The 144,179-nt window shown below is 29.3% G+C and overlaps 2 protein-coding genes, 2 long non-coding RNA genes and 1 pseudogene across 5 annotated transcripts in view; 2 read left to right on the top strand and 3 right to left on the bottom strand.

Annotated features, from left to right (window-relative positions):
- The window catches only part of LOC142329161 (uncharacterized), a 488,476-nt gene extending 478,999 nt beyond the window's left edge, over positions 1–9,477 (top strand). The window contains exons 5-6 of the mRNA XM_075373514.1: positions 4,964–5,013; positions 9,105–9,477. Coding sequence (XP_075229629.1) covers positions 4,964–5,013; positions 9,105–9,107 — 53 coding nt within the window. The 3' untranslated portion in view covers positions 9,108–9,477. The remainder of the gene's footprint in view (positions 1–4,963; positions 5,014–9,104) is intronic.
- Positions 9,082–20,083, bottom strand: LOC142329163 (uncharacterized). The gene is made up of 3 exons (XR_012757432.1): positions 19,949–20,083; positions 15,121–15,211; positions 9,082–9,215 (listed from the first exon to the last, which is right to left on the bottom strand). It is a non-coding gene; the product is annotated as an uncharacterized LOC142329163 (long non-coding RNA).
- A 29,353-nt stretch (positions 20,084–49,436) lies between these two features.
- Positions 49,437–67,336, bottom strand: LOC142329162 (uncharacterized). The gene is made up of 3 exons (XR_012757431.1): positions 66,920–67,336; positions 65,738–65,777; positions 49,437–51,103 (listed from the first exon to the last, which is right to left on the bottom strand). It is a non-coding gene; the product is annotated as an uncharacterized LOC142329162 (long non-coding RNA).
- On the top strand, positions 50,984–141,109 carry LOC142329160 (uncharacterized). 2 transcript variants are annotated; one of them, XM_075373513.1, is made up of 7 exons: positions 50,984–51,120; positions 53,748–54,014; positions 81,550–81,702; positions 83,042–83,179; positions 85,770–85,898; positions 132,958–133,046; positions 140,491–141,109. In XM_075373513.1, the coding sequence occupies exons 2-6, from the start codon at positions 53,763–53,765 to the stop codon at positions 132,964–132,966; spliced, it is 681 nt and encodes a 226-aa protein (XP_075229628.1). In that variant the 5' UTR covers positions 50,984–51,120; positions 53,748–53,762; the 3' UTR covers positions 132,967–133,046; positions 140,491–141,109. The 2 variants fall into 2 exon arrangements, with proteins under 2 accessions (XP_075229628.1, XP_075229627.1); XM_075373512.1 differs by lacking the exons at positions 132,958–133,046; positions 140,491–141,109 and having other exon boundaries at positions 85,770–86,250.
- On the bottom strand, positions 71,178–81,006 carry LOC142329090 (protein toll-like; annotated as a pseudogene).
- Positions 141,110–144,179: the final 3,070 nt, after the last annotated feature.

Genomic DNA, 144,179 nt, shown 5'->3' with positions numbered 1-144,179 from the left:
TAACACAATTCAATAAATATTAATACATATCAATTAGTTCTGTTTTATCAATCTATCCAACCACCCCAAGGGGCCTGCACCATATCAATGATCAACTGCAACAATATCAATCTGTAGTTAAAATAAACAATTACTTAACAATTACAATTATATATATATATATATATATATATATATATATTTTGTTTTTTATCATATTCACTGTTATATGTCATTACGGCCTTAATAACTTTTAAAAAAATTATCCAAGTATAACTGTTCAATATTACCAAAAGATGTCAAAGTAATTGTAAGCGGTTAAAACCATGTCAATATAAAAACACCATTACATGTATGTATACATACATACATACATACATATATAAATAAATATTTTTTTTATCTGAAATGGAATATTAATAGTTTCAACAAAAAAAAATCTGTATGACACCATAATTATTAAAATTATACTAACATACAAAATAATTATATAAATGTATCAGAATAAATTGTGAAGATATAAATCACATTTGAAGTTTATGATCATAAAAATGTTATATATGTAAAAGAAATTAACAAAAAATGACCAGTAATTTACCATCAATTTATTTAAAAGATTTATTAAATATACCAAAGCGATACAAGAATGTTAAGTATGTTGGCAATGAATCTTTGCAGATGATCTACTAAAAATATCAATTGTCAATTTACAGAAAAACTTTGTAATTAAAATAAACATTTTTATATAAATAGGTAATACAAGTAAAGTAATCAGCAACAGATTGTCATTATTAAACCAGAACCAGATATCTAGAAAAAAGGAAAAACATTAAGAATAATTTTTAAATTAGGTTTGGACAGCCACAGGAAAGCAAATAAAAACAAACACGGGAAAGAATTACAATAAAGGAATCAACACTTTTAAATCAACAAATTATTTTATAAACAAAAAATACAGAAACAATTATTTGTTAATATAAAAAGAAATAAGTAAAGTAATTACAGTAAAAAAAGCAGTAAAGTAATCATAACTTTTTAAACCAAATAACATTACTTGATATAAAATACAAAACATTAAAAAAAAATTGCATAATTAAAACAGTATTAATAAATTAAAGATAATAATTATTAGGTACAGTATAAAATAATGGCCAATCTTAAATAAAATTCAAAAAAAGGTAGACCGAACAAACAATTGTACCGGTGTAAAGTAAATAGAAAATGAGCTCATTGTAAAAAAAAATAGGAAAACTTAATGTTATTATAATAATTATTTTATCTCCTCTTAGCAGGTGGTGTTGCTTGAGTATGATGCACGCAGCCTTCTACGTTTTCTGCCCAATCACAGACATTTTCAGGGTGAACAAAAGATTTTATGGGAATAGCATATGATGTTTTCGTTCACCTTCACACATATAGTACAAAGTGCAATCTGCTTTATCTGGGTGGTATTATATTTAATCGTCTTCCTCTTCACATGACACTGCATTTCCTGTGGAAAAAATATATTCATTATAATCTTAGTTCTCTGAAGAAAAATATTAAAATTTTTTGAAATTTTGCTGGTTTTGTAGCTTAAAAAAGGAGGGACAATAAAGAAATTATATCATATTTTTCCTGATGTATACTATCTTTTCCATTCTTTTTTATGATTATGATAGACATACAGCAACAACTGAGATAAAGAAGACACTGTCAGACTAACTTTCTCTGATAATAATGATGTTCACTATACACAATGGCCAGTCCCCACAGTGAACAGAGTGAAAATGTAATTTGTAGTACTGAACATCACCAGTATTTTTTTTAGACAAATGCAAAAGTATATTCATTTAAGTAAAGAAGGCACAGGAAAATCCCTAATAAGCCCATCGTGAAATACTAGGTGTATTTTTGAGTACGACTATGTCATTTTGTGAGTGACTTGTGACACACATTAAGTTGCCTATTACAATAACAATACTCACACATAAATTAAATAGTTACTCCTAGATCGTAAAATGCTTTTGGATTTAGCAGAAATATGATTATTTTATCTAAACGTTTTTTAAAATTTAAACTACAGTCCAACTCTTGTTCAGATCAGTTGAGTCCAACTAGACATCTGAAATTTGCTTTCTCTGTAAGTATATGAAGAGAAAGAAGCAGCCCGGTAGACAATATAATAGTTGCTAAACAACTATAGAACAGGGAATAGAAACGTTGAAGGAAATTGATATACTTTGATAGGTTTGTGAACTGCATTGCTCCATCCATCTCTCAGCAATTATCTAAAAGGTATGTGGCCTTGTAGTATTTGTTGATGAAGGTGTTGACAGGTCTTGAAAATCTCAATAATCGGTTTGAAAGGATGAATATTTTTGTGTTTTATATAGGTATGTAGAATGCCGACAAGAGCAGAATGTCTGTCGTGTTATTTTGTGTGTCGTGTCTACATTTAGAAGATTTATAGAGAAGATTGTGTTGCATCCAGTTACTTTTAAAATAATATCTACAATTGTAATTAAAAGAAACAAGTAAATAATCACACTTAAATAAAATTAGTGTTTGAGTATGGCTCAAAGAACTGTAATTCATTACTGCTAGTAAAGAATATAAAAAGCTAATATAGAAAGTAATTATCATCTTAAATTTCAAATTTATTGTACCTTTTTATCACAAATAATAGAAAATTCACTTTCATTTGTTTTAAATAAATACTGATAAAGCTCTACAGCATTTTATAGATTTCTCAAGTTTATACATTTTGTTGATGACAATAATAATAATTAACAATCTCTTTTGATTAATGATAATTCGTGCTTAATAATTTTAATTATTATTTAATTATAATTTTATTTTTTTAAACTAATTGAATTATCTTTTGAACGGTATATATTTAATGTTCTTAACACAAAATTAAAAAAATAATAGGTAATTTAAAAAAAAAGTATAACAAAAGAACTGAAAATTATATATCTGGTTGAGCAACATTCTAGTAAGTATCATTCAGTAAAATAATAATAAGGAAAAAATGAAAGTAAAGAGAAGATGAGACTTATAGTCGAGAAAGAAGTTATAATGAAATAAAGAAAGATGTAAGGAACAAGAAAAATTTTCAGTAAATAAAATAATACAAATTTACAGAAATAGAAGAATTGTACAAATTTATGGCACATCATTTTGATGTGCTTGATATTTTATTTTGTTTACTTTTCTATTGTTTTGTATGTAAAGTCTTAAAATATCCATCTTATTATAAATCTCAAATACAATTTACTTAAAAATTACATTACGTTAGGGATACAGGCACAATTACAATTAGGCACTTACATCAGTTCAAAAAGTAAAAAAACCAGTAACATGTAAGGGGTTCAAATCCATTAAGAATTCTACTTTTAGCTAGCTACTTGAACCTGAGGTAGTAGCATCGCAAATCAATATCAGGAATATTATCTACTCACTCAAGTAAAGGATTACCACCACTTAACCTTCCAGTGGGGGGTCTGGGTGAATGGTTTATAATGCAGTCAGATAATTCCACAGGGCGTACAATTTTAGGAATGGAAAACTGGTTTGCTTAATAAAGAAAGGTTAAATTTGTTTTCAGGTAGCTGTTTAATACGTAAAGAATAGAGATTAATTGAGGCATACATTTGAGCTGAGGTTGCTGATCACTAATACGCAGTACCCATCCTAGGTACCATAATTTCTCAAAGAAATGAAAGTGGAAACTCAGTGTCCACAGAGAAGCTTGAAATACTCCTACTGATGGGGCTGTTTTTCTTATTATGTGGTCCACTAAAGATAGATGGACTGGATTTTAAATTATTCAGTCTCTTCATCGATCCTGGATCCATTCTTCCCTTGGAGTGTCTAATGGGTTTTATCTTTACCTGATTTCTAACTGGGTCTGTGCTGTGGATATGGACACTTTAGATAAATGTAAGTGGTATATTCTCAAAAATATAAACAAGGGAAAAAGAATGCATTGAGAAACAAGTACTAGGAAAACTGAAACTGTTAATAATGTTGATTTCTTTTAACAGAGTAACAGTATTTAAAATAACACAGAATTTCAAATAATTTGTAAAAGTGGAGATGTTAAGGGAATGAAGAAGATTTATTGTATTCCAGAAGATGAAGGAAAAGTAATAAAAGATTAAGAATAAAAAAGTCTATAAGAAATAAAACAAATGGAGCTTTACAATTACATAAATTTAAAGTTATTGTGAGATTTCCTCTGTTGCCATTTTCCTCTTTATTGATTGACTGATCCTTCTAATTAAAATAACTTTTAATTAGCTGTCAGTTGCTTAGAATCTCTGTCTTATTTTGTGATAAAAAAAAGAAATATGTTCCTAAAAAAGTACTTTTTTTCATATACAGAATTTAATATTTAATAAAATAATACTTTTCTGTGTCTAAAGTTATCTGCTGCTTTAAGATCTATATTAGGGTTCAAGATAAATAACTGTTTTAAATATAGATTAGAATACACTGTCACAATTTTTTAAAATAAAATTAATGAATAGACCAAGCGGTTTTTTAGGTCATTGTAATGTCAAGTTAGAATTTAAAAAACAGGATAGCAGTGTGGATAGCCGTACAGAAACATTCCTGAAACTAATAATTAATTTATATGTATAGTATATTATTTAAGTATAATTGAATTGTAACATTTTAATTTTTTGATTAATGATTTAATTGAATATTAGTTAAGTGACAGTATTTATTTCTCTTTTTTTTTAAACTTAGGAAAATAAATCTGATTTTATCGCATTAATAGCTTTTTTTAATTTTTGCATATTTATTTCTATTAGCTTGATATATTTATTTTTAAATCATGCATGTTTATGTATTGTCTGTTTTTTTTTAATTTTTTGCTTTCAATTTGTATTTTCAAAAAAATATAACAAAATTTTCATATTTCATAGGTATGTTTTAAAAGTAGAATTTGTCAATTTAAAAAAAATATTACATACCTTTTTTTTGTTTTTTTCAGTTCTAATGTCAATTTCATCTGGAATGCCTAATCATAGTGCGTCTATTCAGGTAAATAATAATTTGTTTTTATTGGTAGTAGATAGATGAATAAATTATAAGTACAGTTTACTCGTGTATTTATCTGTAATACATTTTTTCTATGAATAAACTGACCTCTTACCAATTGAAAGACCTGGGTAAAAATGTATGAATTTAAATAAAAAAAAGACGTAATGCAAATAAATCCATAAATAAAGCTACTTTAATGCGAGTGTGAAATCAAAACCAAGTTTAAGAAATAAAATATTTTTCTTTAGATCTACTCAAAATAGTGAAAAGTTATACTCTGATATCTTGAAAGTAAAAGTTTTAAATGCAGCATGTGAGGATTGAGTTAATGATGCAGTTTTATTGTAGGAGTTTGGCGGAACTCTGCACATTGTACAAGTGTACTGCAACTAAGAATCTTGCCAGCTGTTCACTACACTATGTAACAAGATTACTGTTAACCCGAAACTTTTAAAAATTCATTATCAATTTTGCAAAGTTTATGGTGAGAATGCATGATTGAAGATAGTGTGAGGCAACTGTTCATTAATTGTATTTAGAAATGGCCAGACCCATTTCTACGATGAGAAGCAGGTGGCTGATAGTCATAAATAATGAATTGGTTCAGCCGAACAGTGTGGATTTAGATTAATGCAATTTTTGCATTATTGAATTTTCTGATTGATTTCTTTAGAACTCTTGATCAATTCATAAAGTTCCACCTCAGTAATGATAGACCGTTGAGTGTTTTGTGCCTGGTGGGATCTAAAATTCTTGTGCGACATAAAGACAGTGGAAAAGATTGTTATTGTCCTTTCTTTAGGATTACAACACTAAGGTGATGCTTTCCTGGATAAGTTTTTATTCTCTTTCACCAAAAATATCAAAGAAGCTTTTAATAAACTTCTCAGACAGAAAAATTATAGCAATAAAGGAGGGGCAAATTATGGCAATTTGAGACTAAGAGGGTGAACGGTTGATTCATGGGTGTGTACCTAGTTTGGAATTGTGCTATGAGATATATACAAAAAAAAAGATAGGGCGATTCAAAACAAGCATTACACCACATTGAACTAGGGCATCGTTTTCTTGCATAAAAGTGCACGCTTAGTTACTGCCAGATAAACTTGAACTTTGGTATAATAATTCAAGTTTGAATTATTTGATCATCCTTCATAAAGCTGTGATTTATTATTTAGTGATTACGAACTCTTAAAAGATTAAGAAGCGTCTTGTAACCAGTGCTTTGATGATTATGAGGATGAGCACTTGGAATTCATTGTTAAAGGGTAGATAAGATTACAGGTAAAAAAATTTTACGATGATAGTTCAAAAGTTATGTGATAATTTGTGATGAGTATTTTAATTTGGCTGGAGGCAATTTAAAAAAATAAACAAAACTTATGGTTTTAAATTGTATGAAGTAAAAATGTTTTGTATGTGCTAATATTTTTTCAAAATAAATGAACACAATTTCTAGGTAGTTGTTGCATACAAATATTTGCTTTGACCAACAAATTATTTTATTTCTAAGTCACTGAACTATTTATGTAATTGGTAACTAAATTGTTTTATAGATCTCTGTTTTTGCGTGTGCAGTGCAGTAATTTTTTTTTAAACTGTTCACTATTTGATTTAGAGAAGTAAAAGTATACCTTCAAATTGTATGTAATTGTACTGCTCTTATACTCTTAAATTGTTTTGAATAAGAAATGAATGTTGTGTTTTGGGTATATCTTACTTTGTGGTATTAAATGGAAAACCCCAACTTTTTTTTAATTTTGGTGGCAGCAGCATTATGTCAAGTTTCGACTTTCTCATGACTTAAACGTCTTCTTCTTATTCAGACACAAACTGGTAATTATATATGATGACACTATATTTTTTTTAATATGGTTGAGTGGTATTTGTTTAACTTTTAAATATTACCTTTTTTAACTTAACAGAGTCAACAAAGATGTTACTTCTAAAAATTGGAACAGATCAGGATTGTTGTGTAGAGTGGTGCAATATATTGCGTAGTAGTAGAATTTAAGTTCATAGTTATGTCATTTAAATAAAATTATTACTGGATTTTTACATACTGGGTTTTACCTCTGATTAAAAAATAACAAAAAGTCTATCTAATATTAGATCACTCAGGACCTCTCCACTTAATGTCTGTATTATCTTGGGATAATATCATGAGATTATCATGAACGGGAGAATACCGGGTGAGCAACTTAAAACCACTAAAGAATAAATACAGTTGTAACATATAACATTTTAGGAATGAAATGAAAAAATGGAAACTTAAATTACATTATATTCTGTATTTACATTAGCAGAAGTTTACATATTTTTACAAAACATTTTTAATGCGAGAACCCTGAACAGCAATTCACTATTGTGTTTGCGTGATCATATCGAGAGTCAGCTGATTCAAAATGTTTTTGTCAGAGCTGTCAATTTATTGTTGAATGTTCATCTTCAGTTCATCAATAGTGTGGGGATTCAGTTCATAAAGTCTGTCCTAATAGCCACAAAATAAAAAAATCGCACTAGAGACATCTATGGAATATAATACTTCTGCTGACAGTTTGTATTTCTGTAAAAACCACAAATAGTTGTGTTTTACATGCTCTACCTTTGTTAGAAGAAGCAGTATTTTTTTTTACTATCTGGTAACAGGGTGTATAATTCTTAAAAAGATTGTAAAGTTTTATAATGTCATAAGTGTTAGTATAAGTAGTGTTTTTTATTTATATTTAAAAAAGAGAGAAAATCTTGTAATTTTAAAGAGAAATGATTCTGCTAATGATGCTTTTTAAAAATTAAATAAAAAACAATTCCCTATTATTATAATACTTTTTTTTTATAACTTTAACAAATAATATAAAATAAAATGATAAAGGCACTTTAAATTTAACAAAGGTTACTTTACAATTAAATTATACTTATTAAACTATAAAAATTATATTTTATTATCCTAATTACCTAATAATAGTAGTAATGATAAATTACCTACACTATCATAATAATACATTATACAATTAATTTTATGTACACGTTAAAATATACCATGCAATGCACAATATTATTAATTTATATGTATACATATATATATGTATCCTAAAATTTATAATTATTAAAATACTTTGGTTTTTTAAAAACTATTATTCTTGCCCTCATATCTACAATTACTGAAAGTATTATAAAGCAATAAAAGTTATACTGACAAACTTATTTTATCTATGTTAATATCATCAAAATCAAAATAAAATTATTCATGCTCAGTAATTAAAATAATACTATCTCAAAGATAATATAAAGTACAATATTATTTAATTTATAATTATTATTACTAATTATTATTATCAGAGAAGTCAAAATCAGCAATACGTTGGTATAAATAAATTAGGCCTGTTTATTGAATTAAGTTTTGTAATACATATGTTTTAAATAATAATCCATAATAATATAATTTATTAGAATATAAGTTTTCTGAAGCCGTACAAAAAGTCACTGATTAATATTTAAGAAATTATTTATATTATTTTCTTAATAATATAACATGGAAATTACACGTTAACTGCCTGTCTTAATGAATATAAAAATAAATAACATTTAATTAATAATTGTAATAAAAATGATTCATTCATAGAACTGGATAAACAGAAAGAAGGATAGAAAACAATTCTAGTAACAAAAAATACATATAATTAGATTAACAAAAAATTAATAAAATACATTTTTTTTTCTTTTAATAACACAATTCCATTAATTAAGTCATTAATTTCTACGAATATTTAAACAGCTACAAAAAAAAATAATATGGCATACGAATAAGGATCTTACAATTCTTCAATCTATATTTTTTTAAATTATCTAAGAATTTATATTAACTTATGATTTTACTTAAAAAAAAAAAACTATTCATAAAATGAGCTATTAAAAAATAATAGTTACTAATTAGATAAACCTGAATTTTCTGCATCTACTTTTAATGTGAACTTAAATTAATGTTTTAAAAGTAATTTTTTATTGTATTATATTTTTATCAGCATCATTACTCATTAATTTAATTAATATTCTTATGTTAATATAAACGATAACAATTTTTTTTTCTTTAGTAATCCTGCTCTGATCCAAGGTTTTACAAATTCTTGATCTTTGAAGTCAAATGTTGAAGCAGTTCCTTTTTGTCATCCATAAAGTAGCAGATCTACCATATCTGAGATTATCTATATAATACATAAATAAGGTATGAACTGAGTAATGCTAACCTTATTTACTTAACTGTTTAATAAATCAACATGAAATCTTCAGAAGAAAAAAGGTCTGTCTGAGCATGTATTCTTTCACCCCCAATACACCTATCCAGAACTTTCAAGGCTTTGACTAATATTTATAATTATTTTAATCATCATTTGGGGTCGTTATATCTTGCTTTTTTGGTGGGTGGGGGGGAGATTGTTATATCTTGCATTAAAAGTCATTTAATGACCTTGGAATTTAAATTTCTTTTAAAACTGAAAAATATTTTTTAACAAAAAATCTTATTCTTGTTAGAAGAATATTTTTTTCATAAACATTATTCTGTCTTGGCCAGCAAATCTACAATCGCACAACTTTTAACTTAAAATGATGTTTTTAGATTTTTCTTCAGTGTACAACATATATAGAAAATACTAAAATTGTTTATAATAAAAAAAAAGATAACAAAAAAGAATATCCAGGGTTTTAAAACAGATGTGTAAACAAAATTAATTTATTTGAAATGTAACTCCATCTTTATACCTACTCATTCTGGCAAGAAGTAAGTGATATTTAACACAATTTACACATAATAAATTAATCGCTTCAATATATCTATCAACTGTGAGGGCAATCTTAAAAGAAAACCATTCAGCATTTTTGCTGATAGAGGTAAGCAAACCTGTGGAACAGGTTCACTGGTTTGTTGATTTTTTCGCTATGCCATTGTATAGCTGTTTATATATGAGTTATAGTCTTAAAATTAATAAGAAAGTTGACATTTCTGCTGATTGTGAAATCTAAGTAGCAATTGTTTTGGACTGGCTAAAATTCAAGTGCAATTGGTTATTGTGTATGATTTTAACCTAATTATCAAAAGAAATATGTAAAAAAGGTTTTAAAATATTCTGGGGCAGTAGAGTGAATGGAAATGATTTTCAAGAAACCTTGATTGTAATAGTAGCTTGAAAATGAACATAGATAATAAATTTGTCTCAGTCACCATTTTGCAGAATGGAAAATTGATTTTACTATACGTTTCCAAAGAGTAATTCTTGATAAAATTATTCAACAAAAATTCTATGGATTATATACTGTTATATACGTTATCTGAAGTCCTCATTTGCTATGCAGAAAGTAATGAATTTCTGTATTGGGTAGTTATCAGAGATGAAACAAGCTGTTTGTATAGTACTCTATAAACAAAATGCTGTGGAGGGTTATCACCCTCATTCAAAAAAAAGAAAGAATTTGCAATCTTCAGTCGATTAACTTTTATTATAAGGAACAACAATTACAAGCCTATTGTGAAACAGTTCAGAAGTTGCACTGTGCTATCCAAAATCAAATCAGTCAATTATTGTATTCTAGATGAGCCTCTGAGCAACTCCTGTTTTTCAAATCATTGACATTTTTGGGAGACAAATTACTAATGATTGATGTAATGAAAGAGTGGTTGAATTGAATGGTGGGAATGAGAATGAAAAGAGCACTGAAGCTAATTATTAAAATAAATGCATCAATGATGGCAGCATACTTTACTGTAGACTATAAGATACATTGTTTTGATACAAAAATGTTTTTAACAGTATTAGTTTGCTAATTAATGATTTATATAAAATTAAACAGTCTACTTAGTAAATAGTAATTATATTTCAAGTGAATGAAAACTAATTGAAGCCCAATGTAATCTTTTTAAATTATTTTCTAAAAGAAGCAAGTAAATACAGAGGGGTAAAAAAAAGTACTCATTATTTGTAATTAAATAATATCTAAACAAAAAGACTTAAACTCTCTAGTGTGTGTAGTGTAAGGCATTAAATTTATCATGGTAGGCGGAGCTGGCAACTTATGCTGTGCATGCACAGGTGGTTGGTCATGGAATGAGCCAGTCATATTAGCCAGTGCAGCAGAAGACAGTCAAGTAGCACTAATTGCTGAGGTTCATTTATCGTTTGTTGAACGCAAGGCTGTACTGAAGTGGTACGGGAAGTACAAGAACATTCATGAGGTACAACAGCAGTGGCATGGGAGTTTGGAACACCGCCACCAACCCATCGAACAATTGCCTGCATTCATGATAAATTCAAAGCCAACGGAACTGTTAAAGATGTGCACAAGGAAAGATCACTGCAAAAATCAGTGAACCAGGGTGAGGTGAGCCGGTCAAGTGTCAGATGCATTCTGAAGAGTGTAAAGTGAAACATTCCAAGACTGCTACATGCGATGAATAAGGATGAACCAGATCAAAGGACCGAATACTGTGAATGGTTTCAGCACACTGTTGTTGAGGATGAGAAATTTGTAGGGAAGTTTGTGTGGACTGACAAGGTGAAATTCAAACTTAACGGTACTGTGAATTGCCACAATAGTGTCTAGTAGGCTCTAGTGTGGTGTGGTCTATCAGTGCGTGGTTTGACTGTTCCCTTCTTCTTCGAGGGTACCATAACTGGTGATAGTATCTTGATATACTTCAGACAAGGATTTTGCCTGCCATCCAATACCTGTATGGTGATGAACTTTTCTATATGCAACAAGACGGAGTCCCACCTTACTACCATTGAGATGTCAGGTTGTACCTTGATAAAACTCTACCCGGACGGTGGGTGGGTCGAAGAGGTGCTGTTGAGTAACCACCTTGGTCTCCTGATTTGACTTCTTTGGACTTCTACCTCTAGGGGAATCAAGAATGATGTGTATCGAGAAAAACCAGCAACAATCAATGAGCTATGTGAAAAAATCATAGTCATGTGCTGCCGTAACCCCTAGATACACTAAAAGCCGTAGTTCAGTGTGCACTTTGGCACCATGGGCATTGTTTAGAAGGGCCATTTCGAACACATACCATAACCTTCACTAAGTGCCAAAAATCTTTTTTTTCACGTCAAGTCAAATTTGTCACAAGATATGGACTAGCAAATAGTGAGTACATTTTTTTGGATCCCTCTTATAAAGCATTATAGATGATTAATACTGTCCTCAAACACTAATAAATTATTAAAATTAAGTTATCTGTATTTTTATTTAAAATTACTATTTAATTGTAAAAGGACATCAAAAAAAGATCTCCTTTAACAGCAACTATACTCAAATATCTACCATATATTACGAAAAGAACTACAAGGTGGAAAGCAAACTTTTTTTAAATATAACAGTAAAATAAAATATTAATTTTTCTTCTATGTAACAAACAAAAATTAGTAACCTAGAATTATTACATTACAGCATCCTTGAAGTAACATACTTTGGAAGTAAAATGAATATTAATGCTAAAAAAAAACAACAAAACTTTAAAATGTATACAATACTAAAAACAATCTTAAAACTACATTACATAATTAAAAGTAAAAAAAAATTTTGGAATTTGATTAAAATTAACAAACTACTTTTATATAAATATAGTTAGGATTTTTTTTTTTGTAATTCTATACCTTTTTTAATTAGAAATAATAAGTTTCTCATTATAGATAATAAATGATTGTATTCAAATACAGAATAATCTACTACAAATAGTAAAATAAGAAAGATTATTATTAAAAATTAACAAAAACCTAATTATGGAAAAATCCCATACTGCACTAAATCTTAGTAGATTACACAAACACATTTGTTGAAACAGTATTTTTTAATGAGACATGAGGAGGTATGAAATATTATTTTTTTATTGAAATTCTTAAACTGGAAATAGTTATAACAACTTCCAATAAAATTTTTTTCCAAATTAGTAGCCAATGACTGCAAAATAAAAATTACATTATCATTATATAAATACATAATTGCAAAAGAATATGGCATTTTAATACATGTGCAATGAAATATTCAAGTGTCAAAAAAACTTGTTTTTATAAAACATGAGATCTGTCATGCCCTTGTATAAGTACAGCAAAATCTCCACAAAATGGAATCTCCTTAAAACATACGGTTTCCCAAGTTCCAATTTATTTTAATAGAAATTAATCTCTTAAAGGCAGAAAACTCTGTTAATACAAAAATTAAGAAACATGGAATTTACTTTTAATTTCACATATTAAGTTTATTCTATAAAGAGGAAAGAAAATAAAAGAATGGAATAGTCCGTAACAAAATAAAGTGATTAAAAAATAGATTGTACACAAACCATAATTTGTAACATAATAAATGTAATAGATGACTAATTGTTGTTTAGTACAAGATACGCTGATATATTTATGGATCCAACTTCTGGCCAATAAGCCGATGATCATTAATAAAGTACGGTAGCAAGCGACAGGTTATGTAAACAATCAATTTTTTTTTTTACTATGCTCTTGTGACTGAAACTATTATGACATTTATAAAAAAATTTAGTTACTTCTGTTTAACGCTTCTTGATAATGATAACCAATTATTTCTTAGAATTTCTACTTAATTGAAAATAATTTTATTCAGTGCCATGAACACTGTAAATGGAAGCAGTAATAGTTTCTATTTTGTTGTGAACATTTATCATTGTTCTGGTTTTTCTTTTTAGTTGTTTGATAACCATTTAGTTTAAATACAGTACTTTATATTTTTTTTAAATTTATAAAATTATTTTATTTTAGAATCAGTGTTAGTTTATGTTATGTTTTAGGATGGTGTATTTCTTATTTTTTTAGTGTAACTTTCAAGGAAAATATAATATACTTGAAGATAGAAATAAGTGTTTTACATTTGTGAAATATCTGTGTATTGAAACAGTCCTCACTATCACTTTGGTAAGTCAAAATTTATACAGTAAACAATTTAATACGTATTCTTAAAAATAACCTGTTTCAGTTTTTAAAAACTAACAAATAATGTAATCTATACACAGTTAAGTTTTTGGAATATTCCAAACATATATTATTATCTAACTTCATTTTATATTGGTATAATTTATTCCACAAATCCTTAGTATAAATTAGCTTGAGTTTTAATGAAACTTTCTTACTCTGTACTGTCAAGATTCTATTTTAGGGAGGTTTTACTGTAACTTTATTGTTGAATATGATCTCTAAAATAAGCTTGCTTACATTTATTTACTAAAGTCAAGTTACTTTACCAACCGATTTATTGAAGCAGCTATGTACATAAATAACATACATAATAAAACAATATGTAGTAAAAACAGATTTACATTAAAAAATATCAATGTATATTAAAACAAGCTGGCCAATAAACAAATTATTTCATTCCAAATAACACTTACAAAGGCTTTTAGAAAAAAAAATCAGTGCACAATAGATACCACTGATTATACCTTTCACATCCATACATAATATCAAGGTAAATGCAATGAGATGATTTAGATAATATAAATACAATGACTGATTAAACTGAAAGATAAATTAATATATGTATATTTTTATAATTTATGACCCTACTCTGTTTTCTGTTTAAGTACTAAACACATTATTCTGAGATGTGGTATGGAGTAACCTATATTTTATAAAGCTAATGTCATTTCAGGTAATGTAAAACTTATTAGTTATTTTGGTTAAATATTTTTATTTAACAAAATTTGTTGTAGACTGACTAGTTTTCTAAACAAACACCAAATTTTATCTTTTAAACAGGAGTCTGTTAAACACCTTATAGTTCAGTTGAATATGGATACTAAATCATACCACATAATTCTGGGGATAAGCAAGGTTGTTTCTATAGAACTCTTGTTCTATTCCAAATGTTTTTCTCTTAATTTCTGGAGAAAAATCAATTTTGGTGGAAGAATTATTCATCAGTAATGTGCAGCTTCCCTGGAGAGGAGCTTCAGCTACTCTCTTGATGGGATGATTTTCTTTCTTATGCTACAGTTCCTTTACTTTAAACTGCCCCTTCTCATCAACCAATCATTTTCCTTTTCCTTCAACCTTATTTTAGATTCTGTAAGTGTTAAGTTAGAGTACTTATTACCTTTACACTGAAAATTCTGAATCTATATAGCAGTTCATCTATCATGTAATGTTTTGGGTGGTTCACTGGATCAATCTGTAAATTCTGTTTCCTGTCCATTGATAAAAGAATTATATCTGTTTAAGTGCCTGTAGGTAAACACAATTCAATTATGCATTGCTCATAGTATCCTCTAGACTGGCAATAATCAAATCAGGAAGGTAAATAGATACCAAGAATCTTTAAAGAAGGGTTGAAATGAACTGCAATTTGATTAATTTATACGGGGTTTAATTTCCTTGGGATGAAAAAAATTGATTTCTAAATCAATTAATTAGTAAAATAGTACCCAATAATCACAATTCTTAGACAAACTGAAGAATGCAGTTCTGAATAGCGTTATCCCCATAGAAAAATATACAGATCTCCTGAATAAAACTTACATTATTAAACTAATACATCATATCATTAATCAATGTAAATTCAAAGCCACATAACTCATTTTTACAAAACCATTAGTTTATTATTAAAGAATTAAATTTACTTTATATTGAACTGTTACACTTATGTCACTTATTATTACAATAATATGTTACACTTATTATTTATAATAATAACACTTTTTATTATTATTAGTAATTTTTTTTTACTATAATCCTGTGACTGAAACTATTGACATTTATAAAAAAAATTAGTTAGTTCTCTTTAACATTTCTTGATAATTGTAATAATCCAGATTAACTCCTTAATGATTCATTATTATTTAGTTAAAATCATGTGCTTTAACTTAAGTAAATTTCATTTCTAATAAATTATTTAATTACATGAAAATAGATCATATTGTTATAAAATTTATATCATTTTTTGTTCACAAAAAAAGTAATTATGTCTAAATGACATTTCCTGGTAATATATCAATAGTCAACAAAAATTTTATCTTACAGGTCAGTTTATATATAGCATGAAGTACACTTTTTTTAATATGCTAAATTTAAGGTATAATTTATTTAATAAAATAAATGTATATACACATTCATACTACAAATTTAAAATCAATAATTTAAATGCAAAGAATTAAAATTATAAATGCAAAAAATAAATTAAATGGTATAACTGAATATAACTTCTAGAATCCTTGCACACAACTTCAGTATTATATCATATTGAAGAATAGCAACATATTAAGACTCCTTTCTGTCTACCGTAATCAGACATATAATATCACCTGATGTTACATACTGCTAGTTAAGTAGTAGTACTAATTAACTTGCATGATCTTATTGTCTTATATATAGATCATAATTTTACACTATTTCTCCTTTTCCTAATCCCTGATCACTTCTTTTTTATAACTGGTACTATGGATTGTAACTTTGATCCTGTCAGCTTCTCCTGGCTGAGGATTCAGAACCTGGCTAGTTCTTCCATACTAACTGGTAGGAACCTGCGTATGTACTGACTTGGAGACTTTCTTTCCTTCACATCAGGCTGCACAATAAGCCTGATGGCTGAAGTACCTGTTTAATTATTAAATCTGGGTCTCCTAATCCTCCCCCCCCAAAAAAAAAACAAAAACAAAATGGTAACATCAATATGGATAGTTGTGTTATTATTGTTATGATTTTTTAAATATTTCTATTCTATAAAAACATTACAGAATGATAGTAGAACCCAACACAGAAGTCATGATAAAAATAAAATAAATATTTACAAAATTATCTTGTGTTATTAATTAATATACTACAAAAATATCAAATAAATCAATTTAAATGCATATTAAGAATGAATCAACTGTGTATAGTAATTATCTGTGTAGTTTGGGTCAGGTCAGCTGATATTTTTTCCATTCCTCTCTAAAGCTTATTTGCTGCTAGCTGTACTAATTTGCAAGCATAGCTAATTACTTATAGCAGTAAAATTATAAATATAATCTTAATACATAAAAGTGTGATAAATGCATTTTTCTACTTATTTCACCAAACAAGTCTAAAAAAAAAAAAATGGGTAAAACTTCAATGAATTCAAAACTGCTTATTATGTCTAACATGCCAGTCACCTATCATAACTAACTAACTATTTTGGTTTATTTTATTCCTTTACTAGTGTGATATATTTTTTACTTATTTTCTATAACTCTACAGCTGAATATAAAATACTTTATTTCAAAATTTCATTAAATAAATAAACAATAAATTGAATTTTTGTCCCGATGTAACTTGAATCTAAAATATACATTTATAAGTTTATTTTATGAGTTTCATTTATAAGTTGCGTAAAATATAATATAAGATGAATCAGGTCAAAGAATGACCTTGGAACTTAATATTCAAGAGTAAATCTAAATCTACTTTATACATCAAGCGCATAAGCACTCGTATATTTCAGAAGTAAAAAAATTAATATAGATGCAAGCAATCCTCACAGTGGAATATCTGTCACATCAGGAATAAAATGCTGTGCATTAGCTAAACATAACAATTTAAAAAAAAAAAAAAGTAGTAATGCTGAAGTAAATATATGTATGGCACTTAGAAAATCAAAAACTTACTTCTTCACTTTTAACTGCCCCTGTAATTTTTAACAAATTCAATTATGTACAACAATTAATATGAAATACAACCAAAATATTTAAAGCACTTAAAATAAACTGGTTATGGGAAGCCTGTAGTGTTCTTCCGGTATACAGTCTTCGGAAATTTTTTACTGTTAGCTGCATTTCAGATTTCACTTCAATTGCAATAGTTTATGGAACAGTCTAGTTAATGGAACATGTTTAAAAATCTCTCTAACATTAAAAATAAATTTAACCACCTTTATGAGGCTAAATTTAACACTAACACATCTACAGTATTAAGCATGTCAAAAAGTAATTTTTATAAATAAAATATGCATAGATTCAATATAACACATATAGGAAAACTGTGATAGTTCGTTAATTATTACCATTTAACAAAGAATCAAATGGTTGTTAAAAAGTTAAAAAATCTGAACAAAAAACTAAGAAAACTCAGTAGACATGTTTTATTACTTTTTTTTTAATAAAAACATAATACCTCTGAAAAATAAAAGTTAGCGATTTTCTATTCCATTTTTAGTAAATACAAGAAAATGAAAAAAGAAACCTCATTAGGAAAAAATTCCTGTAATATACAATAACATATAAAGTAGTTAGTTGTAATAACTATAACTGACAGAGAATTAGTACACTCCAAGAATAAATAACCAATAAGAGAAGTATATTAAACATTTTTTTTTATAAGAATGAACAGTCTTTTTCAGTAAATTTATATTGCACTAATAAATAATTCATATTAATCAGTATTTATCTGATTTCTAAACAAATAGTTGATACTAGATTCAACTGAATTTGTAAAACCCAAATGATTACCCACATCTCTCTTAAGAAATATATTTCTAAGAATTTCCCGTGTTGTTAAAATTAAACTGATCAAAGTATGCTCAACACATATAATAAAATAAGATGATCTATTATTTTACCTGTTCTGAATGTGCTTCCAAATCCTAAGATTTGTCATTAGTTAGTAAAATATCAAGAAAATGTTTATTATAAATAAAACCTCAGTGAATTAACATATCAAAAGTGGAATGATCTTAAATTTAAACTTATATTGATAATTAAATATTGCAAGTTATGCCAATTTATTATTTTTAAATACACCATTTTAATAGTAATGAGTTTATTAATGTTAAACTAATTATAAAATCAATACAGTTCTTATAAAATAAAAATAAAATATACAATTATGACCATATATATATGTTCATTGAATGTTCATATGAATATATGTTCATTGGATGGGTCAAATAGCTTTATAAAGTAAAAAATAAAACCATTTAATCCTACATGTTATTAACAATAAATAATCATTATTTTTCAAAACACAATTAAGTATTACAGTTTTATATTTCTAAAAATCACTCTAACCATTGTACTTTTCAATTAAAAATTGCCTGTATTATATACCGATATATATTATAACATATCCCAGTTCTACCCAATCACATAATTTGTTAATAAATATTGATTTTCTAAACAAACTCACTTTAATTCCTACAAAGATTGCACATACTGCTACAAAGTGAAATAAATCATCTATTTAAAGGGCCCAAGAATCGCATGGAATAATTGTTTTTAACAGCAATAACGTCTGTGTTTTGAGAACTACAGGAGAATGAATGTTAACTGACAAAATGGAATCTTGGAAATGCTGTGTGGTGGTTACTTGCAAAAAATCTTAACTAATACACATTGTTTTACATGACTAACAATTATAATTCAGATACTAAAATTCAGAAAATATACAGAAACTTGAAAATAGATTTCAAAGATAATTGTTTAGAATTGTCAGAATAATGAAAGGTTTGTGCGAGTTGTAATGAAGTTAAGGGGAGAGTTTAAAATTATTTTCAAACAGGTGGAATCCATCCTTTCCGCTACACCTACCTCAACATAAAAATCTTAAATGGCAATAGTTACATTTAATTGCATTAATTGATAACACAAAAAAAATAATGAACTTTGGTGAAAAGGAAATTAAAATCTGCCCAACCATTTGCTTGGAAACTAGAAAACAATTAGCGGTAGAATGTTGAAATTTTGGATTAACAACTGTTGTAAGATCTAGTTGTTCACCTCAACTTTTGATTGCAAACAACTAAATCAAACGTGTCAAAAAAAGGCCAAAATCCTAAACATTTGGATTTTGACCGTTTTCTAAAAAAAAACCCTCATTGAGAGCTTTTCAACGATACATAATGGTACTTGTTTTCATCGGTTCCAGAGTTATAGCCAAATAAAGTTTTAATTAATAAAATATTTGGAACTTACAAGCGAAAGGCACATCGGTTCGAATCCGACTTCATGTTCATATATTTATTTTTTCCTAATTTAAATATATTGATTTATTAATAATTATTAACCTCAGATTGTAGAAGATTTACAAAAAATAACAGTTGAATAATAACAATAAAAAACAATAATATGAAAAAATCAGAAGTTATTAGTGGAATAAAATTTTGTATACTTCCCGGTTTTAATTCAAACATTTTTGTGGAGATTAATAATTAATTATTAATAAATCAATACAAGGCTATATTTTAAATGAAATTTTTATATAATAAAGAGATAATTCAGTTTTCATTGTTTAGATTTTCAAATTCTAAATCTAGAAAGATTGTAGTCGCAAACATGAATAAAACTAGAATTGATAATAAAAATGGGCTTAATTCAAAAGAAATATGAATAAGCTTTAGTTTTTATCAAATTATTTTATTTACGGGTCTCTAAATAAAGTAGACACTAGTTTTTTTTGGCAGCCAAAGTGACAACACTGCAAAGTTACATAAACAGCTGATTTATATTAGGTATTAATATTTTTGTCTATTGTTCTCACATGAGACGTAAACAAACTTTTCGTGAAATGAGTTTTTGTGCGTTACAAAAATGAGTGATACTATAATTATGAGCAACGTTGTGCAATTACGTTTTGTTTTAAACTCGGTGAGACTGCTGCTGAAACTTTTTCAAAATTAAAACGGGCGTATGGAAATGATGCTCTGTCTCAAGCTCAAGTTTTTAAGTGGTTTAAAGCATTTTCAAACCATTACACATATTTGTATGTATAATCACCTACACGTACGTATAATCTCCTCCATTGTTGAAGAATTTAACACATATATAGCGATCTATTAAGTATAAAGATCATTTTACATATTCTTCATACAACATTCATAAAATATGTATTTAACATTAGTTATAAGAGGGTATTCATAAAATATGTATTTAACATTAGTTATAAGAGGGGTAGCTTACCTTAGTTATGTTCAGTTAGGTTATGTTGATACAAGGTGTGGCATTTGCACCCCATCTCGTGGTGAACGCGTCTTCCCATATCAACTGATTTGGAAGTCGAGAGTTCCAGCGTTCAAATCCAAGTAAAGTCAGATTAGAATACTAGATCGTGGATACCGGTGTTCTTTGGTGGCTGGGTTTCAATTAACCACACATCTCAGGAATGGTCGAACTGAGACTGTACAAGACTACACTTCATTTGCACTTATACATATCATCCTTTGAAGTATTATCTGAACGGTAATTACCGGAGGCTAAACAGGAAAAAGAAAGGCATGGCATTTTCACACACACAGTCATTTGACTGGTTTGATGCAGCTCTCCAAGATTCCCTATCTAGTGCTAGTCGTTTCATTTCAGTATACCCTCTACATCCTACATCCCCAAAAATTTGTTTTACATACTCCAAACGTGGCCTGCCTACACAATTTTTCCCTTCTACCTGTCCTTCCAATATTAAAGCAACTATTCCAGGATGCCTTAGTATGTGGCCTATAAGTCTGTTTCTTCTTTTAACTATATTTTTCCAAATGCTACTTTCTTCATCTATTTGCCGCAATACCTCTTCATTTGTCATTTTATCCACCCATCTGATTTTTAACATTCTCCTATAGCACCACATTTCAAAAGCTTCTAATCTATTCTTCTCAGATACTCCGATTGTCCAAGTTTCACTTCCATATAAAGCGACACTCCAAACATACACTATCAAAAATCTTTTCCTGACATTTAAATTCATTTTTGATGTAAACAAATTATATTTCTTACTGAAGGCTCGTTTAGCTTGTGCTATTCGGCATTTTATATTGCTCCTGCTTCGTCCATCTTTAGTAATTTTACTTCCCAAATAACAAAATTCTTCTACCTCCATAATCTTTTCTCCTCCTATTTTCACATTCAGTTGTCCATCTTTGTTATTTCTACTACATTTCATTACTTTTGTTTTGTTCTTGTTTATTTTCATGCGATAGTTTTTGCGTAGGACTTCATCTATGCCGTTCATTGTTTCTTCTAAATCCTTTTTACTCTTGGCTAGAATTACTATATCATCAGCAAATCGTAGCATCTTTATCTTTTCACCTTGTACTGTTACTCCGAATCTAAATTGTTCTTTAACATCATTAACTGCTAGTTCCATGTAAAGATTAAAAAGTAACGGCGATAGGGAACATCCTTGTCGGACTCCCTTTCTTATTAGGGCTTCTTTCTTATGTTCTTCAATTGTTATTGTTGCTGTTTGGTTCCTGTACATGTTAGCAATTGTTCTTCTATCTCTGTATTTGAACCCTAATTTTTTTTAAATGCTGAACATTTTATTCCAGTCTACGTTATCGAAAGTCTTTTCTAGGTCTATAAACGCCAAGTATGTTGGTTTGTTTTTCTTTAATCTTCCTTCTACTATTAATCTGAGGCCTAAAATTGCTTCCCTTGTCCCTATACTTTTCCTGAAACCAAATTGGTCTTCTAACACTTCTTCCACTCTCCTCTCAATTCTTCTGTATAGAATTCTAGTTATGATTTTTGATGCGTGACTAATTAAACTAATTGTTCTGTATTCTTCACATTTGTCTGCCCCTGCTTTCTTTGGTATCATGACTATAACACATATAACACATATTGGGGTCAATATTGCCAGGGGAGTAAATAGTTTTTTGAGATCGGTTTTCTCAAAATTTTACTAACATTACCCCTATTTCATATTGAACTCGGTACATATGTACATGCTTATTTTACAATTTTAAATAAAGTTTTTGCCTCAAAATTCACCTCCTTTCCCCCAAAAAAACTAAAAATCTTTCTAGTTATCGTATATTTTTTAACAGTTTTTTTAGGAAGAAATAAAATTATTTTTATATCTTCCTTGACATAGTAGTAGTAGTACAAGTGACCACCCAAAAAATACTTTGGTGGCAATGTGGGGGTGGTGGGCACCCGATCAAATTTTAAAAATATCGATTTTTTTGAATTTTGTAAAGCTTTATTTGGTATATTTAAAATTTTAACGCTATTCAAAGTTTAAGTAATAAGCTTTTAATAACAGTATTAGAATAAAGTTTTATTTCAATTCAATCTGACACCCAAAAAATAAACTTAGGTAACATTTTATGTACCGTATATTTTTTAGTGTAATTTTTTTAGTTTCTTTCATTTAACAAAGAAAGTAGAAAAATCAAAAAAATTGCTTGGAAGATGATTTTTATGGAGGCGATTAGAGGGAAATTTTGGAGGAGGGGATTTTTTGAATTTAAAAAATTTATTTATACACACGATAATTTTACAGTAAACCATCATAAATATCCAAGCCGAAAAAATAAATTTTAGTTAACTTTTTTCACGTATCATTATTTTTCCACCGTATGAAAATAATTAATGCCAGGAAAGTATCGAAAACTTTTTTGCCAGCTGTTAAGTAATTTATAACCGATACGTTATAAATTTTACGAGCGGGAGGGAGTCGGTTGATATAGACAGTAAAAAAATAAATCGTTTCATCTGATTTATGAAGGTTAACATTACCTTTTTGTGAATTCACGCGTGCCAGTGTAGAAACGACCCATTTTACTTACGACATTAGATCTCGTGTAAAAGAAAGAATAGAAATAAAATGATGTACGAGTGAATTCGGTTTAGAGAAAGAAAATTAAAGAACGAATGAACGACCGAAAGAAAAGACGAAGAGAAGGGAAGGAGGGCTAATTAATAATTTTTGTTGTAGAATTGCGGTGCGACTGTGGGAACAAATATCGGAGTACAACCGGAGAAATACAAACATCTAACAGCACTGTTCCGTTACGAGACGGGGGCGATTAACGTGAAACTATTGTCCGATACTTATTTGCATCTACTCCTATTATCATTGTCATCCTTACCATCAACGCTTTACTATTTTATTACAGTCTTTGATTGCGACCTGTTACCCTGGGAAAAACCGAATAACAAATCTACAAAATAGTACTGTTTTTGTACAAATTCTAGATCTTACGTCTATCGCATCAAACTGTCCAGCGGATATTTTATTTATTCTTCCATTTGTATTATTCGTTTTTTAATACGATGTCAAAATTCTCTTAAAAAAGTATTTTTTTTTTTTTTTTTTAATACACTAGCAGTTAAAGTTCATATCAAAGTAACTTAGATGGGATGAGGTGCTGATAAAATAAACTTCATTTTTTATTAGTTTACAAATTTAAACCGATAGAATCTCTTTATTTATTTGGATAAAGAACCCGGTTGCCTTCTGAGCTATCTTGCCGGTCAGAACTGTACATATACCGATATAAATATGTAACGCAAAATAATTAGTTTTATAATTTTTTGGTATTGAATTTTTCTAGGCAACACAATTCAGTTTTTGGTTACTGATAATTTTCTTGTCCCCCCGGACTTCAGTTTGTCTTAGAACAGGGTAGAGGTATAATATAAGATTACGATATGTTATTTAGAAGGTTGCAGATGAGTAAATTAATATTTACCGTTTTCCAAACAACAGCCGATTAATATTGTTTATATTAGCATAAAAAATGCGTGTAACAATGACATAAATACTCGTACAAAAGGAACCTGCGAATGATATTTTAAGTGTAAGTGAATTTACTTTTGTTTTAAAAAATAATTTTTTTCCATAAATCTTTTTTTTATATTAAAAAAAAACCGTTCTAATTTAGAAGAAAAAATAAACACTAGGTAGCTTACTACACTTGTAATAATTTTGCGTAGCGTACTTATTTACCCTTAGTTCGGAGGGGTTACAGTCCTTGATAGTTTTTTGTATCCTTCCATACAAAAAAAAAGCTGAAAAAATTTTGTAATAAATAAAATGTGAAAATTAAACTAACCTTTATCCACATATTATCTAACTTAAAGAGTTCCTACATAATCATATAAATATGTACGTTTATATAAAAAATTATAATTCTTTGTTTTTTAAAAAAGAAGCAGAATAATAGGCATTACATAACCAGAAATAGGGGTGATTCGCTCGGTTACACCTTGTTATATAGATGAGAGGTAGGAGTAAGAACAACTTAAAACCGGGTTACTGCCTTTTGGACGACACCTTATGTATATTTTCCTTTAACTAAAAACAGCAGCAAAAATGTTAATATCTTCAACATTTTTGTTCTCATTTTTCTATTACCGGGTACATTTATTTTACTGCTACTGCAGTCGGTCGGTGTATAAATAAATAATAACAAATATGACTTATATGATACTAAGCGGGTTTATTGTACGATTTCAGATATATATAAATATATATTAAATATAATCGACGTAAATATTAAAATAATGCGTTAGTTGAGATTTTAAAATTTTACGGTCAGAATATCGAAGCTTCTTATTATAAAATCGATCGATCAAAATCAAATAGTCGAATATTAAAACTATTTTTTGTAAAATGTAGGTATTTCATTCAAGGACATCGTATCGAATTCTAAGAATATAATACCGGCAAAAAAGCAATTAAATAATTTTTGAATAGAAAGGTCTCCGAGGATCGAAGTAAGGTCTTTACGGTGTAGTAAATACGTTGTGATCGATAGATGGGTGTATGTTGTATTATTGTACCGGATCGACTATATAAACTGTGCGGTGCGTACACGATATTGAAAGAAAGTTAACAATTTACAACAGCGTATCAATAAATAGTCAAACTGACAAGAAGGCTGGTAAATCTTACTAAATGAAATCTAAAATTTCATTTAGTAGATTTAAAATTAAACTCTTTGCAGATAATTTACGGTGAATAAAAACGAAGGAAAATTTATTTCACTATAATAATAATAATTATAAAAAATAATAGTAATAATGAAAACTGCATTTAGTTTTTTTGTATATTTTTTAAATTATTTGTAATTGCGGTATGTATACCGTAATTGAAGAAAGTAGATTGCCTAGCAATGCGGTATAAAATTTATTATATGAACGGAAGGGATGATAAAAGTGTTGTGATGTGTAACATTTTGGTTTATATTATGTTAATATTTCTAATAATAGGCTTCGAAACAAAATAGATAGAACAATAAAAAAAAGGCAAAATTAACGTGAGTTATTTGTTTAAAAAGTTTTAACTCTTTAAACAAACAATTTTCTGATTAATTAAATATTTTAATCGATAAAATATTTTAATAAAATTTGCTTTAAATAAACCGGATGTTTTATGCGCATATTATTTTATTTACATAGAAGACAAAATATCAAGAAACTAGCGATTTTACAGGAGAGAAATTTGATATTTCTAATTTTTTATTTGCTAATTTTCAACCGATGTTTAAACGGTTTTTTAATGATTTTACTGTTAAGTGATTTTTAAACTATACAGAAAATTTGTATTTATATTTTAAAAAATTATCAATTTATTCGATAGTTTTTAAAGCGTTAATGAAAATATCCGCAATATCTAAAAAACCAGATACATTTTAAAATATGTCTTTAATTAAAATAACAAAAATTAAAAGCACGCTAACCTTAGTAGAAATGAAAATCGTAAAAAAAATATATCGCTTAGACTATAAAGATCGAGCAGCAATCTGTTGAATAAATCAAGATACATATTTTTTCTTGTACTACCGAAGCTCTTTCCAAGAAACAACAACCTCTCGAGCAGTTTCATCACTATTCCGACAAAAGATAGTGCGACCTGTTGATATTTCTGAAATGACATTATACTTACCGACGGATAAAATTACGTTTACGTAATTTTTTAATTAATTATTAAATACGTTTTTATGAAGAAAAAGATATACTTTTTTAAAAGTTACGTCGCTATCTTCTAACCGAGCTTTTAAAATGTACCTGTTCAGTATGAAGAAATTTAGCAAAACTACGTGTACAGTAACATTAAAGTAGCGACATAAACTGCGCAATAGTAATTATTCAGTAAACTTTCAAATTAACTTGTAAACATTTTAATGAAAAAAGATATAATATTTTAATAGCCGCACGATTTCGTTAATTTCTATTTTTCTATTTCTTTACATTATTTTGTTTTTAATGGCGCACATTATTTAACAACCTAAAATGAAATTGCCAGCTTCCGTGGGGCGAGCGGTAGCGCTTGGCCTTTAATACGGAGGTTCCAGATTTGAATCCCAGTAAGGTATGGCGTTTTTCATACGCTACAAAATTCCATTTCTATATCCCACGCACAAGCTTTAAACTTATTGCCGGTATTATCAAGTAAAAAAGAAAAGAAAAGTGATGAACGCTGCGATTACACTATGTAACCGATATACATTAATTTCAATAAAAATAAAAACCGGTACCCGATCCTTGAAATATTTTAATAATGTTTCGATCTAATGATGGAAAGAGTAAATCGTAAGAACGATCAAAGTACGGTAGCCTGGGAGAGTGAGGAAATTACAGTGCGATTTAAGATGAGCGAGCGGCCTTGAGTTTAGCCCTAAGCACCTCAGCCTAAAGGACTTTTCTTAGTTCACCTAACTTCCTTATTATTTTAATTCCTTAACAAAACTCAAAACTGAATTATGAAGTACGTAAAAATAACCAAAAAATTTGTTTTTTCGAGTTTGGTCCATCTCACAGTTCAGTAGAAATGCCAAAATCACATTTGTTAGCAAAATCTTTAATTTTAAAAATAATTAATTTAAACGATTTTAAAAATTATTAGTATACATACTATACAGACAATTAGTTACGGAATTAATAACTTTCCTAATAGAAGTAGGCTGTGTAGTCTAAGAGAATACGTAGGAAGATATTATAATAAGTAGAAATATAAAGAAAAATGTTGTTCGCTATTATATTTTTGTGTTGCGTATACTGCAGTACGGTATGTTGTAATAATATCTAACAAAATTTAAAAGGAAACTACAACCGGCTAGGACACTCTGAGTTGCTACTTTCCGTATTCTAAAAATAAATGACAACCCTTGAGAAGAGAGAACCAAAAGAAATATTGGAAATTATGTGCCGAGTTCTACAGTGAATCTGCTGAAAATGAATCTGGAACTAGACTTTCTTGTACAATATCTGATGTATAAAGGGTACATTGTTTTTAGAGGGAATTTCTATTGATGGTGTAGGTGTGTTTGATGTGCTAACGCAATAGTACTATCGTATTAAGATTTTGAAGTTAAAATACCTAATTAAATAATGAAAAAATATTAAGTCAACGATATTCATTTAGCATTGTTACGAACATACCGCTTTACCTGATAACTAGCGTATGTAATTATCGGTAAAAATGTCGGTTGTTCGAATTATTGTTAATAACGGTTGAAATTAAATAATCCTCGTGCTTATAACTAATGATAATTAATAATAGTAATTCAAGATAATTATTAAGCTTATTTCTACAAATTGACGTCTATGTTTGATGGATATCAGAATTGAAGAATAATGTGTCTCGAGTATAAATAATCTATTGATGGTATTATGACTATAAGTTAATAATATCTTTATTTTGTTACATCATGTGGTTTTCACTTTTTTTAATAACTCATTGACCATATTCTTCGCTCGTTAAAATACACGTGTAGGGTATTACGAGGTCAAATTGTAAATAAAACTGGAAAATGTTATCTTATTATGTAAAATTAGAATCTTTTTTTTTTTTGTAAAATACTTTACAAAACGGATAAACTTTATCGTAATATTTTTATTTAATTTATTAAAATTTAAGGTGATTAATTATTATTTTAAATAAAATGTAATAAATATAAAAGAATCGACAAATCTTGATTTAATTATTTCGAACGTCTATATAAGAAATGTCTTTATAAGAAAACGTCTATATTAACGTGTTACTCGCCCAGCAATACTCATACGTACGCACGCACACATGTACACATGTTTACGGTTGTATTTGAATTGTACAACGCTTGTTCAGTACTGTCTGACGGTAGCCAATCAGAGCGAAGGAAACCCCCGTCCCTCCCTCCATCACACCCTCAGCGCATTAGTTAGACTGACAGAAGTTTTTACTTATGCCTCATCCAAAAAAATTAAATAAAAAAAGATTTACCTCTAAAATTCCTCTTAGCTAAAGTCCTCTGTCACTGTATAAACTATACAATTTTATAAATTATGTTATTGTATTATTTTATCATTAACTCTTGAACTATTTATATATATTTTTTTATTTATTTTATTAAAGCATTTGTTACTATAAGAAATTTGTTTTATTAAATTTATTTATTATTAAACATTTCGCTTTAATCAACTGATTTTTTTTTAAAATCTAGCACAAATGAAGTATTACAATAAATAAAAATACCTTCAAAACTAGAATGATCTAATATACCGGTGATACAGAGTTGATGAAGCTTTCTATTATTTAATCAAATCTAATGTTCATATCAGTAATGTCTTTATCAGTAATGCAAGATTTCGCACGCACACACACACCACCACCGCGCAAATGAAATCTGTTACTCCATAATTACAAATTTTGCTTTTTAATTTTTATTAAAATACCAGTAGACCCGGTAATGCTTTGCTATTGCTATATATATATATATATATATATATATATAGAGAGAGAGAGAGAGAGAGAGAGAGAGAGAGAATTTGATACACAATTGAAAATTTGATAAAAAAATTAAAAATCTGAACTTCACAAATTTTACCTTTCACTTATTCTCCTTCCCCTTTTCCCTTTCCAACTTCTCCCTCATCGCTCACCCAGTTTCCTTTTTAGCCTTTCCCGTTTTCCCCTTTTCTCTTTCCACCTTTTCCCCGTTTTCCATTTTCCCCTTTTTCCCGCGGTCGGTCCATTATTTTTTTGGTTTTTAGCGGACACACATACGAACAAGCCTTTTATATATATATAGAATAAAAAAGTTTATTTGTATATTTGTTTGTTTGTTTTGTAAATATGTCGACACCGGCCCCACCTAGCGGGTACAGTTTTTAAAAAATATTTCTTTTCACGTAACTAATATTCATATTCTGAATACGAACCAAATTGGTCCATAAATATAATTTTTCTAAATATCTTGAACACAGCGCTACCTAGCGGGTCCAAACTAATTCAGAAACCTTCCCTGGCATGCGTCCAACCGTTCCCTAAAGTTTCATGCTATCGGATGAACGGTTTAGAAAGGCTTAAGAGACATACAGACAGACAAACATTCATTTATATATATATATATATATATATAGATTAATAAATTTCTTAACAAATGTTACAACCCTCAATATCGATGAACTTAAGGCGAACGTTCGATAGAAATCAATGCCGTTGACAACAATGTGCAAAACGTTGCTGTCAAAGTTCTTGCGACTGACGCAAATTCAGGTGACACTCAGTATCATCGCTTGGAACATTTTTTACAAATATAAAACATATATTACAAAAATATAGTATATATATCCCCAACGACAAATGTTTTCTAGCGATTCATCTCAAAGCTACCACCAAAAATTTTAATAAATAATAATTACCTCTAAAAGTTTTTTTCTCTATTTTCTTTTTATGTGATAGATTTTAATCATTATGTAATTATTTCAACGAATATTACGCTACTGGCTTTTTTCATCTACAATACTAACCGGTCACTACACCGAATACTTCCCGTGTAGCCCTACTGCGTTCATTATCCTTCTTGTGACAAATAACAATCAAAGTCTCTTCAATTTTTAAAAACGTCACTGTATTGTAATCTCTGCAGAGCAACAGTTTGGTCAGTACAGGATTCAAAACTTTTAATAATTTGAAGTATACGGGTTTCAAAAAAGTCGGTTTCCATCTTAAAAATAGTAGTTATAGTCGGTTACCTGTCCTCCGTACGGGTAAAAAAATATTTCGTAATATTTGAGATATTTCCATGCGAGAAACTTGCAAACTTATGGACGGAAGGGCAAGAAAACAGGGCAATAAACAATATGCGACTGTATTTCGTTTAAAATTCTCTTCCGCTTCAACTTCAATCTTCAAATCGATTACACCAGTCTTTACGGATTCATTTTGACGCGAACAGTCGATCACATATTAAAGTATATTTGGTTTTGTAATCGGAAAACGTGTACGGCGAATCTATATTTCTATAATATGATTTTTGAAAATTAATAAACATTCTATACATCATCGCTTGGTTCCCTCGTAAATCTTCATACGGATATTTATTCGAATTGATCATTACACAAATATTTTTAACGTTACACGAATCGAATTCTGACGCGTCCTTCATGGCTTTGTCTTTCCTATCGGTTTGAAAACCTACAATAACATAGCGCGGTTTATCTATTTGCGACAACGTTGTCACATTCTATATAAAAGAATTCGTTTGAGGAACCGCCGTATTTTCCTGAAGGCCCTACTCTCTGAACGCCATACGCACATCCTTATTTTGATCTCTTATTTTAGCTAGTTCCAATTCATATTCGGGTGCCACCTTGAGGTACGGGACATCCCACACGATGTCTGTTAATTCTATCTTAGATTTGTGGTCGGGAACCGTAGCGCGTATCGCGTAATACGTCTCAACACCGATTCTTGTCTGTTGTTTATGATTATTTTTTTATAGTCTTCAGCGAAACCCAACAGCATCGATAACGGTATGCGTAAATTGAAATTACCATTTTCATCTAAATCGACTTTATTTTTTCCAAAAATACATCCCGCTATTTCGGCAGATGTCAACGTAGAATTTGTCACTGAAAGAGCATTTTTCATAACAGTTGTCACGCCTACATTTCTCACCGAAGCTACTTCTTGCGCGTTAATAAGATATCGTATATCCTGGAATAAGAAGGCCGCACCAAAATTAACTAATTCTGAAGTAGTCGATATTTTTCCGTCCGTTCCGGCAAGTTTGCCGGAAACAATCAAATAACTTTCACCCGGAACGGTATACGCGTCCGGTTGATTTATTGGGATTTTAATCTCCTTTTCGATTTTATTCGCTAAGGATGATTGTGAATTGATTATATGTTAGGGACTCATCTGAACGGCGCTATCTTATTAACTGTTAAATAATTCATCTCTATAGAAAAAGTTTAATTTTTTATTTCAATAACGTAATGGTACTTTTAAGTTTCCCTTCGACGATTTCAAAACCTAAAGATTTTAATTTTTTAACCCTTTCTTCGGTCAATTTGTAACGGTTTCTAACATCAATTTCATCATCACTTTCAAGTACTAGCGGCATATCTATCTAAAATAACAAAAATAAAAATAAAATTACAATATTCTATTCAGAAACTCCGATGGGTCCTTGATTCTTTCAAAACCAACATGATGTTTACTCGTTCGCCGCGCAAATTTAATAAATTATCATTTTCATCGGTCAACGATATAACTAAATTGTAAATTGCTCTCACATCTATCGGTAGAAATTTAATGTAAGGAGGATATTGTTCAATCTTATCGCCCGGATCTACACTCAGCGGAAACTCATATAAAATGCGGTCTTGATTTTCATTTCTATAACTGCCCGAAATAATGTTACATTTCTCACGTACTACATTCACGGGAGCGATATTTATTATTTCATCCGAAAGATGCGTCGCATTCGCTTTGAGAATTCTCGGCCCATAGCCCAACAGCCTGCCGATACTGCAATCTGTATCCGAAAAGTCTATCCATACGGTGCTTTTAATTTCATACTGTAACGTATTTGGGTTTGCTTGCAATATGATGGTTTTAATAATTTTATTCTGTATATAGTTACTGATATCTTCAATTTCATAACTACCTGTTGGTATTGTTATGTATGCTTTTTTTTCAACACATAATTATTATTTTCATCTTTTATGACATCCTTTTCCAAAGCGAAACAAAATTTATTATTTTTGTTTTCCTCGACGTGTGTTGGCGGTCATCTACCATTTGAGACCCGATTCGTATTGGCCTTTTGAAAGGTCGATCGGAGGAAAAAATGATTTTTAATCATCGAACTGTTACCATCGCTTGATAATAGACGCAACATATCTTTACAAAAAATAAAAAACAAAAAACGTATAATTTATTCGGATAAAAATTCTAAACATAATCGACCGCAAATCACATCATCGTCGGAATGATATCTATTGTAATTGTACGTTACGTTGGAGTTTCTGAAATAATTCATCAGTTCTGGAGGCGGATGCGCATCGTTTATGCTATCAAAATAATCTACTTTTTTATCGATTTTTCGGAAACAAACCCAATGCGTACCGCGGCCCTTTGAGGGGTCTAAATTCACTATCGAGCATTCATTTTTCCAAATCTTTTTCGGGAAAGAGTCCAACATAAAAAACACCGCGGATCGTTTCGCGATCGTACAAAGCGCGATTTGGTATTGAATTGATTATTTTTTTCTTAGCCGTACCGTCGCATTTCTTCAATCTCAATCGATCGCCAAATTTGGATTTAAGTTTCATCGCGTTAGTTACTGCGTAGGCGGCCGCTCTTTCAGTCAAACTGCTATCCGGCGCGAGCACACGTTTCCACGCCCGTTCGGCAAGCGCTTTATCGGCTTGAGATCTTGTTTTATTATCTGAATATTTCGAATAAGCTATATCGCGCAGTTTACACGCCTCATCTAATTTATTTACGCCTCTATCACCACGCTTCAACCTCTTATCCAAGTTCGTGCCAGGACCGCAATAATTGTAACCTGGAATATGAGCTTCAAACGGTAATAAATCTACAGCCTTATTGATTGCTGACCCGATTATACCGCGTCCGCCTTTTTTCTTGGAAATATTTTTCTTCTTCACCTTCATATCTCTATATATAAAAAAATTATTTTTTCATTCAAATACATTATTCATCATGTCGAACCAAATTTATTTTTACGCCATCATTATTGTTTTTGTTAATCGCTTCCGAAATTTCCTTAATGGCCGTCTCTATCGCATCATGTATATATATCTATCAACTTTTGTTTTAAGCTTGATGTTTTCATCATTTATAAATTGTAAAGTATCGTTAGCAAGCTTTTCCATTTCATCTTCTACGTATTTTCTAATAACCGCATCGTATGCATTTCATCTTTCCAAACCTATAAACTTTTCATACAGATTGATCGTGTATTCATCAAAAATACCTTTGGTTCGACGCAGATTCAACGCGTCCGCATCATCGATAGGATCGGACACGTTACACAACCTATGATTTTTTATATCGTAATTTCCATCGGTTGTGATGGGGAAACCCGACGACATTTGTTTGGCATGTTTCGAATCACCGATAGGATCGGACACGTTGCACCATCTATGGTGATTTATATCATAATTTCCATCACCAGTCGACGAAAAACCTTCCCCAGGAGGCCCTCGTTTTCCCGCTGTTCGACGTCCATTACGACCTAATCTTAATCGTGACATTTCTATATTTGCAAAAATAAAAATTAAAAACAAATAATCTATTCTTCAAATTCAACTTGTTTCATTTCTTTAATTATAGATATCAGTTTGTTAGAAACGTCCTTGTTTCCGGCGTCATATTCGCCTACAAGAGTATGCAATCTAGCTACCAGATCGTTTGGATCTGGTAGCCGATATAAATAGACCGGTTAAACACATGCCTTACACGCTGCAGTATAAATTCATATTTTGATAAATAATTAAGAGTTTATAATATACAATAAATTAAATTAAAATTCCAACCGTGTCTGAGATTCGAACCCGGGACCTTGCAGATGAAAGATCTTACCTAGCAGGTCGGTCGGCGAACTGTTTAACTGATGTATTAAATAGCATTATATTTTCTGTTCTTATAAACATAAAATAATTGCATAAATGTAGGAATTCAGGTTGCGTCTAACGCAATATTTTTGTATTTATCTGGCCGTCTGGTACTTTTATTTACTAGAATCTTAAATGTAATCGAATTAATTACGAGTCTGATTTTTTTTTATCCTTATTGCTTTATTTCATTTTATAAATTAGTTTACAACATTCTATCAAATGAAAAACTGGCCGATCAGTGGATGTAGTTGTTAGTTTCTATATCTGCTGGTCTCGGGTTTAATTCTGGGCAAGAATTTGGCTTTTCTTTTAAATATCTCACTAATTTCATCTACCTCTTATTTCTCGCTCGTTAAAATACACGTGTAGGATATTACGAGGTCGTATTGTAAATAAAATTGGAAAATTTTGATCTGTTATTATTTAATACTAAAATGGTTTTTTATAGATTACTTAACAAAAACGGATAAACGTTATCGTAATATTTTTATTATACCTATTAAAATTAAAGGAAATTAATTATTATTTTAATAAAATGTAATTCGTATAAAATAATGGACTAATCTTTATTTCATTTAATTATCTCAGATGTACGTATAAGAAAAAAGGATTATATAATTGTTACTCGCATAGCTATAATGATCGTTATGTTTAGGGTTATATTTGAATTGTCCGACGGTAGCTTAACCAGACAGCTGGCCGTTCAGTTCACCATCCCCCCTCTTGACTCACACCATCCTCGCATTAGTCATCGACTGACAAATCTTTTCACTTGCACAAAAAATTAAACAAAAAATAATAAATAATTACCTCTAAAATTCGTCTTTACAAAATACTCCTCCATGCGTATGACCGTTACAATTTTATAAATTATCATATTTGTCATCGGCTATTGAAGTATTTTGTTGTATTTATTACTATAAAAAAATATTTTATTACATTTATTTATCGTTAAACATTTCGTTTTAATCAAAATCTGATTTTTTTTTTAATCATCTCAAATGATGTATTCACAACAAATTAAATAAAATTCTACCTTCAAAACTATATTAAACTAATATACCGACGGTACACAAGAGTGAAGCTTTCTATTATTTAATCAAATGTAATGTTTCATCTTGATAGAACTATACGTGTACATGTCTTCATCAGTAATGAAAGAATTCACACGTACACGTACATGTACGCGCAAAGGGAGAAATCTGTTACCAGATAATTACAATTTTTATTAAAATAACGTTTGCTTCTTAGCAAATGTTATATATTCATAAATAAATGCGTGGAAACATCAGAATATTTAATTTACTAAACAATTTACGCGAATCACATTTACCGGTACAAAACAAAGCTCTGATAGCCCATTTTAGTATATTTTTGTTACTTTTTCAAGTAATAACAAAACATAGTATTATATTTTAGACAAGGTATACGTAAACGTAATAAATGATAACGATGATACAAGATTAGCATTTTATTAAAACACTTGAAAGCAACACAGTGTGATTTGACTCGCTTGTAAATGAAATCGGTTTAGTCGTCTCGTGAAAATTTGCTACGTAATTAGACGGTCCAAACGTTTTACATAATGTACAACAGAAAATGTTACTATTAAAGGGAATAATATTTATGTAATTAGCATGGTTATTTCTTACTGAGAAGCGGATCGCACAAACTTTAACCGTATTTAAAGCTAAAGTTAGGATTTGCACGGGGGGATCGGTAACTTTATGTAAGAATTCAATTTCCACGATGAGGTTTACAAAGTTTTATTCTGTTTTGCTCGATTTATCTGAAAATTGTCCGGAGTGCGAGGTGGAAGAGACCACCCAACATGTATTGTATTTTGCCCGCGATTCGCCATAGAGCGTAGAGAGATGCTCGGCAACTTGAGACGTGAGCACATGTTCCGCCCTGGGTGGAGGTTTAGTCGGTAGTGCGCAGGAATACATACACCCTTGGTTATAACTGGCGGAACCTGTTAGCGAGCCCGACACTGCTTAGGCGCCCGTAAATGGGGTTTCTCCACGACTAATCATTAATTGGTCGTGGAGTTAGTGCGTAGGGTAAGTCGGTTAATTTGTATCTATAATTATAAGCGGCAAACGTTTTTGTTATTATTAATATCACCCGATATTACCGTTTACATTTATTTATTTATTATACAAATATACTTATAATTTAACCAAACTTAACCTACGCTCGCTAACCTTGACTAATTAACAGAGTAATGTTTTGAGTATTAAACAAAAATTAGACTATAGGTTATTGGTTTTTAATATCTGACTAGATTTTAAATACATTCAAATGTTAAAATACATCTAGATTCTAATCTAGGTATAGATTTGAAAATTTTTCAAACTGCGGTACCACCGAAAGTGTGCAATTGCCGATTTACTTTTGTAATTTTTTAAGTTACAATGAAATACTTACTTTTAGTAACACTTTACAATGTTACTGATCATATTAAACACCGTTTTATTTTTTCTCTTACAGATTTATGCAAGAGGACTGCCACGATTTCCTACATGTAATCGCAGCACGATTTTTGGTGAAGATCATGTTCGGAAATTTCACGATTTATCCTATTTTTCTAAATTCTATTCTTCCAATAAAAAGGCGAAGGCTTAAGAATTAACAGTACCAAGGTAAGCAGTTTACAGTTAAAATCTCATTCAGACAGCTAAAAAGTTAATGATACGTCAACAAAGATTTTTAAATGCGGTTACGAATTACTAAATTTTTGTAAATAACTTTTTAAAAACGCGAAGAAATCTTAGAAAACAAAGGCGGAGATAGAAAAATTTGAAACACCAGTAAAAGAAGTATTATTCATTTTTAGGTACTTTTTCGTTTATACCCTTCCCAAAAAAAGGTTTCCAAGTTTTTCACCTGGAAATAACTCAAAATAACAGGAAAAATATTAATATTAACCTTTTTAAATATTTTGATTTATAATAATTATTAACCTCTGATTGTAAAAAAAATTTACGATAAAGTAATTTAATAATAACAATTAAAAAAAATGAAAAGCTTTCAGCAGTTATGAATGAAATAAAAATTTATGTACTTCTCATTTTTTTAAAAATGTGTATATGTAATTTAGTAAGCGTACGAGGAAGTCATGTGGTGCTCAGATCAGATTTTTTGTAAGATATTTGGTATTTCGCATAACTCGAAAACGATTAATCGTTGGATGTTGAAATTTTGGTTTGGATTTAGGACTGCTGTACCATCTAGTTGTGCACCTCCCATTTTTATATCAATCGACCGGATCAAAAGTAGCCAAAAAATTCATTTTTTTTGGATTTTGGGGTTTTCTTAACTGCAGTAATAAGCTTTCATTGGAATATTTTCAACTAATATATATTAGGGTGTGGCTGCCGACAAATTAAATACATTATGCAAATTTTAGAGGATAAATCACCAACGGAATACAAAAATGCAAAAAACTCTGTCGCAGTAAGTGCGTCAGAAGGGCGGATTTCCGGTTTTAGTTAAGAATTAATTGTAAAGGATGTTCCGCTGGTGTAATGATTTTTGAAAATAATATTGCTTTCAGTGTTGTGTCCTAGTAAAAGCTAGTTACTTTTATACGGATTATAATCCTAGACAGTGGATACCGGTGAACATTTGTGATTGGGATTCAATTGACTCTGAGATTCCGGGTTTGAATCCCGGTCAGGCATGGCATTTTAACACACGCTACAAATCATTCATCTCATCCTCTGAAGCAATACTTAACTGTGGAGCCGGAGATTAAACAAAAAACAAAAATTCAATTGACCACAAATCTCAGGAATGGTTGGCCTGAGTATTCAATATGACATCTCATTTACATGTCATAGATAATACTGCGAGATACTAAGTATTGTTCCAATAAATATATTATACTTGTATATTTATGTTTCGGTTCTTCCTCAATTTTACATAATTGTTGAGTTTGACGGCATCAATTGCTTAATACTGCTACTTGCCATCAACCTGTTTTGATACTATTACGTATAATTTACGTGGTTTTGGAGCTATGTTCACAAAAAATAAAATTATCTCAAAACGATTAAAATTTCAAAATTGATTTTTTTTTTGTTGTTGACACACCCCTTTCTTCATACCAGATCAAATTTTGGATTATTGCGAAATTAAAATATTATAGCGACAGTGCTTGGAAAAATTTGATTTTGGCTTCAAACATTTTTTTTTTGTCTTCAGTCATTTTACTGGCTTGATGTAGCTCTCCAAGATTCCCTATCTAGTGTTAGTCGTTTCATTTCGTTATACCCTCTACATCCTACATTCCGAATAATTTGTTTTACATATTCCAAATGTGGCCTGCCTAGACAATTTTTTCCAACCTGTCCCTCCAATATTAAAGCGACTATTCCAGGATGCCTTAATATGTGGCCTATATTCAGTCTCTTCTTTTAGCTATATTTTTCCAAATGCTTCTTTCTTCATCAATTTGCCGCAATACCTTTTCATTTGTCACTTTATCCACCCATCTGATTTTTAACATTCTCCTGTAGCACCGCATTTCAAAAGCTTCTAATCTTTTCTTCTCAGATACTCCGATCGTCCAAGTTTCACTTCCATATAAAGCGACACTCCAAACATACACTTTCAAAAATCTCCAATCCTGACATTTAAATTAATTTTTGATGTAAACAAATTATATTTCTTACTGAAGGCTAGTTTAGCTTGTGCTATTCGGCATTTTATATCACTCCTTCTTCGTCCGTTTTTAGTAATTCTACTTCCCAAATAACAAAATTCTTCTACCTCCATAATCTTTTCTGTTCCTATTTTCACATACAGTGGTCTATCTTCGTTACATTTTTTTTTCTTCGTATTTCTTCGTTATTTTTTCATCTTCGTTACATTTTGTTACTTTCGTTTTGTTCTTGTTTATTTTCATGCGGTAGTTCTTGCGTAGGACTTCATCTATGCCGTTCATTGTTTCTTCTAAATCCTTTTTACTCTCGGCTAGAATTACTATATCATCAGCAAATCGTATCATCTTTATCTTTTCACCTTGTACTGTTACTCCAAATCTAAATTGCCCTTTCATTAACAGCTAGTTCTATGTAAAGATTAAAAAGCCGTAATAAAAAAGGGAGTCCGACAATCCTTGTCGGACTCCCTTTTTTATTACGGCTTCTTTCTTATGTTCTTCAATTATTACTGTTGCTGTTTGGTTCCTGTAAAGGTTAGCAATCGTTCTTCTATCTCTGTATTTGAACCCTAATTTTTTTTTAAAATGATGAACATTTTATTCCAGTCTACGTTATCGAAAGCCTTTTCTAGGTCTATAAATGCCAAGTATGTTGGTTTGTTTTTCTTTAAACAAACAGTTTTTGGTTCAAATATATATTTTGAATATGAATCGTACAAAATTATTTCGCGCTACGTATTGCTCACAGAAATCTAATTCTGGCTTTCTATATAACAAGTTACCTTTCAAATTACTACGTGAAAACCTTGAAAATCTTTGAAAACGTATCCAAAAACCAATTTTGTTTCCTCTAACTCCGGTTTCTGATAACCGATTCATTTGAACTTCATTAGGGATGTATTTTCAACAGGTTTACATCTCCCCCATCAATTTTTTTCAAAATCGGTTAAAATTTGCGTCCGGTAGAGCGGGTGAAAAAATCTTTTAAATGTATATATATGTATATAAACGTTGCAGAATCGTTTTCAGGAGACACCAAGTCGTACAGAAAAGTTTGTTTCCCTCCTTCTCTCAGCGACATGCTCTTAGAAAATCTGACCAGTAGCAATAGCGATTTCTATAAATTCTTGGTAAATCCGCTACTTTCAAGTTCTCCATATTAGGGTTTGTAATAGTAGATGCGGGATGCGTTTTTCCATTATTATACAATCGTTAGTGGTAAAGCAAAAATTAATAAATGTACTAATTAGTATAAAAACACATAACCGAAAACATTAAATTGTATTAAAAAAAAAAAAAAACTAATTCCAACATACTTTTTTGATATGTGCAGATTAATGCACGTATTAAATTAACAATATATTCAAGGATAACGTATACACGCTACAATTTGTTTCCAGGAGAACAGTTTTTTTTATAAAAATACGGTAGCATTTTTATAAAAATCAATTTTTACAACCATTAGTCGCTGCTGTGTTTCCTTCAAAGCAAAGTCTTTTGATCTGTTGCTCTCTCTCTCTCTCTGTGTGTGTGTGTGTGTATGTGTTTGTATCTGAGAGGGATAAAAACAAAAAAAGAAAGGCAGCTGCAGTATAGTTGTTAATTTTACTTTTATAAGTACAGAAAAAAACATGTCTTATCTCCCCTATGGTCAAGAGTATAGAATAAAATCTGTGTTGTTTTGATGGTAATATTTAAAACAAAAAATGCCGTTTAGTTAATGTTCAAGGACAAAAATGAGTACGTGCTATAACAAATAAAATACATAACCACTATAGCTTACAATAAAAAACATATAGAAAGAGTGGAGAGGGTAAAATGAGAAACGAATAAGTGGGAGATAGACAGACGTGACTCAATAGACAGACACGCGTTTTATCTTTTTAACTGTTTTACAGTAGCAAATGTTCAGCTTTGTAAGGAAGAAATAAATCAATCTCGTTTTATATTATTTTAAAAGTTAGCGTACACGAGTACATGCATTATTAAATAAATTAAAAACTGTACCATTACAATAAAAAAAAGGTTATCAGTAAATCAAATAAATATTTACGCACGGATTTAACTTATCTTTCAACAGCCGACTGCTAAAACCATACTAAGCGAATTTGAATTTTTCGAATTTCTTCAACACAAATGTTTTAATAAAATGTATTTTATGAATAATATATTCTAAGGTATTCAATTAAAATAAATAAAAAAAATATATATATGTCTAGAAAATAATTTATAACCAAATACATTTTATATTTACCAATTGTAATTGATCAAATAATACAGTTTTCAGTCTTAGAGAACATAAAATATTCTCTTTATTAAATTTTCTTTCTTACTTTTCCTAATTGAAAATATAATTATCGGTGTATAAAACGAAAGTTCAGTTCTGTAAATTACTATTCAAAAAACAAATTTGTTAATTTTCAACTAGATTAGCAATTCTGATAACGAATGTTTTTATTAAATAATATTTTAATGCAGGTAAAAAGTAAATAAAATCATATTGAAATTAGATTCTAATTTTTATTTTAAAGTATATATTTAAAATTCAGATTTATATTTTAAACAGGGGGTTTAGTCACGAGGGGGTTGTTAGTGCGAGTAAACAATTGTAACACTCACTCAGAAACACCGAAAAGTAATTAAGTTCTTTTTTAATTATTTTAAACTCGTACCAAATCCCTCAAACGAGTCGCTCGAGTCTGAGCGAATAAACTCCTCTAATATCACCGACCGATCAGAAACACAGAAAAGTAAGAAAGTTGTTTGTAAATCTTATAACGTCGTGCCGATTAAGAGACATCTCAAAGTTTCGTCAAATCGCTTACCTTTATGCGTGTCGTTTGTATAACTGAAGAATTTTCTAGAAAGGAAAAACCACACAGTCTAGGACATTATTTTAAAGTGAGGAACATTTGATTTATTTTATTGTATACAACATAGTTTTTTTTTAATATATCGGTTTAAAGTTAAGTATTTATTTTTTCATTTATTGCTTGATGAAAACTAAATTAAAATTTCAACATGGTTTTTAATAGCTCATTGCTAGAATTTATACGATCCACTTTTTTAAATGAAATCTCGTTTTTAAATTTAAAATCTATTCTATTTAAATAATAAACTTCCAATTTACAAAATTTGTTCTATTCAAAAAAAAAAGGGTGATTTGATTTTTTTTTTTTTATGTGATACATCAATATGGAGAAATTTTTGTATAAAAATAATTGATCAATTTTATGTATGAACTAAAATGAATTTTATAAAGGAAAGGAATATAAAATGTCTTTCATGTTTTCTACAATTTTATAGGAATTGCCTAATTTTTATATTATATCTGAGATACATTAGTTGTATAAATAGTAAATATAATTTATGTATATTGAACAGATCTGTTTTTTCTTTTGGCTACCATTAATGGCCTACTGAAAATAAGTACAAATATCATTATATAATGAATATCTTACAGGAACTATCTTAATTTTACTGTTTTATGGATTGAATACTTTTATTATTCCTGAAATAGGAAATATTTTTTTAAAAACTGTATTAAAAGAGAAAAATGTATTTTAATTCGTTTTGAATTAGGAAAACAACAGTAATGTGCAGTTCTATATCGTATTTAAAGTACACTCATTCTTTTTTAGTTAGTATACTTTATTTACATTTTATTTTACACAGTAAAAAAAGGTAAATAAGTTTAGAAATGCTAGTAACTGATCATGAACATCAGATCCAGTGGAATGTTGCCTAATGTAGCCCTTGAGAACGTGGGTGTCTTGATTCATTTGGTTAATGAATTATTTGGAATTATTGCTACGTAAAATTAATCACAGTTGAAGTTTTAATATCACATAATTTGTTATTTTATCTTTCTTTTCAGATTATAATAATTGTGTTTCCCCGCTAGAAAAATCAGAATCTTTTTTTAAACAAAATTGTTAAACCAAATCTTACTGATGAACCACACATTGTCAGATCTACATCATTCAATTTCTTTCTCCTGTGATTTTCTAGAAAATTCTAGAAATAAAAGCCGATTATCAGTTGTACTAATATTTTTCATTATTGTAGATATATTCATTTATTTCCCAAGATTTTATAACTCTAAGAAATTATCTTGGTTGTCATGGGTTATATGACCACCGCTATAAATATATGTCCATGTTCGGTTATGAAATAACCAAATAAATATACATATATATTTATTATAAGATCCACCAAACTTAGCCTACACTTGTTTTGCTCGCTAACCTTGACTAGCAAGTGAAGCGAGTGTAGGTTAAGTTAGGTTAGATTATATTTCTACTTAACCCAGGAGACCTATTATCTTTTATTTTAATTAATTTTAATAAATTTATTAATTAATTTTAATTAAAGATAATTTCAAATTTATTTTTGTTCCTTATGTTACTAGTTTTTCCTGTATGTCAGTTTTAGTTAACCGTATTCATTTCTGGGTCTCTCAATTGTAATCCGATACAAAATCTTTTTTAAAGGTGTTTTATTGCATAATTAACTGATCCTGTGTTAAATATTTTGTCTAAATTTATTTTATTTTTTTCAGTTCACTAATAAATATCACCAGAATATAATACACAAATATATTCAAATCTAAATCAAACTTGTTCTGATGCATTTTCAATATTTTGGTTTGATCCATTACCATCTTTAGTGAATTATCCACCTGCACACAAATTTTGGAATACTGTATCAAAAAAGTTTAATTATATTTTTTAATTATTTTCAAGCAAGTGCACATTTTATATTTATTTGTGATTTTATGGGTGACTGACTAGGTTGAAAGAAGAGATAAGCACATATTTTTTTTAATTACTAATTTTTCATTTTTCTAGTGTTTTTCCCCCTAAATGAATTTTACTTTACGTTATAATATATTTTTTAGGTAATTATTAACTTTGATAGATAAGGTTTTTAGTGGTTAAAGTACTGATGTTCTATATATACCTCCCTTGTCATTAGATGCATATCATATAGCTAGCTAATTATTTTAAATAAAATTGTCATTGAAATCATTTATAATTTTTCACTCTACTTTTCTTTTCCATTATTTTATTGAATTTATTTCATTATGTAGCCAATTGTGAAAATCTCTTTAAAATTCATAGAGGAAGAGACATACAACTCCAGTTTATACTCATTGCTTTAAGCAAGTAGTCAAAATGAACATGTATTGTAAGAGTTCCATTTATTTTCATATCATTAAATTTTTTATTGTCAACAACATGAATACATTCTACATACTTTAAAATAAGTTCTGTTTCTAATGACATTATAAAATAGTGTGATAAAATATGAAAATTCTTCAAAATTATTCAGAATTAAAAAACTGGCTTTGAAAATATTGAAACGTTTTCATTCAAAGGATGTTTCATAATACTACAAGTGTAGTATTATGAATACTACACTTGGGAAACACTTAAATCTTGTTATTTATATGAATTCTCAGTTTTTTTAATGCATTGTAGATAATAGGATTTAAAAAAAATATTAATAAGTACTATTTTCCTAATCTTTTAATTAAATATTTAACTCTAACCTCTTTGGAAAGACATAAATGTTTTTACTTGATATTTCATATACATATTATATTTACGTGCTTTTGTTTGCTCATATGTAGTCATTTTAATATTATACATACAATAATTTTGTATACATACAATTGCATATACTTTTTATGTAGCTTAGAAATATATTGACTGCTTTATCATAAAAAAATTGTTTTACTAATATTAAATTAGTTAACCTATAATAGTTCGTTCATTCATCAAATTGATGGGCATTTTATGTATACCATTCATCCTGCTCTTTTAAAATATTTATGTTTAAGTGCAGTATAAATTTTTGAGTGTACTTTGGTGGATAAGTTATGTCTTGTGGCCATCATATCATGTCTTCTTGATTGCGGTACGCTTGTGTTGGCTTGATTGTATGAATGTATAAATGTGTGTGGTACGTCTTAGTACCTGCTAGGTGTTCTATTTTTCTGAATGTTTTTCTCTTTAGGTATTTGTGGTGATCAGCAGTGTGTGTGTGTGTGTGTGTGTGTGTGGATGATGTTTGCTTGTGGAGGTCAAATGTGTGTGTAGGTGCTTACCCCCCAGACAAAAGTTATTTACCTTTCCTTTAACAGCTACCAAACGATTATTTATCTGATTAAATCATGATGATATACCTACAGACATTATCATAATAAATAAATCTATAAAATTCCAGCCACATGTAGCATTGAAATTGATAAATGATACCGGTATAGATTTCCAGAATGCAAAATTAGTCACTGAGAATACCTGTTTAAAACTTGATTGATTGTATGTTTCCACTAAATTTTCATTGTATCGGTAATCGACACAAGACAATGCATTTGCAATGTTTTTTATTGTTGCAGATGTATGTTCGACTAAAAAATAAGTCAATCGTACAAAAATAACTGGTGAAAATAGTTTTAAATGAAATTTCTTAACAGCTAAAGTAGATACACATTTAATAAATCTGGTCTGTATACCAGTCTGATGGGAACTTCTGTGCTTGCAATTTACTGTGAATATTAAATATTCAATGTATTGAATCAGTTTCCATAATATTACATAATCATTTACAGAAAAATTTTTAAATTTAAACTTCTTTTGCAGCATTATTTATTCAATTACTGATATATTGATATCGTTTAATCCTAATAATGAGTAACTTCACAATTATGATCATAGTTGCACATCGCATTTGCAGCCTCAGTTGCAAGGCTTCATTGTATCAGTTCTTTTGTTCTAATCTGACTACATTTCCCATCAGTGCTTATTTTTGTGGGGTATTGTATGTTTTAGTTTCTCTTGAGTACTCGCATGATAATTTTATAAAAAAAAATACCTTTCATGTAATATGATAATTTGGTTAAAAAAGATAGATTCTTTCGTGTCTTCGAAAAATAATAAAAAAAAATTTACGTCAAGCAAGTTCATTTTAGCATGTTTGAGTAATAATTTTGAATAATTATTGTACAATTTAATATTTTCAACTGATTTCTGATCATATTTTATGTGAAAGTGAGTAAAAGATTATTGTTAATGATAACCAAAAATTTAGCCTAATGCCACCCAAATAATTTAGTCACACTAATATTAAATACATGTAATATTAAAATTTAGAATTTTATCTTTAATTTGATGATCTAAAATGTAGAATGTAGTAAAAATTATTTTTTGTGATTTTTAAACAGATTCTGTATGACACTAAAGGAAACTTGCCAATTATAAATGATATCATTGCTACTAATACAGCGCTTAAGTGTTGGAACAAAAATAAAAATATTGTTTTTAAAGAGGCATAACAAAGGAATTCCTCCAATCAGAAGACACAAATTTTATTGACATATTAAAAAATATCTCCTTGATAAAATAAATCTTTTATGTTGGAAAAAACAGCTGTAAAATGAAAATCATAAAGAGTTTAAGAGAAAAAATTCCTTTCTGATAATTAAAAATCTAAACAATAATTAAATATACAAAGTTTCATCAAAATCTGAGATCTGGATGTCAAAACTTTATTTTTGGATGAAATGATGTAGAATGTAATTCAACAGGTTGTTGAATAAGCTATGATGATTATTTTCATAAACTAAACATGCAACTACTTATAAGTTATGCATAATAAACCAAAATAATATTGAATTTTTTATAACGTTCAGATATATGACGATGCAATATTTTCAGAAAGATGCATAAGTATGAGTGAATGAAACAGACAAATGACTTTTGCCTCATTGGTTATGGAACAAAAAAAAATTATATTTAATTATAATATATATATTTAAAACAATAATACTACACAAAATATCAACATTATATAAACTTACTTAAAGCTAGCGACATTACAACAGTAGTCAATTTTATTTTCTTGGGTAAATAGTAAAGTGATCCGTAACTACTAATTAGATATTTTTCCCATTCTTGTAATAGATCTGGCCATTAAAGAGCTAATTTAAGAAATAGTATTGTTACAATTGTTGAACTTCCAAAAAACACAAGAGAAATACATAAATGAATAAAGCTTTGTTTTAAAAATACGCAGATCCTCTTATATTATTAATGTTTGGAAAATGCTGATTTCAGACAAACTAAACATCAAGAAAAATAATAACAAAATTAATGTTATTATTACCTTTACTTATTATTTTATATCGATCGATTCAAAAAATGAAATGGGCATTTTTTAAATTTGTTTTAATCATAATGATTTTTTTAATTAAAAAGAAAACACATAAAAAGGTAGCTTTATGTTGTATTATTTTTCATCATAAATTTTGCTTGTAAAAACATCTTTATATATAAGATATATCAGAATGTGTTTCATGATAATTTATTATTACTTTATTTACTTACTATTGAGATATATTTCAGTTATAAATTTAAACAGATAACTTCAATATTGATAGATTATACAAACTGGTGTGTAATACTTATGAAAAAGGGGAATTTCCATCAGACTTCAAAAAAAGTGTTATAGTCATGATACCAAAGAAAGCAGGAACAGATAAATGTGAAGAATACAGAACAATTAGTTTAACTAGTCGTGGATAAAAAATCTTAACTAGAATTCTACACAGAAGAATTGAGTGTAGAGTGGAAGAAGTGTTAGGAGAAGACCGATTAGGTTTCAGAAAAAGTATAGGGACAATGGAAGCAATTTTAGGCCTCAGATTAATAGTAGAAGGAAGATTAAAGAAAAACAAACCGACATACTTGCCGTTTATAGACCTATAAAAGGCATTCGATAACGTAGACTGGAATAAAATGTTCAGCATTTAAAAAAAATTAAGGTTCAAATACAGAGATAGAAGAACGATTGCTAACATTTACAGGAACCAGACAGCAACAGTAATAATTGAAGAACATAAGAAAGAAGCCGTAATAAGAAAGGGAGTCCGACAAGGATGTTCCCTATCCCCGTTACTTTTTAATCTTTACATGGAACTAGCAGTTAATGATGTTAAAGAACAATTTAGAATCGGAGTAACATTACAAGGTGAAAGTTAAAGCTGGTACGATTTGCTGGTGATATTGTAATTCTAGCCGAGAGGAAAAAGGATTTAGAACAAACAATGAATGGCATGGATGAAGTCCTGTGCAAGAACTACCGCATGAAAATAAAGTAGAACAAAACGAAGGTAATGAAATGTAGTAGAAATAACGTAGATGGACCACTTAATGTGAAAATAGGAGGAGAAAAGATTATGGAGGTAGAAGAATTTTTTTATTTTGGAAGTAGAATTACTAAAGATGGACGAAGCAGGAGCGATTTAAAATGCCGATTTGCACAGGCGAAACGAGCCTTCAGTCAGAAATATAATTTGTTTACATCACAAATTAATTTAAACATCAGGAAAAGATTTTTGAAAGTGTATGTTTGGAGTGTCGCTTTATATGGAAGTGAAACTTGGACGATCGGAGTATCTGAGAAGAAAAGATTAGAAGCTTTTGAAATGCAGTGCTATAGGAGAATGTTAAAAATCAGATGGGTGGATAAAGTGACAAATGAAGAGGTGTTGCGGCAAATAGATGAAGAAAGAAGCGTTTGAAAAGATATAGCTAAAAGAAGAAACAGACTTATAGACCTTATATTAAGGCATCCTGGAATAGTTGCTTTAATATTGGAGGGACAGGCAGAAGGAAAAAATTGTGCAGGCAGGCCACGTTTGGAATATGTAAAACAAATTGTTAGGGATTTAGGATGTAGGGGTTATACTGAAATGAAACGATTAGCATTAGATAAAAAATCTTGGAGAGCTGCATCAAACCAGTCAAATGACTGAAGACAAAAATAATATATATATTACGTATTAAGTAACAATTTTATCTGAAATCTCTATTGCTGTTCGTTTTATTGATTTCTTTTTTAAAAGTATTGTTCTGATGCATTTTAACCCTTAACTGGTCGTGTCAGGTCTGTATGACCCGAGACACTTTTTTATATTTAAAGTTTAATATTTGCCTCAATGGTATTAGGTTGGCAAGCCTGCTAATCTCCTATCGTAATCCGTTCTATCAGTCAGTATCCAGCTTCCCTTAGTTTGTGTAATATGAGTAACAAAAATAAGCTATTTGATCCAACACGACCAGTTGTGTTACACTGTTGCAAGAGATTTTCTTAAAAATTTTGGCCACATTTTAGTACAAAATTTACTTGTTAAAAGGTATCTCACTCCGGAAAACCCAAAAATACTTGAACAAAATAAAATTATATTTTGTAGATCATGACATTACTGTAGTTTATGTTCAACAACCAGCGGAGTGAGATGTGGAAGTTAGAACGAAACATAAACACTGTCCACCAAGGACAGTAAATATATTGTTTGTGTGAAATGTGGGCACCATATTTTTAAAAATCACTCTTATTTTATTTGTAAAGATTGTGATTAATGTTAGTGTTGGAAATAAAGAATTTCTTACTCAGAAATAATAAATTTAAGAAAAAATATATACAAATGTACTTTTCAGGACATCAATTTGACACCCAGGCAAATTGTGCATTGTTTACTTGTAGATGTTTGGCTCAGTTCAAAAATTTTTTATTTGAAAAGATATTTACAGATGTGTTGTAAATGTGTCTTCAATAATCAATCAGGAATAATTATCTTTTTACACCAGCAAAGTTCAATTAAAATGAAGATCTTTATTTTTTCAAAGGTTTTGTAATTTCTGTTTTTCTTTGATTATTTTGTTTTAAACGAGAACATATTTATTTTTATCTGAATAAAACATAGTTTATTTTTCGAATATAAGTCTTCATTTCTTTTTAATTTAATTTACAAATGTTCAGGTCATAGTGACCTGACACGACTAGTAATGTTATAAAAAGAGTGTGACCGGTTAACGGATAAATTTGTATGCTAAATAAATTTGAAATAGTGCCAGTTTTATTTTATTTACATAGGTTATTAAAAAACTTCCATGTTTTAATGTAGTTTTTCAAATAACAAATGAAAAATATAATTTTAATGGATATCATGAAATGAAAGGTATCCCTTGGAAGCTTATTTTGATATTTGGCTATTTACTGCTATGCAGATGTACAATTAATATTCATTTCTTCCCGGATTCTCACAGCACATATCAGTTGCAATGGTTGCTACAACTGTGATTATTCTCTTTCGCAGATGTTCAGTGGCACAAATCTTCTCCGAGGAAGCTGTTTTTCTTTACATATCTTATAAAAAATTCAAGTAGCAAATAATATTTTAATGGTCTTAATATTCCGTTAGTTTTATTCTTCTTTTTTTAAATCTTTATCAAATTTTGATCTTAGTTTCGTCGCCTCTGAAATAATTTTCAGTTTCTTTTTCTTTCTGTGTTGGTAACGAAGTCAAGTCACCCAATTTAAACAAAACCTTTACCTGCATCTGTTGGAAAATTTTTTTTTTATTTCAGAAGAGTATAATAATAGGCTGTACTGTTTTGTGCTCTTTTTCTGATGCCTTAAACTTTTTGTTAAGTTTATTTTTTTGTTTTCTTTATTTTTATAAAAGTATGTCTTTACTAACAGGTACTGCAGAAATTAATAGATATGTTAATCGTTACCTTGGGACATCTCATCTTTATAAAGTATCCAATAATGTGGAAACTCTTGAAGAGCATGTACATTTAACACCTTGGGAATTGCATGGTTTGAAAGCTATTGTTACGTATCTGCATGCTTTACCGACAAATAAAAAGATGTTCCTGAACTAATTAGAGATCCAGTAGCACTGTTAAAGGATGTCAGAACACTGGTCGAGCAACATAGATATGATAGCCCTGAGTTAGCTGTAACTGGCCGACCTGTATTAAGAACAAAGGTAAATTTTATAAATTTGTTTACTTATATGTATTCAATTGTTAAAATTATTAGTTGCTAGAATCAAACCTAAATATAAAAAGAAACATTTTAGGAGTTAATATGATATTATGTAATTAATACGTAGTAACAGCGGGTAAGTAAGTTATCCTGCAGTGATTTAATCGTTCAGCCACTAATTTGTGTAAATTTTATGAACTAATATTTTGCTATTTTATATATAGTCACAGTTTGTTAAAATTAATTGAAGCTAATTCTTTAAACAATAATATATGTGCTGTAGATTTCAATATGTTTTCCCAAATAATGCATATGTTACTACCAAGTAGAAAAATGTTTTTTTTTTTATTCCTCTATTAATTTTAAGAGTCATTGACTGTTCTGATCATTTGTCATTAACTGTTTTCCAAGAAACTGCACCTGGTATCGGTTAACTTTGGTGATCTTTGAGAGCTGGTTCATAAAATGTGGTTTGGGTCAGTGATACTTGACACCGTTCAATTTTGCAGATGTTATTCCTTACTATGTCTAAATGTTGGAAAACTGTCAGGTTATAAGGGATGGCGTTTACTATTTTATCTATGATCAAGCATGAGATTGCTTTTTTTAAAGTGAAACTGCAATGGAGTATATATAATTTAAATGCTTGAAACTACACCCGATACCCTTTAACTTCAGTGACCTGTAGAAGCTGATTCATTAAATCTGGTTTTGGCAGTTATCATTTACTTTACAGCACACTCTTTAATTTCCAGGTTGTTATTCCAACATTTTAATTCTTTATTTAGGTTAGATGATAGTTTATAAAATTTTTACTTGCTGTTGTTACATAATAGTAATAGTGCTTTTATTTGCAATAGAACAATTTTAAATGAAAATGATGATAAAGATTCTAAAATATAGTAAATAAATTTATATTAGTGTACTATTTTTCTAAAATTAAATAATGCGTAATTTTTTCTTCTTTAAATGTTATTCAGAAACTGAATGTCATGAGAAATATAGTACTATTGCGATCAGAGTCGTGTAATCAAATTTACCAAACAACTAGTTTTTTAATTGACTTTTGTGGTGTAGTACCTTCAGCTTCTTAGAATATTACTGTATAGTTTAATGATATTATAAGGCCATATAGCACATCATATAGCATTTTACCATATTTTTAACTTGTTTATATTACAGAGTACGGACAAATGAGTACTAGGCTTGTTTATGACTACATAATAATTGCGGTACTACCTCTTACATGTACTTAAATTGATGCTTTATTTAATCAGTTTTAATTAATATTATTTATGTGATTATTAAACTTTTAACTACAGGACATCCATTATAACACTGTAAAACATGTTAGTAAGAGGTTCTGGTTAAAAAATTTGTTATTGTATCATTTTGGGTGTAAATAAGTATAATTTTATACTACGTATAACTGTAAAATTTTTGAATTGTCAGGTTATCCTTTTATAACAGTGAGAATAACCTATTTTATTTTTGTTTATCAGTATAAGTAAAGTGCTGCAAATTATTAAGTTAATTATGAATTATATAATTAAAATGGTAGCAGTAAAATCATAAAATTTTTATAATGTCTGTATTTCTTGTGTAATCAGAATATAAGTAGCATACAAATTTCATGTAGCGGGAAATAAATTAGCATTAATTTAGTTGTATTTTACGCATTTCTTCTTTACATGTTTTTTTTATTTTATAAATTATTATTTTTAATTTTAGATCTGCTTTTAATTTATCAAGTATACATAATGTCCCAAGAGGTGTTGGCCAAACGTAAGAGACTGATTCAGGACATCAAAATAATCAAGTTCATATGAAAAGATCTTTCTCCATTTTCCTTGTCTGCCATTTTGGTGTTTTTTTTGGTTTTTTTTAGTAAAAATTTACATCTTAAGAATAAATTGAGGTATTTTAATGAAATTTGTAGTGTGCCAATTTTGTGCACCGTTTCCACTTTCTTTATTAATTGAATTAAAAATAGTAAATTTTAATTTCTATTATTAATAATAATAATACTAATAGAACTAGCAAAAGATATTCAGACTGCGTAATTTTACGATCCACTTAAGTAATTTCAGCCACAGCTCAACCAGTTATCAATCAATTTAAACAAATTCTGTCTTTTATTCACAGTTAAATACTTAATATTTTATCTAATAAAATATAATTCAATAAAACTAATATTTATTAAGGTATTAATGATTGAAAGATTTTCTTGGACACCATGGAATTTTCAGTTAAAATTTTCAAACTTATTTATTTGTAGATGTTGAATACATGCACTTCAAATTTCATTTAATATTTCAAACTGTTCTTAAGATACAGATTTTTGTTAAAAGAACACAAAATCGTGAACAGAGGGAGACAAAGCAAGGTAGAGTATTTTTTCGCATGAACCTTTTTGTTTTTTGATGTCCTGAATCAGTCGGTCAACACTTCTTGGCACATAACTTGATTTAGAAAAAACTGTCAACTCGCTGCAATAAAATCCCTTATTCCTTACTCGATTACTTGATGTTCAGAAATAAAAAATTCAATAATTATTTTGTTTTATTAATAATAATTTATAAAAATTATCAATATTTTTCTTATGATTCATTTAATTTCATTATGTAGGATGTGGAACATAGAATGTCGTTGATGAAGAATTATGGTAATCAAGGGTGGGTTGGAAGCGGTGAAAATAAAAGTAAACATTTTAATGGTGGCGGGGGAAGTGGTAATAAAAAAGGTGCAGGGCCACGTAGAAGCAGAACAAGGTGTAAGAAATGTGAAGCGTGCCAGCAAAAAGACTGTGGTGAATGTGCGTTCTGTCAAGATATGGTCAAGTTTGGTGGACCCGGTAGAGCTAAACAGACTATCATTATGCGGCAGCACCTGCAGGTGAGACAGCGTATAGTATGTTATAATCATCCAAGATTTTGTATCATCCATGCGATACCTAATTCTTCATCAGTGTATTCTTTAATGTATTTTTTAAATTTAAGATGTGTTTTTAGTTCTTAAAACTCCTGTAAATAAATATTAAAAATTTGCAGTTATTCTGACCTCCATCTCTATTAAAAAGAGAACTTCCTGATTCTGAGATTAGGCATAATCTTAATTCAAAATTGAGATCATATCTACATGTCCTTGACCCGCATGAGAAAGCAATAAAAAAAATGTTTTTAAATTTTTCATCGAGGGGTTGAGATAATGAGGCTTTCATAAAATACAATCTCTTTTATGCAAGTTTATTTATTTTTTTTTAAGGTTTTTTTTGAATGCTACTTCATCCTTTGGTGGTACCCCTTCCAATATATATTAATAATATGATTAATATATATTTTGAGAAAACCATTTATACACTACACTTGCTATCCATTAAATTTTGTGATTAGATTCTTTATGATCAGACATTCTGTTTTCATTCTTGGTTTTTCAACCAAGATGAAAACATTGTAACACCTTCAACTGTCTGATTTCACGGGGAAAAATAAAATATCGTAGCATTCAAGAAATTATTTTCAGAAAAAATCAAAAATCATAATAGGTTAATATATTTGTGTCCCCTTGCTCCTCCATTGGATTCTTGCAGGAGTCCCTAATCCTTTTAATTAAAACTCCCTAGTGCTCTTAAATAACAAGAATTAAAATATTTGATGTTTGAATCATTCTCTTTGAGAATAACTGTCTCAAAAAATATTTTAAAAAAGCCACGAAAAGTTCACATATCACAGATCAACACTTCACAGAATATTTAAATATTTACAGTACTACTGTGAAAAAGGTCAAAATGCTCATTAAAAAAAAATGGATTTACTTGATCAACTGATGATTTTACCTTAAAAATTATGCAGTGTTAAATGTAAAAAAAATCAAAATTTTTTGTAAAAAATTTCCATCCCAGTAAAATAAATTATTTTTATTTTAGAGTATAATTGCCAAAAAACACTTGGGTCCATTTGAGCCCCCATCAGTCAACATCTACTTCATAAAATATTTTGAATAATAGCCTACAATTTGAAAAACAGATGTAGTATCAAAAATTTTAAAAAAATTAAAGAAATTTTTAAATTGTTAAGTTGGGGATCCAACTTGAGTTTTCTTTTAAATTTGCATATCGTCTACATTTAATACAAATATAGTTTGATTTTCAGTCATAAAAATTACAATTAAAAAAAGTTATATTTTATTTATGGGTCCCTGAATGGAATTATACTTTTTTGGGAGGGGTGCTTAAAAGTTTATTTTCTGGAGTAATATTCACTTAATAAGTTGGCCCAGTTCAGTGCAATGTTACTTAATAAAGGTAAAAAAAAATTACAGTTAACTAAAAGAAATTATAGGTACATAATGCCCTCTTGTCTAACGGGGTTGTAGATCAAGCTAGAAATGGGTTTATTAACAGCAAAATATTTGTGCCAAATTTCAACTTTTTGGGCAATAGGTTTTGAAGGTAGGAGCCAAAAGCTGTTTAGAAATAATATTGAGTAACTCACACCACTAAATTCGATTAACTTGAAACTTTGGAATTTTAAATAATTCTAGTATTTTTGAAGGAACCTTCAATGTACTAAAGATCAACTTTCCATGACTACCATACAAGAAGTCAAGAATTAAAAATGCGAAAGCTATCCCTGTCCATTTTTAATTTTGTTCAAAATTTAATTCCATTAATGTTCCATGTATAGAAATTGTTTGAACATTTTCACAATGTATATTAACCCAGATTGGAGATATCAAAATACAGACCAACTTTCCCTTCGTTATGTTTTTAAAACTGCAATAAATAGTGCTCTAGCTGAAAAAGTAAACACATTAAGATGTTAAATACATTAGGTCATATTATTACTCTAGGAGCTCTAGCTCTTTGCCACATTCAACTCACAAAAGTTCAAATAATGCAGTTTATTTAAATGGATTTTGTTAAAAAGTATTGCCAATCAAAAAAATGTCAAATCCACAATGCCCCATGTTCAGTCAATCTTGTTCCCTGAAGCTACATACCCTAGCCGCTTAGGAAATACTGGTATTGAGAGTATTCTTCAAATTTATTTTATTTGAAGAAAATATTAAAAGAATAATTATGGCTGGGAAGATTAGATTACCTCAGCTCTCAAGGGTCTCTAGCCCCTGATTCCCCTAAAATAATAAAAATTAAAATATTACAATTTTTTAAGCATTCTTTTCCGGTGTTTCTACTAAAGAAAAAATTAAAATAATTACATCCAAGATGGAAATATCCCTTTGCTCATAAAGAGTTCTAGTCCCTTATCTCCTTTCAAAAAAATTAAAATTATTTTGTATAGTTTTTTTGTCAAAATATGTTTAACCATATGAAAAAATTAACATTCATAATGATATTCATGAGGCTTCCCTTAATCCCAAAAGAACCCTTCCCTTCTAATTTACAAAGATTAAATTATTATAGTGCTCGAGCTCTTTTTCAATATGTGTTCTGTCTTCAGAAAAAGTAAAATAATATAGTATTGTTCAAAAGGTTCAGACCCCTTGCTTTCAAGAAATTCAATATTCCTATCGCACTAAATTAAAAAACAAAGTTGAAATATTGCTAGATCTGAACCCCTTTATTTCAAAACCGTTCTAAATATTTAAATTGAAAAACAGATGTACCAAAAGTGTCCTTCCCCCCCCCCCTCCAAGTGGTCATAGCCCTTTAACCCCTCATAATTCACAAAGATAGGAATAATAGAATAAGTGAGCTTTTGACAAAGTGTGTTTAACCATTTGGAAAAATTGAAATAGACAATGTTATCCAGAAAGCGCATGCCTCCTTCCTAAAGCCTTTAGCCCCGTTTAAATAAAAGTAAATTAAAGTTTAAAAGTAAATTTATAATATTGAGATGTTTAATTTTGCCTTTTAGAAATAGTCACAATTCTTTACGCCAGTAAAATTTGTAAGTATGTTGAACCCTATTGCCCATTTATGTTCTCTATATTGCTTAGTCCTCTTCAAAATATACTCATAAATTAAACTATGTAATATTCAAAGTTTGTTTTTCAGATCACACTATTTTTCAAGAATTTGAATAATTCTAAATGATGTCAAAGAAACTACGGATTGCTTCTGTCACTATCTTTTGATGAATTGAAAGTTAAATAAATTGTTTCTTTGCTTTTAAATTACTAATTGTGAGTTTTCTCATTATTTGCAATCTTTACATGTATATGTGTAAAAAATAAAAAACCAATGCAAACAAGCTCGCTGTGTATCAGTTAATATTTTACTCATTAATTACAACAGAATGCCACTATTATTACAGGATAATAATATTAAACAGTGCCTGATTGTAAAACTCAGTAAATGAGTACTTTAATAATAATAATGAATGTTGCTAGTTTTCACATCAGAAGCCAGCATTCCTCTTATTATTATTATTATTTAAATTATTTGAATTCTCTCTATTTTGATTCCCATTACAGCTAGTATATGTTATATTATGAATTTATTTATTGAATGCATATTGGATCAATAAACAAGATCAAGAGAAGAGAGGGTACTTAAAACATTGGTTTGAAATGAATTTTCTTTTGTTTACTGTTAAAATTTAACAGGGTTAATAATTTAAATTATTTCATCCATTCTTATTTTGAGGTGTGATTTTAGTTATATTCTGCTAGCTGAACATTTGGTTTCACACTTGGTCCCCTACAACTGTACAATTTACTCAGGAATGGCTACCCAATTTTAATAAAATGATTATCAAACAATCCATCTCAGTTATGTTTTTGACATTAGACTGTTATTATATTTTAACACGCATTTCATATATTTTTATTTACAAAAATATAAATCGCAATAATATTAGAAAGTAACATGGGATCAAAAAATAAATCGATCACTGGATGACTTTTATGAATTTAGGAGTATGATTAATGTGATAATATTGGGAGGTTGGAATTGAGAATTTGGACTTAGTCAGGGTAGTAGGATGGAGGCTTTCAGAAATCTGTACAAATTGAATTAATGATTATGAATGCCCATTTTTCTAAAAAATGATTCACTAGGATTTTTTTTTATTTACCGGTTTATTATTTTTTTATAATTTTTTCATTGTAAGAGTATTTTGAATTTTAAAAAATTTTTATATCGAAAGAAAAATATGTGCAGTAACCTGGATCAACAAAAGTATTTTTGAGGTTTTATTGGAAGGTCTGTCGACCTTCACTTTCCAATAAAACCATTTCCAATAGAAATTTTTAGGAGTTTGATAAAAATTCAGTTAGAACAAGAGTTAGATGAAACACTGGAAGAAAATGAAATATTGTTCTTCTTTAAAATAGTCATTCGCTAGTATAGTGTGATGATAATGAATAAAACGTAACCGTGTTTATTAATGTGTGAACATTTTTCTTTGAAAGAATCATACTCGCTATAGTTTTTTAAAACTTGAATATTTATTTATTTATCTAATGATCAGTGCAGAGCTGCCTAGAATGAAATTTATAAATCCTTAAGTTGAAAAAATATACAGAAAAAGAACAGCCGTGACTGAGATCATTCATATTATTTCACACATATACAAATGCACGCATGTAGCAAGCATGCGTGTTAAAAGCCCCTTTAAAGCTATTATGAAACCATTTTTAAGTGAGTGTTATTAACAATAGTGGCACTGGTAACAAATTAAGAAACAGCTGCATAATTAGTTCTTAAAGATGTTCTGGAAGCCAATTTTCTTTTAATTTTGAAAATTAGTAACAAATTTTTAACGTATTTTACAAGAGATATTACATTTTAATATATTAACAAATTTGTGAGGAGTGCTTTTTTTTCTGTCATATGAAAATTTAGTAATTATTTAGTTGATCAGATCCTCTGTAAAATAAATTGTTCTTCATTCTAATATTTATAACTGACCATCTACTTAGAAAAGTATGTTTCTTGTTGAGACGCATTTAGTTTGATGACAAAACTGGAAAGCTTCAAAGAGTAGAGAATGAAGGAAACATTCAAGTTCTGTAAAAATAAGCAGAACTTGAATGCCTCTTTGTAAATATTCATTAACAAAACAATTTTATATTTCTCTTGCTGCCAAAATATGGATGGAATCAAGATATTACTTTCTTAAGTACAGTCGTTAAGTTTAAGTTAGTTAACAGCAAAATAGGTGCTACCATACATTGCTGTAAAATTAACATTTCTGATGTAAAATTATTTTAAGTGAAAGATAACAACTTGATAAATAACTGTTAGTACTGATATTATACAAACATTTTAAAATATTGCTTTTTTAATGAATAAATATTTTAATTGGTGTTTGAACTCTATACAATGCTTTGATTAAGTGGATCTAGAAGTTTAAAGCTTGAAGATTAATTTTAATATTAATTCAAGTCCTTTGTTTTATTTTATTTATTTTATTTTCTATTATTAAGTATTTCTATTTAAACATAAATGTTTTTCAGTTAGTGTGTTTTGTTTTAAGCGCTTTAATGTTTTATAGCTTCTTCATTTATAAAGGTTTAATTTTTTTTTCTAGTTTTCATTTTTGTAGCTAATCATATAAATTAACCTTTAAGTTTTGTTATTTCTGAGTGCATTTTAAAATTGACTACTAGAATTTTGAAGGTTTTTGATCAGAAGGGGGATGTTCTGATTTCAATCTTCCAATTAAAGAGGAGGTTTTGGTCTAACTATTACAAGCTGCGGGAATTTTCTACTTATGGGATTGTACCCGTTGTGGGAAATTACATTGATTGTAAAATTGATGCGGGTTGGCTATGACATCTCTCCATTCAAAAATGGGAGAGGAAACACTTGGTGTGATGGCTTCAGTGTCATCAAGTCAAGGAAACGAAAGGTAGCAAAGGATTACAAGCTAATACATGACTTGGTAAACTTTATGCAGAATTGTTTGGGTTTGAACTATCGCATGGGGGGATCCTCTGTGTTTTGTACTTCATGAGGTTGAGAATGTAGCTAAGGATTTATCTGAGGAGCACGTTGCCTGTATCTTTAACCCATTGTTGCAAAATGTCTACCTTCATTTCTTCAATGTTTTCAGTTTTTTCATCTTCTTTATCCTGGGAAATATTTCCACGATCTCAAAATTTATTTACAGCACATGTCATGTTTTCTGCATTATTTACTCAAACAGCGTGATTGTCCTTTTAAAGTTTGTCTTAAATTGATGTGAGTAGACTCTGCTGTGCTTTTTACTAAGTTACGAACAGCATCATGTCCTGTTGGTACACTAAGCTTCTGAGCCATTTCACCAGTAATTTTTTGGAATCCTTTGTTATTTAATGTGAACGTAGTGAGTGGTGTCATACTCATACAAACCATCTCAACAAGTCCCTTGCGGAAAGTATTACTATCCATAGCGATTGTAATCTTCAACAATGCTAAATACGTATCAGTTTTTGGTCGATCAGTTCTGCATTTCTTATGACATGAAAATGCAATGGTAAAATTTTTGTGATTACATTTTTTGTTGCAGTGGATCCTTCTTTTTAAGTAACCATTCCTAAATTTCAGGATGATTGCGCTTCACATGCTGCCAATGATTGAACATTTTCAACACACTAGTTCCACTTGCCTTGAAGTTGCATTGTATAGATTTGCCATTTATAATGCGTTCCATCTTGTTTATAACTGACGTCTTCTTCCTGTTATCATATTCAAATACGAAAATCTCTTTAAGCTCTTTCGTAAATCGACTGTCTATCAGCAGTGATAGTTTTAAATTTTGGTTTGACACCATGTCTTAAATAATCAAACATTTAAGTGTTTTTATTTTAGAAATAATGCATATAAACAGTTGTGCATACAAAATAACCAAATAATAATAATCTTACCTCGGCAAACAAATTAAAAATTACGATTACAATTACAACAAACTGATTGCTAACAGAAATGAACGATTCTCACACTCACGACCAGGCGCAAAAATAGTTAGGTTATGTATTGCTTGACAAGTTTGTCACATTTTTAATAATACCAGTGTTGTAAACTTAACAAAGAAAAATGAGTCGGTGAGAATGGAAGTGGCGTAAGTCACTTTTTGGCCAATTGAAGAAATTTAGTTTAACATTTAATGGTTTGTTAAAATTGTTATTGAAAAATCAAATGTAAGAAATGAATATTAGTGCTGTTCCTAGTGGTGAATTTCTGTACTAATGACTAAAGCCATTTTCATTCTAAATAAAACAGAACTATGTCAGAGGATTTCACACATCAACTTAACTCAATTTTTAAATTTTATGACTTATGTCACTTCCATTCTCACCAGCTCAAATATTACAAAAATATATACATCGGAGCAGCAAAATACTGCAAATTTCCATGTTGTTGCTACGAGTAAAGATTTGTTGCTCCACTTGCTCCATGCACCTGCTGCAAAGCCCTGTGTGTAAGGACTGTACTTACATTGTGTGATTTGACATTACTATGTAGGGGGGATAAAAAAATATGGTATTATAGTCAAATACCTTACCAGCGTAAGGTAAAGATTACTGTACTTAAATCAACAATACTGATTGCAGTAATGCAAAATTTATTACATTACTGCAATCAGTATTTATCTGAAATACTATCGCAAAACATTTTGACGAGTACATTTATGTCTTTCATTGTGCAATAAATGGGAGTTTTATTATAATTGGATATTTAATGTTAGGTCGTCTAAATACTGATTGCATTTACTTCAGTGGTATAAGATTAGAGATAAAAATCATGGGAATTAAAATATAGAAAACAGGGCTTGTTAGCAGTAAATATTAAATAATACATTAATCACCTTTTTGCTGACTAGAATTAAAACATTAAATAGTTCTGAAATACTGTAAGTATGTTTTCTTACATCAGAATTAGAAATAAACACTTTATCGATGAAGAAGGAAGCATTTGGAAAAATATAGTTAAAAGAAGAAACAGACTTATAGGCTACATATTAAGCCAAACTGGAATAGTCGCTTTAATATTAGAGGGTCAGATAGAAGGAAAAAATTGTGCAGGCAGGCAACGTTTGGAATATGTAAAACAAACTGTTAGGGATGTAGGATGTAGGAGGTATACAGAAATGAAACAACTAGCACTAGATAGGGAATCTTGGAGAACTGCATCAAACCAGTCAAATGACTGAAGACAAAAAAAAATTGTAATTTATAATAAATATAAAAATGAATTAGTGTTACATATAAAACAAACTGGTAATGTTTTCATCTACTGTAAATTTTTAATTTTACTTCATTGGCTTAAATAAAATATATATATAATTTAATTTTTTAGTTGAATTTTCACAGAGAAAAAATACATAATATTCAAGATAAGAATATTCAAAATGTATACATTAATTTTAAAAGCATAAATAAATCATGTTATCTATTTATGAACTTAAATTTATTTTATGGATTGATCATTTTCCAAAAGAATTAGTTGTTAAATTATAATCATCTAATGCTTAAATTGATTTGGAGGTTTGATAACTGCCATTATGTACACAAATGTCATACTTTATGTACCACCTTTATATTGTATTTAAACTGTTTAACTATGTTACTATAATGATAAAATTGCATTTTTAACACATATTATACAAAAAGAGTGCACACGCATATATCACAAAAGAAAAATTCTGCTTCTTCAATAATTTTTGGTCTATCTATGAAAGCTGTAGTTACTGAATTAGTTAATGTTACTTTGAGATGTTACAGAAGAAGATGTTGAAGAGATGTTGCATTTCTGAGCGGTATAGTTTTTAATTTTTTCAAAGAAAGCATTACACTTGAAAACAATGAAATATTATACAATTACTTAAAAATGTAATATGACCTACAGGATTAATTTGTCCTGTTAGTTGTAATATTAGTTTATCTGTTATACTACTCATGTTCTCAGAAATTATACTTTTGTTATGGATTTAAAAAATCCACAAACTTATTTAGTTTCAACGGCAGTTCTATATTAAACATTAAAAGTTCTATGACATAAGAAAAATTGGTTGTCCAGAGGTAACGTATTCAGTAATCTATATGTAGTCTTGTGAGAGTGAGGAATTAATTATGTTTTCAGTTGGCCATGGATCGTAATCTCCATGTGCTAATAAGAGAGAATTTGGGTTTAAATCTGAACCTATTGGGATTTGAATTGTCAGCTGTCTATCCTAGAGCTCTAGGTTCTTGCATTTCATTTAATGCAATACATTACAAGCTCATTAATGATACCTGAAATGAAAACTGTACAGTGCTGATTGATGGCATTACTGATTTTATGGGGAATCAAACAATTATGGTCATAGATATCTTGTAAATGTGATGCATTTCACTACCTCAGAAAAAGAAAGGTAACTTTGATTTATGTTATACATTGGTATAACTTATGAGGTTTCATCTGTTAATCTGGTTATAAAAGTTAAAAAAAAGAAAGATAATACAAGTAGTAGATGAATGTAAAAATATAAATTTCCTTTTATGCGGCTGTATTACTTTTTCTACACTCACCATGGGATCTACATGAATTAGAGGGGAATGTAAATATTATCTAAACAAATAACATTCTTGTTATAAAATTGGACTCCACAAATAGTTACAGTTATGAATAGTTCAAAAACAAAAACAGCCAGTGCACTGAAACTTTACTAATTCAGGACTAATGGAGTGTGAGTATTGAGTATGAATTACTGTGAGTTCGAATCAAAATGTTTTAAAAAGTAGTTTATGAAAACATAGAATTTATACATAATAACAGAATTATAACATAAAACATACTATTTATATATAAAACATAGTATTTATATAAACATAAACTTGTTTAAAAAGTATATTCTTTAAAGAATTAGGACCAGTAGTTTAATTATTGTATTTGTACAGACCAACATTTTAAGATTAAAATTATATATATATATATATATATATATATACATTGTATTTGATGATATTGATTTGAAATTATTTATCTACATTCTGATCATATCTATTTTTATTTAAAAACATGCTGCCATCTGTTGCCACTTTTATAAGAGTGTCATCTTCATAAATTTTTTTATATTTATATATTTATAAAAGCCAAGTCCAAAATGTCCAAATTTTTGCTATTATTATTAAATTCAATTTTTTGATTTCCACCTATCTCCAAATTTGTCTGAAGATCAGATACAGAATGTTTGTTATTAATAAGGTAGTCAGTAACATTAGATAAAACCAATTTGCCATTTTTTAATTTCTAATCTGTTCTAAAAATCTATTAGTTTTACCCACACACACATATTTATATATATATATACAGAGTGTGACCACTCTGTACAAGTTTTTTGTCAAACATAACACCAAAGATCTTGGGATTTAGATTCTTCCAGGGGTTTCTTCCTCTCCTACCTGATTTAGGAAAAGAATTCTTCAGCGGTCTATCTTGAAAAGAAATTTTAGAGAAATTAAAGGGATAGATTTGATTTCACTTTTTTGTGGAATGCCCAAGTGAATTTTAAAATAACTTGTGGGGCCTTTTTCCAAATTTGACATCATCAGTGAAATTTATGTTCCTAATGTTAAACAAGCTAACTCAAGTGCAAAGATATTAAAGAGTAGGATTTGAGTGAAAGAGTAGTATCATTTAAAATACCACTTAGCATTCCTTGAATGTTGAGCATTGTAATATTAATTTTTACCTTTATTTTATGGACTTGCAAAAAATTATGACAATGGTTCTTTCATTGATGAAGACACTTTTGTCATCATTTAGTGGTGCAATATTTTACTGTTTTTCCAATTGATTGCTTGGATTCATTCAAAATCATCTTGTTCAAAAATAGTTCTGATAACAGGAATTATCTACACGCTGAAGTGAGGATTCTAACACAGATTGGTTCATACTCAGTTATCACATGGTATTGTTGGAATCCCTTTTTCAATAATATGTCTGTAATGCTCTCCAAATGTTTACATTTTTCAATTTGTAATTTATATAATTTTCATTTCTTTCTTAAAAACTTCCAAGTTTACTTTCATTTTAAAATGACAGAAGTGTTCCCTTGTTTCATGTGTAGAAGGAAACTTAAATGTACTAGAAAATGGTTTCTTGAGAGCTCTTTACCTACAGTCAATATGCGGTAGGTGAGACAATGATTAAATTTAGTGAACTAAGGGAGCCAAAAGATGTACTTTATTAAGTTGGTGTTTTATCCTTGTTATGTGTACTAAGTATGCCTTCTAAAAGCTCTTTGAAAGTGTCTGGTATTAACGTTTTCTCCAGCAGTTATAAAATATCTGAAATCAGAAACAACTGTGGCAAGTTCTCAGCCTGTAATGCCCTGGGACTGGACAGAAATATTTAAAATCTTTTCAAATGAAAAAGACATATGAGTAGCTTATAAGTTGTATTTTATATTTGAGTAGATTTAAATTGTGTGTTGTGAATGAATGTGGAAACACCTGCACCCTCTCCATCATTTTGTGTTGAGTTGGACACAGAATGTAATTAAATTTTAATTATTTACTGAGAGCTTTTGGTAAGACTTTTTCTTGCTTGTCTACAATCTCAATTTTGTTCTTTTCATCTGAAATGAACAAAACTTTGAAATTTTCTTGTTAAAAGACTTTAACTTCGTCCATTACTAAAAGATTTTCTTTTTACAGGTTATTTTATTCTTAGCTAAGCCACTGACCTTTGTTTTCTTTCCTCCTTGTCTGCAAGTTTTGTTTTTGCTGAAAGAAGCATGTAATTTCTATTACTTATTTATAAATAATTTTTAGTCGGTTTTAATAAATTATAATAATTCAAATTAAATTAATAAAAGTATTTATGCCCTTAATCTACAGTAAGTTGTTTCAGTTTTTCATTAATATAATTAATTAGTGAAATTTTAGTTATAACTGGCATTCTTTAATTTTTTTTCTTTCTATGAGTAAAGAAAATCTTTATATAATAAAAAAAGAAAAAAACGTTTTAATGGATTTATGAAATTTTATTCAATGTAAAATTAAATTACATAATTTTTCTGATAAGAAATTATAAAATTTATCATTTTTTACTTTAGTTTCTAGATCAATAATTGTTTTGTTGAATATCTAATTTTTTCCCTTAATGTGCATGTTGCAATCTGTTCAACTAGTGATCAATAAGCAACCGCCTTAATGGCCCAATGAGATGAGATGAGGATGATATGTATGACATGTAAATTAGGTGCAGTCTTGTTACAGACTCAGGCTGACAATTCCTGATACATGTGGTTAATTCAACCCTAACCACTAAAGTGCACCAGTATCCGCTGTCTAATATTCCACTTCACATAAAATCAACTATCGTTTACCAGAATTTGAACCTCAGAACCATCAACTTTAAAAAGTCAGCTGTTAAATAACTGATTTGCGACAAGCAAACTGCTAGACTAGCCCGAAGGGTTAAATATTTAATGTGTATATAACTCAAAATAAATTAATATGAATTATATAACACTTTATGATGCTATGTGATGTATCAATATTTCATTAACAGTAACTCAGATTAGAGAGCTATTTTCTTTTAAAAAAAACTCATTAATATTGCTAAATTTTTTTTAATTTTATTTCCTTAAATTTATTGAGGTTGTTGCTGACATTGTTGTTGCATGTTCTTGTGCATTTACAGCCTGTTCTTTTTAAAAACAATCTGTGCAAGAACAAAGAATTCTTGTACCCGATCAAGCTTGGCAATATAGAATCACCTTGATCTTCTTTTGTAGAAACTAAAAAAGAAATAATTTGTAAAACATAGCACTAGTTATATAATTGGCAATATGGTTCAAGCTTTGTTCAATATAGCAATAAAAAATAGAGTTGTTTATTTCGCAGTACGTCTAATACATTACCTGATATTTTAGGTCAGTTCATCCATTCCTTAACCCACCGGGTTGGTCTAGTCGTTAACGCGTCTTCCCAAATCATCTAATTTGGAAGTCGAGAGTTACAGCGTTCAAGTCCTAGTAAAGCCAGTTATTTTTACATTGATTTGAATACTAGATCGTGGATACCGGTGTTCTTTGGTGGTTGGGTTTCAATTAACCACACATCTCAGGAACGGTCGAACTGAGAATGTACACGACTACACTTCATTTACACTCATACATATCATCCTCTGAAGAATTATCTAAGCGGTAGTTACCGGAGGCTAAACAGGGAAAACAAAAAAAAGTTCATCCATTCTTTAGTTTCTGATTCATAAAAATTAAAATTAGTACATTATGATAACTAAACAGTAAGAGCAATGCGATTATTTAGAAAACAGGAAATATATATCTCTTTATATTTCATTATTGATAGATGTAAAATACTTGGAATTGGTAAGGCAATTGGTTGATATAGCAGATTGAAAATACAAGGAGATTGTAAAATATACTCCGTAAAATATCGATTGAGACTATGTTATTCTTTTAATATAATTGATATTATAGTAATTAATTATTTCAAAAAGTTAATATTAAAATATAGTGTCATGGTCGTTATTTGCGACGATTAAGTGTTAATATATAAATGTAAAGGTGAAAAAAACCTCTTATCGATATTTCAACGAGGTTTAGTTTAAGCTATTTCGATATATCGTTTTCATTAGAAAAATACTACCTCGTAGACAGAAGCTTCGGATGTTTGATTTGTTTCAAGTTTGTTGACAGTAAATGGATTATAAAAAAATAAATCCTAAAAAGTTGCAGAAAAAATATAATTTAACTGCTTTAGGACTGTTTTTCCAGCTGGAAACAGCGTAAAATCATCTGTTGTAGTTTATGTTATAGTTACCGAAGGTAAGCGATCTTTCTCTAAATAATCTAGCCTATAAGGAATTAGAATTCTCTGAAATTGAAATGCCTGATTTGTTTGTTGTATGTTTTTGAAGTAATTCTATTGTGTGTTATTAAAATAACTAGTGTTACCAGAATTTGAACCTCAGAACCATCAACTTTAAAAAGTCAGCTGTTAAATAACTGATTTGCGACAAGCTAACCGCTAGACTAGCCCGAAGGGTTAAATATTTAATGTGTATATAACTCAAAATAAATTAATATGAATTATATAACACTTTATGATGCTATGTGATGTATCAATATTTCATTAACAGTAACTCAGATTAGAGAGCTATTTTCTTTAAAAAAAAAAAAAAAACCATTAATATTGCTAAAAGTTTTTTTATTTTATTTCCTTAAATTTATTGAGGTTGTTGCTGACATTGTTGTTGCATGTTCTTGTGCATTTACAGCCTGTTCTTTTTAAAAACAATCTGTGCAAGAGCAAAGAATTCTTGTACCCGATCAAGCTTGGCAATATAGAATCACCTTGATCTTCTTTTGTAGAAACTAAAAAAGAAATAATTTGTAAAACATAGCACTAGTTATATAATTGGCAATATGGTTCAAGCTTTGTTCAATATAGTAATAAAAAATAGAGTTGTTGTAGATATTTTATTTCTTAATCGCTTTTTCTTTTTTTTAAACTCACAAAACTACAGTTGTTACTGAGATTAGTCTTCAAAAACTGGAAAACTAAAAAAAAAGGTATCCTTCTTGACTACTTTTTAACGTTACTGATTTTAGCTCTGTGTAAAACACACAAAAGATTGGAAAAGACGCCCTCTCAATTGTCTTTTCCTACATTCCTTACCAGTTTTGAGTATTACCATCAGTGTTTTTAAATTGCAACATATTGGTTTTGTAATTTATAACCATAAAATGACATTTTCATCAATAAACTGATCATATAAAAATATGGAACATTTTCCTCTTTACCTTTCATCATTAGTGTTCTACTACCTTACATAAATTAGTAGTAGTAATACCTTGTTATTTTCATTTAAAGAATCATCTACTGTAGCGTAGTTTCATCGGACAGGGATTTAATTGCAATAAATAGTACTTGTTCCAAGTTAAAATATTTCCTTCATCATTTAAGTTGAGATCTCTGGTAACATTAAACAGTGAAAATATATTTTTTATTTGAAGACTAGTAAAAGGTTTTGAGAGTATAACGTTTACACGTGCCTGCTTCTTAAGTTCTTTTATTCTAATAATATGTATTGTAGTATTACTAAAAGTGATTTGTAATTTTTAAAAATAGAAAAGTTAAGACAAAAGATTACATGATCGTTCATAGAAAGTGTTATTTTAAAGGAATGTTGAAGTGGACTGCCATTTTGTGTAGCAGATGTATATTATAATAATATTACTATTACAATTAAATATCGAAAAAGTATGTATGTTCACATATGTTTGAACGATAAGAAGTTTAACTAATTGCTAAGTAAACTTAATAATTAAATTCTTTATTTACTTATGTAGTTAAAGTTCTGAATGACTTCCGACATGAAATGTTTATAATGATTAATTAGCAGCGATTCTAACAACTTGTCTATTTCATGGATTAAGTTATAACTAATTAGTGATGTAGCAGGACACATCCAAATTCAGTTTGTATCCAGTTTATTGTATCATTACTTTTCTATATTCATGTTACCAGTGTTCTTGAACTGGTCACGATTTAATTAATTGATTTACATAACAAATGTCAACCTGAAAATTGGTGGCTACCAAGGTGATCACTTTTTTATTGTAACTAAAAAATACGTTGCTGAATAATCTTAAATTTAAAAAAATATAATGGTAGTTACATGAGCTAAGTAATTTATATTTCTTTAATATTAATATAGTATAAGGATTCATTTATTTAGCTCATATTATGTGAAATAATTACTATTCATTATAGTCATATACCATATAGTTAGAGTAGATCTATCTATTGCACAGATACTGGAAATGATTCACACCATCGCTTTTGGTGATGGAAATAATATATTGCTTTCAATCTTAATGTAAATTAGTAATAAATTAAAGATTTGCAGGCTGGAAATTGTTTTATTTGTAAAGCAATGTTAAAAAAAGGGTTAAATGTTTATTATTGTAATATTCTAGAATTACATTTATCATATAGTAGTAAGTAATGTGAAGATACCGAGCATTCTCATATTCTCATTCATATCAACCATTCCTATCCTATCCGGCTTCAAATTGAGAAAAAGCTTTTTAAGATCTTCACAGGTTTCAGAAACCTCCATCTCTGCATCTGAATAGAGGCAGTATTGACCTCAGGATGTTTCCTAGAAACAAATTAGGAATTTCCTGCTCTCCAGAAAATAAATGATTTAATGTATGTAACTCTGCAGTATTTGCAGTACAATACTCCCAAGTAAGATTTCAGAGAATATGAGTTGTTTTACACTTGGTGACCTTCATGTAACAAACCGCTACATTATCCTCAACTGAATACACTGTGGATACTGAAAGATTCATATTTCCTTATTTATTAATAAAGCAAGAGTACTTTAAAGTACAATGATGTGTGATTTTTAGACATGATGGTGAGGAATAATTGCATTATTTAATTAATAGGGGCTCTTAGATATAAAATAATGATAGTTTTAAATGGCCGCCACATATTTGTTTCTAGAAGTAACAGTTATTACTGATAATTAATATCAATCAACTAATTAAAATACTATTACTAATAATAATAATAGTATCAGTGTTAATTAAGTATTTAAACATTTCACATATAAACATACAAATGTTTAACTTGATTGGTAAGTAAAGTATTTAATTATTATGTTTAATTAAATTTCCTGTTATACAAACATATTCAAACATTACATGTTTGAATTCAGTTCAATGGAAATTAGTTAATTGTGACAGGATTAAACTTGAAAAAAAAAGCTTAGTTTTTCAACTACTAAAGTATTGTAATTAATTTTTTGCCAAAGATGTGTTGTTTTCAAAAATTTGTTTGTTTTATAAAATTTAAAAAAGTATACTTTATGCCTATACTAAAAACGTGGCTTATCATAAATATATCATATTAAAAATTATGACTTGCAGAACTAAATAATAAATTACTATACATATGTAATAAATTAGATCTAACATTAAGTAAAATTTTTCTTTCTTTTATTTTTGTTTATATTTGTACAAATGATTAAATCTAAAATTCCTAAGGTTCATCTATAAATATACTTAAATAAAACTTAAAAAGTTGTTTAATCTAATTCCTATCTTAGATCTTAAACTCTATATGAGCAACATTCTCTAAATGATGTACGTTACTTATTTTTAATTTATTTGAGAATTATGGTACCTAAACACTAAATACTATGCGCACTGACTTATGATTTCTGACCATTTTGTTTAAACGATGGTGTGTGGTCAATGAAACTGTTTGCTGGTGGGGATGAATTAGGAACTGAATCTTTTATGAGATCATCTTTATCGATACTTAGTACCGGTATATTTTGCTGCCTTGTTAAATTTCTTTGGAAAAGAGGTGGTATATTCCTTTTGATAAGTCGGTAGGATGAGGTAAAGTAAATCGAAGCTTATCCCAAAACCAAGGTCACCCCATTTTAGGTATGTGCTCATTGATACATATGCTTTAAGTTCAGGATCTAAATTATCAGCCGGGCCAACATCACCGTAAAGTATGACAATTACTCTTGCTGTTCCCATACTCAACGCTTGGGAATGTGCTGTTTTGAATTCCATTTTCCCCCAAACACTTTCTAGAAAGTTAGGTGACAACACAACAATAGTTCTACGTGAATATTCAATTTACCGTGCTATTTGACTTTGTATATAATCACCTATAATCCAATCTCTATAATGTAAATGTAACTTAAATTTAGGGGTGCCATTCTCCAGCCCTGGAACCAAATGTTTTATCGCAAAATCTTCATCTCGGTGAGAATAACTTATGAAACCATCATACAGCTTATCACGATCTAGTTCATCTTCAGTAACAAGCCAAAGAAACATCTGATGTGCATAAAGCCAAACTTTTATTTCTTGATTATATCGATAGTAGAGAGCTATAAGAAGACCTACTATGAGCCCAAGAATAGCCGTAAGAATGCTAATAATAATTATTACGCCTGCTGTAGATGTGGGACAAATTTCATTTACTGTTAATTCTGATATAGATTTTCCTCCCAAGCAAGTTACATTATTCAGATTGTCGATCTGAAATATAAAAACAATAGACAGATTAATAATCATATTTAAAAGATATTAAGACAGAAAAAATCTTGTAAATTAAGAAGTCATTTAATAAAAATCAAGTTAATCAAATGAATTATATATCGCTATAAATCTTAGTTATTTTCAAAAGATATATTTTGTGATTTTTAAATAATTTTTAAAATTATTCTTTATTAAAAAAAAAACATATACTTACTAGAAGTCATCCACAAAGGACATTAAAGTTCGGTTTTTGGTGGTCAGTTTGTGACCATTTTAGGAGATAGTCAGTTTAACACTAGTAAAATGCATTCTACGTTTTACTAATGTAAAATCATTTTACATTTATAAAACTTCCTATGCGTGCACTGACTTATGATTTCTGCTGATTTTGGCTAACCATTTTGTATAATTGATTGTGTACTCGATAAAAATGTTTACCGGTGGGGATAAATTAGGATCTCAACCTTTTATGAAATCATCTTTATACTTTAAACCGGTGTATTTTGCTGCCTTGTTAAATTTCTTTGGAAAAGAGATATTTCTAGGCAGTGTATGTTTCTATTTGAACTCTCCATATGTGCCATAGGCTTGGGGTTCATGTCTAAGCCAGCTATAAATTTTGAAAAACTGTACCTATAAAGCAGCTTGTCGTGATATACTGACTTGACTGATAACTGATTTATCAATGCCCAACAAAAACTAGTGAAGATAAATTAATGAAAAATTGTATTCAAGTTTTTTTTATACTGTGTAAGTGCATATTAAGAAAGGATTTTTTTAAATTCTGGGTTTAAAGGGTTAAAATGGAGTACAATGAAATTTTTACTATTTTTTTAATTTCTCAGTAACAAATGAAGATATCAACTTGATTTTTGGCACGTGAACTTGTGTGTGTGTAATAATCTTCATGTGAATATCTAAAAACCAATTTTTAGATTTTTTGCAGAGATGAAGAAAGTTAAAAAATTTTGAAAAATGATTCCAAATTTTTCCCATTTCTGATTAGACAAATTAAGTAGATTTGGGCTTGCAATTATTCTTCAGATAATTTCTAAAGACCATTTTTGGTGTTTTTTTTATTTTCGATTTTTTAAGGGATTTGTTCGTGTACTATTGGTAGCTCAACCAATAGCCACGGTTACTGTAGTGCGACCCAGCTGGCTGCACATGCCTCCAGTTACTTGGCCAAAAAAACACTTAAGAAAAATAAGAAACAAAATATGATAACCTCCTAGTGGTGTTTGTAGGGTAATACTAAGAACCAGACTAAATATGGATGGATATAACTACTATTTTTAAGATGAAGGCTGACTATTTTGAAACCCACACTCTTCAAATCGCTCATAGTTTTGGGTCCTGTACTGACTAAACTGTGCTTTGAAGAAATTTACCTACCATATAATGATATTTTTTTGTAAACTGAACGAGGTTTCAGTTTTATTTATCAGTATTATTCTCACAAGCATGAGGATATCGAAGCACATTGGGGGTCCTGGCTAGACGATTGGGTAAGAAAAGTGAGCCCTGACCAGCTAGTTTTTTTTTTACAAAATCTTATTCCAACTTATACCAGAGTAAATAATTGCAGTTAATTTATTCAGTCCAGTAAAAATGATGGTGTCTTTTCTTAATTTGAAGTTTTAGTCCAGTACCTTTGATTTCCTACATTAACTAATGTAAGAATTCAATTTGTATTTTAAGTACATTTTCATGAACTTCAGTAAATTTCAATAACTGTTATAAAATATTTCTCCAGACTAAAGGAAATATATATTAAATATAAGGGTTCATTATGAATTTGTGTAATTTTTAATTACTGATATGGTGATACGATTCCAAATCTATTGCTTCTTAATGTTTAGAGACTATAACTGACTCTACTTCATTTTATAATGGTTATTTTTTTATTTGACTTTTTTCTGGGTGAAAAATGCTTCGGCATTGTCACCTGAATTTTATACTGATGAGTCTATTCTGTTCTCATATGCAATATTTTGATCAAGTTTTATGTAAATCAGATCAAACTATGAAAAAACATCCCCTATTACCATCTTTCTCTATTTCATCACATTCTGTTTTCAAATAAAGTTTTGTTTTTATTAAGTATTTTTAGTAACTGTAATTATTGTGATAGTTTCAGGAAAGACTTCTTACATTTCTGGCCTCAGAAAATATCCATTATAATTTTTTTTTTGTGTAAATTTACCTTAATGTTTGTTTTTGAAGTAGCTGAATGATACATATTCAATATCCAGTGTTTATTTTCAGAAGTTTTATGACAAATCTGTGTCGATTACCACCGACAGTACGATTAAGAAATATATTATTCCCTCTTGGTTATATCAGTCAAGAAATGTCAAGGCTAATCCACCCTTTGTTTTCCTCATTCATTGATCAGGGAAAGTCATCATACAAAACTTATTGTACCGATAATGTTCAATAAAAATTATGTATATGTGAAATTTTGAAATCTAATGAATGAGATGACCTTCATATTTCATCAGTAATGATTTGTCTAACCTTACAAAATTTCAGTGTTGATTTCTTGCTTCAGTTCTTTAATACAATAAAAGATCATTCAAAACAATCTCTTTTCAGTCTGATAAATTTCAGTGTAGCTTTATTGAATATGTTTTATTAATTCTCACATTTTATTTATAAATATTCTTATCACCATATACTTTACCTATATAAATTTTTATAGTGTGAATTTTTCTTGCGTTAAAATTTAATTACAATTCATGTTTGGCCAAATTTTTTTATATTTTCAATAAATATTTAATCATAAATAACATATTTAATCATAAAACTTCAGGTTGAGCTAAACGGGAAGTAATTGAATTATCTCATTGCTGGAAGCATAACCAACAAGTGTAAATGTTATTTTCTTTCTAAACAGCTTTCATTTTATACAAAATTTCTAATTTCTCTCAGCTTAATTGCTTTTAATTATTCAAAATTTAATTTTATGATTCTCACATTGCCTTTTATTCGGAGTGAAGACAAGTAATTCGTTAGTATTAAAATCCATATCAATCATCCATGTGAAGTTTTTTTCTTAACTTTTTTAGAAACGTAGTTTTATACCATTTTTTTTTGTCTTCAGTCATTTGACTGGTTTTATGCGGCTCTCCAAGATTCCCTATCTAGTGCTAGTCATTTCATTTCAGTATACCCCCTACATCCTACATCCCTAACAATTTGTTTTACATATTCCAAACGTGGCCTGCCTACACAATTTTTTCCTTCTACCTGTCCTTCCAATATTAAAGCGACTATTCCAGGATGCCTTAGTATGTGGCCTATAAGTCTGTCTCTTCTTTTAACTATATTTTTCCAAATCCTTCTTTCTTCATCTATTTGCCGCAATACCTCTTCATTTGTCACTTTATCCACCCATCTGATTTTTAACATTCTCCTATAGCACCGCATTTCAAAAGCTTCTAATCTTTTCTTCTCAGATACTCGGACTGTCCAAGCTTCACTTCCATATAAAGCGACACTCCAAACATACACTTTCAAAAATTTTTTCCTGACATTTAAATTAATTTTTGATGTTAACAAATTATATTTCTGACTGAAGGCTCGTTTCGCTTGTGCTATTTCGCCTTTTATATCGCTCCTGCTTCGTCCATCTTTAGTAATTCTCCTTCCCAAATAACAAAATCCGTCTACCTCCATAATCTTTTCTCCTCCTATTTTCACATTCATTGGTACATCTTTGTTATTTCTAATACATTTCATTGCGTTTGTTTTGTATTTGTTTATTTTCACGCAATAGTTGTTGCGTAGGACTTCATCTATGCCGTACATTGTTTCTTCTAAATCCTTTTTACTCTCGGCTAGAATTACTATATCATCAGCAAATCGTAGCATCTTTATCTTTTCACCTTGTACTGTTACTCTGAATCTAAATTGTTCTTTAACATCATGAACTGCTAGTTCCATGTAAAGATTAAAAAGTAACGGGGACAGGGAACATCCTTGTCGGACTCCCTTTCTTATTACGGCTTCTTTCTTATGTTCTTCAATTGTTACTGTTGCTGTTTGGTTCCTGTACAAGCTAGCAATTGTTCTTCTATCCCTGTATTTGAACCATAATTTTTTTTAAATGCTGAACATTTTATTCCAGTCTACGTTATCGCATGCTTTTTCTAGGTCTATAAACGCCAAGTATGTTGGTTTGTTTTTCTTTAATCTTTCTTCTACTATTAATCTGAGGCCTAAAATTGCTTCCCTTGTCCCTATACTTTTCCTTAAACCAAATTGGTCTTCTAACACTTCTTCCACTCTCCTCTCAATTCTTCTGTATACAATTCTAGTTAAGATTTTTGATGCATGACTAGTTAAACTAATTGTTCTGTATTCTTCACATTTATCTGCCCCTGCTTTCTTTGGTATCATGACTATAACACTTTTTTTGAAGTCTGACGGAACTTCCCCTTTTTCATAAATATTACACACCAGCTTGTATAATCTATCAATCGCTTCCTCACCTGCACTGTGCAGTAATTCTACAGGTATTCCGTCTATTCCAGGAGCCTTTCTGCCATTTAAATCTTTTAATGCTCTCTTAAATTCAGATCTCAGTATTGTTTCTCCCATTTCATCCTCCTCAACTTCCTCTTCTTCCTTTATAACACCAATTTTAGTACAATTTGTCTAATTACTGTATTTTATAGTCAACAAGTGTGAAAATCATTAAATAAAATATTTATTATTAAATGTGCAATCATTATGGCTATACTTAAAATAATTTATTCTGATACTTACTGTTATATTAGGCGATAAGCCGGTCAAAGTTATTTGTGAAATGTTATTTGAGGGAAGTGATAAAGTCGTGATATACTTGAAACTTTCATCTTATTCTAGTGGCAGTGATGATAAATAATTTTTTGCTAAATATAGCTCAGTATGATTAACATTTTTATATGATTTAGTGTAGAATTGTAATATTCCAAGAAGAAAGTTTCGAGGGGAAAGTTTTTATCCTTAGTTCAGTGCAATCGATAATCAATCCTTCCTCTTGCGGGCAGTAGAAACATTTCCATTCTTTTGGTCATTTAGTACTAGATTCGTTTATTATTTTGACTTAATTCACATGTTAGAAGTTTTGATGGCACCATATTGCAGTACAAACCTTCTAATTGCTTTCGTCCAGAACATGTTATTTGATTATTTGAAATGATATCAATCAAATAATAAGCTTCTGGTGTTAGAGTTCCCTCAAAAAACTTTTTAAGGTGATAATTTCTACTGTCACATAATAATGGATTTCCAATCAGATTAATTCTAGCACTATGATTTTCTAATGTTTTGTAATGGTGTGAAGTTGATGAATTCGATTCATATTGTGCAAGTGCCAGTAATTCCATCGGCTGAAGATCAATCACTGAAATATTGTTGTATGATAAATCAACTGTTACATAATTCATTGAGCGAAAATGAAGATCATTAGCCTAAAAAAAATTATAATTTAACGTAAATATGTTAATTTATAACAAAATAGTTTATTAATATTAAAATATGACAAAGAAAGACGTTCAGTCAGAGAAATATATTTATAATAGTAGTGACAACCACAACCTTATGAACCACCAGATGGTAATTAACACAAGACTGTTAAATTGGAGCCATGAGAAAGCAAATAATGCCCTCTACAACACAGGAAGTATTTCAGTTCTCAAATCATCTTCATTAAATAGTACTGATGTTATAACAAGTTACTAATGTTTTATTCTTAACTATACATTTTATAATATTTGGCTAAGAACACATTATCCTGGTACGATAAGCGCTAATTACATTTTAAAGTGAGTTGTTGTTTTATTGAATAGTATTAAAATTGATAAATCGCTATTTAAATAAAAGATATTTACCAAAGCTATATTGCTTTCCCCACATCAACAACCAACTCTATGATCTTTTAAGGAAAAATAATACTTTTTATATTGCGCCTACTTGTGTGCTCACAGTTTATTGTTTTATCTAATTATCTATAAAGGATTATTTCTGTCGCTTAATTAGTAATGTCAATATTGCATTCAGTGTATATCTATTTTATTGCCAACTCTAATAAAAAATTCACTAGGTGATTCATAACTATCTCTGCTCATCTGTCATACCCTTATTCTTTAGCATTTTGATTTTATATTTTCTGTATACGCAGTTTATTGTTTAATCTCTTCTATAAATTTTAAGTATTAAGTTTGTTTTATCTTTTGTAATACTTATTTAAACATTGACATCTGGATAATTTATCTTTTAATTTAATTCACTTTCTTAGTTAAAAAAAGAAGTAGGGTTATGTTTTTAACTGACCAAGGCTTAGCTTTACAGAAATTTAATAGTCTTAGCAGTATTTTTGGCATATTCAATTCCTTTATTCAGTTTATTGATAATGAAAACATCATTAATGTTATTTTTTTTATGGATATAGGCCTTTATTTATTTATAGAACTAGAATCTTTTTCGTTAATTAAATCATTAAAACAACTAAAATCTATCTTTACATTGTAACTTATTTTTCTGTTTACTGTTTAGAACTATCGTATGATCTAAATGCTCAGGTTGTAATTTAAAACAAGGTTATCTTATCTCTTTTAAACAAATAGTCTGCAAATGATCTTAAACTTATGTTGGCCTCAAAGTAATATTAACTTGTGATTTTTATCCCTGACTATTCTGTAGGATTTTATACTTATTTATTTTATTATTGTTATTTGGTAAATTTATATTCCTGTCACCGGATAAGATAAATTTTTTTTTAAGGCTGAGTAATAATGATTACAATTAAAAAAACAAGAATTATTTTGACAATCGATTCAATCTGTAAAGCGGTTGAGACAGAAAAAATATGAAAAATAAACTTTAAAATAAACTGCAGTTTTTTAATTTTATTACCTAACTCAGAAGATTTAAATTTTCTTCGATCTAAACTAAGGTTCTCCTCATAAAACTGTTATATTCAGTTTCTGTACTTAATGAATATAATTTTTTATCTGGATGGTGAGCTTCATTCAAATATTCATATTTCCAATAAAACAATTTTTTGATGTTCTTTTGTTAGAATAAAAAATGAAAAATCAAACGTTTTTCTTAGATTTTTTGAATCAAACAAATTGAATTTGGAATCTTCCTTAAGTTTTATTGATTTTGATTCCTTAATAAGGCTTTATTCTATATTAATATGTATGTACATTTGTAACTTTTTTTTTATGAAAAACATTAAAATAAAAATAAAAATGTAATGACTATATTAATTAATAAATTTTATTTAAGTAAAGCACAAAGCATTTTAAAAGTTTGTAATAGTTCAAAGTTATTTAATGACATTATTATTTTTGGACCTTTGTGTTCTGTTTCTCATTAAAACCTTACTTCTCTATATCCGTTAATATTTGTATTAATTTTTTATCTTAAACTCCTTGTAACCTTCTCACTGCTCAAATAGTTGTTTGTACACACTGGAGTATGGGTTTCTAAAGCCAAATGGTGAGACGTTTATCTTGTTGCATCTATGAAAGATTTCTTCTTTTTAATCTGATCTACAAACTTAACAATGATAGGAATCAGGCCATTTTGTCCTGATCATACCTTCAGCCTATATAGATATCAGTCATCTCAACCAAACTGGATAAATCTACATTTTTACAATGTTCAAGAATTATGACAAAATTCTAATTTTTCTGTTCAAATATCTGATGTATTTCCAAAGAACTGAGTCGAGTGTATCGTTCAACAACTTCACCTTGTTTCTGAGTTGTCTACTACCTTCAGTTTCAGTGTTACTATTCACTAACTAAATTATCAGTTTTATTTAAAAATTGGTCTCTTTTGTCATATGCCCTTTATGCATTTTTGTTTCATACCCTTTTTAGTTAATGAAAGATTTTGACTGAGAAGCCCAAAACTCATTCCCTCTTAAACTCATATTTAAATAATCCAAAATAGCATTTAAATGATCCAAAATCATTAAATATGATGTCAAAAAACAAAACATCTTTTTTTGCTGGTATTAATCCACTGCATTTTCTCTTTTCCTGAGTATATTTTTCATATCTCAAGTCTATATTTTCATTTTTTAAATATTCTAAATGATCTTTTTTCAACTTCTCAGATGGCATGAAGATTATCACTGCATCTTTGTTATAACAGATGTTTGATAATTTTGCAAAATAATATATCAATTGTTACTGACACCAGAAAGAAGTAATTATAAAATTGAAATGGGTAAGCAAACATCATGTAAGAAAATGCAAAGTAGTTTGGCATGCTTATCACAGTTTAATACAATTACTACCAAATGAAAAAAAAAAAAACGTAATATTAACATATATCAATATGCATGCTTAATTGCTAACACTTCATGTATTTGGTACATTTTCACTGTTGCTTTCAAAATGTCACACAACATACTAATGAAGTACTCGCAAAAATATGTTGATTAACATAGTAACCCGGTAATATTCTAATCTATAGTGGCTGTAATAAACACCATATTAGGGAAACTGTTTAAACATTCACCCAGGCATGAACAACACATGAGAACAGTATATGCAACAGAATCGGTTTTTGATAATCACATTTTTCATGTGAAAAATTCTGGCGGTCTTTCTCGAATCCAAGTGGTCACAGCTTCCTTCACCACATTGTCGGTGGTGTAATGAGATTACCTTTGAGATCCCTCTTGAGGTGAGGGAAGAAGTGGAAGTTGCATGGTACCCATTGTGCACATATTTTATGGTAACCCAATTGCTTGATAATGTGGGCAGCTTGTTCTTTAGATATGCCTAATTTAATAATGATGTGTTGCCGGGTGATTCACCTGTCATTTTGAAGCAAATCATTGTTCGTAAACACCTATCCACCCTTGGCAATCTGGACATTTCTTCGGTAGCTGCCATGTTTGATTCTGATGAACAGGATTTATTTCTTTACCTATCGCTTCATTTCATTCAGATGCTTTGACATTCTATATAGCCTCTTTATAATTTGAAAGTTTTTCTTGAAAAAGAGAAAGGGTACCCTTTTTGATAACTGGAAGGTTTTGGTAGCTATCCTCGTTATTATCTGTTTCTACTGCATGTGAAATCAAATTTTCAGCTGTTGTTTCTTCTTTAGAAATCAAATTATTTCCTAGTCATTTTGGTTTTTCAGTAATGTCTTTACTCTGTATAAGGATCAGTGAGCCACAAGCCATGTCACATGGCCTCACAGATAGATTTAAGGTGAGCTGCACGTGGTAATCATTATGTTAATATTATTTCGCTGTTCTTATTCTTTTCATTAAGAACACTTGCATCAATATCAAACATAACTTCATTTAAGCCACCATAAAACAAGAACAGTCATTCAGTAATTACAAGAGATGTGTTTATAACAGTATTTATAAATTTATATTTTTATTATGGATATATATTTTTTTTTTTGTTTTCTTTTTTTTACAGATAATGACTGCACCTGCAAATAATACTTTTATTAATGGAGCTCTGCCTCTTAATAAAGATATTAAATTAGAGACTGAACAAGAAAATGTACCAGAAATGACCTGCTTTTTTTTACCACCCCACGTGACTGAAACTGATAAATCATCTGAGCATGTAAGCTTTTTTTTTTATGTTTGGCCATCTGAGGACTATGAAGCAATATTTTGCATTAATTTCTCATTCTTTGTGTTTTTTTTGGTTTTTTGTTTATCCTTCTGTTTGAAATCTTTAACATTTTTCTATAATGTACTATATCGCCTTCACATATTTTCATTTCATTTGAAACCACTGAAATCTATTGTTGATTTCCATTCTTTTTGCTGTAAATGTGGTAGAAGATCGGTTTTGTGAGGGTTAAAAATGATTTTGCTCATCTTTTTCAGGTGGATATTGGCATTTTCTTGGTTTCATTGTATTCGTAATTTCCATTTATATTCTTGTATTCTTATTGGTCATAGGACTTTTCTCAAGTTTTTACCTTCTTTTATTCTGCTGGACTAAGTTGTCTGTTTTTAAACTGATTATGCATCTGATGTAAACAGGTGCATCTCTACTTTTTACTACTTGATTATTTTAGTATCTGATTTAGGCATCTTCTGAAATATTCTTTTTGTTGAAGATATCTTTTGTTAGTTGATAGGCTTATTTTAATATTCTCATTCGTGCTTGATTGGCTTTTTTATCTAAACCATTAATTTGGGTTATTTCTCCCATATATTTAAATTTGTTGAATTTTTTGATATTCCCATATTTTGTTATTTTGCAACTTTAGGGAATCTTGGATGGTTATGAATTCTGTCTTTTTGGTAAATGTTTTTAGCCATAGTCTGCGATTAATTAGATTCTAATTTGAAGTCCTTTTGAAAGGATTTTGTATGTCATAGGTAAGAGGTTAATCCTTTTGTAGTTATTTACTTCTGTATCATTTTCATATTTGTGTAGTGGATATATTAATGGAATTTTTTTGAGTTTTCCATATCTCTTTCTTAAGTTTTTTCTTTGCTGTTTGCATGATTCTTTTGTAATTCTGCTGCAATCAAGCCATCACCCGTTACCTTGTTTATTTTCTTGATGAGTTTGTCTATTTTTATTTCCTTATGTGTTTTTGATTTGTCAGTTCATATTGCTGAATTTTGGAATTGAAATCTTACCTTAGGTTCCTTGTAGTTTAATAGTTTTTCAAAGTACTTGCTAGAATTTTGTTGCTGTCTTAAGCATTTTTAACATTTAAATTTGGATGTTAATATTTAACAAAAGAAAGGTTTTTGTGATTTTCTCATGTAAAACCTTGCACATTAAAGTCGTCTAATAATAATAATAATATAACAGTCGCTGATCTGTTAATGTGTGTTGTAAGTCAATTAGAGTTGCAATTTATTTTTATTTTATAAATTATACAAATAATCATAAACATATTTAATTTGTAGCATTCATATTTTGTTTTGTATTACAGGATTTAGTACAACTGAAAGAGGAACCGCTAGATGTTATTAATGGTGATATTGAAAAAGATCCTTTAGCAATTGAAGAGACCAACTTGGTTAAATTAGAAAATTTTAAAGTTGAAAATGAAAGTGTCACCTTAAAAAAGGTAAAAACTAATTCAGTTTTTAAAAGAATAGTATAATATTGTGAATAAACTTACTTCTCAGATGGCTCAGCAGCACAATATAAAAATCGTAAAAATTTTGTGAATTTAATGTATGATGAGGATGACTTTGTTCCAGGGGCAGAATGGTATTCGTTTGCCACATCACATTAAAAAGTGCATTTGTTGGTTTTGGTGATAGTCTTAAAAGAAAAGATTAACATCAAAAGCAAGTTTACAACGCCCATAGCAAGATCAAGTAACAACAGTCACTCAGCTTTATTATTAGGCTTGGTCAAATATTAAAAATATGAATTTCATATTTGTTTCAAATGAAAAGTATTTAGCAAAACGATGGCAATCTAAGGTACTCAGAAGTTGCGTGCTTTTTTACCAGTCAGGAAAGGATATTTTAAAACAAAAATTATTTCCAGAAATGAAGAATATGAACAACTTAAAGTTTTGCACGAAAGAGAAGTTGGTTTTCCTCAAATTTATGATATAAAAGGTTTTGTCTTGTGCATTATAATGGTGCTTTGTGGTTAGTTTGTGTATTATCTAGAAAAGAATCAACAGAAGAAGCGGAAGTAAGTTTTCCTCACTTTCAAGGTCCATCTCCTTTTTATGTTTTTCCAGCACACAATGATATTCTAATATTACCTCGACAGGAAATACTAACAGAAGTTAATCCGTAAACTGTTTCTGGACATAGATACACATTATCTGAAAAGGAAATTACTTGGGCAAATGAAAAACTTCATTTGGTATTTCAAATAACCAAATAAACACTTTTAAAATTTAACTCGATACTAGAATGTTCTTGGTATAATTTTTAAGTAGCAATAATTAAAAGCCAATGAAAATATCAGATTACATTTATTAAATCATTATAAAAAATTTAATTATTTAGAAGCATTACTTTGAAAAATTAATTAGTACGTTACCATTCTCTCTTTTTCTGATTAGGTTCTGGAATCGCTACAAGATATTTCTTCAGAGGATGATATATATGAATATAAATGGAGTTTAGTCTTGTACAGTCTCAGGTCGACCATTCCTGAGATAGGCAGTTAATTGTAACCCAATACCAATATCCTTAATCTAGTAAAATTCAAATCTGTATAAAAGTACATATCTGTACTGCCTTTACTAGAATTTGAACCTTAGAACTTTCTTTTAAACAGATTTGAATACTAGATCATTAATAACCGTTTTCCTTTTGCAGTTGAGTTTCAAATATAACCAGACATCTTAGGAATGGTTGACCTGAGATTGTACATGACTAAATTTCATTTACGTTCATACATATAATCCTCTGAAGTAATATGTTACATTCCAAAGACTAATTAGAAAAAGACAGTACATTAGCGTTATTCAATACATAAGTGCTGTTGATTTATTTTATGAAACTATTGTTAAAATTAATATAAACTAAATATTATTTATTTAAAATAACTGCTACTGGAGTGAAACTGTTAATTTAAGAATTTATAAAACTTTAATTTGAAATTCTTATTGATTTGCCTTACTTTCTGTATACTGTGTAAGATTTTAAGATTGTCAAAATGTACAAATCACGAATGCCGTAACTGTAATTATTTAAAGATCTGCTTTATTATATTTTAACTATTAGTCATACAGATATTATTCATATTATTGTATCTCTTCTATTAGAAGAGATAAGTCTTGAGAATTATATTTTATACATAATTATGTTTTATACTTGTGTTTTTATGATCACTTAAAAATGTTTGAGATTTATTGTTTTACATATAATTATTAACTTAATTTCACTTAAAATCAAAATGATTTTCAACATCATTTTGACTTAATTAACATTTATTGCAGTCTTCTTATAAAACTAATTACTAATTTTTAAAAAAGTAAATTTTGCTAAAACATTGACACATTTTGTTTTTTATCTCCTGATCCCAAAGCAGTCCTCGTTTCAAATCTTTTCAACTGCTTCATAGTATAATGCCAAATAGCATATATATATATTAACAAATAAAGGCTGGTTTTTCTGTTATTCAAGGTCAAACGTGGTGACACTTAAATCATAATTTATGAAAATATAGTTTTGTATATCATACGAAAGAGCATCAAATAAGTTATAAAATGAGAACAAGTTTATCATTCTACCTTAGTAAATAGCAAACTTATGTTGTTGAACTAACACTACTACCATGAGTCAAAATTTGCCATTTTCCGGCAAATATGAAGAACTGTAAAAACGAAACAGTTATGAGAGATCTGAAATTCAGTATTTTCTCATAACTCTATCAACAGTTAATTCATACAAAGTTTTATGAAAAAAAAAGTTGCTCAAGTTGTGTGCCTTGTTGATTTAACATGGAATGATGTGTGTGGTAACTGTGGTAAATATATTAGGAGACGTTTTACAAGTATTTTACTGGTTTTCCCACAGAAAACCTTGCACATTACACTCGCCTAATAATAATGTAACTGTGACTGCATCGTTAATGTGTATGGTGAGTGAATTAGAGATACATTTTTTTTTATTTTATAAATTATATAAATAATCATAAACATATTTACTTTATAGCATTCATAATTTTGTTTTTTATTACAGGAAGTAGATTTAGAACAACTGAAAGAGCAATCGCTAGATGTTATTAATGGTGATCTTGAAAAAGATCCTTTAGCAATTGAAGACACAAACGTGGTTAAATTACAAAATTTAAAAGTTGAAAATGAAAAAGTAAGTGTATTAGATTTTGTATTCAATGCTACACCAATTACCCAGATGGACCTTTGCAAGGCCAAAGCTGGATAATTGGAAAGGGTAATTTAAAAAACGGCTATTATATATACTGTACATATCATTCTAATATTTAATTGGTAACACCCTATGGAAATAATATATAGAAAAAAAAAATGTATTTCAGTACTATTAAAATAAAATTTTGAATATATGCACATTGTAAGAAAAAAACCAGTAATGCGGTACAAAAAATGCAATGTGTAGAAATTTGTTTTTGTAATTAGTGTAACAAAGGCCTAAATATGTATTATTAGTATTGTATTATATGTATAATACAAGCTTATTCTGTGTGGTATCTCCAGTGGTGAACTTATTTATGTTTTGGCTTCTTGGATGCTATTTGCCAGGAGGACTAGATCGTCAGTAAAGCCTAGGCAGTTTAGTTTTATGTTTTCTTTTGTCTTGGTATTTATTTCATACCACTCCTTATTGCGAATTCCAAGGCGCAATTGAACAGTGGGGTAGTCCATCTTCCTGTATCAGCCTTGTGCATATCATGAATGGTTCTGAAAGTTCTCTAAATTGTACTTTAGATGTTATGTTTGTTATTGTTGATTTTATACGTATTATTTTTGCTAAACGAATTACAAAGATTCAGTTAAAAATTCCAGTAAAATAAAGATTGATAAAAAAAGTCCTTTTGAAGAAAATATGTATTTGAATAAGTCTTTACATTTTTCAAATAATGTATTAATTTTTTTTAATTACATAGTCTGAATTTAAGCAGTGTAGTTAGTTGGACATCTGGAAAATTGGTGTTCCACGTGTTAACTTTTCATTATGTAAATTTTGGATACATACAGTATCTCAACTTGTTTGTGAGTGTGTGTATATATTTTTTTTCACCCACCAAGCTGATTTAATAGTTAAGTCGTTGGAAATCAATGTTTAACAATTGAAAATTGTTTAAAACAATTTTCTTCTTTTTTGGCCTATTTTTTCTTTTAATTCTTGGATTATTCATTCAATCTTGTGTTATGCCTTTTTCTAACTGAATTGTGTATGCTGCTCTTAGCTGGGATTCTATTAGTCAGAAATTTTTTAGCGAATATTTAATGTGTTCCTGGAAAGGATTTAAGAACAGTGATTAGCTTCCAAAATAGTAACCCATTCCTTGAGCTATTAAGGCATCAGAAAAGCACAACTTAAGGAACAAAACTTATTGCAGTGAACCATGAATAGTTTACAACTGACAGCAGTAGATTAGAGTAGTAACATTCACAACCAATAATGATGTTAATAGAAGTATTAAAGGTAATGTTCAAATAACTGCAATTCCAAGCTCTCTCAGTTCAGTTTTATGTTTCTCACCCTATATGTGTAAATATACATATTAGCGCTTTTGCAGTATGCACTTCATCAGACGTATTAAATACATTGATGAAAATGTGTGTACCACAGAAGTGCTAATTTGTAAGAATTAAAAAAATATCATGCAGTCTGAGGTGTTTTTATTTTAATTATTATAAATTTATTATCATTGTATTATTTATATCTTATAAGATATTATATTAATTATATATTATATTAATTTTAATATATAATTATATATTATAAATAATATTTTCTTTGTTTTGTTATATATATATACACACACACACACACACACTTCATAATCTACAGGATGTCCAGACTAAAAGTATCCAAAAGTACATGTTAATAACTTTCTTCTTTTTTTTTTACTAAACTTAGCAACTCGTCATGTTCTAATGTAGGTTAGTCAACTTCAGTGTATGCACTTTTTTTAGCTGGTCAGATGCCTAGACAATAATCTTAACTCTTGCTAGGTGTTTGGGAGCATCTGCGGCATTATTAGACCAAACACCTTTAAAATTTTTTGTGTTAAATCATTAAAATCTCAATATTTTCTTTGGTATAATTTATAATAAAACCCCAAGCAAAAACATCCAGAGAAGTGATATCTGAGAGATGTAGGTGGCCAAGCGGTAACTGCTTGGCCACCTACATCTTTCTATTTTAAGATACTTTAAGTTATAAGGAAAAATTTAACCATAACAGATTTTTAATGAGAGTACTAAAAGTTATTTCTAAAGAATCTTGAAACAAATTTTGCTTAAGCACATAACATAATTAGGGAAAAAATTAATTATTACATATTTCATACGGTATCATTAATGGTTTTCATAAATAATCAATGAAAATGATAGCTAAATTTAGTGCATCCTAACCTTAACCCACCGGGTTGGTCTAGTGGTGAACGCGTCTTCCCAAATCAGCTGATTTGGAAGCCAAGAGTTCCAGCGTTCAAGTCCTAGTAAAGCCAGCTTTTTTTTACACGGATTTGAATACTAGATCGTGGATACCAGTGTTCTTTGGTGGTTGGGTTTCAATTAACCACACATCTCAGGAATGGTCGAACTGAGAATGTACAAGACTATATTTCATTTACACTCATACATATCATCCTCATTCATCCTCTAAAGTATTATCTAAACAGTAGTTACCGGAGGCTAAACAGGAAAAAGAAAGAAAGTGGCCATGCAGTTGGACTTCCTCGTCTGATCGAATATCTGGAGAAGTGTTTTCCAGGAACATGCTAACGTCTTCATAAAAGTGCAATGGAGCACCATTTTGTTGAAAACTTATCCTCCAGGAATGTGAGGAACAGCAAATTTTGAAACATGTTGACATATGTGTGCCCTGTCACAGTTCTATAACATCATTTTTTCCCGTCATAGCCGACACTTACTTTCAGTATGTTCCTTTCATTCTTGATTACTGTATGGAGTTTTCGGTACAAGAAATTTGACATTGTCTTTAATTATACCAAATGTATGAAAAGTATCCTCATCACTAAATAAAATATTATTAAGATTGTTTTCAATGTGGTGATTATCTCTGCAGCAAACTGATATAATTGGCGGCAATCATTTGGTTTAATGTGAAGAAGCAGCTGTAATGTATTCTTGCAAATGGAGCGCTTATGACCGATGTCGTGAACAGTTGAAAAAGGAGGAATCTTCAGTCCATAACTAGATCGCGTAATAGACTTATCTGCGAGTGAATGTATCGCTTACTCTATGCACAGTCTCTTAACTAACTGAAACCTTCTGATGATTTCCAGTTTGTGAAACCCATCTTCTAGTCTCCAATTTGTATCCTTGGAATACAATAGATTTGGATGTAGGAGAATTGACTTTCAGTTCAGTTCATACAAGCCGTTGAACATACATAACTGATTGAAAGCAAAGCATAAACTGAACATTTTTTGTGGGGGGGTCTGCATCTTGATGGACTACAAATGTCTTCAATTCGGTTTGTCTGGACATGTATATTCTATTGACTCTGAGAGTATACTGAACAAATCTTTGAGAGATATTCTGTCGTTTGAGCCTACATTTAAGAGATAACAGTGACTGTTTTCTTGTAGGCCATTAGTTTTGGAGAGAGTTTTTTAGATTTTTTATGCTCGTGAACGAAGCTACGTTTTATTACTCATGCTTGTTAGTTCTAATTTGCATGTTAATAAGTATTTTGAGTATTATTAAGGTATTAATCTGAAACTGATAGTCAAACTTTAACCCTAATATAGAATCGTTAATTAAAATTAAATGTAAAAAAATCCTATTTAGAGAATAAAAACTAGAATTCAGATTTTTATAGGAAGAAAAAATGAAGAGGTTAATGAATCAGTTTTTCTCCAAGGGAAGTAATTTTGTTTTAATTGTTTTAAAACAAATTTTAACTTTTCCCTTTTATAAAACAATGCAAAATTTATTTTTATTTGTGATTATAGGCTCAGGTTATGTCATTTGAACACTTGTCCAAAATTCTACTTACCATTTGATCTCGATGTATTTAATAAATACTATATGTTAATTAATTCTTAACATTATATCTTATAATTATAGTAGATCATTCTTTCCATTATTAAATTATAACTAACTCAGCGGTGGGAGGGAGGCTTGGGTTAGATAATATCCAACCACAACTCCTTACAGTATGATTGATGATTCCACAACAATGTGCAGAATAACATCCTGGAAATTGAAGATTATAAAGTAAAGTAAAATGTTAATGGCCAAATGATGAAGAGCTTGACAAACCACACAGTCAAACTCCTGGCCAGCATAGTTGTAAAGTCCAAATATTCACCATGTTTTTTGTTTTTTTTTATGTTTTTTATGTAATATTCTTTTAAACAATTGATTGTTAAACTTTTTCACCCACCACCCACATTGAGAATCAAAACGTTTCTAGCCTAAAACTTACCATCTGTTAAAAATAATAATTGCAGTTCTCTTAAAAACAGCAACTGCAATTGTTTTAAAACGTGGCATATCCTATTTCTGAGTTGAATGTTACACTCTAAATGAGAGCAATTAGAATGCATATTTAATTGTATAGTTATATAACTATATATATATATATATATATATATATATATATATATATATATATATATATATATATATATAAATTAGAATGAATGTAGATATATATATATATATATATATATCTACATTCATTCTAATTTTTTCAGGAGAGCAGAAAAACCTTTGAAATTGAATTAACAGAATGTAATATAACAGTTATATCATAAATTTAATCTAAGATTTCTAATTACCTGTATTTAAGATAAATTCTTTTTTTCATCTATTACTTGCTTAGAAGATTTCTTACAATTCAAAAAACATGTAGGTTATGTCAAACAATGGTGATCAGCTACATAGGGCCTTTTGAACTTGGATGTTTTAGTTATAGTTGAAAAATATGCTTTGAAAAACATCTGTCTGCCTAGAAACTTAATTTTGCCTGCTCTTTTCTTGAACTGAAACCTAATACAAGTGTTCATAATATTATTAGGTTTATATTATAAAATGTTTTTCTGAATTATTGAAATTACTAGGAAACAAAATAATTGTAGAGATAGAATGTAAAGACGTTACTTACAACAAAACACTTTCATTTTTTTAGATAACAGTACAAAAATACATTATAAGAGATATTTAATTGGTTAATTACCATTAGGTTTACAAACTAAAAATAAAGTAATGAATAACTATTGCTTCATTAGTACACTGAAAATATAAAAACATTCTTAAAAATTAAAGACAAAAAAAAATATAGTAACATTACAAGAGATATTTAATTAGTTTCTTATCCTACTGACTTGTATAACTAATCAGACTTTTATAAACAAAAAATTAAACTTTGTATTGAATTATTATAATAAGGTTTGCTAACTAAAAATAAAACTAATGAATAACTGTTGCTTCATTAGTATATTGTGAAAATATAAAAACGCTCTTAAAAGTTTAAAGTAACAGTTCTATACATTATAGTTTTACATAAATGTACAGTATAATATTATTTTATTAAAAATATTAATTTGTTGACACCTGTCTTTAAATTTTTTTAAAATTTCTTTTTACCTTAACATGTTCTATTGCGCTCCTCTTTTTCTGCATAACTGAATGGAAGACCATCATAGAAGGGCCAAAAATCTTTATCTATAACTTCTTTAAGCTCCTGGAGATTTTGATTTTTTTTGTGTCACTTATTGGGACTTGCCTCTTTTTTTTATAATCTCTCTTTTGCTTCTTTTCTGTTATTTTATCAGTCTGTCCATCTAATTCATCAATTGATTCTCCATTCTCACTTATCTTATTGAGTTGTCCTGATCTGGAAACCCATCTTTTAAATGTATCCTCTCGAAGATCAAGTGTCTAAAAAAAAAATTCTACATACCCTTATCTTCTCTCGAGCATCATTTTCCAGTAGGTTGTCATGTCCCTCGAATTTCACGTTTTTGAGATGTGTGGAGCTTCTTCTTTTAATAATGGGCCTTGAATTAACTAAAGTTGTCACAAATGTTTGTTTTTCTTCCCATGAGGTAGGACTATGCCAAAAATGATTAAATATTTTCTGTTGCTTGGTATCAGATATCGTAGTGCACAAAAAAGTTTGATTCGTTATTTTCGAAGGTTTGGGTAATAAGACACGGTTACATCTACCTTTTAGGGATCTAGCTTCCTTTACAAGTGTTCCTACAACCTGTCTTCCAACTCTTTTATCTCCTAAATACTGTTTTCCTGAAGCTCTATGTTTTTTGTTTTTTTAAATTTATGTTTCATGTTTTTTATCTCGACAATACTTAATTTTATGGCTTTCTAACCTTATTTACTTCCTCACAAGAGGTGTTAGTCGCAGTAGGAATATTTGACCCAACTTCCTCATTAATAACAGTCAATTCAATACTAGGTCTTTCAGAACTTACCTCAGAGTCAATCATTGATGAAATAGCTCTTGAATTATTGTTTGGTGTGTTATTTGAGACAACTATATCAATAAACTCTAGCTGGTCTTGTGAATATTCATTATTAGAATCTAAAAATATATAGACAGCAGTGTTACCTGAAATCGGTATCAACGAATTACAAAAAAGGATTCTATCTTCATTGGCCTCATCAAAAGAAGATACATTTTGTTGAACTAATTCGATACTGGCATTTGCACCTACCGCTGCTTTCAATATACCTTCAACTGATCTGGGGTACCTGAAAGAAAAAATCATAAAAGCTAATAATATGGTAGTGAACAAATATTTATGAATGTTGGAATTTTATTTTATTGACAGAGCTACCAGATATTATTTAACCGATTTATATTACTTACTTTATAGCATAGGATCGTGATGATCCTATGCTACAATCCTAGACCGAATGCCTTGCGTGATGCAAGGCATTCAGCATGTTAGATGTGCAAAGTGCACATCTAAAAAAAAGTAATGCACATCTAAAGTAAGAAATTATCCTTGGATTTCCTCCATAGTTTTGGAATAGTGTATTTAATAGCACAGTTGTTAAAGAGTTTAAGGACCCAGCTCTTGGTTATGTCTCCGAAGTGTTTTATTTGCTCTCTACAAATATAATCCTCTCCTGCAGCCTTCCCAATCTTCAATCCACTCACACATTTCTCCAGTTCTTGCATTCTGAAAGGAGTGTTGAACATGCTACTAGTTGTTGGTATTATGGTACTCTTTTGCCGCTTAAAATTTGCATGTTGGTTCTTCCCATTCAGAAGAAGTTGATGTGCTATTTGGTTGGAGGTTATCTGGCTAGATGGAGTTAAAACTTTCCTATCCCCATTGAGCTTCTTTATCAAGTTCCAAGCCACTTTACTACTATGTGTCATATCCATCCTTTCCAGGGTCTCTATCCACCTTCTTTGTCTCTCTTTACCCATCGACTGGATCAGGGTTTCTCCACATGCGATTGTTTCCTCGCTGAAAGGGTCCTGGTCAAAAAGCTGCTTGTATCTGGTCAGTACATGCTGGCTGTCCTTTGATAAACCAGGTATGTAGTTCTTTCTACATCCTCTTGGAATATGCTTACGGGAAATTTCCCTTACGATGTTAACAAAGGTTTCATAATTTTGAGGTGTCGGGTCAAGATCAGTAACAGCTATATCCAATTTAGAGGAAAATTGCTCCCAGTCTGCTTTTTTAAAGTTAAATCTCCTTTTGAATGGAATTTCAGTAGTTTTAATGGCTGAGTAGATGCTTATTCCAACAGGCCTGTGCTGCGATCTCGGGATATGGTCATATACCTCCTTGGCACAACTTCCCCCAACACATGCGCTAGCAAAACACAGATCAGGGTTATACCTTCTTCGCCATATTTTACTATAAAAAGAATTTGAGAGTTTCGGATCATGGACCAGACTCAGCTGATTCTCCTCTGCCCACTCCTCAACTAATTCTCCGTTCCGGTCTGTTTGCGTATATCCCCATGATAAACTATGGCTGTTAGAATCCCCTAATATCAGCCGAATTCTTTGTGAAAAAAAATTCTTAGGTGGGAGGAAACTGAAAGGCTTTCCTGGTGGCTTGTAAACGGATGTTACAGTGCAGTTTGTTAGTTCAATTGTGAGTATTTCAATATAGTTATCGTTGGTAAAAGAGGTTGACTTTAGAGTCAAGTCTTCTCTGGTAAAAATAGCACTGCCGTACTTCGAATTTGGCACTTCAACTGCCAGTGTCATTCCATGGATTTGTGGTCTATTTCTCGTCAGGTCCTTGTGCGTTTCTTGTACGCACAATATGTCACAATAAGTATTTTTACATAGAAGAGCAAGAAGCTCTTCCTTGTCTTTTGTAATTCCCTCAATATTAACTGAGATGGTCATCAAAAATGGCACTGAAAAGCTCCTTTTTATTGGACTGGGTTGCATTGTCTCTATGCTCGGTGGTGAAAGGATCCGCCATCAAGAGTTAACACTTGTCGTTGCCCAGGGTACGCCCTATTGCTATTTTTTTGCGTGTATAATTGCAATATACGTGGAGGCTCCTTTCAGGTACCCCATGTTAATGGTAATAGAGTTGTTACTTTTTTCTGGTTTGGTTATACTTGAAACAAATGTGGTTAAAATTACTTGTAGGAAAAAAGCATTCTGGTAGAAAACATTTCTATGAACTAAATACATTAATAGGAAAATAAAGGTTGTAAACGCTTTTTTTGTATTTTGTAAATTTGTATGATTATATACTACGCAATTTTGTTTTACCAATTTGTGTTTGATTCACCCACACATTTCTAATTGTGGCAATGTTTTGACATATGATAAATTATTGGTCAGTGATAATTTTTTTCTTATTTTGAAGTATATGCCACCAGTTAGGTGAAGCTGTAGAGCATACAAATTTGTTTCTTGGAATATTCATTTGTGCACTACACAAATATGTACAGTATAAAAGTTGGTTAATTGGTTGTTATATACTATCATTTTGTGTAATTTTTACCACCATATTTCACAGGCTAAAAAACCTTTGAATGATTTTTAATGGTCAAACATAAACATTCACAGATAATAACTTCATGTTATTGTTAATCTTTGTATTATTTTGATTGACATAATTTATATTAATTAACTAAAAAGAGCACTACGTGAGTTTTAATCTAGTGTAGCTTGTAAAGGTATTTCTTCATATTTTTCCTTATTTTGGGAAGTCTTGGATTTTATTGTTATTAGAAATGAATTTTACCCATCACTCCAAATGGAATTTACAGTTTTCTTGTTTAAATATAATAAAGGATTACATGAATCGTAGATTTATATTTTTAAGATATTGTGTCCTGATGTGGAATACTGACAAAACTTTCAAAGCACAAATTTTGCCCATGTTATTTGGTTTTAACAAACTAAATGCATATTTTTATAAATATCTTAGAGGTCCTTGTTTGTCATGAAACTAGTTTATTTGTGTGAAATCAAAGTACATCGGATGAAATATATGAATATATATTTTTTATATGTATTTAATTCACATTTCCACAAGTATTAGCAATGAGGGTTTTTGTAGCTGGATACTCCTCTTCTTATATATGACAATATGCTACAGCATTTCAGTAGTAGTGATATAATAACAGTTGTTACATACTGCTGCTCACCATTCATGCTGGATAAATAGGTTTTATAATGCCAGAATAGATTACTTAATGGTGAATATAAAAAATGAGGTATGTCAGTGTAAATATGTTTCTCATAGAATATATATGTAGTCTTCTTGTGATTAAAATTTTTGTATTAATGTAAAACCTCTTTATTTTGAATTTATTTAATCGCGCTTAAATATCAAAATCAGATAAATTCATATGTTTCAATTAAGATTTTTTAAGTGTTTTGTATTCTATTATTTAATATTAATTTTTTGAAGTTAAGTATAATATTTTGTGTACTTTGTAGAGTGACTACTATTTTCACACTTATTCTTTATGAAATCATTTTTATTATATTACTTTTTTATCATTTTTAAACATTTTAATACAGTTTTTAGTAGCGGCCATAAGTCGAACGACTACTCTCCATAATTAAACAGTGCCTGTGATATTTAACTTATATGATCGAGGGGAACCATTAATTGCTTAAAATTTTTTTAATATAGTTTTCAGTTTGGACACTTTATTCATTAAAATATAGCTGGTCACACTGGGCACAAAAGTGTCAACCCTCACGCATGAAAAGTTGAAGCACAGATCATTTCCGCCGCTGTGACACACTTAATATACGATAATATTTCAAGGATATATACATACTGCTTATGGTTAGAGAGTCAGATAAGTAGTATGAGCATAATTTGGAAAATGCATAGTAATTTCAAAAGTGTAAATTAAATTTTCTAATTTGTTTCTATTCGTTATAAAAAAATGTATCGGTATTTAAAACAAGAGCCTCTAAAATAATGAATAAATAAAATTGACACTGGTAATAGAATCCTGCACTTGATTATAAAAGTGCATCTGGTAAAGTGTTGAAGAGTAAAATTCAAAAATCATGTTAAAAAGATGAAATCAAGATAAAAAGTATTACAGTTTTGGAATAAGAGTAAAACTAGATAGTATAACTATGTCTTCAATTTAGACAAGTTTATTTATTTCATTGTTTTGTACTACGTTATATATAATTTTTAATTTTTCTCCTTTTTTAAATTTAATACTTTTTATGTAAGTGTGTATTCAATGTATGGACTTATATTATTTATATTCATTTGTATTACTTTTTTCTTTTCTTTATTAATTACAGAATTGCAGTATTCTTATTATTATTACTGTTCATTTTTATTTATTATATAAATTTATTTGCTTTTAATAAAAACGTTTTCATAAAATATATATGAACTGCATGATGAGAAGTGATAATTTTTTTTTTTTTAAAAAAGCATGTAAATGACTTTCTTCCTTCAGAAGAAAGGTAATGACATTTATTTTACAAGCCAGCTCTTGTAATAAACAGATTGAGGATCTTATTTATAAAACTGAATGTTTTGCGTTTCTCTTCTGTGAAGAAAACAGTCAAATCTATTTATTCAATTTTTCTGATATACCCAATTTCAGATGCTTGTTATTCTTTAACATGACCTCCTAATTTAACAGAAAATCATTTAACATTTTTTATTCAGCTCCTCCATCAGGCATTATTATTAATGGGTTTTTGAAGTAGTTAATAAAGACGTAGTATAAATAAAGAAGTAGTTAATAAAGTTATGTAGCCGTATAAACTAATTGATCGGTGTTCATTTTATTCGTTGTTATTGGTATATTTAGTGTTTCTGTAAATTTCCTTCTGTTCAAGTGTGTTTTGGTATGTACAAAATTTAAGGATGTTAAATCCTTTTAACATCTTTATTTGTGTCAAATCTTTGTAAGGTGATTTAGAATAGTTGGATGTGCTGTCATTGAATTAGCTTTTAGTCTGCCTGATCTGATATATCCTGTAGTAAGTGAAGTTAGATTTGTTTACTCGTGGTTAGTATTAGTGTTGTATCTTTTTTTATGTAGTTTTGAAACTATTGTATTAACCATCTTTCCTGAAAACGCTTGCAATTTTATGTGATTTTTTGTTGATGTTATGTATTTTATGTCACTAGATATGTTTTTGATTATGTATCGTGCTTAAAATTTTATCGCATAGAATTCTTCATAACATATTAATAAAAAACATACCCACAATTAATTTTATTGGTTTTAATACTTTTTTTACTTAAGTGTTATGAATCATATTTTATGTTATGTTTGGAATTTTATTTTCTATTAAAACTTATTTAACATTTAAATAAATGTAACATATCTGTTACATAATAGATGTTATCAATCTAAAAAAATGTAAAATATATACAAGATCATGCTTGATTGTGTTTAGAGTAACAGTAACCTTGATCTATTTTAAACCTGTCTAAATAGTGATAAGAATAATTTTCAGTATTACTGGTTTTGAATAAAATGATTGTGTTATTTATGTCAAAACTTTGATTACTTCATGATACAAATGTTAGTTCCGCTTTTAATCTTATAAATTTTCCACCGCTGAATAGAGGCAATGTTTATGTAGTAATGTGTTTCATAAAAAAAGGTAGGCTATATTACTTGTTATTTTACTTCTTTGGTCTCCATCTCATAATAGCCATGATGCATGTAAAAACTTCTGAGGTAAAATAACCACTAATCAAAATTATTTTCTCACAGGATAATGATGTTTATCTTATTCAAGTTAGCCCCTTGTATTAAACAGAGTGGAGGTTTCCATTTGTGGAGCTGATTGTCTTGCACTTCATTTTGTACTATTAAATATTCTATCTGGTGAAGAAAGCAGTCAAAAATCCATTTATTCTTCAATTTTTCTGGTATTCTTTGAGCAATAGCTATGCCATTTTTTAAAATATTTTTATCACATATCTGGTCATATATATGTCAGTAATAGTCAGAGAACATAATTTAAAAAACTTAGTTGTATTTTATTTTATATCTATAATTTAATTCACCCGAAAATCATTTCATATGACCCTACAAAAAATGTTACTATCTGGGTAGGTCCATTTAAATTGAGACACATCTATATCTCAATAACACTACACATTTTAGGAAAAAAATGTTTCCTATTAAAGTGTTTCCATTTCAAGGGGGAAATACGTTTACAACCTATGTTGTCCTTGATAAGGTCAAATAAAGGGCATTTCAAGGTCAACTTAACTTTTTTAAATAGGAACCTATATTTTTTATTGCGGATAGAATTCTCTGCAAAAAAAGAATTAAAATTTCATTTCAGACTTTTTTTCTAGAATCTATACCTTTATAGTAATTCATCTTCAAATATACTGTAGATGTATAAATTGGTGTGTTTAGTTTCATTAGGTCTGGCCCAGCTGACGAGTTACATCCAATTAATATTAAAAGATTAACATAAATAAAATCCATTTACAATTTAATGAATTTTTTTAATCAAATAGTACATACCGGTATGGTACATAGCCTATATGTATTGCATACTGGTCAATTAAGGTAGACTCTTTGAAAATATTTGGTTTAATGAATTACTGATACTTTAAAGTTTTTTTATGCTCTTTATTTAAAATGATTACAAAAACTTACTCTATGTAAATTACAACAACAAATGTCCTTCTACTTCTACGCATTTTTTGATACGTTTTAAGAATGACCTATGAACATTTAATAGATTTTCTCTCTTGATATCTCTACAGATGTTTGTTATACGCTCTCGTGTTTTCGAGGTTAGTTGGTACTTCTAGGTAAACCTTTTCTTTAAGGTAACCCCCAAAAAAAGTCTATTCACCAGTACAATATTCCATTGTACCAAGTACAATGGAATGTATTTGTTTGCCTATGTAAATTATCTTATAACCTTTCTGAAAATGGATTCTTTTTTAAAAATACTCGATTAGTGATTTTAAAGTTCAGAGAACAGAAATTTAATCAATCATACAGTCAATTCAAAATCATTATACCATTGACGAACATTGCTACCAGTTGAAGGGTCCCGACTAAAATTTCTGTGGAATGGACTTCGAAGTGCATTCTGTAACTTATTTAAAATAACTACAGTGCATTCTGTAGTTATTTTAAATAATTTACAAGTGGTGCTATCAAGCGGAGAGATAGTGAATCAATTTATGGCCATGCGCGTAACTAAAAACTTCCCTTTTCTCTGTTTTATTCTAGCCTTAAATCAAACCCACCAGCTTGGTATAGTGGTGAATGCGTTTTCTCACAACAATTGATTTGGAAGTCGAGAGTTCCAGCGTACAAGTCCTATTAAAATCAGTTATTTTTACACGGATTTGAGTACTAGATCGTGGATACCGATGTTCTTTGGTGGTTGGGTTTCAATTAACTACACATCTCAGGAGTGGTCGAACTGAGACTGTACAAGACTACAATTCATTTACACTCATATATATCATCCTCTGAAGTATTATCTGAAAGGTAATTATCGGAGGCTCAGGAAAAAGAAAACCTTAAATCAACATTTTACATTTCATCCAAGATGTATTATAAGCTAATTGTGTTTATACACGACTAGCTGAATAAGTCTTAGTTTTCTTGCTCGACTAATAATTCTCTCATGAATGTTTCTGGGCCACTCTTCTGACAGTTATTATGCAAATTTATTTTGATTGATTGTATAATATTATTTTGGGTTAAATTATCTGAGAATGAATGGAAAAAAGAAAAAAAAATTTATAACATTTATTAATTCAGTAATGGGACATCTAGTATACAACATTTTAGACAAAATACTTTCTGTTAAATGTAATTTTATAATGATCAAAAAATTATTTATTAACAAGAATGACAAATGTAATAAAAATATTGGTGAACTCTCATGCAAGTGCAACAAATAAAATACCACTCTCTCAACTGTAGAATTGTGTTAGTTGAAAAATTATTATGTACATATTATAATGTACTGTTTTATAAGTCAGTTGATAGTACAAAGAAAAATTAAGGTATTCCCAATTTTTGTTTTATGAAATAGAATTATAATAATTATATTTAATTTTTTCTTGCGTTTTTCTTGTGTAAACAAGCAATCACAGATTCTATTAAGAAACCAATGTAAGTTCATTCATAAATTTTTTTATGCAGTATATTTTTTAGATGCAATATAAGTTAGGAAGTTATGTTGAAAAATGAAACTTTATTACAGATTTGGAGATCTAAAATTACTGAGTAGTTACTTTTATTATCAAATTTACCACCCTAGTTCACATTCCAACAATTTATATTCTGATTCAAAGAATTTGTATTTTTACTAATGACTTCTGTATCAGTCACACTTCCATTCTTAAAACATATCGAATATGAAGCAACAGGTATAAGTAATATTCTTAAAACATATCTAATATGTTACAGGTATAAGTAATATGTTACAGGTATAAGTAGTATAAGGTGTCTCAGGTTACAGAACTAATTTATATCCAAGGTAATTTATGTATGAGGACATATTAATTTTTTATATAAAGAAAGTTTGAATACAATGAAAACACATCCAAGAAAGCTATGGTTGTATTTCTCTTTTTCAGTCATACAGTACTCAAAACTAGAAAATGCTAGCTTTACATTGTGTTATTCAATATGAATCAAATTGTTAATAGACTTAGCTGTTACTTGTAGACTGAAATTTCTTACAAAAGAAAGTAACTAGAAACTAACTGATTGATAATTTTTTTTAACTGAAAACAGGATCAAAAGAGATTAAGGATTTATAAATCACTACACGTTATATCTATCCCCTTCACAACTACTGGAAAATTCTTTTAAAATAGATTGATATTCCATAACCTAAATAATATAAACTAAAATCTATCCATTATTAAAACAATTATATATAAATCAATAATATATACTTGTACATTTAAAAAATTGTTACTGAGCATAATAGTAGTTGGCTTAATAATAACTAATCATTAACCAATCATTAAAATATAACAATAGTTAAAGACATTTGAAGGTCTTTAAAATATTCATGGTGATTTTAAATAAGCCATTAAAACCAGTTCATTGCTAATAATCTTTCCCTTTGTTTCTTCAAGTTTTTCATAATTGTGATAGAAATAGTCTTTCATGAACGTTTCATTTAGTATTTTAAAAAAAAACTGACTTTCTCTCTTTGCTGGAATCAGAAAAGTAACCTCTTTGGCTATTGTAAGTAATGGTGATACTATTTAAATAGTCCTGATGATACAAAAACAGATTCAATGATTATTATCTTCTAGATAAGATGCTTATAATGTGAAATGACCTTGTCGAACTAATGAAGATTTTTAATAGCATTAGTTTATTTTAACATTTCGTGTTAAATAAATAATTTCGTGGGCTGATCACATAAAGTAATAATACAGAAGGCCAAAAAATTATTTCTTTTTGTTTTATATCGGTCATAATTTTTTTTACTACATAATCCTTTACTCATAATGTCACAAATGAAAAAAAAATTTGTGGACTCTCAATATGAGATGAAAAACTTAAAAATATTTTTATCATGAAGACCTTTTTGTTCTGAATATTTTTCAAGAGTAAAGAGTTAGTTTCATTTTGTAAGCAGTAAACTTATTGAGAGGAGTGAAATTTTTTCTGTTGCCTTCTTTATTGATCCAATGTATTTTGATGCATGTAAGCAGTCTTGCTGGAAGAGGTGCTATTCATCAAAGTTGTTATTTATTAATTATCATTACATATTTATTAATTACATTACATTTCAGTACATCTTCATGTCAAAGAAAATATTCTAAATATACTGGTCAATAATGATTTTGTTACATAGTCAATATTTGCTGAATCTTATGTGTTTTTGGATGCCAAATATGAAGTCACAATTTCCCTATTGGCCTTAGATTTTTTTGTAATTGCCATTCTAGTTGTCCAGCAACCACATGTGATGAACAATTCAAGTACAGTATATTATTTATTTTATATAACTTTTTTATTTTATTTATTTTACTGCAATAAAGTTGTAACTGTAAAATAAACCATAATTTATTTATTTGAGTTGATAAATAACCTTGAAAAAATAACTATTATTATTTATACACTAATTAAAACAATTAGAAATGATACACATGATTATTTGTCATATTTTTTTTCTAAATGTAATTATGTTACCCTTACTCATATATATAGAAATTTTGTTTTGGTGACTCAATACTGGATGTAATACTTATAAAACATGTACCTTGCTGGTATGAAAAATACTACAGTAATATGTATATAAAATGTTTAGAGATTTCAATACATTTTTGTAAATGTATTGCAGGAAACGTTTTAATAAAAATGCCACGCAGTGTGTTAACCATCCAGTTACCTCTATAGGGAAAGATACCTCTGCACTCCCTCTGTTTTGAGCCCTTACAGGCTTTACCGGAGGTCATCTTCAAAACCTTGGCTTTTGACATATTCCAGACCGCCTCGGCCAGGATGCCATGAGTGACATTCCAATCGGTGTACTACTAATTAATGAACTCAAAACAAAACATATTGTTTTGTTTTGTTCAGGCCAGGACTGAAAGGACCTAGCTAAACAAAGGAATTGAGCTACCTACCAGGTAGAAAGTAAAAGTAAGTTCAACACACAACATGAAACATAATAATATTACACGGAACAATAACAACACAGTAACATTGAAACGCACAAAAACATAATTTATAAAACAAAAAAAATCAACAAAAACAGAATGCAAGAGAAATCCAAGCAGAGCTCTAGATCCCCTCAGTAATACTTTCTTTTGCTAAGTACACTATAAAACTCTCCACTATTGCCCATTCAGCCTGGCTTCTCCAGTTTACATGGAGTTCCAACACCAACCCGATAAGATCAAGCCGACATAAGGTGGTCTCCGTACGCATTAACTCGTACTTCGAGCACTCATAAAGATCATGGTAGGTGTCCAATTGAAAACAGAATCCGATTGTCCACATTGAGGACACATCCCAGAATCTACCAGGCCGAATTTCTGGTCTGTCTCTAAAAGCATCGTGGCCGGAAAGAAATTGCATCATATATTTATTAGGGTGCACCCAAGAACCATCCTGCAAACCAACAACATTTGGAGATAATAATAACTCATCCATCATTAAAAAAAACTGAACTACCATAAGACTTGTGCAAGGTGGATTTCCAGAGAGCTTACCGTTGGATTTCCAGAGAGCTTACCGTTCATTACAAACCTGAGAAATTTCACGTCAAATTAAAAAAGAGTTTCACCAAACTCAAAAATTGTTTCAATAATGAAGGCGATGCATTTTTGGACAGGATTTTAAACTGTGATGAAACTTGGATACATCACTTTGAGCTGGAGTCCAAGCATCAAAGCGTGCAGTGGAAACACCCTGAATCACCTGTCCATAAGAAATTCAAAATGCAACCATTGGCTGGTAAGGTCATGTTAACTGTCTTCTGGAGTGCCCATGGTCTGATTTTCTGTGATTATTTGGAGGAGCAATGCACTATCAACAGCCTATACTACTCAGCCATGACTGAGAACAAAGTTAAGCCCATGTTGAAGAGGAAATGTCCGGGATAGCAGAGAAAAGACGTGCTTCTTCTTCAAGACAACACTCGACATCGGCACAACTGATGCTGAAAACTATTGGCAAAACAGGTTAGGAGCTCCTCCTCATTATTCCTTACAGCCCGACCTTTGGATTTTTATCGGTTTGGTTTGATGAAATAAGCTCTGCATGGCACAAAGTTCAAAAGAAGTAAAAAAAAAGTACAAAACTGGCTTCGAGATCAAGGTAAAGAATTTTTCACTCAGGGGATAAGAAGACTTGTAAAAAGATGGGACAAGTGTATAGAAGTTGGTGTGGATTATGTGGAAACGTAGACAGAAAAACTTGTATTTATTTAATAAACCAGTTTTGGTGTACAGTTATTTTGAATGATTATGAGGTTGCTGCATGGAAAACATTTAAAAAGGCTGTAAAAGAACATGTAACTGAGCTTCTTTAATATAAAGCATTTGGGTGTAATATGTCACTAAAGATCCAGTTCTTAGATTCTCATCTGGATTTTTACCTACTAATTGTGGAACTGTTAGTGATGATTATAAAGAATGTTGGATACACCTACAGCAAACTATACCAGAAAATTCAAAAGAAGAATATTTTAGGCATGTAGAAATTGCAGGTATAATATTGTTGTACTATCATCACAATGATTCTTTCGTACAAAAAAAAAACATAATTACAATAAAACTATGCCTGAGAAAGAAACCAGTTATTTAATTAAAATCAGCGTCAAAAATACTATAAGATTCAGCTATTAACATTCTTGTAACGAACAAAAAAACAAAATTTTATTGTCCAGTGTTATAGAAGATTTGTAATAATTAAAAAATGATTTTAACTTAGGCTCTTCTTAATGCTATGAGCATTTTAGTTTATTATTATTTTAGTTTAAAATCTCTTTATTGGAATGAAAATAGTACAAACAGAGCTTTTAGTCATGCACATTTTCATCATGTGGAATTGTCATCAAATGTAAACAACCCACTTCTTAAAGAAATTTACCCTTATATTTATAAATTTTCACCGTTATATTTATTTAAATATTTTTTAATAATGTATGCGATTAAAACTGATAAAGCTAACTTTACTTTCTTCACTTTTATAACATTTATATACCTTTCATATCTTTAATATATTTTCATACATTTTACCTTAAATACATTTATTTAAATAACTTCTCTGCAGAATAATTGTAAAATCAAATATTTTAAATGAACAATTTGTAATCCATGTTATGCATCCAAACACAAAAATGATGATTATTAGTAGTGTGACAAATATAACCTAAAAAAAAAATGTATATATATATATATATATATATATATATATATATACACACACGAAAAAAACAAATTTATTGAGTCAAAAAATTATTAAAAAAATAATAATAAACAATAAATAAATAATTTTTAATTATAATGATGTTATTAATTAATGCAACTACTGAATATATTCTTTTAAATAAACATTCTTACTGCAGTGCAATTAATCCATCAGGTTTTTACAATATATCATAAAAATTAAAGATGTTTAACAAATATCGTTTACAGAAAACATAAGAATCATCTACAAGAACCACTAAAAATGGCTTAAGAATGAGAATAAATGACACACACACACATATATATATATATATATATGAGAATTCATATTAATTATTGTGCTATACTTGAAAAAGTATAGAAAAGTATTGCTTAGGAGGCCATGTTCTGTTATAATAGCATCTTGGTCCCTTGATTGTTTCAATTAAAAAAAAAAAAAAATTTTGAAAAATATAATAAATAAAAATACACTCAAATGTATTTTGCTTTTGTATATTAAAATTAAAATTGTTTCATTGAGTTTCACTGTAATGATGTTGGCCTCTATTAATTGGTAATGACTGTAATAGTCAATGCTACATAAAATTTATTTTTTTAAAAAACACCCCATATAATTTTATACATTAGAATTCCTAAAAAAATTGCTTACAGAATATTAAATGAAGAGCAAGCAATATAAGAAATCTTGGTGCACTGTTCATTCTTGAGGATATTTTAATTGTCTAACACACCAATGTGCCTTTCTTCTAATTTATAATTATTTATTTTTAGTTGATTTTATTAATTTACTTATTATAATAATAATCAGTTTACAGTATGAATGATCACACCAAATGAAATAAAATGCACGGGTAGGTTCTGCAAGACAGAGAAAATAATAATAATTTACTGAATATTTGTAATGAAGTTATTACAAGAAACTCTGGAAATGGTATTAAATAAGTAAACAGACGGATAATTTGAAAGTGTAATATAGTTTTTCAATAGCATTATTATATAATGAAGAATGTAAATATTTTGAGATTATAGGATTAGCACAGAATAATAGAGAATAAAATCTAATGTAATGTCTAATAAAAAAAAATTAATTCAGCAGAACTAACCATTTAGACCTTTTCTTTGCAGCTGGAATAGTTGACAAATCATCTTTTAACATATATTGTCTTATTCCTCTCATATAGTCATGGAAATATTTCTTTATCTTTTTGATCTAATGATTTCCACAGATCTTGAGTATTCTTGTTAGATAAATCCCATTGTCTTATACAGAAAAATGATATTGACTGTAAAAGTTTGTCAACTTTTTCTGATACTTTTAGCAGCCTGTAAGCATATCAATAAAAATAAAATGAGCTGAAGATTCATATTTTTAACATATTTTTTGTAATGAAAAATTCACCAAAACTACTGTAAATATATATAGTTGTTTTCTAAAACTTTTATTAATAGAGAGTAATTTATTTGAAATATAAACAAAGTGTAAAGTGAAAGAACATTTGTAAGGGTTTACAGTGAAGTGATGTAATTATTGAAGGTCATGTATTCAGAAAAGAATAATCTTTAAAATATTACAGAAATTATTCATGAAAAGTGAACAATTCTTACATTTTTATCATACTTTTATGCAAATAGTTTGTGTCTTTTTTTTTAATAGTATAGGTAATAATAATTAAACTTTCAAATTATAATTTTAACTCCACCATTTTGTCAATTTCTATGACAAAATGGTAATCTTGTGTGATACCTTTTCTTATATTAAGTGGATAATAGTAATATTAAAAAAGTTAATCAAGCAAAAAACCGTGGCCAGTCTTGGCTTAAGTTTCCTGTGGTAAATTATCATTAAAAATAAAATCTTACCTTTTTTCTTTACCAAAAGTTCGTGCAATGGTATCTATGAGTAATGCCAGTAGATAATGTAGAAAGAACTTAAAAATACTCAATTTTATTTTGTCATTTTCTACAATGATACTGGAATTGGTGTAGGCAGATATATTAAACCATGTGATTGGATTTTGTGCACTTGAAACAATATTAGTGGATGTTCGTTAACTGTCCTTCTTTCTTCTGTAACAATTTTTTTTTTTTTAATTCTACAGCAATACATGAAAATTAATGTAAGATAGCTTATTTGAGATAAAAGAAAGACCTCATTAGTATTACAATAATTATTGCTCCTAAGGGTTCTTAACTTTTGCAATTGTAAGAATCAATGAATCTGCAAAACGTAATGTTTGTCAAGGAACCACAGCATCCAGGGAGTTCACACTGCTGTTCATAATTACATCTATAACACTACACATGAACAACTTGTGAAAGTCTTTGAGAACAAGAAGAAAGGTATGCAAATTTACCTGGATATTCATGGAAATCATTTTCAACAATTACGGTGTATTTGATAACAAAAAAACAAATTCACTGCATATAAATTCTTATGTACTTTACAACATAAGCATACTGTGATGAACAAAACAGTTTTTTCCTCAGTAAGCTAAACTTTAATATCCTCTAAAAATTTATGCAGGCAGAATAAGTTGGGTGATAGTATTTTAAAATAATTAAATGGTAAATAATATTAATACAAATTTTTTTAAAAGTACATTTCTTTTTAAATTCTCATTTAATTTTCTGATCAGTCTTTGTTGTCTCCGGTTACTCAGAATTCCAAAATTCAGAATTTTATACAGTAAATTTTATACAGTAAATTTTATACAGAAGTTTATACATTTACAGTAAAGTTAAGGGTTTAAAAAATAACTTTATTGTAGCAAATTGGCAAATATAATATCTGCTATCTTGAGGAAAAAATGATAAAAATAGACCATAATTCACAAGCAGCTTTATAATTTGTCTCTGAACAAGAATGTTGAGGCACCTCTCATTTAAATTTGGAAGAAACTGAACTGTTTTAAAAGCATTACAGCCGTTTTTGATTTAGATATTACCTTTATACTATGCTTTATTCTCTGAACATTGTCCAATTCTTTAATATAAGGAAATACCAGGAAATCCTACTAGGAAATGTTAATACTGCGCACAGCACTGACAAATTTTAACAAATATTAAAATGTGAATGGAAATAGAACAACAGTCATAGAGCAAGATTAGTAGTGAATAGTAAAATGAATTTTTTTAGGAAATTAACAATACACCAATCACACACTAGAATAACAATATGTAACGTAAACTAACAGTAGTTGTTGAAAATGATTTCCATGAATATCCAGGAAAGTTTGCACACCTTTCTTCTTGTTCTCAAAGACTTTCACAAGTTGTTCATGTGTAGTGTTGTAGATGTAATTACGAACAGCAGTTTGAAGTCCCTGGATGTGGTTCCTTGACAAACATTATGTTTTGCTTAATGAAATATGTAAAGATCTGGAGGATGTAAATCCAAAGAATGAGGTCTTAGAGAGGCCCTCAGAAATGATTTGATCTCTGAAAACTCTTTTAACAGTAACTTCATGGACTACCTGGCATGGACTTCAACAATGTAAAGTGAGAACCCTTGTGCCATTTGACAAACATGTGATATTCCAAAAATTAACATTTAGTGTGTGTTGAATGCTTATGAAGTGATCCGACGATTCTTCTTCACTGAGCGAACGATTACTAGCGCTAGTTATCTAGACATGTTATAGGAATATGCAGGATCATAAATTGAACATCGGCAACACAATGTTTACTTTCAAAAATATGGCATCACCACATTAAGTTTACTTGTTAGGGACCACTTACATGAATAATTCCCTTAAGGTTGGATTAACCACTTCCCTGGTTACCTCAGTTTTCTGATGTAACATTACTTGATATTTTTCATTTGGGGTTTGACAGCGAGAGGGTATACAAAAAAGGTTGTCAACGTCAATGTTCTAAACAAAAGAATCGTAAGTGTAATTAATGGAATAACTCCTGAAATTTTTCATAATTTGTAATGCGAAATTGAATATCATTTGGATATTATACACACCACAACCTGTGCTCTGTGAAACTCATTAAATCAAACTCATCATTAATATGATAACATGAATAACAGCAATCTTCAAAAAGAAATGACTGGTTAAAAAATATTGAAAATAAAACAGAAATTATAGACAACATTTTATCAATCTCAGAAACATTTAGTTTGTGATTTATCATTATTTACTTGATGTAAACTGGAATAAAATGTAAGATGTTTTTCTTCATTAATTAATAAATACCTTTCTTTAATGGGTTAATTATTTACATATAAATAAACAAGTCAAACTTTAACTTTTTATGTCAACTGCACTGATTATTATTATTTATATTTTTTTATAAGGTGCTATCGTTTTTAAAGTAAAATTATTCTTTTAGCAGTCAGTTATTAAAGATTGTTAATATTTAATTAAATGTTGGGTAATTATTTATTTTAGGTGCCTCACCCCGAAATCCCCCAAAAAAACATATCAAATCAATGTAAAATCCTTTGAAATGTATTTTATGATGGAAATGAAGTGTCGGAAAAGTAGATATTTGATTATTGATACACTCGATAATGCAGATTCTCACCTCAGGATAATGAAGAATTTTTTGTTATTCACTACACTACTTTTATTATTTATAACGTATTCATTACATTACATTGTTGTCTGCTATTCTCACAGGGCGTCCAAGTTTTCTTTATGGAATTTACAGTGTTCAGTAAGTAAATGGAGTGAACTGCAATGGATGAAAAAAAAATCAGCTGCACCTGAAATGTATATGTAAAAATTGTGAATTTACATTTATTAAACTTATTGAATTCTCTCAGTCGGTTGATAATGTGAGACAACTTTTTTACAATCATGGCATTTTGCCGAAACACAGACAATGTCCATCGTATAATAACGAAATGAAGATCGACACATTTTCCGTTGTAGAAAACGCCTTCATGTACTTAACAAACATAAGAAATACGAAAGTAAACAGTGTAACGTAACCATTTCGCAATCCGACAATACATGATTAGCCACCGCTCGGTTATAATTATCAGATTTGGAAGTCTACAGTTCCAGCATTCAAGTCCTTGTAAAGTCAGTTATTTTTACATGGATTTGAATACTAGATCGTGGATACTAGATCGTAGTTCTTTGGTGGTTGGGTTTCAATTAACCACACATCTCAGGAATGGTCGAACTGAGACTGTAAAAGACTAAACTTCATTTACACTCATACATATCATCCTCTGAAGTATTATCTGAAAGGTAATTACCGGAGGCTAAACAGGAAAAGGAAAAAAGAATTACCTGTTTACGTTTCTCCATAATATGGTGTGCAATAAAGCCACCTCGGCAAGATATGTTGTCTATTGAGCTAAATTTATAGTCTAGTATTGTGGTAGATTGGAGAAATAATTTTCGGGAAATTTGTTTAGAATATTTGTGTACTAATTCGAAAAAGGTTGGAGGAGTAGGCAAAGTTGTAGAAATCGATGAAGCCAAAATCGGTAAATATAATCGCGGCAGAATTATAAATGGAAATTGGATATTTGGTGGAATACAACGAGACACAAAAGAAGTTTTCATGGTTCCATTATCAACACATGATAAGGAAACTTTGCTCCGCATTATAAAGGGCTATGTGCACCCAGGTACTACATTAGTGACTGTTGGAAATCTTATGAATGTTTACAAACAGGAGACTTCCAGCACGTAACTGTGAATCATACATACAATTTTATAGATCCGGTCAATGGAAGAAAGTAAGAAGCAATGTACCGCGTTATGGAAATTCTAAACACCATTTCCACGGACATATAGCTGAATTTTTATTTAAAAACAAGTATTGTGGTTATAAAACACGATTTCACTATTTATGACGAATTATAAACGAGATACAAATTGATTCGGCAAATCGCGTGTGTGATGATTCTGCAGAAGTATTATCGCGATCTGATCCATTTTAACAATTTCTAATTTATTTTCATGTTTATATCTTTAAATATATTGTTTCACTATAAGTATTTTTTCGATTTTCATTGTTATTTGTATCAGTATGTAAATTTTTATTCATTTTCTACTTTCCGACACCCAAAGTAGTCATTAAATGAACAAATATTAATTTTTAATGAATCTGATATGTTTTTGTGATTTCGTGGTGAAGCCCCGCAACTAAATAATTACCAAATGTTGTTTTATTTAATTAATAGGAGTAGGCTGCTAAATTTTTAATGGCAAACCAATATTAGTCGGTACATTGTTAACTATAATTAAGTTCATAAACTTTAAATCTAAAAATTTTTAAAGTTTTACTTTTATAGTTCACTCGCATGTAAAGATAATACAGCAGACTTTTCTACCATCAAAAGAGAAATTTCAAAATTCACCAATAAATATGAAAAAAAATTTGAATCCCATGAAAATAATTTGGAAATAAATAGGCGATGGAAAAAAAAATACGAAAACTGAAACTCAAGAATGTGATGGACTTACTTGGCTAACCTTTCAAAGCTTAATTTTGCTGATGCTATTCCTATGTAAAAATCTGCTGAATGTTCCATCGAAAAGTACTAATAGTAAACAAAAGTTTTATAGAAAATAAATTATAAACATTTACTGCAAGCAATAAGTTTTTAATCACTTAAATCTATTTGCATATATTAAAAAAATCATTAAAAAACTTGCAATGACTGAATTGAAATGAAATAAAACATACGAATTATACAGGTTGTGTATGTGAAAAATATTCATGAGCTTGCACCATGTCATTTTACTCAGTCTTACATTTCATGTGTTTCTTTCTTAATTAAAAATAAAAATCTCTGATAATATAATACTTTGGCGAATCCATTACAATGCAAATTTTTATACAGTTTTCAGCTGATAATTAGTGTGAAATAAATTGTAAACTTTTTGTTTACATGAGATTATATTTATGATATAAATAAATATCAGGTGTGATCAATGAATAGGTCAAACTGAATATCTAATTTTTTTATTAAAAAAAACACATATATTTTTTAACTAAGTGTTCCAGCATTATTCACAACTGAATTTTGTTTTTTATTTTCTACATGAATTTTTTTCATCGTTTTGGAAGAATTTCTTCCAATAATCAATGGAAAATTTTCTAAATAAAAAAATTAAATCCGTCATAAAGACAATTTGAAGATATGTTTTTTTTTTGTTTTCATTGTTAACTGGTTTTAAATTATTACAAAAATTACTCATAGCTTTAGTAATTTTGATTTTCAATGTAAATTAATTTAAGAAAATTAGTAGGGAATATTAAGTAAAAAAAAATAGTAAAAATTTCTACATTCTAGGCAGTCTTTCTTCATTATTGTGCTGCTGTACACTATGCCTAGTCACCATTTGCTTAGAAATAACTTTTTAAATAAGGTTAGCATTATTTACGTTTTAATTTTTTTTTATGACTTCAAAGGACAAAGAAATCGTAAAAAATATTATTTTTTCAGTTCTTAAAATTTTGATGTAATTAGAATTAAAACAAGTATTAGCTTCTGAATCTGCCAAGTGTGAAAATGTAAAGAAGTGGTTATCTGTGGTGTAAAGAAGTGGTTATCTGTGGTGTAAAGAAGTGGTTATCACTTATTATATAGTGGTTTAATTTTTAATAAACTTTATAATTTAAACAAATATTTAAATACATAATTCCTTTTTAAGTGTATGTTTGATTTATTTCAATTACAGTTAATATTTTAATTATCATATTTATACTAGTATTTAAATATTCCTGACAGATGTACATGTGTGAGTTTGGACTTTCATTAATTCACATAGATTACTAGACTGATAACAAAACAGAAATTGATTTGTTACTACGTTTTTATTTCATTATTTTTCCCCACAAAAGAAGCAGACCCCTTTATTTGGTTATATGTAATTTTTTTTAAATTGTCATTTGAAAATTTGTTTCCACCAATTTAATGCAGAAGAATTTTTTGATTTTATTTATTTGTGAATAAGCTTACAGATAACACACTATTTGTGATAATGTTTAAAAATTTTGTTTAAATTTTTCCAATATTTCCCGGTAACAAATTTGAAATTAGAAATCAGATTTTCCAGTTCCTTCTTAAAGAATTCTTAAAAGATAATTAATAGTTTATTGCATTATATACATTTTTAAGAAAAAATAAACCTTTTATTCTGATTTGTACATGTTTACACGTTGTATAATTTTCGTCAGGAATGGATAAATGCTACTCCACAAATAAGAAAAAAATGCGAGGTCTGAAACCTCGCAGCACATTATCTAAAGGATCATACTTTACTATACCATAGTCATTTGATAATACATGCGCAATCTCTCTTGTCAGGCCGAGAATTTTCTGTACGACCTTAGTACATAACTGAAGTGACATACGTAGTGAAATCTTGTAATTAGAACAAGAATGTTATTTCAAATCCGGAAACGATAAAAAAAGAAAAAATTGTGTATTTTCCCCCTAATTCTTTGCGGGGGATTTAATAAAACTATAAACCATTAGAAAATATTTTGTTACGTAAGAGGTATATTAAATTATATGAAAAAATCTAGCACCACTGAGATAAAAATTTTTAAATAAGAGACCCGTACGAGTACATCGTACTTCCTCTCCTCCGTGACCGGTTACGTCAAAAATTAAATATAGTTTCCCCAAATACAGAAATCACTTTGCCAAATATCATTCAGATTGATTTATCCAGCCAATAAATGTCTAGTAAAAACTGGGCTAACAAACATGCATTCTTCCGGAATTTTCTAATGCTAAAATTTTGTTTTTCATTAGAAAATCATGAAATTCAAGATTTACAAAACTGTTAAATTTGACCCAACTGCATCTTTTCCGTAATGTAGTGTATTATATAGTTACATGGTATTATTACGTAGCTAGGGAAATAAAATAGAAAATCCCATATCATAAAATGATAATGCAAGTTTTTTGTCATTCTATTTTTTCTTAATTCTTTTAATACATCTCAAAAGTAAATTACAAAAAAAAAAATAATATGTTTTGTCGTAGATATCAAATTGATTTAAGTAAAAAAAAAAGAAATACAGCATCCCAAATCAGCTGATTTAGAAATTGAAAGATCCAGAGTTCAAGTCGTAGTAAGATACACCATGGGAAATCTGTAAAAAGAAAAAAAAACATTTTTATTGGACGTAAGTTTGCGTGTCCGCGCGCTCTCCATCGTAGATCTAAAATAATTGATATAAGTTAGTTAAACAAAAACTAGGCTAAGGCTAGTAGAACGTGTATAATAGTCAATTTAAGGATAGTATTAGTTACGGAATGAAAATAAAATTACAGATTGTGATTTTTAAAAAGATTTTCCTTAAAAAGTTAAACTTAAAAGTTAAGTTTTTCGTAGCCAATTACTTTTATATAATAAAATTACTTTATACTGAAAAACAATTCTGAAGGTTATTTTACAAGGTCATAAGGTGTTCTCTAATCTGATCCGCCCGAATAACTTTCACTCTTACTTAAAAGTTAGACCACAAACTTCTTTTATCTTTCATTGGATCTGCTACATTAAATCAACTTTCTTTATTACCGGTCTTCGAATATACATTTATTTTAAAATTATCATATGATAACCGTTATTAGAATAAGTACAACAAATCAGTTAACTGATAAATCTGTTAGAACTGAACTTTATTTTTAAAACTCTGTCATCACTATGCTCTGTCTAATGAAAGCAAGCATCTGATTTTGTATTATGTTTTTCCAACCAAAATTTTTTTAAATTTGTTATTAAAATGGGTTCCAACATAACATGTTGTAACATTGTAACATTTTTCCAAGTATTGAAAAACACAAAGAATTGGTGGCACCAAACACATTTCTTTAGTTTTGACACATAATAACTTCGTTACATTGTCAGTAAAAATATAATTTTACGTTATACCGTATTCCTTATTTTACGTCAAACATAAAATAGTGAGCTTCTCGACCTCAATATTTTGTCTTTTACCACAGATTTCTCGAAAACTACTAAAAATGGGATCTAACTTTTTTTTTTATTTGTAGGTCAGATTTCATATAAAATATTAAATTTACCGCTTAATTTGCGTCTCAATAATTATAGTATGGCTTAATTTTACCGCAGAGATCAGGACGAAATATTTCGCTAACCAACACTCGCTAACGAAGTTTTCCGAACGTTTATTTGAATGAAATATTTTTCTTTATTCACCAGGAGAACATATTGTCACGTGTTCCCGGTTCGACGGGGATAGTGAGAGACTAACAAATACAAATGTCTATGTAACTATAATTTATTAGTTTAACAACATAGAAAATAAAACAAATCAATAATAATAATAACAGTAATAATAATAAAAATTAAACGACAATAATAGTAATAGTAAAAATAATAATGAATAAATTACATACAAAATAGTATTTATTTAAAAGGATTTATTTAAAAGTAGTTAAATTATAAAAACCAGAATTGATTAAAACATTAAAATGGCCTCAAAAATTAACACCTAGTATTTCTTTAACGACAAGATAAGATTAGACAAGTGTAAGGTTCATACATTTCCATTCACTGCAAATTTTCCGGTTAAATAAATTTTACAAAATTGCATTGTCATTTAAAATTAGTGAATACCGGTATCTGTTTCTTTTACATACTCTACATTAACGTAAACTTAATACAATAATTATTAACTTTGTACTTATGTATCTTTACGATTACCCGTTACAATATTTTAATTAATAAGTTTCTTATTTGCATCTGTCAAGAGGTATTAGATTTATAGACACACAACCTTTCAAATATTAAATTGAAATTTTATAATATACGTGTAAAGAGTGTAATATAAATATGTACAATTATTGAATCACAGATAGATCTGGATTGGTTAAAAAATACTTTGTTATGCTTATCGGATAAAATAAAGATGACAAATTTAATTGTTTTCTTCTTGGTTCTCACTGTATGTCTGATAAAACGTAAATTTTTGTTATATTTATTATGGTATTAGGAGGAGCATTCAGGGACGGTAAGTATTTTATCTGTGCCTGAATGAAAAATTTCCAAAACAATTTCGTACCTCTTGGAATTCATTACTGAAACCTTAATCTTCCATCTTGTCATTTTACAAAACCTGCAACACTTTTTGTGATATGACCTCGTTTTCGACCCAACTCCCCCGTTCCAGTGAACAGTACATATCAAACACTGCTTTCTTCCGTTAGGTTTTTTCCATTCGTAAAACAGGTATGGTAAATGTACTATATATTTGTAAATATTATTCTCAATTCATAGAATATACTTTTCTTATTCTCGAGTGCTAAAGATATCGCTGTTGGTTTTAAAAGTACATAAAAATTAAATTACTAATACGTTGATTTATAGCTACTAACATTTTTTATTTGCATCTGTCAAAAAGTACTATATACGAGTAAATATATATAAAACCTTTCACATATTAAATTGAAATTTTACAATATACCTGTAAAGTGGGTTTTATAAATATATATAAATATTTAATCATAAAACTCTATTTGGATTCCTTAATAAAAATTTTGTTATGCTTATGGAATAAAATAATGGTAATAAGTTAATTTTTTTTGGTTGGTTCTCAGTTTATGTCTGATAAAATGTAAAGTTATTTTATTGTATTTGATCTGATGTTAACAGCATTCAGAGACGGTATTCAATATTCATACTTTTTGATTGATTAAAAGAACAGGGATTATGACTGGTGAGAATTTACTGCGTAATAACTGGTCATTTAATTTTACAGTCGTGACTGGCGGGAATTAGTTACATTTTGACTGATCAGTCTATCGTAATTGTTATTGGTTTGGAAAAAACGGTATTCTGATTAGTTCGTTACTGAAGTAATCTGTGGGGGCGGTGAAACATAAGTGTAACTTCGATATCCTTGTATGAAGATGTATTGTCATTGCCTTATTTTTTACCGGCTTTGATTTGGGAGGATTAGAATAATTTTGGAAATGAACACATTTGAACATAACGAACACATAATTTTGTAAATACAACTTCTTGCATTCACCCACTGTCCGCAAAGGAAACTTTGACGTAAGTTTACTCATTGTTACTATACTATAACTGATAACGCCGTCTCACTATCGCGTCGAATACGACGTGCAGCATTCGCTTATCTTTTTGGCTGTGTGCCGTTGACAGTATTTCAAAGAACTATTTTTAAACGGACCTGTTAGTCTGAGATAAGGATCTTTTTTAGTACCCTTATGAATTCCTTTCATTAATATTTCCGTACTTTCTTCTTAATTAGAAGAAATCCATTACCCAGGTCTGTTATGGTCTTGTTACAATATCATAAACAGTATTGTATCATTTACAGTATACATTTATGTAAACAAAGGAAAAAAGTATAAAATGTTTTTCTTATGGTAAAGATTTGCTGAAAAATATACTACTCGGTTTATAATATTCTCAATTGTATATTTATATTTCACCAATTATAACATAATTATTGTTACCCGTGATAAATCAAATGTGTGGGCACTTAAAATTTTAAAAGCAAGTCACTATCAATTAAAGAATGGAAAAGTATTTTTTATTTTAAGAACACAAATAAAAATAAATAAAATCCAGAAGGAGATAGCATAAATCAGTAAAATAATTTTCAAAAGAGAAAGGAAGATGAAGAAATCTTTATAATTTGATAAATATAGGCTGTATAATTTTTAAAATATTATTTAAAATAGTAAAAACATGCTAAAATATTTTTATAGTCTGTAAAACTTTGTAAAATAGTTATTAGTCATCAGTAAATAATATAAAAATAATTTAAGAAACTGGTAAAGAAATTTTTTCCAGAAATTATTTGAAATTTCTATTCAGTAAAAAATAAAATGTAATTACAAAAGCTAAAACATGACCCATAATAATAAATTAGAAGACTGTATTTAAACTGCATACCAAATTTATAATAAAATTTCAATAAAAGTAGTAAAGTTAGAAGACAAAATTCACTTCCGTGTCGATTTTATATAAACCGATTAATATTTTTTTAGCTTTAAAAACAAATAAAAATAAACATTTGTGATAATCAGTTATTCTATTATACCGTAAAGGTCTGGCCGTATTAAACGAACGACCGTAATTAGATTCGAGTATGCGGTGAGCTCAAAGGTCTTTTTGGTAACGGAGCAATATGAAGTAGCGTTTTCTCGGATTTTTGTAAATATTTTATCCCCTACAAACTATGAATTAAACAGTACATATTTACAGTGTAATTGAAAATTTGTATTGGATTTTAACTGATTTTGTTCATTTATTGTATTATGATTGTGTACATTTTTTGATATATATGTATTTATAATGATTTTTATAACTACATGTGTAAGTTTGTTCTTCTGTATTTAATCTAATATTCATCTATAACTCCGTACGGGTTGTTTAAACTGTAAGGTATACAATAACACATATCTAGCCAGCTGCTAGAACTAACAGCTGGCTTACAAAGGTGTGCATATTAGATGTATAACATGTTAAGAAAAATACATCACAAAAAAAATTGAAAAATTGTACAGTAATAAACAATTGTTGATATGTCTCTTTTATTTCTCTTGAAAATGTTAGCTTTGGTTTACAGAATTTCTGGGGTCCAAAAATACAAATACATTGTATCTTGGTTCAATTCATACTTTTAACGTACAATAAAGATTTTACATTTTTTCTAAAATTACACTTTGCAATTAAGCATAACGTTCAGTAACCCTGCAAGTGCATGAACCCAGAAGTGGTAAATATAAAGTCCTTTTAAAATAGATTGAACCTCAAAAGATTCATTACACAAGGGATTTTGTATCAAGAAATGTCCTACTAATTGGTTTCAAAATTTCCTTTGGAACAACAATTTCCATATAATTTGAAAAAAGGTCACTTATCATTTTTAATAATAATAAATAAGAGAATGCCAATGGAGAGGCTAGTTAAAAGAATCCTAGAATTCATAACAAATGTAAAGACGTAAATAAACTGTAGTGAAGGACATGAAGGAACACAACATTTGATTAACACTATGTATCGGTAGTAAACCAATACTTAGTGTGGTCCATGCCGACTATAACAAAAAATAAAAAACTTATATTCTTCTAATGATACAATGTACTGTATAGACTGAAAAAGCTCAGAATTTTGTGGCAATCGAAACAAAGCAAAACTTTTTTAATAAGCTATTCATAATGAACAAACAATATTGCGCTTTTATTTCATTTATTTGTAAATCAAGTAATAGTTTTATTTAATAATTTATAATATTTTCGTATCTTAAATTACAAATTTACCTTAATTTACAGTAAACTAATTGTTCTGTTTATTTAATATTATTTTTATTGTTAGCAATTGTAATAACTATAAATTATATTGTGCTTGGCATAATATTATTTAATTCTAATTGTTTGAAAACAGTCATTATTTTCTGGTAATTTGATAAATCAATAACGACCGACTCTAGCTATAATTTGAAAGCAGTTTGGACATCTATGGATAGCATCTGAACATTCAGGTATAACACAAGGAATAATTCCAAGGCAGCAACAACAACACATAGAACTGAAAAAAAAATATACCTTTTTTTTACTAATAAATGATAGTTGAATGTGGAAAACTACATCATTTTGAGTTACAGTAAAAGTTAAATAAATTTATGATTAAAGATTTACAGGAATTTTATTGTGGAATAGTTTCTAGAACACTTATCCTAGGTCATAAATTTTATTTTTAGATACAGGTGACCGGTTCTGCCCCAAATTTGTCCTTTAACCACTGGGAATCTCCCTTTTCTCCTTTTTGGGAATTTCCCTTTACCTTTTTCCCCAGTGGGACATTCCCTTTTTTCACCAACAATTCACAACCTTTTGCGATCTTCATTTTTAGGATAATGACTCTTTAATGTATTTTTTATTTATTTTCAATCTTTCCAAGCCTTCACAATCTTTTACAAGCAACATTTTCACGTTAATGTATTTTTTTTTTATTTTCAATCTTTCCAAGCCTTCACAATCTTTTACAAGCAACATTTTCACATTAATGTATTCTTTATTTAAACCTAACCCATTTTTGCGGGGTTATGATTCTTAATAATTTACAAGCAATGTTTTCAATAATTTGCAATCTTTTGCAAGCAATATTTTCCATTCGCTTATGTTTATAAACAACATTTTAATATATTGAGTTTCTTATACATTAAAAATTTCTTAAATTCTTTATTTTTATCCCTCAATTTAACTATTTCCAATTGAATTTCAGGTGCAGCTTTTAAACATGGTACAATCCGTGTGATTTCAGTTACTTCTAATTTAATTTATGATCTAAAATTGCAGCGAGTATCACGTTTACATCATTATTACTATGTTTCAACACTAATTCTTGTCCATTGTTTATAATGATTTTTTTTTATAATCTTCTGCAAAACCCATTAACATTGATAACGGTATACACAAAGTAAAATTGTCTTTATTATCTATATAAATTTTATTATTTTCATCATAAATCCAACTGGCATTTTCGACCAATGAAATTAAAGAATTTGTCATTGAAAGTACATTTTTCATGATTGTTATTACACCTACATTTCTAGTATTGGCTATTTGTTGTCTGTTTATAATAAATTTAACCTCATCAATTAAAAATGCACCTGCAAAATTTATCAAATCTAATGTTGATTTTTTACCATTTTTGCCTATAATTTTTCCCTTACTAATCAAAAAACAATCGCTGGGAACAGTATATATATCTGGTTGATTTACAGCGATTCTAATTTCTGCACCATTATCAGATTTATTTACAAACGGATAATATTTGTGATATTGCCATTGATCTCTATATAACCGGATGGAGGATCCGTGTATTGGAACTGGTAAAAACTAGCATCACCAAATGAATGGTTAGAACTAAATAAAATGAAACGGTGCACGCGCAGAGTGTAAGAGTAGGGATAAAGCCACGTTTTAAACCGATGCAGTATAAGTATTCTGATTTTGTATTTTGAAAACTGATCTCTATGTAACTATATATCTAATCTCTACATAAATTTTCTAAAACTGTCCGTAAATTTCTGCTTGTTACCAAAATGACTGTTCAATCGGTTATATTTCTTTCATTTTCCTACTGAGCCTACGAGAATTACCGTTCAGGCATTACTTCAGAGAATGATGTGTATGAGTGTAAATGAAGTGTAGTTGCAGTTCGACCATTCCTGAGATGTGTGGTTAATTGAAACACCGGTATCCACGATCTAGTATTCAAATCCGTATATAAGTAACTGCCTTTACTAGGATTTGAACACTGGAACTCTCAACTTCCAAATCAGCTGATTTGGGAAGACGCATTCACCACTAGATCAACCTGGTGAGTTTCTTTTGGTTATCTCACTTGAGTAAAATAAACAACCCTACCATCTCGATTATAGTCCCGCAAGCATACAATGGTTTTATTTAGTTCCCAGCCACTCATTTTGCAGCGCTGGAATATGCTTCAATATTGAACACTTAATTGTATAAGTGATAATTATATAGAGATCAGTGGGTATTGTTTACATGTCGTTTATTTAAGCGTTTATATTTTTCAACGCTTAAATAATTCATTATCAATTTATATAAGAAAACAAATAATTTTTAATTTTAATACTGTTTTTTTTTTTATTTTGTCTTCAGTCATTTGACTGGTTTGATGCAGCTCTCCAATATTGCCTATCTAGTGCTAGTCATTTCATTTCAGTATACCCTCTACATCCTACATCCCTAACAATTTGTTTTACATATTCCAAACGTGGCCTGCCTACACAATTTTTTCCTTCTACCTGTCCTTCCAATGTTAAAGCGACTATTCCAGGATGCCTTAGTATGTGGCCTATAAGTCTGTCTCTTCTTTTAACTATATTTTTCCAAATGCTTCTTTCTTCATCTATTTGTCGAAATACCTCTTCATTTGTCACTTCATCCACCCACCTCATTTTTAACATTCTCCTATAGCACCATATTTCAAAAGCTTCTAATCTTTTCTTCTCAGATACTCCGATTGTCCAAGTTTCACTTCCATATAAAGCGACACTCCAAACTTATACTTTCAAAAATCTTTACCTGACATTTAAATTAATTGTTGATGTAAACAAATTATATTTCTTACTGAAGGCTCGTTTCGCTTGTGTTATTCGGCATTTTATATCGCTCCTGCTTTATCCATCTTTAGTAATTCTACTTCCCAAATAACAAAATTCTTCTACCTCCATAATCATTTCTCCTCCTATTTTCACATTCAGTGGTCCATCTTTGTTATTTCTACTACATTTCATTACTTTTGTTTTGTTCTTGTTTATTTTCATGCGATAGTTCTTGCGTAGGACTTCATCTATGCCGTTCATTGTTTCTTCTAAATCCTTTTTACTCTCGGCTAGAATTACTATTTCATCAGCAAATCGTAGCATCTTTATCTTTTCACCTTGTACTGTTACTCCGAATCTAAGTTGTTCTTTAACATCATTAACTGCTAGTTCCATGTAAAGATTAAAAAGTAACGGAGATAGGGAACATCCTTGTCGGACTCCCTTCCTTATTACGGCTTCTTTTTTATGTTCTTCGATTATTACTGTTGCTGTTTGGTTCCTGTACATGTTAGCAATTGTTCTTCTATCTCTGTATTTGAACCCTAATTTTTTTTAAATGCTGAACATTTTATTTCAGTCTACGTTATCGAATGCCTTTTCTAGGTCTATAAACGCCAAGTATGTTGGTTTGTTTTTCTTTAATCTTCCTTCTACTATTAATCTGAGGCCTAAAATTGCTTCCCTTGTCCCCATACTTTTCCTGAAACCAAATTGGTCTTCTCCTAACACTTCTTCCACTCTCCTCTCAATTCTTCTGTATAGAATTCTAGTTAAGATTTTTGATGCATGACTAGTTAAACTAATTGTTCTGTATTCTTCACATTTATCTGCCCCTGCTTTCTTTGGTATCATGACTATAACAGTTTTTTTGAAGTCTGATGGAAATTCCCCTTTTTCATAAATATTACACACCAGTTTGTATAATCTATCAATCGCTTCCTCACCTGCACTGCGCAGTAATTCTACAGGTATTCCGTCTATTCCAGGAGCCTTTCTGCCATCTATCGACTTTACCTTTCGTATTATATATTGGTGTACCATCTATTTTTAACACATTAATAGATTTTAATTTATGTACCCCAAAATCTTCCTTAACTTTCCTGTATGCTCCGTCTATTTTACCAATGTTCATTTCTCTTTGTTTAGCATTTCTTAATTGCCGATAGTTCCTTTTACTTTCTTCATCACTAGCATTCTTATATTTTCTACGTTCATCCATCAGCTGCAATATATCGTCTGAAACCCAAGGTTTTCTGCTTGTTCTCTTTATTCCGCCTAAGTTTGCTTCTGCTGATTTAAGAATTTCCTTTTAACATTCTCCCATTCTTCTTCTACATTTTAGACGTTAACAATCGTTTTCGGTTTAGGTTTTGATTTTATCCTTATTACAATGATTCTATCGCTATGCGTTTTGAAATACTCTATTCTCTTCCCTATCTTCTTGTTCATTATGAAACCTACTCCTGCCTGCCCATTATTTGAAGCTGAGTTAATTATTCTAAACTTTAATACTGATTGTTTTAAAAATTTAACTGATTTTAATTTTCCTTTAGAATTTCAAGGCCTAAAACGTTTAACTTTTTAATGCTTTTTTTCAGTCAATTTGATACGTTTTTTTTTAAAAAAACATTATCACTATCATAATTTGAATAAATATATAACGAGCATATTGTATATCTATAGAAGACACAAATTTATGTAACAAAAGACCTGAGACAATTCATGAAGATTAACCGGAGAGCGAAGGAAGGAAAGACAGCCATCTGTAGATCCATCGTTCGTCTGCGCTTGAGCGGATGGACGATAGTGATGAATCACGGACACTCTTGACCCCCTGAGTTCAAGGGGACCCCCGCGGTTGAGCTATGCTTAACTGTTGATCCGACCTCGGGTGGGGAGTAATGGTGAAATAGGAGTTTTAGTGGGTAGGGTGCGGGCACACATAGGCTTTTATAAAATAATCTAACCGAACCCGTGCGAGTTTGACACTCCCCCTCTTGTGTGGGGTACGTAAATGGTATTTGTCCGCAACACCGATAACAAAAAAAAATTAACAAGTTGACTTGTTTACGGTGTAAATTTAATATATTGTCATTTTGATTGGACAATCGTATCTCTAAATTGCTAATTTCTTTCACATCTACCGGTAAAAATATTAATTCAATGGATATTCTTTAATTATATCACCAGGGTCCAGCAATTAAAGGAAACGCATACAAAATATGACCTTGATTTCCATTTTTTAAACTACCCGTAATAATACTGCATTTTACACGTATTACATTTGCAGGGACGATATTTATTGATTCACCTGATACATGAGTTACATTTGGTTTCAAATCTCTCAATCCGTAGCACATTAAACTACCAATACTGCAATCTTATCTGAAAAATCTATTCAAACTATACTTTTAATTTCAGTCTGTAATATATTGACGTCTGGTTTAATGGAAACTGTTCATTTAATTTGTTTCAATTCCGTTTGTCACCTATATCTTCAATTTCACAACTGCCTGTCGGGGTAGTTATATAATGTTTTTTAGTTAGTGTATTATTGTTACACTAACATCTTTTTTTACATCTTGATAACACCCAAAATATAGTATATTATTTTTTTTTCTTCTAAATTTGAAATGCTGTTACCGGCCAGTAACCATTGTAGACCCAATTCATATCGTCCTTTTGAAAGATCGATCGGTGGAAAAAATTTTTATCACTAATCATCAATTGATAATAAAGGCGTCATTTTCTTTTAATAGAAAAAAAATTATTTACTTTAAGAACTGTAAACATAATCGTCCACAGATTACACCAAGAAAGTTATATATCTCATCTCCAAAAAATGGCTGTTTGATAAGGCAGATTTGGGAAATCGTCACAGCTAATACGATACTCCCTGAAACAACTGGAATCATCAAAACCGATGTCGATGCATCGTACAAATGATGGGCGTACAAATGCTATATTTGATTCGACATCAAGATATCTTCCCAGAACATACGGGATACTCAAGAACCGACCCGTTCCGTAGTAGAACGATGAAATAAGTGAAGCTATAAAAAGAGAGAAAAAAAGCATTAATGCTATGAAGAAACATCCAACATTAGAAAATCTAATTGCCTTTAAAAAATACAGAGCGTATACAAAAAGTCTTATGACAGATTCTAAAAAACGATTCTGGCAACAATAAGTTTCATCCATTAACAGAAACACGACTGTATCAGACGTTTGAAAAGTGAATGCTATTTCTGGGCGTACAAATTTAATTTCCATATCTTGCCTCCAATACGAAGATGAAGTTAGAGTTGGCAGAATTACTGGCCGATCATTTCGAAGAAGCCAGAAAAACGGCTAACTATGTTAATTTTTTTAGAATGCAAAAAACAGAACTTAGTTCTGCTAAATTTCAGAACTAAAATGAATTTTTTTAATAATTTACCATTCAAAACAGATGAACTTGTGAAAGCGTTGGAGAAAACCGGCAACACAGCTTCTGGGCCGGAAGAAATTTATTACGTCATGATCAGGCAGCTGAGTACCACTGCAAAAACGTAGATTGTTAGAACTATTTAATCAGTATAGTTGAACGAAATGTACCCGCGGCAGTGGAAAATAAGCACATATTGTTCCAGTTCCAAAGAAGCCTTGAGAGGTACCTTGTTCACGATCAATAAATCGATATTAGCCCTACCAGCAGAAATCAACAGAAGTGTTTATGCCGATGATAATTGTATATGCTAGCAACAGTACAGGTGAAGTATAAATTGCAACGAGCGATAAATGCTCTCAAGGAAGTTGCGAGAAATAATTGTTTCAAATTTTCACCAGAGAAACCGTTTGTTACGTACAAGCACGGCCGATTAATTTAATGCCAGAACCGGGATAAAGCCACTACATTACAGAAGAGAGATCCTTTTGATAAGATATGCGACAGATATATGGGTAATTTCCTACCCATATAAACTACAAAGCACTTAACGATCATTCTTTTTCTGCATTATATGAACATTGTGCTACCTACTCCAGACCAGCCGGAATACGGTACCTTGAATTAACAAGAAAATATGAAATTGCTTTAGCAGACACTGTAGCAGTTTCTACAAGAAAAATGCCGCCATAACTCCATTTCATTCACTGTAAATACCTTTTCTATTTACAATATAATTACCCTAACAATTTACCAATGATTTAATACTGCCATTTTACAATTGCAAATAACTTCCTGCATTCACCCAGTGACCACATTGAATGCTTGTGACATCACTGTACACATTGTTACTAAATGTTGACTGCTAACCCTAGCATCAGACACATCTGGCTTATACTCGGTTCATACTCATCGCTTCTTACTGACCCAACCCCTTTGTCTGAGCATTTCATATAATCAGGCCGCATTTGATTATTTAATAATTGCATAAAGAATGAAATATTTTTTAAGTGTTTGTTATTGTGAGCTTTCAGAACCAAAACCAACACCCACGATCACAAAGCAAACTGACATAACATACTGACAAACTGATACACACAGCAATCCAAGAGTGTATAAATATAAATTTGCTAGTGTACAAATATAGAGTATTAATATGCTCTTATAGAATCTAAATGTATTGCTCTCCCGAGAATTAATTTTGTTAGATCACAAGGAAAAGATTTTGTAGACCTCAGCTTAAATGAGAATTTACTTATATGTGTACTAGATTGGATTTGAAGAATTATAGTTGATTAATTTTAGAAATTTTCCAGGGCGCTATGAAATACGGCAAAAAATGGTTCTAAAAATGCCTATATGCCACATCAAAATGAATGATATCTACATCCAAACATTTGATATATACTGTAAATTATTTGTTTCTTCCAAATTTATTTAAAATATATGTTGAAATGGATAATGAGTAATGATTTAATCCAGGATTTAACAACTAAAATTTAATTAAAAAAACTGGTTTAAATTTAATTTGTACTGCATTATACAGCAACAACATACTGATAGCCAATAACAATTACTAAATAATAAAAATGAAATTTGTAGCAAAAAATGCCATGCCTAATCTAACTGGGTCTTAAATTAAGCACTTGCAGATAAAAAACCTTCAAGATGTTACTATTCAATCATGGAGATGGTATGTTTATTTAATATATTTCTTGGTGAAAAGATAATAGTATCAAACAAGTTCAAATTACGATCATCTTGGTTTAGGTAATAGTAATAAGTCTAGTTAACAGGTTTTATTATAAAAACTTTAAGAACAAAAAACCTCACTTATTAGATAAGTAACTAATTTAATCATTTCCTTTCATATAAAATATATGAATTTTAAAGTATATATGAGTAGTGAAAACTTTTCTGGTCACAAATGAAACCAAATTTTGTAGCAACATTTCTAAAAACTTTTTACAAAATGTTTTCAGTGATCTTTGCAACCATCTACAGTGACTGTTGCTACTGTTCTCGTTTTGGCACCAGGTAAAGCTGGCAGTCTGGCAATTTTTATTTAAATTAGATTAACAAAATGTCAAAAAGTATATTGGATTTAAAATAATGTTTCTTCACTTCACTTCATAGATAATGTTGTATGCTTTAAAAATATTTAGCCTCTTTAATATTATTACATTATCATAATTAATATTACATTTATCATTATTATTATTATTATTGTTCTTTTTTTTGTTGTTTGAGGTTTTTAGGGGCATCGACTACTATGGTCATTAGCCCGATCCCACTTCAAAAAAAAGGGGGGGAAAAGGTTCAATTATTCACATTTCTATGAATCAAAAATGTTCAAAAATTTACGTTCTTCTAACTTCGAATCCAAAATATTACTTTCTAGGCTTTCCTTTCGGCTATCTCTTCTTGCACCGTTTCTCCATTCTTCTGACGGCCTCAACCTCTGATGACAGCGTATCTGAGGCCTCAGACATGGCATCGTCCCCCTCTCCTTCGGATGCCAGTGACGTTCTGCGGCTGACGTCAGTTGATGAAAGTTTCGTCGATGCTGTTCGCGTCTTTGCTAGGGAATCTAAACTAATAAGCGATGCAGTCTCCCCGGCGGATGAGCCGGACTCTATCTCTACTGCAGTACTGGGTCCAGCTGAAATAGATGCTCTCACCGAAGCTGATCTTTGCGCTTTTGGAGGCTCTATTGGTACAGGTTTTATATTCTCTACGTCTGGTGGTTTCTCAATAGTAAGTTGCACCTCCATTTCCGTAGATTCAGATTTTCTTGTCACAATTTCTTTAAGCTTGTGACTAGACGACGGAGTGATCCGTTTCTCTTTGCTAGATAAGTCAAGATTTTTTAGTCTTACTTCAGTTGGTGGCTTAATAATCGCAGGTTTAGCTGGTGATTTAAACTGCGGTGGTGCGTCTCTCATGTCAACGGCGTCAGTCCGGGGATGAGCCTTCTCATCTTTGATTTCTCTGATGAGTTGACTCAATCTTTGAATCAATGATTCTTTCAATCGTTGTCGCAAGACTTGGAGCCATCGTGTTAAGCAACTGCTCCACATTAATTTTAGATGTGGAAGGGGCAGCCGCTGCTTCTGCGTAAGAAGTCGATGGTCGTGGTGTATGTTGATTAACAATCTTCTTCGCTTCAGGATAACTGACCTTCTGAAGCGTTTTTACTTCCTGAATCACTGTTTCTAATTTATATGTAGGGCAGTTTCTTGAACGACAATTGTGATGCCCTTTACAGTTAACGCAGGTTGGAGGGTCTTTACATGGGTCCCCCTCATGTGTTTTCTCTCCACATATGCATATTTCCTGCGCTTCACATCTAACTGCTGTGTGTCCGAATCGTTGACACTTAAAACATCTCATCGGTTGCGGAATAAATGCTCGTACATCAAGCCGATGGATGCCAGCTCGTACCTTTTCAGGAAGATTCGGCCTATTAAATGTTAAAACATGCGAGGCCGAAGGAACAACTTCATCATTTATCTTCGCATGGTTAGTCTGCGACACTGAGTCAGTCCCTGACTCGACATTTCCTGTACAATTAAGAAGATCGCGACAAACAACAACTCCTCTGGATGAGTTCAGTGTGCTATGCGGTTGAACAGAAACCGCAAATTCACCGATCTTCTTCAACGCCTGGACTTTCTGGCTTTGCACGTCGTTGATAGTTTCGACGTGCAATCCATTAAAAGTCTCTCGGATTTCTTTAACGGGACCACCAGCACAATTTGTAATTTCTCTTGCGATTAAGAATGGACTAACTTTTTGGAAGTTTCCATTCTCCTTTGTAATAATAAAAAATCTTGGCTTAGGTACACTATAGCCAAATAAGCTTTTACGTAAATCTTTACTGATTCTATCTGCATCTTTCTTGATTTTCTCACACTCTTTGCTCTTTTTCCTCTTCGCTTGTGGCGAATCGGAGGATTCTAAACGAGGGTGTTTACGTGCACCCTCTGCCACGTTTGATTGTTCAATATTCATGAACGGTTGATCCCTTCTGTAGCAAGGCTAGCCGCCGGAGTACACCCCCACTCCAGGGCTACTAACCTTGGAGGTCCGATCCGGTACTCCGGTGGAACCAGCATATGTCCTGGCAGAGAGCGGATGCGCAGTCTCTGCACTGACTCCAGGCTCCTACTCACCGAAGCTTTCAGAGCTCCCATGCACCGACAAACATTGGCACCATTGCTACATGCTTGCCATCGCAGGGGGCATGTGGACAACGGAAGGGTTTTTGTTACACCTGCAATAACATTGACCCTGGCTGCCACATCGCCAGCTCTAAGAGTGGTATGAGTCCATTTCCAACATCGTTTATTATTCCATTTCCTGCAGGTAGCCGAAAAATCCAGTCCGTTTAGTGACCTGAAGTTGGAAACAGGTCAAACGTAAAAAAGCATAACCGAGGAATTAACTCGGAGCCCCGTTAGCCAGCTATATGTAATGTACGTAAGTACAGCTGTTGCAGCCCTGGACGTGGAACATAGATGTTGTGTTCCGGACGTGGGGATTATCTACCTCAGGGCATTATTATTATTATTATCATTATTATTGTTATCATTATTATTATTATTATTACATTAAAATTACCCAATTAAGCATATAAATATTCCACACAAAATTGCAACAGTGCTAGGGACGCGGTCAACCAATGTAACGACTGATCTTCGACAGTATGGACATACCATTTGTACAGGATATCGAGGATCTAAGTAAATATTGGCCATAGCTGTGCTTAATTCATTTTACTTAAATTTATTTCCATTATATTTTGCCAGAAATCTTCTTTATCTGTTGTTAAAAAAGTAAAAATAATTTTCAAAATAGATAAAACAATTTTTATTTACATTAAATTAGATTTATATTAAAGAACAAGTATTTTTCTCAGATTATTTGTGTATATAAACAAAACTTAAAATATCTTACTATCAGCAATATTATGAAATTTTTCTTAATTAAAACAGTAATTTTGTTTAGGTATTTCATTTTTGTTTAAAACCATGATAGATAAGCTCTTTAGATGGCCTTTCAGTTCTGAATATAACAATTCAGTTATTATGATTTTTAAGACTATACTATTTAGCGATAGGATTAGAAAAAGATGGATTTCTTTAACAACTCATCTCTTACAAAAAGAATATAATGTTGATGAGTTTCTTCCCAACCTTTTTTTTCTTTTTGCCTTACTGTGTCATACCAGTATATAATTATAAAATATTTATTTCATATTGCAAACTTAGATCATACATTCATAATTATTTTTTCCTATAGAACTGAGTATACATAAACTCTCTGTATTAATTAACATATAAAAAAAAAAAAAAAAAAAACAATTTGTTGTGCAGTTAGATGAAACAAAGTTTCTTGTTATTCTTCAGAGGTTATGAAACTTTGTAAATTACAGTTCGTAAATGTAGAGAAGAGAGTAAAATTACTGGAAAACAATCCATTAGTTGAAGCAGTCCAAAATATATTTACTTGATAACCTGGTAAGACAATGAAGTTATTTCATGACAGTTACTTCATCAGTTATATCAACAGTTACAAGTGCCAAAGTCTGCAGTGCAGACTTATGAAAAGTATTATGAAAAAAGTCTTAAAGCTTCATGCAAATAAAGTGTAATGATCATTGCAAAAGTAAAGAGCCAATGATTTTAACCAGTTTTGTATCATATTGGTTTGCTTGGCATTTCTCCCACCACCACCTCGTTTGGTCACCCAAAAGCATAAGACTAAATGTTTGTGCCACAAACGGCTACTGAGCCTCAAAACAGTTTAGCGACCAGTATCCTAAATAGCTCCTAGAGCTGTAAGCGGACTAAGCACGATTCCGTGCAACACTGGTTTACATATCCCAACCGCTCACTTGTCATATATTTACTAAAATATGTAGGTGCACTCCGTCAACTACTAAAAATATATATGACATCCATAAATTAAAATTTACTTCATCTAGACAGCAATTCACTGCCATGCCTAGATCGCTGAATGTGAGTGGCCAATTTCCCCTTGACCTCTAAGTTCTGCATCACTGAAACAACATCCTAATATACTTTCCTAAACATACTTTCCTAATATGGTTGCTAAACAGCAACTTCTCATCAAACAAAACACCTCGGTACTTACGAACTCTCACTCGGCTGATTACACAGCCTTTTTACTTAATGTGGGGGTTTCGACTGATAATTTGTCTGCACCCTTGAAAAACATAAACTTCGTCTTGGGCACAGAAATTTTTAAATTTTGAATGTCCATCCAGCCCTCCACGGTTGGCAAGGCACTAGCGCTTGATCGTCCAGCTGCAGTCATGAATTACCACAAACTAAAAAGAGACAATCATCAGCGAAAGCCTGGGCAGTGACCCCTTCTGGGAATGTCAATCCCAGAATCATATGTATTTTGTGTCATATGTCTTTTGAGCTGAAGCAATATTTTATGTTGTGGTAGCAGTCACTAGACATGAATGCAGTATTTGAGGATCAGAAAATTGATTTGCAGTTAGATAATCTATCAGAGATAGACCTAAAGTCAATAGTAGTGTGGCTTATTATACAAAGAAATAATTGTACATATCTTGAAAATACATGAACTGAAATATGTTTTTAAAGATTTAAACATGTTATTTAATTATCAATTCTCCAACTTTAAAAGACAACCACCTAATAATTAATTACCTTTTGGTCAGGTGGAGAACCTGTCAGTGGGCTGATATCATTTGTATCACTTTGTTATACTTATGAATCATTGGATCGGCAGGTAATGGGAGAGTCCTTGGCCTCCAAGGTCATCGAACATAATTCTAATGAATTTCTTTTTCTGGTTTATGATGAAAAAGTGTCTGGAGAGAGCGTTAGTACAATCATTATAGTCTCTATGCTGTTGGTAACGCATACTTCTTAAGGTTTATTAAAGTAAAGAGGCATATAAAATAAATTAGATTTTCATGTACATTTCTGTAGAAATTACCTTCGTTAATAAAAATGTAAAAGACAATAATAAGAGTAATCATTTATGGATGCTGTATTTCTATAGTGTTTGCTTTAACTTGTTCTAATGGTCATTTTAACCTTTCATTTTCAAGAAATAAAATTTTGAAAAACAAAAACTGTGTAAAGTTTACATTACTTTATTGTTAACTTTATGAACTTCTGGCAAACTATTCGATTCACTATGTAAATAAATGTTCATTTAATTAGAATAATTACAAATGATAGGTAAAGCTAAAAAATATCTGACAGCTAAAAAATAAATACTGTTAAATACAACTAAAAATAGTTTAGTTGTTAAAATAAATTTTATTTTCAATTTTTTTTTTTTTTTAATAGGAAGTGTAGTACACAATAATGATGCTGGCAGACCTCACATCTCCCAGGAACTTGTGGAACAAGTAAGAGAATCTTTTCAGAGAAACCTGGTAAATAGACTTGTCGTATGAATTTAGAACAGAAAATATCTCTTATCAACAGTTGTAAAGATTCTACCCTAAATCTTAATTCATACAAAATTCAGTTGTGAGCAATTGAAGGTAACAATAAACCACACCATTACAATTTTGTCTTGGACATTCTTAATAAAATGAAAGAAGATAATGCGTTTTTAGAATACGTAATCTTCTATGACAAAGGTACTTTCCATGTTTGTGGTCATCTTTACAGTCATAATTATCTATGGATTCGGGGTAGTGAGATTCCTTGTGCCATTTGACAAACATGTGATATTCCAAAAATTAACATTTAGTGTGTGATAAATGCTTATGAAGTGATCCCACGATTCTTCTTCACTGAGCGAACGATTACTAGCGCTAGTTATCTAGACATGTTATAGGAATATGCAGGATCATAAATTGAACATCGGCAACACAACGTTTACTTTCAAAAATATGGCCCATCACCACATTAAGTTTACTTGTTAGGGACCACTTACATGAATAATTCCCTTAAGGTTGGATTAACCACTTCCCTGGTTACCTCAGTTTTCTGATGTAACATTACTTGATATTTTTCATTTGGGGTTTGACAGCGAGAGGGTATACAAAAAAGGTTGTCAACATCAATGTTCTAAACAAAAGAATCGTAAGTGCAATTAATGGAATAACTCCTGAAATTTTTCATAATTTGTGGTGCGAAATTGAATATCATTTGGATATTATACACACCACAACCTGTGCTCTGTGAAACTCATTAAATCAAACTCATCATTAATATGATAACATGAATAACAGCAATCTTCAAAAAGAAATGACTGGTTAAAAAATATTGTAAATAAAACAGAAATTATAGACAACATTTTATCAATCTCAGAAACATTTAGTTTGTGATTTATCATTATTTACTTGATGTAAACTGGAATAAAATGTAAGAAGATATTTTTCTTCATTAATTAATAAATACCTTTCTTTAATGGGTTAATTATTTACAAATAAATAAACAAGTCAAACTTTAACTTTTTATGTCAACTGCACTGATTATTATTATTTATGTTTTTTTATAAGGTGCTATCGTTTTTAAAGTAAAATTATTCTTTTAGCAGTCAGTTATTAAAGATTGTTAATATTTAATTAAATGTTGGGTAATTATTTATTTTAGTTGCCTCACCCCGAAAGCCCCCCAAAAAAAAAACATATCAAATCAATGTAAAATCCTTTGAAATGAATTTTATGATGGAAATGAAGTATCGGAAAAGTAGATATTTGATTATTGATACACTCGATAATGCAGATTCTCACCTCAGGATAATGAAGAATTTTTTGTTATTCACTACACTACTTTTATTATTTAATTCTGTGCCGAAACACAGACAATGTCCATCGTATAATAACGAAATGAAGATCGACACATTTTCTGTTGTACAAAACGCCTTCATGTACTTAACAAACATAAGAAATACGAAAGAAAACAGTGTAACGTAACCATTTCGCAATCCGACAATACATGATTAGCCACCGCTCGGTTATAATTATCAGATTTGGAAGTCTACAGTTCCAGCATTCAAGTCCTTGTAAAGTCAGTTATTTTTACATGGATTTGAATACTAGATCGTGGATACTAGATCGTAGTTCTTTGGTGGTTGGGTTTCAATTAACCACACATCTCAGGAATGGTCGAACTGAGACTGTAAAAGACTACACTTCATTTACACTCATACATATCATCCTCTGAAGTATTATCTGAAAGGTAATTACCGGAGGCTAAACAGGAAAAGGAAAAAAGAATTACCTGTTTACGTTTCTCCATAATATGGTGTGCAATAAAGCCACCTCGGCAAGATATGTTGTCTATTGAGCTAAATTTATAGTCTAGTACTGTGGTAGATTGGAGAAATAATTTTCGGGAAATTTGTTTAGAATATTTGTGTACTAATTCGAAAAAGGTTGGAGGAGTAGGCAAAGTTGTAGAAATCGATGAAGCCAAAATCGGTAAATATAATCGACGAAAATATAATCGCGGCAGAATTATAAATGGAAATTGGATATTTGGTGGAATACAACGAGACACAAAAGAAGTTTTCATGGTTCCATTATCAACACATGATAAGGAAACTTTGCTCCGCATTATAAAGGGCTATGTGCACCCAGGTACTACATTAGTGACTGTTGGAAATCTTATGAATGTTTACAAACAGGAGACTTCCAGCACGTAACTGTGAATCACACATACAATTTTATAGATCCGGACACTGGAGCACATACGCAGACAATCGAACGTCAATGGAAGAAAGTAAGAAGCAATGTACCGGCGTTATGGAAATTCTAAACACCATTTCCACGGACATATAGCTGGATTTTTATTTAAAAACAAGTATTGTGGTTATAAAACACGATTTCACTATTTATGACGAATTATAAACGAGATAGAAATTGATTCGGCAAATCGCGTGTGTGATGATTCTGCAGAAGTATTATCGCGATCTGATCCAGATTAACAATTTCTAATTTATTTTCATGTTTATATCTTTAAATATATTTCACTATGATATAAGTATTTTTTTCGATTTTCATTGTTATTTGTATCAGTAAGTAAATTTTTACTAATTTTCTACTTTCAGACACCCAAAATAGTCATTAAATGAATAAATATTAATTTTGAATCTGATATGTTTTTTTGTGATTTCGGGGTGAGGCACCTCAACTAAATAATTACCAAATGTTGTTTCCTTTAATTAATAGCAGTAGGCTGCTAAATTTTTAATGGCAAACCAATATTAGTCGGTACATTGTTAACTATAATTAAGTTCATAAACTTTAAATCTAAAAATGTTTAAAGTTTTACTTTTATAGTTCACTCGCATGTAAAGATAATACAGCAGACTTTTCTACCATCAAAAGAGAAATTTCGAAATTCACCAATAAATATGAAAAAAGGTTTTGAATCCCATGAAAATAATTTGGAAAAAAATAGGCGATGGAAAAAACTTATTTTAAAGACTTATTTGGCTAACCTTTCAAAGGTTAATTTTGCTGATGCTATTCCTATGTAAAAATCTGCTGAATGTTCCATCGAAAAGTACTAATAGTAAACAAAGGTTTTATAGAAAATAAATTATAAACTTTTACTTCAAGCATAATAAGTATTTTATCACTTAAATCTATTTGCATATATTAAAAAAAATCATTAAAAAACTTGCCATGACTGAATTGAAATGAAATAAAACATACGAATTATACAGGTTGTGTATGTGAAAAATATTCATGAGCTTGCACCATGTCATTTTACTCACAGTCTTACATTTCATGTGTTTCTTTCTTAATTAAAAATAAAAATCTCTGATAATATAATACTTTGGCGAATCCATTACAATGCAAATTTTTATACAGTTTTCAGCTGATAATTAGTTTGAAATAAATTGTAAACTTTTTGTTTACATGAGATTATATTTATGATATAAATAAATACCAGGTGTGATCAATGAATAGGTCAAACTGAATATCTAATTTTTTTTATTAAGAAAAAAAAGAAGATTCAAGCTATATGTGTACACATACGTTTTTTAACTTTGTGCTCTAGCATTATTCATAACTGAATTTTGTTTTTTATTTTATACATGAATTTTTTTCATGGTTTTGAAAGAACTTCCTCCAATAATCAATGGAAAATTTTCTAAATAAAAAAATTAAATCCGTTATAAAGACAATTTGAAGATTTGTTTTTTTTTGTTTATCATTGTTAATTGGTATTAATTTATTGCAAAAATTACTAATAGCTTTAGTAATTTTGATTTTCAATGTAAATTAATGTAAGAAAATTAGTAGAAAATACTAAGTAAAAAAATAATAAAAATTTCTGCATTCTAGGCAGTCTTTCTTCATTATTGTGCTGTACAAATTAGGCCTAGTCACCATTTGCTTAGAAATAACTTTTTAAATAAGGTTAGCATTATTTACTTTTTAATTTTTTTTATGACTTCAAAGGACAAAGAAAACGTAAAAAAATATTATTTTTTCAGTTCTTTAAATTTTGATTTTTTTGTAGTTAGAATTAAAACAAGTATTAGCTTCTGAATCTGCCAAGTGTGAAAGTGTAAAGAAGTGGTTATCTGTGGTGTAAAGAAGTGGTTATCACTTATTATATAGTGGTTTAATTTTTAATAAAGTTTATGATTTAAACAAATATTTAAATACATAATTCCTTTTTAAGTGTAATCCTATGTTTGATTTATTTCAATTACAGTTAATATTTCAATTACCATATTTATACTAGTATTTAAATATTCCTGACAGATGAACATGTGTGAGTTTGTACTTTCAATTATTCACATAGATTACTAGACTGATAACCAAACAGAAATTGATTTGTTACTACATTTTTATTTCAATAGTTTTTCCCTCACAAAAGAAGCCGACCCCTTTATTTGGTTATATGTAAATTTTTTAAATTGTCATTTGAAAATTTGTTTCCACCAATTTAATGCATAAGGGTTTTTTGATTCTATTTATTTGTGAACAAGCTTACAGCTAACACACTATTTGTGATAATGTTTAAATCTTTTGTTTAAATTTTTCCAATACTTCCCGGTAACAAATTTGAAATAAGAAATCATATTTTCCAGTTCCTTCTTAAAGAATTCTTAAAAGATAATTAAATGTTTATTGCATTATATAAATTTTTAAGAATAAATAAATCTTTTATTCTGATTTGTACATTTTAAACGTTGTATAATTCTCGTCAGGAATGGATAAATGCTACTCCACAAATAAGAAAAAATGACTGCCACAACATTTTCTTTACTGGATCAAGGAAAACCATGGTAAAATATTTGTGAAAAATAAATGTGATATAAGTACATAGTAATTATTCAAAAACTTGAAATTACGTGAAACAGGTTTAAAATTAAGTACGCATAGATACTAAACATAAAAACCAGCTAGAAAGTAATTCACAATTCAGAAGGTTATTGAAAATCGTATACCACACATTTGTAGTATACATAATAATGGATGTAGAAAATTCAAGATTTTTTAATTAGTATTATTTGAAAGTTCATCAACAACATAATAATACTGTTTCTGTAAAAGAAGTAGTAAATTACTTTATTTTCATTAAATTGTTGAGGAAATTTTATTTTAAATGGTTTGGTAATTTATTAAACATGGTAATGGGAACATAACAGGCGTTTTCTTTTATGCCAAGGTATTAAGTTAAACAAAAACTGTTTTCTTGTTTGATAAGGTGGATATCATTATTGTAAGAGTAAATTAAAAATGTCTTCTAAGCAACTACTGCCCATACATAAATAATATAAATACAAGAATGAGTTAACATATTTAATTTTCTAAATATATTTTATTTATCTATAAAAATCATCTTAATTTTTTTTTTTTTTTTGCTTATCATAGCCAGTGTTTATCATACCATAATCATTCAATTCTATAAAGTAATAGGTGTACCAAATCTAAACTAAATGATCTAGATTGATACCAATAAAATACAATTTAATTTGCTTTTTGATAGATGATTTACATTGTAGGCAAAAAATGAAGCTTGTCCTTTTTTGGTTAAAAAAATTTCATTGTGTTCATGAGTACACAGAATACAGGAAGAAACTTTCATCATATAATTTCCACAAAATTGGCACATGAAGTAGGATGCACAGAGTACTGACTAAAGTTTTAAAACTATACCCGTACTAAATATCTGCAGAGAATCAGTAATATAATAGTGATTTTCCTGAATGTGTTGAATTTCCACTAGTTTTTGGATTTCATAAAGGAAAAAGTAAAAGACAATCTTGATAACACTTTTTTCAGATGAAATTTGGTTTCACTTAATGGGCCATGTCAGTATCCAGAACAGTTGGATGAGATCATGACTAATCCAAATGAGATCTTGAAATGAGAATTACAGGAAAAAAATTAAGAGCTTTGATGTGCTACATCACGTAAGAAGATAATCATTCAGTTTTTCTATAGCACAATAAATTAAAAATGTTATTGTAATTAAATAATTTATCCTTTCATTGGCTTACTAATTTAGAAAGAAAATGTTGAAGCATACTTCCAACAAGATGGAGTAACAATGCTCACTGCTGATGTTTTGCTAAATAAGTTTAAGGAGGTAACTAAATTTTTCCCCAATGAGATCTCCAGGTCTTTCAGCTACAGATTTTTATTTATGGGTAGCAATGAAATGATCTATTTAGAAGAACAATGCTCATACCTTAACTGAGGAAAGAAACAAAAATTTGGTAGCCATATAGAGCATTTCTTGAAAATAACTTGGTTCAATTCATACTTTTAACGTGCAATAAAAAATGTGTTATTTTTATAAAATTACATACGGCAATTAAACGTACCATTCAGTGACTGAATGGTACGTTAATCACTCCAATGGTTAATTAATCACTCCGGAAGTGATTAATATAAAGTCTTTTAACATACATTGAACATCTAAAAGATGTTCATGAAAATTTAAGAAATTTCATACATATTATTTTTTTGTATATATTTTGATGGTTTAACATGTTTAAAAAAGCTATAATAGTGCTGTGTGGATCCATTAGATCTATTGTATAAGTGTGTCAGTTGTCAAGCAAATAATAAATTTGTTAAATTAAACAAAATTAATGTGTAAAACTAACAAGTATAACACTGTATTTTGTATCACATAATAATACCACATAATATATCACATAATAATATCACATAATAATTGTGTAATTCACCAACATTTTGAAGCTGAATGACCTGACAAAATTTCACAGTAAGAAAATACACCATAAAAATTGATTTTTATGGAAGCTAACTATGTTAGCTTTGGTACATAGCATTTCTGGGGATAGGTGGTAAAAATGGAACACACATGTAACACATACATAACACATTGTTACTTGGTGTAATCCAAACTTTTAACATACAATAAAAATTTTATCTTTTTCTTAAGTGCTCATGAGATGAGTGATTCATAATATTGAGATGTTTCAAGACTGTGCAAAAAGAAACTAAACATGGTCAAACATCTAATCAGGGCAAAAAATAGCCCAATCCAAAAAGTTAAGTGCTGGAAGAGAAGAGAAATTGGTTGAAAAAGTAAACAAATACAGTGTGTTCTGATGCAGGCCGTATCAAACAAAAAATAATAATAAATAACTTGAAAAACTGTAAATTTTTGGGATCAAAACAAAGCGAAAAACTTGTAATAAATATTCATAATGAACATACAGTATTGCACATTCATTTCATTTATTTGTACATCAATATAATTATAATATTATTTAGTAATTTTATTATTTTTCATACCTTAAATTACAAATTTAATTTACAGTATGTATATTGTTGTATTTACTTATTATTATTATTATTATTAGTAATAATGATAAATTGCATTGTGCTTGGCATAATATTAATTCCAATTGTTTTAAAACAGGCATTTTCTGACAGTCCGTTAAATCAATAAGCAGTGGCTTCACCTATATCGTTATAGCAATTTGGACATTGATGAATAATTCTTGAACATCCAGGTAAACAACAAGGAATTAATCCAAGACAGCAGCAACACCAAAAAGAACTGAAAAAAATATATACCTTTTTTCTACTAATAAATTATAGCTGCATGTGCAAAACTACATCAATCTTAGTTACAGTAAAAATGAAATAAATTGATGATTGATGAATTATAGGAACAATTAAGACCTACTTATCCTAGGTCCTAAATTTTATTTTTATACATTAAATACATTTTGGTTTATACATTAAACCAAAAATTCTTATTGAAAATTCATTAATAAAAATACTGCATAGAACAGCATGATCGCCTATGTAAACAATTAATAGTATAATGAAGTTTAATCAACTTACATTTACTGTACATGTAAATTATTCTTTTGAAGAAGTGTAGCTGTTGGCTAATAAAGTTCTTCTTCAATGTAATAATTGGTGGATTTTTGTTAATGAAAGGCTCAAAAATGTTGTAAAACACTTTTAGTATATGGTTTTTAAAAAATGCATTTTATCTATGTACAGTTTTTCATTTAATTTTTTTTTTTTTTTTTTTTTTTGTTAAATTTATTGTTTTTGTATTTCAAAATTATGAAGTGTTTAGTAATTATGTTTCCTGAAACTCTCTAGAGAGAAGATTACTACTGTCTTGTTTTCTAAATCACCAATACACTTGTTATAGATTATACTAACAAAACAGACACTGAAAAACAGTAGGTCTGTTTTTTGAAGAACTATGCCTGTATAATTAAAAAGCGAGTTGAGTATTATTTTTAATATTTTACAAATATTGTATAATTATTAAAGCCATTGATATGTTTAAATTTACCACCATTCACAATCTCTCTCTTTATTCATATTTTCTTATTTAATCTCCTTTTTATTTTACATAATAATGAAATATTTTGAAAAAATTCAGTATGATAATTATTGACGAACATGTATAGGTATTATGATTAAAAGTCACTATATTGTTAATAGGATGTGTTATTTGGTGTTAACAAATTCTTATTGTTTTTTTTTACAAGTAGGGCAGTAGGAATGAAAAAAATCACTGCATCAAGAAGAAATGACCAAAACATGAATCACTTAACCTCTTGACAGAAAAATGCCGTGCATTACTCACTCACTAGTTAACTTTGATATGATTTTAGTTACTTTTAATTCATATAAAAATGATGCTTTTCAAAAAATCTCAAACAATCTCTCTCTTTATTCATATTTTCTTATTTAATCTCCTTTTTATTTTACATAATAATGAAATATTTTGAAAAAATTCAGTATGATAATTATTGACGAACATGTATAGGTATTATGATTTAGAAGTCACTATATTGTTAATAGGATGTGTTATTTGGTGTTAACAAATTCTTATTGTTTTTTTTTACAAGTAGGGCAGTAGGAATGAAAAAAATCACTGCATCAAGAAGAAATGACCAAAACATGAATCACTTAACCTCTTGACAGAAAAATGCCGTGCATTACTCACTCACTAGTTAACTCTGATATGATTTTAGTTACTTTTAATTCATATAAAAATGATGCTTTTCAAAAAAAATTTAAACAATGGATAAAACAGGATTTGCTTACTGGAACGAAAATTTTCCAGGTGTGGTGATAATAAAATTTTCCAGATGGTAATAAAATCAAGTAGAAAATATTTAATATTGTATTAATATTGAGCCCTGCAAAAAAAAAAAAAAATTGATGAAATATAAAAAGTTGTTAAGCCAAGCTGAAAAATGAGTTGATTCATAGTTTTCTGAACTCTTAAATACAATTAAATAGCGGATGAACCATTACATTCAAATACAGATGTGAGTGGTAATGTGTACCTCAAAATTAATTTCTTGGACCCCCAGTGGATTTCTCCCAGATCACCTTGGATCCATCAATGACAAACACAGGATGTATTTCCACAAAGATACCCACTGTCATGGTAAAGAGGTACCAGAGATATTGGAGTCAAAAATGCTTGTTGATTACTGTTTGAAGGTGAATAAGGAGAGAGATGTTTCAGATCACAAGGAAAAGAATAACAATCACATTCTAGGTTTGTTGAGTAGTGTCGTATATGTACATAAATTTATATATTTCCTTCATATTCAACCTGACATAAAAATATACTGTTGGTGATAGGGAAAGATTCCTTACTTATTTGAATTCAGTGTGAACAATATTATAATCATTTATATTTCCTCTTATGCAAATAATAAATAAATAGAATAATTCTGTTTCCAAGTGGTATTTAAACTGCTAATAATTATAATTTATTATGAATGTTTGAATTAGAATTAATATCATCATTATTTTATCAAATTTTTTATTAATTGTTTTTAAAGTAGTTTCATAATTATTTTCTTTTTATATTTATATATAGTGGTATATGTTATTTACAGGAATGTAAAATTTATTTTTTCTTTCTTTTAATATGATTTTATCCCTTTTATTTTATGTGTATATTGACATTTATTAATAAACATTATAATATATTTTATATTAAAATATTTTTTTAAATATATTTTATATCAATTTTCAATATCTATTATATTAAAAAATTGTCATTACTGGTATCTCAACATTATTATTTATATGTTTTAGGGAATCTATTAATCATACTTAGTTTTTTAAGCATTATATTATGCTCTAAATTGATTCGTTTATTGCAATTCATGAAGATAAAAATGAATTTATAATTTTACATTTTTATGAGTGTAATAATAATAATAAGTATTTTCTTTTACATTTCACAAAAATTCTTTTCATGTTATGCCATTTTAAGATAATTCCAATATGTTAGGTTTTGTGTACAAGCAGTTACCATTAAATGTAAAGACATTTTGACTTGCACAGAGTTTTAATCATTTTATTACTTCATTTAATTCATTGCCTTCCATTATATTTACTTAGTGCATGTTATATTTAATTTTCTGCATATTATCTTATTATGAGAAGGTTTTATACATGTTTAATACTGCTATGATTATTTCTATTTATTCTAATCTCTTAAATAATTCAGTTGAAATCATTTTAATTTGAAGAAATTTGTAACAAGGTGTGTGCATAAAGGTTGAATGGATGGGTTTTCATGATTAATTTATTTTTAGATATGATAGCTGATGGAATGTTATTTTTATATATTTTTTTTTATTAGTTTAAATATTGATTAAATTCTGCATTAGATTTATGAGCGAGCTCAGTTTTTATAAGTTTTATTATTTCTACCATGATCTTTTTTTGTTTAACTGGAGCATTTGCTTTATAATATTAATATTATTGCATTTATTAAATTGATGTTATTGTTTAAAATTGCTACCATAACACCATTTTCCATGGCAGAGTGGTAGTGGCTCCAGATATCATTCAGATATTCCAAGTTTGACTCATCAGGATTAGTAATTGTTATGTGCTATGAAATTCATTATCACTTATCAGGCTGCATCAGCCAGTTGTTGCTAATAAATTATAAATTTTTATTGATATTGATTTTTTTTTATTTTTACTTTCTGGTCTTTTAAGTTATACTGTTTAAGCTAAGTAGTTTTCAGTCAGACTCAAAGTATGCTAACAGTGTTTAATTTTGCAGATTTTAATGTTTCATGACTTCCTCTAATAAAA

This window comes from Lycorma delicatula, chromosome 8 (assembly GCF_047948215.1).
Source record: "Lycorma delicatula isolate Av1 chromosome 8, ASM4794821v1, whole genome shotgun sequence".
NCBI lineage: Eukaryota > Metazoa > Arthropoda > Insecta > Hemiptera > Fulgoridae > Lycorma > Lycorma delicatula.
This window is presented reverse-complemented; position numbering and strand designations above follow the sequence as displayed.

Coding starts and splice junctions, on each gene's coding strand:
- LOC142329160 (XM_075373512.1), top strand. CDS start 53,763: ATGTCGTTGATGAAGAATTATGGTAATCAAGGGTGGGTTGGAAGCGGT. Junction 54,015..81,549: donor TTATGCGGCAGCACCTGCAG/GTGAGACAGCGT, acceptor TTTTTTTTACAG/ATAATGACTGCACCTGCAAA. Junction 83,180..85,769: donor AAAGTGTCACCTTAAAAAAG/GTAAAAACTAAT, acceptor TTTTTATTACAG/GAAGTAGATTTAGAACAACT.